This window comes from Cricetulus griseus, chromosome 3 (genome assembly GCF_003668045.3).
Source record: "Cricetulus griseus strain 17A/GY chromosome 3, alternate assembly CriGri-PICRH-1.0, whole genome shotgun sequence".
Taxonomy (NCBI): domain Eukaryota; kingdom Metazoa; phylum Chordata; class Mammalia; order Rodentia; family Cricetidae; genus Cricetulus; species Cricetulus griseus.
Genome location: NC_048596.1, coordinates 144176714 through 144320892, shown reverse-complemented (window position 1 = coordinate 144320892; position 144179 = coordinate 144176714). Strand labels below are relative to the sequence as shown.

The 144179-nt window shown below is 37.3% G+C and overlaps 1 long non-coding RNA gene across 36 annotated transcripts; it reads right to left on the bottom strand.

Annotated features, from left to right (window-relative positions):
* Nucleotides 1–45554: 45554 nt before the first annotated feature.
* On the bottom strand, nt 45555–128398 carry LOC103161473. 36 transcript variants are annotated; one of them, XR_004769193.1, is made up of 12 exons: nt 128340–128398; nt 119383–119580; nt 118914–119081; nt 115742–115852; nt 108128–108187; nt 98547–98568; nt 98360–98419; nt 95340–95429; nt 93590–94052; nt 92831–92979; nt 68076–68269; nt 45555–47984 (listed from the first exon to the last, which is right to left on the bottom strand). It is a non-coding gene; the product is annotated as an uncharacterized LOC103161473 (long non-coding RNA). The 36 variants fall into 36 exon arrangements; XR_004769192.1 differs by lacking the exon at nt 98547–98568 and adding an exon at nt 74614–74917; XR_004769195.1 differs by lacking the exon at nt 98547–98568 and having other exon boundaries at nt 45555–45760; nt 47602–47984.
* Nucleotides 128399–144179: the final 15781 nt, after the last annotated feature.

Below are 144179 nucleotides of genomic sequence, written 5' to 3'. Positions count from 1 at the left end.
TCTTGGCTACAATGCACATAGTAGGGCTTTCTTTAGGGAGTGGACTTGTAAGTAAACTCTGAGTCCTAACATCTGATACTCATGATATGCAGATAGATACTCAGTATACCCAAGGAAAATATAAGTGAAAATACTGAATTAACACAGAAAATTATACTATCTGCCCCTAAAACTAGTATGCAGGTTTATTGTATGATGAGGAATACACACTGAATCAGTACCTCAAAGACCTCTGAATTTCCAGTTCAGTACTTGGAATGAGCAGGCCATCCTTCTCTGTGCATGGTTGGCTGTTGGTATTGATGGTGTTTTAGACACCTACAGCATAGGTACGTGAAGGATCTTAATCTGTATTCATAGCAAGTTAGACAGCACTGGATGAGACAACTCCTTCTGGGATGACCTTTGTGATACTTTGGTTGCTACAGGTGCTCTTTTTTGTCCTTTCCACTTGAAGGCGTGAAATTCAAAAGTGTATTTAGGCATGTGCTGACAAGTGGCCATACATATACTTTATGAAGTAAAGGTGCATTATTGCAATGTAACAGTGTGGCGATATACTGTTTATGATTTAATAAAGCTTTTTTGGGGATCAGAATGCAAACTAGCCACACTAGTTAGACATCGACACCAGACAATGGTGGTACACACACCTTTAATCCCAGGATTCAGGAGACAGAGGCAGATGGATGTCTGGGAGTTCAAGGCCACCCAGGGGTACATAAGAGTGAATAAGTCTAAAAGAGTAACAGAGCTTATGCCTTCAATCCTACTAATAGAGAGGTACATAGAGAAGAAGCAAAGGGTCTCATGTGAGATTCAGTAATCAGTCACAGGGAACACAGAATCTCCATTTTAGCCTTGGCAGAGGTATGAGCTGCTGGTTGGCTGCTTTGTTTCTCTGATCTTCAGCTTGAGCCCCAATATCTGTCTCTGGGTTTTTTTATTCATGCTACATAACATACAACTTTTTTTTTCTTCAAGAATAACTTCTAGAATTTACACCTTAATCTACACATAATTTTAAACGTTTGTATTTATTGTTTATCTGAATGTGATATTTTTCTTTGTTCCTAACCAAAAACAGCATCAGATATATTATAAGTAGGGGCATGAACAGTATTTTGCATTGTGAAATTGTTACACCAGAATGCTGATTTTTGGAAAATTTCTTGAGGGTCCCTGATCATAAGTAATATCTGAGTGTTACTGAAATCACAGTTTTTAAAAGAGACAATAGAGAAGATACAGAGACTAACTTGCCCTTATTTAGAACTAAACAAACAGAAGAGAGATTTAAATAGAACATCAACATTGGTATGATAAAGCAACCTATAAAATATTTGGGTAAGTAATTCAAAAGTAGCATACCAACACAGAAATTTTATTGTGTTTTATTTTGTAAGGGTCAGATGGAGCAAGCTGTAGAACTATCCCTCTACAAGCACAAAGTGACTTTCCGACTTTATTGACACATGAGAGCTGGATCTCAAGTCATGAATGTAGAAGATGGGGGATTGCATTTAGAGAGGATGCCTGGTTAGCAAGAAGCAATATAAAAATCATTTGGATAGTTATTAACAAAGCAGAGATGCAAACAGAAGAGGGTAAACTCACCCATTAATTGAGCTGCTTGAGCAGTAATAAACATGGCCTCAGGGGAGGAAAAAGCCTTCTCAACCCTCAGACTCCTTTAGCACAGCAGCCTGCTCTCAGCCCTGTCCTCCATGGCCACTAGGGTCCTGGCCTTAAAAAGCTGCTCATCAAGTGCAGTTTACAGCTCAGTCAGCCAGAGAAGAGCCACTTATTACAGGACAGTTTCTGAAATGCTGCCAGTCTGCTCAGCTGTCCCTCTGGAGGTCACCAAAGACTGAATGGCACATCTGAAGACCAAACAGGTTTTTGTATCCTAAGTCCCACTTTTGTGGAACTGATTGCTAATGAGAACCAAATGAAACTATCTCTCCTCTTTGGTACCCTAGGAGACCCAGTGAAACAAAATGGAGCAGAATGGGGGAACCTTCACATGGCTTTTATAAGTAAGCAGTGCATTAACTTTGTTGGTTGGTCAACTTTCAAAAATGTAATTCTCTATGTTGCCAATAGCATCTTAAATGAATTAGTTGGAATTAAATCAGGAATCAAATTTCTACTGAAAGATTAACTGCTCTGGGACTAGCAATTTCATAGTTTTAAAGTTATTGTTTAACCATATATTGTGTAAGATTGCCATTCATTATTTTGTCTTTAATATTTTTTCTTGAAATAACCATGTTCTTTTTAACTGAAATGTTTGACATCCCAAAGTAAAACAAACAAACAAACAAAAAAAAACATTACTGAAATATAATCTAGAGACATTTTACACATACATGCACTAGCAACTCTCTAGCAGGCACAAAATTGACCTGACTTAAACACGTTATCACCTCATTAATTAAAGTGGAAACTTGTACAATGTTAGAAAATACATAAAATTAAAATCTAAAACATAAACATTCGTTGATGAGGCCTATTGGTGCAAATGTGCAAATGGACAAATAATGCCTTTTATTGGACAGAGCATCACATAACACACTTGGGCTATTGACTTATTCACACAAGCAAACTTGCTTGAATTACCTTCAGACATAAAGGTTCTTTTAAAAGTATTGTAAAATAGTCTGACTAAAGCTGAAATTGTGCATCCATAGGCATACATGGTAAGAATGTTCCCAAATTCAAGCATTCTAGAGGAAGAGTGTTCAGCAAAATATTTTGTTTATTCAGATCTTTAAAAAGAATGAAAACTAACTAAAAGTGCCAGAAATGCCAATCCCTATGTGTAAAATGAGTGTACTCATTCACTAATGTTGAAGAAATAAAAATGGCAGAGTTGCCCATCCTCTGCAAGGAGAAACATGGAGAAGCACTTTAATCAGAAACAGCAGAACCTGTGTACAGATGACCTATGGCTGCTGTGACACTATCCACCTAAGCTTTTTTATGGATCTAAAACACTGGCATTGATCATGTTAAGGTTTAAGATAGAGCCTTGACATTGAGAGAAGTGTGTAGTAAGTGCCAATAGAAAACATTTCCACACTACAAAGTCTTGCCCTAAATGATTCACACACACATTTGTTGTCTCATCATTCTTATAAATACCCTCATGAGCATGCCTTGAATCCTAGCACTCTGGAGGCAGAGGCAGGTGGATCTCTGTGTGAGTTCAAGACCAGCGTGGTCTACAAGAGCTAGTTCTAGGACAGCCTCCAAAGCCACAGAAAAACCCTGTCTCAAAAAAAAAAATATCCTCATTCAGTTGAGAAAATTTTGCAGTCTTTGATATTAGAGTCTGACTTGCTATTTTGGCTTTTGAAATCCTGACATGTTCAGAATGAGGCCTCCCTTTCCTCTGCATTAGAAAGATCCCTCACAATTCACACAAATGTGAGACAAGGGAGAACAGCAATGTTGGAGTGGAGTTTTTCAATGCTCACATTGCTCTGATATGATGACATTCTACTTTTCCCTATTACAGTCAACTTTGCCATTTTACTGTAACAGGAAAGGCTGTGCCTTCTGGGTTTGTTTAAGTAAGCTGCAAACTTCCCACAATGGGAAAAATCACCTCCTGTGCTTCTCAGAATATCCCTCTGACATTGACTTTCACAGGACTGACCTGAAAAGCAACTACTCATGGATGACATTTGTGCTGCTCAAACAATGGTATTTGGAGATATGGGAAGGATTAAATTTGTAACATTTGATTAACAAAAAGCAAAAGTCTTTGGATTTGTGCGATGGATTGTGCGAAGCATTGGATTGTGCGATGAATAGGAAAAATCTGCATTTTGTCATCTAAATGACAGAACACCTTTGCTTCTCAGTGAACTGCAAACACTTCATGCCCCATGCCATTAGTTTGGGAAGGGGGATTTGCCAGATGAATTTATAGTCAGGCTCATTTCCTCGAACACAAAATAGATGCCTTTTAAGCTCAGAAAAGCTTGCACAAGTCTAACAAGCTGTCGTTATGAGCACAATAGCCAGGAGGCATGAAAGGAGGGCTTTTAATTTTGATGGCTCGAAAGTGTTTCTTTTGTCAAGTACAGTAGAATTAAATCATTGACCCCTATTGAAGTTCCTTATCTACATTTTTGGGGGGTTTTCGAGACAGGGATTCTCTATGTAGCTTTGGAGCCTGTCCTGGAACTAGCCCTTGTAGACCAGGTTGGTCTGGACTCCATAGAGATCCACCTGCCTTAGCCTCCCATGTGCTGGGATTAAAGGCATGTCTCGTCCCCTTATCTTGATCTGCAGGTAGCAGGAAGAGAATGTGACACTCTTTGTTCAACAAGGCTATAGCTTAAGGACTGATACTCCTTAAGGGTCTGTGTGGACCATTTTTATTCAAACCACCACAGCCACCCTAAAAGATAATGAGGAACCTGCTGACTTTATTTTGAAGTCAGGGGTCATTATATTGTACTGTTACAAATAAGTTTCCATTTATTGTAAGAGCTTAGTTTCTGTTTTTAAGTCTGTTTCCTGGAACCTGCCCTGCACCAACCCTTGATCTTTACTTGTTTAGAATATCCAAACCCTCCCTAGCCAACCTAACCCTCCCTAATCAGTGAAAACATACATGTCAACCCCTAGTTTTTGTTTGTTTGTTTTCTTTTTTTGATATTTTTTCTGTACTTTCTTACTGCTCCATTGTCTTATGTCTATAAGCATGCTTTGCAACTACTCATGATTTTGCTCCTTGAATGGGCCCTACAAAATTTTGCTTAGGGTTGCTCGGTCAACTTGAAGGCAGTCACTGGGCAGCTCTTGGGTGCATTCCAAGAAAAATGTAGCTTTCTTCAAATTTGGCTCAAAAATTGTGGCAGTGGTCTTATTCTTGCCTGATGGGATTAACATCACTGCCAACTGTGTTGCTTAAAACAATAGAAACAAATACTGCAATACTTAGGGAGACTAAGTCTAAATAAAATCCAATATCTCACAGAAACAGGCTCCAGGCTCCAGGCAATATTTGGTTTAGAGTCTTAAGAAATCTAAATAAACGGGGCATTTCCCAAGTCTTCAGATTTTTGTTCCCCCATTTTCATCCAGCATTCTCTTTTATTAATAATTCTGTCTCCTGTTTAAGCATTTAGCTCACAGCCCACTATAAGCAGTAAAGTGAAACGAGGGCAGTTCCTACTTTGCTTGCAAATCTTCTCAATTAAATATCTAAGCCCATTGCTTTGAAAGACCCCCCCCCCCAGCCCTTAGCTTTTTCTTTTAAGTTTGCCTCCTCCTCTGGTCGGCAGCTGGCGGGGCGTGCTGCGAATACATCCTCCCCTGCACTCCCCGACCCTTGATCCCCACAGCTGCCGGCTCCCACTTCCCCGCCGCCGCGCAAGGCCGGCTCCCGCCGGATCGCTCCGTCCCAAGGTCAGCCATCTGGACGCGGCAGAAGATAAAGGCCGTTTCGCCTGACTATTAGACCTTGAGAAAATGCTGATTTGATGCTTTTCGCTTCTGTACTGTGCCTTTTTCCCCTATAAAAGGACCCCCCTTCCGGGGCTCGGGGCTTGGCCTAACAGAAGCTAATTCCCCGGGTACGTGCACCACCAATAAAGCCTCTTGCTTTTTGCATCCAAAGTTCGTGGTTTCGCTGATTCATGGGTGCAGGTTTCCTTCTACGAAAGTACCTCTTCGGGGGTCTTTCAGCTTACAAGTTCTATTTTTGCCACATACTAGAAGTTGAATTGTCTGCAATATCTATATATTTAACATATGTTTATTCATTCCTTTTATTTAAAAGGATACCTAGTCTTCCAGTCTTCAACATCATGCAACTAGTCTCTGAAAGCCCAAAAGAAGCATCTTTAATGTTAATATTTTTAGCAATCAATTTATTCAGGACTGGTACTAAAATCTCTATCTGTTTCAGTGGCTCATATGATAAAGTATATCCCAAAATAAGTGATTTGTAGGCAAAAGCAATGACATCAAATACATAGAAACTGAAAGTATAAAGAAGTCATTATCCATCAGGTCAGGCTTACTCTGCCCATTGACCTACTGTTATTTATTCCTATCCTTTGATGGTTAAAACAATTTCTGATACTCCATGCAACACTGACATCATTTACTTCTCTGCTGCCATCTTCATGTAGCTTTTGTATTTAGAATTCACCCTAATCTAGTGTGATCTCATTTTTAAAAATTACATTTGAACCTATCCCATCTCAAAATGAAGATATATTCTCAGACTTCAAGAATACATGAGTGAGTAACTTAAGTCAATTCAGAACAAATCCACCAGCCAAACAACCATGAGAAATAGGGTACCAAAATCTAAAATGCATTCCTCCAGTGTGTTAAGTAAAATGGGTTATTCAGGGAAAATGTAAAAACTCATCAGATCATAATAACCACAGAGTCAGAATCATACAGAGCACATAAAGAGGATGCTGAGGAAGTGATAGGAGATTTACACCTCAAGAGCTATGACTAATGATTCCTACAGAGACATCTTAAAGGGATGTATTGAAGGTTATTGCTTCATTCAGGTTCAGCAAATTCTCGGTGAGGGTTAAATATCAACTTGGATGCAGGGGACAATTCTTTTCATTTAATTTTTACATCTCAAGCCTAGGCATTTTATGGTGAGATTTTTATTAGATTTTACTTATGTGTATTTTTCTATATAGAAATACATCATTTAAAATATATTTATGTATTTTAAATATTGAAACTTATTAAACAGAATGGCTTAATGCAGATGTTTCTACACTAAGTCCTTGTTCATGGAGAGGATTGTGGGGCTCATGTCCACATGCTAGTTCTTCAGTTGGGGAAGTTTTACTGAAGACTGTGCCACCTTTAGTAGGTGGGACCTGACTACTGGAACAGCATAGTACCAGGCATTTTAAGGTTGTAGCCTGATCTCCATTTCTAGTCCCTATCTTTTCCCTGGCCCATCATTTTGTGAAGACCTGTGCTCCATACTCCAAATACCAAGAACTGAGAAACCATGATGGACTACAACATTAGAAAATTCAAGCTTTCCTTTTCATCTATGTTCCCTGACTCAAGATATAGGCAATGTCAAAGTATAGAAAGCTTCTGCCATAATCACTGTCTTGCCATGTTCCTTAATCTATAAAGAAACATGTCATGAAACTGATAGCAGTGAGCCAAAGTTAAATTTTAGTATTTGAAATTAATTATCTCCAGTATTTTGAAGTAGTGACAGAAAGTTACTAAGAGTGGTCATGCAAAACTCACTAGAAATGCATATTCTTAGTCCAAGCCCATACTTATTAAATTAGAATGTCTTCTCAGCAGATTCCAGAATCCTGTATTTGGACAAGCTATGTTGCTTATGGCCATGTGACATGCAAGTCTCCTGATCAAGGAAGCACATATAACTGAAGTATACTAAACTGTTAGCTCTTTCCCATATTTTTCTCAAAGATGGATCATAGCAAATGATTGAGTCCAGTAAATCTATTAAAGAAGCAAGATGCCATGCTATTTCAACAATCAGTGCTAGCAATTACTGGTAGCAAGAATTTCTTTTTTTTCTCCAATTTTAATTTAAATTAGAAACAAGATTGTTTTACATGTCAATCCCAGTACCTTCTCCCTCTCCTCCTCCCCTGCCTCCCCAACTAACACCCTACCTATCCCATACATTTTCTGCTCCCCAGGGAGGATGAAGCCTTCCATAGGGGGTCTTCATTGTCTGTCATATCCTTTGGTATAGGACCTAGGCGCTCCCCTGTGTGTCTAGGCTCAGGGAGTATCCGTCTATGTGGAATGGGCTCTGAAAGTCCATTCCTATGCTAGGAATAAGTACTGATCTATGACAAGAGGTCCCATAGATTTCCAAGGCCTCCTCACTGACACCCACATCTGGATCAGTCCCATGCTGGTTTCCCAGATATCAGTCTGGGGACCACAAGCTCCCCCTTGTTCAGGTCAGCTGTTTCTGTGGGTTTCACCAGCCTGGTCTTGACCCCTTTGCTCATCACTTAGTAGCAAGAATTTCCTTGAAATGTGTCTCAGTCTGAAATACCCTTAGTTAGACAATCCTTCCCTCTCTTGCTGCACACTGGGGTCATATTATGTTTTGATTTCAATAGTATGACAGTCATTGCAGATTTCTCTCTCTCCATTCTTGCAAAATATTTTCTCCCAAGTTTCCTTTATATGGCTAATCCTACCTAATATCAACCTGTATCAAACCCTGACTATGGCAACTGGCACCAAAAAGGCCAAGAACTGAACACGTTTGGATTTTCCATTTCTGAGGATCTAAACTATCAGTTCTGGAGTTCTTTTGGATGCTGAAGTCGAATTACTAAGTCCTTGGCTTTCTCCACTGTCATAGCAGCTATCAATGTGTGATGGCCACAGCAGGCCTACTAGGAACAAATCAGTTTTCTCCTGAGATTGTCATGTGGGACAAAACCCGTGGCATTAATGTTGATTTTGTCAAAAGTAAATGTAGTAAGCAAAGAATTCGTTGAGAATCTGTGACTTCTAAAGAATAAAGAAAATAAATCTTGTCTAGATTGCAGCTGATGTATATTAAACTGTCCTTTATATGATCTTCTGAATGCCTGTGATCCCAAGTCCCTGATTATTATTATTATTATTATTATTATTATTATTATTATTATTATTAGTCACATTACTCTATTCACTGTAAACAAAATGAGGACCACAATTATAGTACATAATACATGAGAAAACCTTTGACAAGATGCTTATGGATTGCATATGATGAGTTAGACTTTACTCTTTTTACACAATCAGTTTTGGAATGAATAATTAAAGAGAATTAGTGAAAATGGTCAAAACTGTTTTTCTGAAAAATAAACATTCAGTGGGGGAGGGTGCTAGCAAGGGACTCCTTATAGCATTTTCTCATTGCACATATGCTCTTTCAGATACTATTTCTTAAAGGAGTAAATGTTCAAAATGATTTCTTTGTATTTTTCAGTTCCATGAACATATGCTCTCATTTTCCCACGGCCCAGGTTGGTGTGTCACACAAGAACAGATTTGCAAAGGAGGAAAAAATACTCACAAGTTATAGTCTTAATATATCTTTTTATCTTGTCTCTTTCTGAACATGATCTTGATGTTCATATTTGTACTCTTAATTTTATTTCCTCAGAATATTTTTAGGTTAATTTAAGAAAAAGGTGAGAAAGAAATAAAAATGAATAGCCATATACATGACTAAAAGAAAATGTATTAGCTTGAAACATAGACATGGATTTCCCTGGGAAAGGGAAATAGATGGGAATTTGCAAATGGACTGAAGGATGGGCACATGAAGGATCAGGTAGGGATGATAATGGGATGGATGTAAGGAGACAGTAATTATAGATATGACTGAAATTGAGGGGCATTTGGAGGCCATGTAGAAACCTAGTGTATTGGCAATTCCCTGGAATCTGTGAGAATGACCCTAGTGAAGTCTCCTAGTAATGGGAGATACAAATCCCAAGCTGGCCATCTTATATAACCAAGCAAGTCTCCTAGTAGTAGAGCTGGTTAATCAAGCCATCCATAAAACCTCCAATCTACAGTCTGTCCTGCCTTCAAGATGTGTTGGCATAAAGGTGTCACAGAACTTATAGGAGTGCCCAACCAATAAACTGGAGGCCCACAGATGAGGGAGCCCATACTTGACCCTGCCTGGATGGCCAGGATTCACAGGTTGGACAGCCCAGAAACCCAAAGGTGACCTGACATAAATAAGTAAATAAGTAAGTAAATAAATAAATGCCAATGAAATGATTCCTAATGATATCTGCTATACTCATAGATTGGTTCCTAACCCAATTGTCATCAAATAAGTGTCATCTAGAAAATGATGGAGGAGATGCAGAAACTCAAATTCAAACATAAGGCAGAGTCATAGGAACCCTGCAGAAGATGGGAAGGAAGGATTGTAAGAGCAACAGAATACTGCCCATAAAATGAACTAAGCAGAGACTGAAGTGACAAACATTGAGCCTGTATCAGTGTGAACATATATGTTATGGTTGTATAGGTTGGTAGTGTTCCTGTGGGGCTCCAAAAAGGAGGAGTAAGGGTTCTCTAACTCTTTTGCCTGCATTTGACACCATTTTCTTCCTACGGGGTTGTCTCCTTGTCCAGTCTTGATATGAGGGTTCGTACCTTGTCTTATTATAACTGGGAGGCCTGCTCTTTCTCTCTCTTCTATTGCTTTCCCAATTTATTCCCCATGTGTCTCTAAGGAAAATGGAGGAGTGGATGTGGAGAGAGTGGAGATGGAATGAGGGACAGGGAAGAGTGGAGGGAGAGGAAACTGTGATGACGACGTAATTAATACATGAGAGGAAAAAACAATTTTTTTTAAATGTACAAATACTGGGTTACAGTACATGCTTTGAACTGAGTTCTACTGATATTGCTCTCACATTACTTATAAGTGATCCCCACACAACATAATATTCAATGTGGAATAAAGTCTCTGGAAACAACATGAAGGTGAGAGACTTCTAAACTACTATTAAATTCTTCCAACTTGTTACATTAGTCTTTCTGATTCTTGCTTGACAGTGTTTCAAGTGTCTCTTGTTCATTGAGTCTCTCAAAAGTGTTTTAGAAAGTATTGAGATGGGATTAATAAAGAGTGAGCTTTACAATTCATTTTATTATGATTCATTCTAACTTTCATAAAATATGCAAAGATTCAATGTATAGCTAAACATGTTTTTACATATACACACACCTCTGAAAGCATCATTTTGTTCAACCTAATAGAACATTACTTTTACTATTGTGTTTTCTATTATGTTACATTCCTCCTGTTTAATAATTTCTTGTCCAGAATATATTTACCATTTTCACTTCAAACATTATATTTACTGTCCATGTTTCTGAATTTCAAGTAAATGAAGAAGATACAGTCTTTGATGCCTAGATTCATCTATGAAATATATACCACAGAATTTGTTTCTGCATAGTTTTCTTACTATCTACATTACATAATTTCAGTGACCATGGGGATTAGTAAAAGTAGGTTACTCACTACATGTAAATAAACTTTATGAAAGGGAGAATTTGCTTAGATTATTTACAGAATAATCCTTGTAAATTTTTAGTTGTTAAAATTTCTATGGGATTCAGAATTGGCATTAGAATTGCCTAAGGACTTTGAAGATATTGGGAAACAGAGAAAGGATTTTATATGCAATGTGAATATGAATTTGTACAAGCATAGGAGGTAGCACAAGGCATTAAGTTGTACATCATTCCCAACATTTGTTTGTAGAGCCAGTGCTCTATTTGGAAATGATGAGTCTACAAATATAACCCAGTTGCAATTCACTCATGGTAGATTAGTTTGGGTCATGATCTCAGTAGGTCTGATGTTGCTGAAAAAAAAAAAAAAAAAGACAAGGCAAAGATGTAAATTCAATGATAACTTCAAAAGGTTACCTAGACAGAGTTCTCATGCTTCTTCAATTTTGTTTTCTAAGGTTTAATTTATATTAGATCAACTATGTTCTAAAACTACTAAATGTGAAATTCCAAAAATACAAACAATTATAAACTGTATAATTTTGAAGTCAGTGGCCATCTGGAGCAGTGTGACAAAATCTCATCCTATCTTCCTCTACTCTTGTCTGAGCATTGAGAGCAATATTTTGTTAGCACACCAACTCCTCTACCTTCCTACTGATAGTAGTATCTGCTGAGTTACAGATGTCTCTGCATTAATAATCTATTGCAGTCTCTACATGTAATGCTTTAGGCTTCCAGCAGAAAGTGTTCCCAGTTTAGAGGTGGATTTTCCCATCTCAAATGATCTAGATTAAAGTTGTATCTTCCTGCCTGAAGACACTTAAAGACTTCCTTTAATGCTGCTACCTGCTCATCTGCTATCAATGCTTCATCAGTCCTGAAGATTTTGTGTACCTCATGCACAACACATGAGGTAAATGCATCTGCCCTGTCGCAGAGTATGGTCCATCCCTGCATCTCTGTCATGACCTTCCTACTTATCATTAGATACCACTTTGCATCTTGCACAAGGGAGTTCTTTCCACAAATTTCATCACAAATTTATTATTATTGAAACTAAAACTAAATGTGATCTGTAATATAAAACAGTGAATCTGCATTTTAATACCCAAGGATGTTGACAGTGATCAAAGGGAAGTCCCTTGGCCTGCACAGAAAAGAGGCATATAGGAAAGACAGCCAAATGAAGAGGGCAACAGAGAGGAATCAGATATTTAATGCACTATATTTCATGACTTATTGTATATCATTGTTCTCACTAAATCTTCTGCATCTATTTATGTTCCAGAGATTAAAAGACTTCCATGGCAGATATCTCTGTATTAATGATCTACTGAAGTCTCTACATAGCCAAACTTTTGATTATACTTCTTTTTATTTTGTGACCAAACAATATTCAAGATAGATAATAAAATGGTCACTTGTACATTTATACCAATGAATTTTATTCATTCATGTGTATCTTCTGTTTTGAAACAGAAAGAAAAGCCCTGTTCTGCTAATTTGATTCATCTTATGCTACTAAAATAACATTGAACCAAGTAAGGCACTCATTATGTATGGAAATGAAATGATACCAAGTAGAGAGAATATGCCCCAGAGCAGATTACATTAAAACAGTCGTGATCTCTGCAATTCATTACTGACTCTTCCCGTGGATCTACTCAAAGAAAGAAGGAATGCTGATAAACTCATAGGGTGACCAGGTTGAGAGTGGAGAGGAGACTGGTGTTACCTGAGTGATCCATACCACAGCTATTCAATTTACCCAGATAGATTCTCTGATTGCCTCTCAACTAACAGATGTCAAATCATTTGTTCTTGGGAGACAATTCAGCCATATGTGTATTTTTGTTTTGTTCCCAAGGCACATTTCCCATAATGCCACCATGTGATGCTTCCATTACATACAAATGGCTGAGTCTTATAGTACACATTAATACCTTCCCGGGGAAAATGATGGTTGACTGAGAATGAAAATGACAATAAAAACAGGATAATAAAATGACCATGCTACATGAAAAAAAAAGGTAAGTTGTCTGTTGTGTCCCAGGTCATATGTGGTAAACCCTGAGAGATCCACACTGATGCAATTTAAGAACCCTTGCCACTATTGCAGAGAGGCTTGTTCAACATCTCTCCCAGTTCACGAAGAGACAAACTCAGGTACCCAATTGCAGATTTCATTTAAGAAACTCCTTGTATGCATGTACTACTCCTCCTTGTGAAAAGACAGCAGAGAACTATGAAAGCTCAATGACAGAAAGTTATGCCTTTGATTCATCAGATCACTGACCACATTAATTAAGACAGTTGAAAAATTCTTTTACAGACTTCTCAAAAGCCTTTTTCTCAGGTGCTGCTAGATTGGACCAAATTGAAAATGAAAAATAACTTTTACAGTAATCAAATCCACAGTATGATTTAAATGTGAATATCTTACATCAATACCCAGGAAGATGTTATGTGAACAAAAAGGAAGGTCACAATGGAAGCCTAAAAATACTTATATAGAGCCTACTTGACATGATAGAACTCATTCCCATTACCCCTAATTGGGCTTCAAACCTGTGGCTTGCTGCTGGGGTTTGGCCTGTATCAGTCCCATGCTACAGAATCCATCTGTTCTGGACTGGTGTCTTTGGGGCTGGAATTGGAGCCAGCTGAACAGCCCCAGGTCCATCCCTGAGTGGGAGAATGTGGACTGGGAAATTCCTAGCTACTCAATGGTGATAAAGACATGACAGAGGCATCTTGTCATCTCAGGATGTCTCTCAGTCCATGCTGGAGACTAGAGTCCATGGTTTATTCAATCATCCTCTTAAATAGCTTTCCAACAGTAGTGGTGATAGCAGTAGACATCTATTATCATGTATAAAGCTGATATCAAATATTTACTTTAATCATAGAGGCACTGTTAAAACTGCACATCCTCACCAGCCTCTCATCAGTCCCTAGGCATGTATACATGCCCTCAGAATGGGTGTGGGCCCACCCAGGGCCTAGGTCTGTTGTTAAGCAAACCAGGAGATATTCTCCATTGAGGCCAAACCATCTGGTGGTAAACACTTGACATCTAAAAGACAATGTGAGATTTGAGCTCCTGTGATACAGCTTGAGGCCTGAGTCTGAAATACCATAATTGATATTTTCAGGCCCCGACAGCTTGTAGGATTCTGGCCTTAGGGTAGAACCTACAACTATTACACTACTAAATGGACACAGTAATAAACTGCCCCTAAGACATTATCTTTATAACATAGATAAGTTCATCTTTCTACCCCAATTAGAGAAGCTCCATTTACAGTAGATGGTGATTAATACAGAGACTCACAGCTGGTCACTGTAGAAGCTAAGAGATTATGGAGTGCTCAGCTCCAAATGAGACAGCTGTGTCATATCCCTCCCACCACGGCTAACAGACCATCACAGAAGAGGGTGTAGAAAGACTGGAAGAGCCAGAGAAAATGGTATGCTCTGAACATTTATTCACACACTTGAGCAATTACTGGGATTGACTCAGATAAGATCAAGTTATCCAAAGCCCAGAATGGATGGGAAAGGGATCATGAAATTCCACTCCTTCTGAGAAATTATTTACAGTTCTTGACTTCTTGGAAGAGACAATTTTCTTCAGGGAAGTACTCCTGAAAAGCTGCCTTTTCATTGTCATTTCATTGGGTGTGATTTCACACCCAATGACAAACTGGCAGCATTGGCTAGACTCAGTGAAGGAGTGGCCTGAGACATACAGAGAGACAAAAGACAAACAGACAGATGATAGATAGCTATCTAGATGGATAGATAGATGATAAACCGATGACAGAGCACCTAGGAAAGCAGGAGGAAAAAATAGCATACAGGGTGGGGAGAAATTGGATGGATGGAATGAAGAGAAGATTTGATCCAAATATATTATAGGTACACATTACTATGAAATAAAATGTTAAAAGATAGACTAAAGTGGAGAATATAAATGTATTACTCTGCTAGGTCATAATTTATCATTTTAAAGTATTACTTCTCTAATAATTAAAAAAGTTTCTAGAAGATGCAAAATAGCATTTGACTTAGATTCTCAAAAAACAAGGCTGACAATAATAAGAGGGGAGCAAATCACATTAAGGTCTTGTTGCCTAGCAACCAGCTTCACATACCGTGGTGAAGACCTTTGAGTGTCTCTCAGGCAAGAACGCCCAGCATGTAGATAAATTATGAAGACAGGAGATGAAGACAGAAGTGAAGATGTTAGCAGAATGCTCCATAGAGTAAAATAATATTCAGATGCTGCAAGGCAAAACCACAGTCAACACCTTTGCCTACATCTTTCCTGCAGGGACATGTGTACAGATACAGAGGACTTTGAAAATGAAACTAAAACTTCAGAGTAACAAATCCTGGGCCAGAAGCAAGCAATGGTCATGTTTCATATTGCAGAGAAGCCATCTCTCAGAAGATAAGGATGTGTTGGAGTGTTTTGGTTTTTGTTTTTTCTCCTTGTTTGAGCTTGTTTTAAAATGTAACTTTTGGTTGAGAGAGGAATATTGACTAAATTATTTTTGTAATCATAACAGTGGGATTTTACATGGTATTATATGCAGATTGATAGGAGTTTCTATCCCTGTGCACATTAAAATTTTAGCTTGTCATTGGAACTATTATTCAGAAGATCAAGATTAAGAGATAGGAAACAGGGTTTCAATTCTGAATGTGTCTTTTATTTATTGAATGACAAACTTGGCATATGTGTCCTGCGTCTCTAGAAGTTTCCATTAAACCACCAACTGTAATGTTGAACACAAGGCTTTCCACTAGTTTTAAGAAATATCAAATTAAAGACTTGGATATGCCAATTTCAGTCTAGAGGACAGAGATCTGCATTTCTGTTGCACGAAGAAAAGGAACAGAATTGTTCCAGGTCCAGAAGGACAGAGTGGGAGAGAGAGAAGCTCATCCACTGGTCTTCCTTAGTTGAACTGTATTCAGAACAGTGTCCCAGGACACGAGAGACACAGTGGTGCAGAGAGGGGCCCAGCCACCTCTCTGCCTTACTTGAACTGTATTCATAGAAGTGTGTCCCAGGCCCATAGGGACAGAGTGGTACAGAGAGGGGCCTATCCACCCATCTTATTTGAACTGTATTCATAACTGGCATAGGGCTCTGATTACTCAGTTAAGTGATACGAATCATGATGTCTCCTGGAAATAGTCTCACAGACATACCACATACAGTGACATAACAGCTAGCTACCTGGGTGTTCCTTTGTCCAGTCAATGTAACACCCAGTATTAACTATTTTATCAGTTCAAGTTTATCTTGATATAAGTATTCAACAATATGGTCTGTTACTGAAAATAATTTTCTAAATTTCATTTGTTCAGTCTTTTGCCTGGTCTTTGAAAATTAAGCATTTTGAGAATTGTGAAGTGTTTAGTTGTATGTTTGGCTCAGAAGAAGCAGTCAGGAAAGGCTATTTCATGAGTGGACAGCAATATGTTAGTCTTTTTTCTTACAATCTTAGCAGGTTCTCCAAGCTATTCATCACCTATCATCACATGCCTAATATTGATCTATCCACTGGCTAAAAGAACCATTGATGCTGTATAGTAAATGCTGCCATTTTCTTGAGGTTTTTGATGGGATGCCTTATCATTTAAAAGCTGAAGTACCTCTCCGGCCCAATGTTGCCCTTTTTTTCATTCATTTATTTAGCTCATAAATAAAGTCATGCACAATTATGATACACAATACACTATGTTCACAGTGGCATGGCTAAATTAAACCAAATAACATATTATATCACACATATTCATCATTTTTGTTTTGAGAACACTTAAAGTATACTATCTCACAACTTTTAAAAGATGGACACAAAAGATGAAGAGATGGACCTCAAAAATTATCTCAGCAAGATGATGGAGACCTTTAAAGAGGAAACAATAAAATCCCTTAAAGAAATAGAAAGAAAAGCAAGCAAAAATTTACATGAAATGGAGGAAAAGACAAACCAAAAAATTCAAGAAATAAACAAGTCTCTTAAAGAATCTAAGACCCCAAGAACAAACAACCAAACAAGTGAAGGAAGCACTCAAAACAGTTCAAGGCATGAAAGCTGAAATAGACATAATAAATAAAACACAGAATGAGGCGATGATGGAAATGGAAAGGCTGGATAAATGATCAGGAACTAAAGATGTGAGTATAACTAATAGAATTCAAGAGATGAAAGAGAGAACATCAGTTATTGAAAACTCGCTAGAGGATATACATTCATCGACCAAAGAAAATCTAAAGTCCAACAGATCCCTAACAAAATATCCAGGAAATATGGGACACTATGAAAAGGCCAACCTAAGAATAATAGTTATAGAAGAAGATGAAGAAACACTGTTCAAAGGTACAGAAAACATATTCAACAAAATCATGAAGAAAACTTCCCCAACCTACAGAAGGATATGTCTATGAAAGTACAAGCAGTTTACAGAACAACAAAAAGAGTGGACCACAAAAATGTCCCCCACCTGCCTGACACATAACAGTCAAAACACCAAATCTACAGAATAAAGAGAAAATATTAAGAGCAGAAAAGGAAAAAGGCCAAGAAACATATAAAGGCAGACCTATCAGATTCACACCCGACTTCTCAATGGAAACTCTGGAAGCCAGAAGGTCTTGGATAGATACCCTACAAACACTAAGGGAGCCAGGATGTCAACCCAAACTACTGTACCCAGCAAAACTTTCAATCACTATAGATGGAGCAAACAAGATATTCAATGACAAAAACAGATTTATACAATACATATCGACAAATCCAGCACTACAGAAGGTTCTGGAAGGAAAACTCCAAACCTAACATTGCTACACTCACAAAAACATAGGCAATAGATAATCCAGTTTTACCAAACATGAAAAGAAACAAGAGAACAAAATCCACACACAATGACACCACAAAAAATAAATCCAAAACAAAAAAGAACAACAATCAATGGACATTAATATCTAAATGTCAATAGCCTTAACTTACCCATAAAAAGATGTAGGCTAACAGAATGGATATGAAGACAGAATCCATCCTTCTGCTGTATACAAGAAACACACTTCAACTTCAAAGTCAGGGGTTACCTCAGAGTATAAGGTTGGGAGAAGATTTTCCAATAAAATGGGACCAAGAAACAAGCTGGTGTAGCATTCCTAATATCTAACAAATTAGACTTCAAACTAAAATCAAACAAAAGAAATAAAGAAGGGCATTTCATACTCATCACAGGAAAAGTCCATCAAGATGAAGTCTTAATCCTGAACATCTATGCCCCAAATATGAAGGTAGCCTCCTTTGTAAAAGAAACATTGCTAAGGCACAAACCACACATAAAACCACACACACTTATAGTAGGAAATATAGTAGGATTTCAAGACCACACTTTTACCACTGGACAGAAACTTAACAAAGAAACAAAGGATCTAGCAGAAGTTATGACCCAACAGGATTTAACAGATATCTATAGAACATTCCATCCAAACACAAAAGAATATTCCTTCTTCTCAGTGCCACATGGTACCTTCTCTAAAATTGACCACATAGTTGGCAGCAAAGCAAACCTCCACAGTTATGAAAGAATTGAAATAACCCCCTAGATCTTATCAGATCACCATTCTTTAAAGCTAGAATTCCACAGGTAAACAAATTGTAGAAAACCTACATAATCATGGAAATTTAATAACACATAATTGCACCATTCCTGGGTTGAGGAAGAAAAAAAAAGAAATTAAAGACTTCCTAGAATTTAATGAGAAGGTAGACACAAAATAAAGTCCCAAACTAAAGGGACACTCTGAAAGCCTTGCTAAGAGGAAAGTTCATAGTACTAAGTGATCACATGATAAAAATGGAGAAAGTTACACTAGAGAATTGACAGAACAACTGAAAGCTTTAGAGCAAAAAGAAGCAAACTCACCAAAGAGGTGTAGATGCCAGGATATAATCAAACTGAGGGCTGAAATCAATAAAGTAGAAACTAGGAAAACAGTACAAAGAATCAATGAAACAAAGAGCTGGTTTTTGAGAAGATCAACAAGAAAGACAAACCTCTATCCAAACTAACCAAAAGGCAGAGAGAGAGCATGCTAATTAACAAAATCAGAAATGAAAAGGGGGATATAACAACGAACACTGAGGAAATCCAGAGAATCTTCAGATAATATTTTGAAAACCTTTACTCCACAAAATTCAAAAATCTGAAGGAATTGGACAATTTCCTGGATAGATATCACTTACCAAAATTAAACCTAGAAATTAAACCTAGAACAGATAAGCAGTTTAAATCGACCTATAATCCATAATGAAATAGAAGCAGTCATCAAAAGCCTCACAACAACAACAACAACAACAACAACAACAACAACAACAACAACAAAAAAGCCCAGGCCAGATGGCTTCACTGCAGAATTCTACCAGAAATTCAAACAAGAGCTAACACCAGTACTCCTCATATTGTTCTGCACAATAGAAGAAGAAGGGACATTGCCAAACTCTTTTTACGAAGCTACAATCACTTAGACACACAAGTCACACAAAGATACAACTAAAAAAGGGAACTACAGACCAATATCCCTCATGAACATTCATGCAAAAACACTCAATAAAATATTGGTGAATTGAATCCAAGAACACATCAGAAAAATCATCCACCATGATCAAGTAGGCTTCATCCCAGGGATGCAAGGATGGTTCAGCATACACAAATCCATCAATGTAATCCACCTTATAAAAAAATTGAAAAAGAAACACCACATGATCATCTCACTATATGCTGAAAAGGCCTTTGACAAAATCCAACATCCCTTCATGATAAAGAATTTGGAGAGAACAGGAATAACAGGAACATATCTAAACATGATAAACATAATATACACCAAACCAACAGCCAACATCAAACTAAATGGAGAGAAATTCAAAGCAATTACTCTAAAATCAGGAACAAGACAAGGCTGTCCACTCTCTCTGTATCTCTTCAATATTGTACCTGAAGTTCTAGCTAGAGCAATAAGACAAGAAAAGGTGATCAAAGGGATACATATTGGAAAGGAAGAAGTCAAACTTTCACTGTTTGCAGATGATATGATCTTCTACGTTAGTGACCTGAAAAACTCTACCATGGATCTCCTACAGCTGATAAACACCTTCAGCAAGGTAGCAGGATACGAAATTAACTCAAAAAACTCAGTAGCCCTACTATATACAGATGATAAATCCAATAAGAAAGAAATCAGGGAAATATCCCCCTTCACAATAACCACAAGAAACATAAAATATCTTGGGGTAACACTAACCAAAAAAGTGAAAGACCTGTACAGTAAGAACTTTGAGTCTTTAAAGAAGGAAATTAAAAAAGATACCAGAAAATGGAAAGATCTCCCATGCTCTTGGATAGGTAGAATCAACATAGTAAAAATGGCAATTTTGCCAAAAGCAATATACAGATTCAGCGCAATCCCCATCAAAATCCCAACACAGTTCTTCACAGACCTTTAAAGAAAAATATTCAACATTATATGGAAAAATAAAAAATCCAAGGATACCCAAACAACTACGTACAATAAAGGATTTTCAGGAGTCATCAACATTCCTGACTTCAAGCTCTATTATAGAGCCATAGTTCTGAAAACAGCTTGGTATTTGCACAAAAATAGACATATGGATGAATGGAATCGAATTGTAAAACCTGATATGAATCCACACTCCTACTAACACTTTATTTTTGACAAAGATGCTAAATCTATACAATGGAAAAAAGATAGCATCTTCAACAACATGGTGCTGGCGCAATTCTATTGGGACATGCAGAAGGTTGCAGATAGATCCATACCTGTCACCATGCACAAAACTTAAGTTTGAATGGATCAAAGATCTCTCCATAAATCCAGCCACACTGAATCTTCTAGAAGAGAAAGTGGGAGTTACCTTTAAACAAATTGTCACAGGAGACCACTTCCTGAACATTATACAAGTAGCACAGACACTGAGATCAACAATGGATAAATGGGATCTCCTGAAACTGAGAAGCTTCTGCAAGGCAAAAGACACAGTCAGGAAGACAAAATGACAGCCCATAGAATGGGAAAAGATGTTCACCGACCCCACATCTGACAGAGGGCTGATTTCCAGAATATACAAGGATCTCAAGAAGCTAACCACCAAAACACCAAACAATGAAATTAAAAAGTGGGGTGCAGAACTAAATAGAGAATTCTCAACAGAGGAATCTGAAATGGCTGAAAGACACTTAAGAAAGTGCTCAAAATCATTGACCATCAGAGAAATGCAACTCAAAACAACTCTGAGATAACACCTCACACCTGTCACAATGGCTAAAATCAAAAATACCTATGACAATCTATGCTGGAGAGGATGTGGAGAAGAAGGAACACTCCTCCATTGCTGATGGGGGTGCGAACTTGTAAGACCACTCTGGAAATCAGTATGGCAGTTGCTCAGAAAAATGAGAATCAGTCTACCTCAAGATACAGTCATTCCTCTCTTGGTTATATATCCAAATAATGCACTTTCATACAACAAGGACATATGTTCATCCATGTTCATAGCAGCATTGTTTGTACTAGCCAGAACCTTGAAGCAACCTGGATGCCCCTCATCTAAAGAATGGATAGAGAAAATGTGGTGCATTTATACAATGGAGTACTACTCAGCAGCATAAAGCAATGGAATCTTGAAATTTGCAGGCAAATGGATGGAACTAGGAGAAACCATCCTGAGTGAAGTAACCTAATCACAAAAAGACAAACATGGTATGTACTCACTCATATATGAATTGTAGACATAGAGCAAAGTATTACCAGCCTATAATCTTCCTCACCAAAGAAACTAGGAAACATGAAGGACTCTAAGGGATAAATGAATTGACCCCAGTTTTGTGAAGGGGCAGGAACTCCTGAGCTAATTGGGAGCATGAGGGTAGGGGAGACGGAGCTGCCAGAATGAGAGCAAGAGTAGAGAAGTGGAGGATAGGAAATGGAGGAGCAGAAATATTGAGTTGGCAGAAGAATAGATGAGAGTAGGAGGAGAGATACCATATCAGAGGGAGCCATTATAGGTATGAGGAGAGATCTGGCATTAGGGAGATATCCAGAGACCTACAAGGATGACATGAACTAACAATCCAGGCAGTGGTGGAGAGGATAACCTAAATGCCCTTCCCTTAAAATGAGATTGATGACTACTTTTTATGCCATCCTAGAGCCCTCATCCAGTGGCTGATGGAAGCAGAGACAGACACCCACAGATATACACTAAACTGAACTCTGGAACTTAATTGAAGAGAGGGAGGAATGAAGATCAAAGGGGTCGGTACCAGGTTGGAGAATCCCACAGAATCAGCTGGCCTGAACAAGGGGGAGCACATAGACCCCAGATGTTGTCTGGGAGGCCAGTACAGGACTGATCCACACCCCTGCACATGGACATCAGTGAGGAGGCCTCTGCACTCCAGGGGGCCCCTGGTAGTGGATTAGTATTTTTCTCTGGTGTATGAAGGGACTTTGAGAGCCATTCCACGTAAAGGGATGCACTCTTGCCCTGGACACATCAGGAAGATTTCAGGCCCAGCCCAGGATGATGTGGTGGATTTTTGGAGCCCCTGTTGAGGGCCCTACCCTGCCTGGACAGTGGAGGGTGGATGGGGTGGAGGGTAGGTAGGGGGTGGGGTGAGGAAAGGAGAGGGAGAAGGGATTGACATGTGAAACAAGCTTGTTCCTAATTTGAACTAATAAAAAAAAATTTAAAAAGTGAATTCTGGGAATAAGAAGTTGCAGAGAGGCATCTTGGCACTATGAATAAAGATAGCATGAGTATAGAGGACATTTCCAAAACCCATAAGAAATAATTTGTAAAGTTTTTAGCCTAATGAAGATATAAGGATATAATAAATATTTAATGTGGCATAAAAAATAAATATCTCATTAATAAGCCAAGCTTTTTTTAATTAAATTTTTATTTACATTATAAACAATCTTCTTTTACATACCACCCCCATTTCTTTCTCCATCCCATCCTCTCATTCCCACCACCACATCCCCATCCCACCCCCATAAACTCCTTAGAGATGGTGAGGCCTCCCATGCGGAATCAACAAACTCTGTCACATCATTTGGGGAAGGACAGACCCCCCATCTAGGCTGAGAGAGTAACCCTCCATAGGATATGGGCTCCAAAAAACTAATTCATGAAGTAGGGATAAATACTGGTTCCACTGTCAGTGGCACCTAGTCCTCCAACTGACACCCATGTTCAGGGGGCCTGGTTTGGTAGTATGTTGGTTCCCCAGCTGTCAGACTGGGGTCCATGAGCTCCCACTAGCTCAGGTCAGCTGTTTCTGTGGGCTTCCCAAGCATGGTCTTGACCCCTTTGCTTATCACTCCTCCCTCTCTACAACTGGACTCCAGGAGTTCAGCATAGTGCTTAGCTGTGAATCTCTACTTCTGCTTCCATCAGCTACTGGATGAAGGCTCTGTGATTGAATTCAAGGTAGTCATCAATCTCTTTGTAGGGGAGGGCATTTAAAGTAGCCTCTCCACTATTGCTTAGATTCTTAGTTCGGGTCATACTTGTGGAGTCCTGGAGATTTCCCTAGTGCCAGGTTTCTCATTAAGACATAATGACTTCGTCTATCAAGATATCTCTTTCCTTGTTCTCCTCTGTTCTTTGGATATATTGATTTTCCTGATCCTGCATGTTCTCCTCCCTCCTCCCCTTATCCCCTCCTCTTTCTCCTACCTCCAACCTCCCTTCCTCCCATGCTCCCAATTTACTCAGGAGATCTTGTCCCTTTCCCTTCTGAGGGGTCCATATATGTTTCTCTTAGGGTACTCCTTGTTTCCTAACTTCTCTGGAGTTGTGGAATCTAGGCTAGTCATCCTTGCTCTATGTCTAATATCCAATTATAAGTGAGAACATGCCATGTTTGTCTTTCTATGTCTAGGTTACCTCACTCAGGATCATTTCTTCTCATCCCATCAATTTGCCTGCAAATTTCAAGATGTCATTTTTTTTTACTACTGAGTAGTACTCAACTGTACAAATCTACCACATTTTCTTTAACCATTCTTTGGATGAGGGGTATCTAGTTTGTTTTCAGGGTCTGGCTCTTATAAATAATGCTGCTATGAACATAACTGAACAGATGTCCTTGTGTTTTGAATGTGCATCCTTTGTGTATATGCATAAGAGTGGAATTGCTGGGATTAGCCAATCTTTCTATTAACTTAGTGCTAATGAAGTGACATAGTCAACAAAATGATTATATCTTCATGTAAATAGAGAAATTTCAAACTTATAATTGGCACATCATATAAAATATAATGTTCACATTATTTTTAAAATAATTACTACATTATTCTGGATAGTTTTATTCCTACTTGCTCCAAGATAGTCATCTGAGATGAGGGAAACCCAATTAAGAAAATGTTTCCACATTGGTTGGGGACAGATGTCTCCTCCTTCAACATCTGAGACACATGGTCACAAGAGTGGGAGAGCTGTCCCTGCTCCTCATCAGCTGCAGCACTCAGGAGAGTGGCCCCTACACCTCTCCTGGGCAACACATTAGAGCTGGCCCTGAAGGTATAGGTATTGGAGAACAGACCCTGATGACCTGAAAGCTAGAGAACTGTCCCTGCCTTTTGCTTGTGGCTATAAGGAATGAACTATCAAGGGCAAGTCTGGAGAGCTGACCCTGGTGGTGAAGACAGCAGAGAACTGGTGAGCTGACCAATCCTGCAACTACCCAGGCTCAGAACCAGGATTATGTGTTGGCCCACCCCAATAGGCCCCCCCTCTGTGATCTGCTAGAATGTGACAGGATGGGGTGTGAGGGTTGTTGGTGTAGGGTGTCAGTCTTTGGACCCAGGGTTGTATAATCTTGATAACACAAGGCAGTAACTAGATGACCAGGAAGAGTTCCTTTGAGGGCCCAGCATTGATGGTGCAGCAAAGACCAGGTTCCTCCACCCCTACCAACAGTTCTTTGTGCTGAATGCCTGCACAGAAAAAAAGTGTGGATAAAGGGGTTTACAGCATGACTCACTGTGCCATACTACAGTTTCCATGATAAGATTTTCTCCTTCTTCCCCTCCCCCTTTATTCTCTTAAATTTTATTTTTTATATGGAGAGAGATAGGTGGGTGGGATGGGGAGGCATGAAGTAAAAGATACAAAAATAAATAAAAAGTAAGTTAAAACAAATAAGAGACTGTAAGCATTAGACACAGGTTTCTTGGGGGGAGTCTCACAAATTACATGCCACCTACCATAAAGAAAAAAATGCCTCTGAAATATTGCATTGTAGGCAATCCCATAAGGCATTTTCTTAAATAGTGATCAATGGGAGAGGGCCCAGACCATTATGAATGGTACCATTCCTGAGCTGGCAGTTCTGGGTTCTAAAAGAAAGCAGGCTGTGCAAGCTACAAGAAACAAGACAGTAACTAGCACCTCTCCAATGGCCTCCATATCAGCTCCTACTTCCAGGTTCCTGTCATGTTTGGGTCCTGTCATGACTTCCTTCATTGATGAACAGTGAGATGGAAGTTCAAGATAAACACTTTTCTCCCCAAGTTGATTTGGTCATAGTGTTTTGTCAAAGCAATAAAAACCCTACCTGTGACAGATATATTCTCTCTACTTAGGGTTATTTTGTTTTCACATATAGTTAGTGTCTTACTTGTTTCAATGGTATTTTAATGGCAAAAGTATGAGTTAAAGTAGGAGACCAGGAGTTTTCCTTCTAAACTGTTTAAAAACAGAAGATACTCCTGAATAAATAATAAATTAGTGAGATATGCACAGGATGACTATTTTATTATCTGTCTTGAATATTGTTTGATCATAAAATAAAGTGAAATTTTATCAAAAGCTAAGTTATGTAGAGACTGAGGTAGATCATTAATGCAGAGACATCCTACCCTGGACATCTTTTCATCTCTGGAACACAAATAGGTGCAGAAAAGTTAGTGAGAACAATGATATGCAACAAGGAATGGAATACAGTGCATTAAATATCTGACTCATCTCTGTTGATCTCTCATTTTGGCAATCTTTCCTATATGCCTCCTTTCAGTGTAGGCCAAGGGACTTCCCTTTGATTACTGTCAACATCATTGGTTTTTAAAATGTAGATTCATTGTTTTATATTGCAGTTGTTCAAATTTAGTTTTAGTATTAAGCTTTTGTTTAGTTTCAGTGATAATCAATGTGTGATACAGAGTGGAAATAACCCCTTGTACAAAATGCAAAATGGTAAGATACTTGTCAACTCTGAAGATAAGTGGGAAGGACATGTCAGGGATGCAGAGAGAAACAATGCTTTGTGACAGGAGAGATGCATAAAGAAATATACATGGGAGTGCATCAAGTCTCCTGGACTGACGATGCATGGAATAGCAGATGGGGGCACTTATAAAGGAAGACTCTTCGTGGTACTCATTCTTACTTCCTCAGGTTTTCAACAAGAACACAGGACATGAAATGCCAATGTAATTTTACAATAAGGTTGTGAAAATATTTTCTTGTATTTGTTTAATCTACATCTCTCTCACATCTTTGATATAGGTAAAATCGAACATATCCTTTTCTTGTTAGATTTTTGAGAGATTCTTGTCTTCTTATTTTGATTTTCTATGGTCACAGCATCACTGTATGGATGATATAGTCAGAGATACATAGGTAATATCTCACTGACTTTATGCTGATTCTGGCAGCTCATTGGTCTGGAAATCTTTTTTTTGAATGTTAATATATGATAATTAAGCATAACTGCCTATCCTTTATGTATCAACCTACCTACTTATCTATCAAGCAGCTCTCCGTGTGTTTTCCTATACTGACAGTATATGTGGACATGCTGCTCTGTAAAGTTTTACTCCAGGAACTAGTTTTCACAGAGAGCCATTTCAGCCTCAGTGTAGGAAGGTGTTCGTTGCTAAATTGTGTTTGTATTTTCACTCAGAATTATTTTTTACTTATTTACCCCCATAGATCTACATCTGATAATTTTTTTATTTTTTATCTTTTTAAATTTTTTATATAGTTCAAATTAGCAACAAGCTTGTTTCACATGTTAATCCCTTCTCCCTCTCCCTCCCCTCTCCCAAACTTCCCCCCTACCCCTGGCCTACCGCCCACCCCATCCACCCTCCATTCCACAGGCTGGGTAGGGCCTTCAATGGGGGCTCCCCAAAGTCCACCACATCATCCTAGGACGGGCCTAGGCCCTCCCCCATGTGTACAGGCTGAGAGTGTAAGAAGGAACGTGGGTTCCTTCTTACACTAGGAAAAAATACTAATCCACTATTAGGGGCCCCTTAGAGTACAGAGGACTCCTAATTGACATCCATGTTCAGGGTTCTGGATCAGTACTGTACTGGCCTCCCAGACAACAGTCTGGGGTCCATGTGCTCCCCCTTGTACAGGCCTACTGTTTCTGTGGGTTTCACCAGCTTGGTACCGACCCATTTGATCTTCATTCCTCCCTCTCTGCAACTAAGTTCCAGAGTTCAGTTCAGTGTATATCTATGGATGTCTGCCTCTGCTTCCATCAGCCACTGGATGAGGGCTCTAGGAAGGAACAAAAGGTAGTTACCAGTCTCATTATAGGGGAAGGGCATTTAGGTTATCCTCTCCACCACTGCTTAAATTGTCAGACTTGTCATCCTTGTAGGTATCTGGAAATCTCTCTAGTACTTGATCTCTCCTCAAACCTATAATGGCTCCCTCTAATGTGGTATCTCTCCTCCTGCTCTCCTCTATTCTTTTGCCAACTCAATATTTCTGCTCCTCCATTTCCTCCTCTCCTCTCTTTGTTTCTCTCCTCTTCTCATTCTGGCAGCTCTGTCTCCCCTACCCTCATGCTCCCAATTAGCTCAGGAGTTCCTGCCCCTTCCCATTGGTGGGGTCCATGCATTGTTCCCTTAGAGTACTTCTTGTTTCCTAGTTTCATTGGTGAAGAGGATTGTAGGCTGGTAATCCTTTGTTCTATGTCTAAAATTCATATATGAGTGAGTACATGCAATGTTTGTCTTTTTGTGACTGGGTTACCTCACTCAGGATGGTTTCTTCTAGTTCCATCCATTTGCCTGTGAATATCAAGAATTTGTCTGCTGAGTAGTACTCCACTGTATAAATGTACCACATTTTCTCTATCCATTCTTCAGTTGAGGGGCATCTAGGTTTCCAGGTTCTGGCTATTAAAAACAATGCTGCTATGAACATGGTTGAACATATGCCCTTGTTGTATGGGAGTGCATTATTTGGGTATATGCCCAAGACAGGAATTGCTGGATCCTGAGGTAGAATGATTCTCATTTTTCTGAGCAACTGCCAAACTGATTTCCAAAATGATCACCAATGATAATTTTTACTTTGAAAGCAATTATAATTTAACAAAGAAAGTTATTTATTTTTTTATAAAAATCTGCCCAAGAAGTCAGATACAAATTTATTTAAATTGTTGGTGTGTGTGTGTGTGTGTGTGTGTGTGTGTGTGTGTGTATTGTGAAAAATTTCATTACAGTTTTTTTTCTCAAAAAACAGCTAATATCAATTTGCCTCAAGGTTTTCCACACAATAGAATCAGAAGGCTCATTGGAAAACTCTTTTTTTAAAAATTATTTATTTAATTTTTACAAATTATAATTTCACATATCAATCCCTTCTCCGTCTTTCCCTCCCTCCCCAATCCCCTACCATTCCCTTCCCCCCTCAACTCCCCAGAGGGTAGAGCCCTCCATGGGAGCTCCCAAAATTCCACAACATCATCCTGGGCCAGGGCTAGGTCCTCCCCCATGTGTCCTGGATGAGAGCATCCCTTCACATGGGATGAGCTCTCAAAGTCTCTTCTTTTTTTTTCATTCATTTATTTAGCTCATAAATAAAGTCATGCAAAATTATGATACACAATACAGTATGTTCACAATGGCATGGATAAATTAACATGTTATATCACACATATTCATCATTTTTGTTTTGGGAACACTTAAAGTATACTGTCTCACAACTTTTAAAGTATAGCATATTGTTATCAACCATATTTGTCATGCTCTCAGTAGACCTCAAGACTTCACAGAGTCCATGCCTCTTGTCCAACTGCAGTTTTGTATCCTTAAACCAATCATTTCCCCCTTGTTAAAAACCCACATTGAAGCCTAATAGCCACAATTCTGCTCTCTGTTCCCGTAAGTTCATCATTTCTAGGTTACACATAAAATTGAAATCGTGTGACATCTGTCTTCCAGTGTGTCACTTATTTATTTAATTTTGGCAAGCATATAAATTTACTACTTACTAAAGATGAAATCAAATTTGCATGCACTGGTGAGCACTCTCTGAAACACCTTGGATTCATCACATATTTGAGTTTCAATTAGCATATACATATACCAATAATGGCAATATGTTATGCATCACTAGCAGCAACAGCTTTTCCAGGTTCTGCAGTCATTTGAACAAAATTGTAGAGACATCCAGCAGACTCCATTTAAAAAGCAAAAAACAAGAAAACAAAAAACAAAAACAAAAACAAAACAAACAACAACAAAAAAGTAAAAAACAAAATCTCAGAAAACAGTGCAGTTCTGTTATTCTTGTGGTACTTGACACCATTTTTTTTTAAATTAACTTCTCAGTCATCATCTGGAAGGAAACCATTCTGAGCAACATCATTAAAAACAGCTCTGATAAAGCATGGTGACTACTATGTATCATAAAGCAGGTCCACTTATAAGTGAGTACATATCATGTTTGTCTTTTTGTGATTGGGTTACCTTGCTCAGAATGGTTTCTTCGAGTTCCATCCATTTTTCTGAAAATTTCAAGATTCCATTGTTTTTCTTCTGATGAGTAGTACTCAATTGTGTAAATGTACCAATTTTCTCTAACCATTCTTTGGTTGAGGGACATCTAGGTGGCTTCCAGTTTCTGGCTATTACAAATAATGCTGCTATGAACATGTTTGAACATACGTCCTTGTTATATGAATGTGCTTTATTGGGTATATGCCTAGAAGTGGAATTACTGGATTTTGTGAGAGACTCATTCCCATTTTCTTGAGGAGACACCATATTGATTTCCATAGTGGCTGTACAAGTTGGTACTCCCACCAGCAGTGGAGGAGCATTCCTCTTTCTCAGCATCCTCTACAGCATAAACTGTCATTGGTATTTTTTATTTTAGCCATTCTGACAGGAGTAAGATGGTATCTCAGAGTTGTTTTGATTTACATTTCCCTGATGACTAAGGACGTTGAACACTTTCTTATGTGTCTCTCAGCCATTTTAGATTCCTCTATTGAGAATTGTCTATTTAGTTCTGTGCCCCACTTTTTAATTGGATTGGTGGTGTTTGGGGGACTAGCTTCTTGAGTTCATTGTATATTTTGGAGATGAGCCCTCTGTCAGATGTGGAGTTGGTGACTATCTTTTCCCAGTCTGTGGGCTACAGTTTTGTCTTGCTGACTGTCTCCTTTGCCTTACAGAAGCTTCTCAGTTTTAGGAGTTCTCATTTATCAATTGTTGACGTCTGTGTCTGTGCTACTGGTGCAATGTTCAGGAATCGGTCTCCTGTACCGATGAATTCAAGGGTATTTCCCACTTTATCTTCTAATAGGTTCAGTGTAGCTGGATTTATGTTGAGATCTTTGATCCATTTTCACTTACATTTTGTGCAAGCCAATAGGCTTAGGACTAACTGCAGTCTTCTACATGTCTGCAGCCAGTTATGCCAGCAGCATTTGTTGAAGATGTGCTCTTTGTTCCATCATATAAATTTTGCTTATTTGTCAAAAATCAGGTATTCATAGGTGTGTGGGAGGATATCAGGGTTTTCAATTCTATTCCATTGGTGTACCAGTCTATTTTTGTGCCAATACCAAGCTGTTTTCAGGACTATAGCTCTGTAATAGAACTTGAAGTCAGGGATGGTGATGCCTCCAGAAGTTCCTTTATTGTATAGGGATGTTTTGGCTCTCCTGGGTCTTTTGTTTCTCCACATAAAGTTGAGAATTGTTCTTTCAAGGTCTGTGAAGAATTGTGTTGGGATTTTGATGGGGATTGCATTGAATCTGTAGATTGCTTTTGGCAAGATTGCCATTTTTACTATGTTGATCCTACCTATCCAAGAGCATGGGAGATCTTTCCATTTTCTGGTATCTTCTTTAATTTCTTTCTTTAGAGACTCAAAATTCTTATGGCACAGGTCTTTACATTTTTGGTTAGTGTTATCCCAAGTTACTTTATGTTGTTGTGGCAATTGTAAAGGGTGATGTTTCTCTGATTTCTTTCTCCACCAATGTGTCATCGGTGTATAGTAGGGCTAAGGTTTTTTTTTTTTAGTTGATCTTGTATCCTGCCACATTGCTGAAGGTGTTTATCAGCTGTAGGAGTTCCCTTGTAGAGTTTTTCAGGTCACTAATGTCGACTATCATATTGTCTGCAAATAGTGAGAGTTTGACTTCTTCCTTTCCGATTAGTATTCCCTTGATCTCCTTTTGTCGTCTTTTTGCTCTAGCAAGGACTTAAAGGACAATATTGAAGAAGTATGGAGTGAGTGACAGCCTTGTCTTGTCTCCAATTTTAGAGGAATTGGATCGAGTTTCTCTCCATTTAATTTGATGTTGGATGTTGGCTTGCTGTATATTGCTTTTATTATGTTGAGGTATGTTCCTGTTATCCCTAATTTCTCCAAGACCTTTATCACGATGAAGGGGTGTTGGATTTTGTCAAAGGCTTTTTCAGCATCTAGTGAGATGATCATGTGATTTTTTTCTCAGTCTGTTTATATAGTGGATTACATTGATAGATTTTCATATGTTGAACCATCCTTGCATCCCTGGGATGAAGCCTACTTGATCATGGTGGATGATTTCTCTGTTATGAACTTGTATTCGATTTGCTAGGATTTTATTGAGAATTTTTGCATCAATGTTCATGAGGGATATTGGTCTGTAGTTCTCTTTCTTAGTTGTGTCTTTGTGTGGCTTGTGTATCAAGGTTATTGTAGCCTCCTAAAGAGAATTTGGCAATGTCCCTTCTTCTTCTATTTTGTGGAACAATTTGAGGAGTATTGGTATTAGCACTTCTTTGAATTTCTGGTAGAATTCTGCAGTGAATCCATCTGGCCCCAGGCTTTTTTTGGTTGGGAGATTTTGCTGACTGCTTCTATTTCCTTAGAGGTGATAGGTCTGTTTAAGTTGCTTATCTGTTCTTGATTCAATTTTGGTAAGTGATAACTGTCCAGAAAATTGTTCATTTCCTTTAAATTTTCCAATTTTGTGGAGTATAGGTTTTCAAAGTATGACCTGAAGATTCTCTGGATTTCTTCAGTGTCCATTGTTGTGTCCCCCTTTACATTTCTGATTTTGTTAATTTGCATGATCTCTCTCTGCTTTTTGGTTAATTTGGATAGCAGTTTGTCTATTTTGTTGATTTTCTCAAAGAACCAATTCTTTGTTATATTGATTCTTTGAATTGTTTTCTTTGTTTCAACTTTATTGATCTCTGCCCTCAGTTTGATTATTTCCTGTCATCTGTTCCTCCAGGGTGAATTTGCTTCCAGGCTTCTAGAGCTTTAAGCTGTGATGTCAGATCTCTTCTATTGTTATTCTCTAGTTTCTTCATGTGAGCCCTTAGAGCTATGAACTTTTCTCTTAATACTGCATTTAAAGTGTCCCATAAGTTTGGGTATGTTGTGTCAACATTTTCATTGAATTCTAAGAAGTCTTTTCTTTCTTTCTTTATTTCTTCCTTGACCCAGGAATGTTGCAAATGCTTGTTGTTCAATTTCCATGAGTTGGTAGATTTTTTGCACTTTGATTTGCATTTGATTTCTATCTTTAAGGCATGGTGGTCTGATAAGACACAGGGGATTATTCCAATTTTTTTGTACCTGTTGCCAAGAATGTGGTCGATTTTTGAGAAGGTTCCATATGATGCTGAAAAGAAGGTATATTCTTTTGTGTTTGGATAGAAAGTTCTAGAAATGTCTGTTAATCCCAATTGGGTCATAACTTCTGTTAGTTCCTTTGTCTCTTTGTTAAGTTTTTGTCTGGTGGTCCTGTCCAGTGGTGAGAGTGGGGTGTTGAAGTCTCCCACTATAACTGTGTGAGGCCTTATTTGTGATTTGACTTTTAATAATGTTTCTCTTACGAATGTTGGTGCCTTTGTATTAGGTGCATAGATGTTTAGAATTGCGACTTCTTCCTGATGGATTTTTCCTGTGATGAATATGAAATGACCTTCTTCATCTCTTTTGATTTTTTTAGTTTGAAATTTATCTTGTTAGATACAAGGGTAGCTACCCCAGTTCATTTCTTTTGTCCATTTGATTGGAGTTTCTTATCCCAACCCTTTACTCTGAGAAAATGTCTGCCTTTGAATTTCAGGTGTGTTTCTTGTATGCAGCAGAAGGATGGTTTTGTCTTCATATCCAATCTGTTAGCCTATGTCTTTTTATAGGTGATTTAAGACCATTAATATTGAGGGAAATTAAGGTCCATTGATTGTTTATTCTTGTTTGTTTTTGGTTTGTTGTTGGTACTGGTATTGTATGTGGATTTACCCTGCCTTTTATTTTGTGTTCTTGTAGATTGGGATTATCTATTGCCTATATTTATGCGAGTGTAGCTAATTTCCTTAGGTTGGAGTTTTCCTTCCAGTACTTTCTGAAGGGCTGGATTAGTGGTTATATATTGTTTAAATCTGGTTTTGTCATGGAATATCTTGTTTTCTCCATTTATAGTGATTGAAAGCTTTGCTGGGTATAGTAGTCTGGGCTGACATCCATGTTCTCTCAGAGTTGGTAGAATATCCATCCAGGTTCTTCTGGCTTTCAGAGTTTCCATGGAGAATTCTGGTGTAATTCTGATAGGTTTGCCTTTATATGTTTCTTGGCCTTTTTCCCTTGCTGCTCTTAATATTTTTTCTTTATGCTGTACATTTGGTGTTTTAATTATTATGTGATGAGGGGACTTTCTTTTTTGGTCCACTCTATTTGGCTTTCTATAGGGTTGTTTTACTTTCAATGGCATGTCTTTCTTTACGTTGGGAAAGTTTTCTTCTATGATTTTGTTGACTATGTTTTCTGCACCTTTGAGTTGGGTTTATTCACCTTCTTCTATACCTCTTATTCTTAGGTTTGGTCTTTTCACAGTGTCCCAAATCTCCTGAATATTTTGTGTTATGGTTTGGTTAGACTTCAGATTTTCTTTGCTTGACGAGTTTATTTCCTCTATTTTGTCATCAGTGTCTGAGATTCTGTCTTCCATCTCTTGTATTCTATTGGTTATGCTTGCATCTGTGGTTCCTGATTGTTTACTCAGCTTTTCCACTTCCAGCATTCCCTCAGTTTGTGTTTTCTTTATTGTCTCTAATTCAGTTTTCAGGTCCTGAACTCTTTCCTTCATCTGTTTAATTGTAGTTTCTTGGCTTTCCTTGATTTTTTGCATCTTTTGGTTTGTCTTTTCTTCCATTTCTCTGAAGGATTTTCTGATTTCCTCTCTTAGAGTCTCTATCATTTCCATGAAGTTGTTTTTAAGGTTGCTCTCTTCTGCTTTTTCTGTGTTCGGGATGTTCATGTCTTGCTGGTGTAGAGTCCCTAGGCTCTGGTGGTGTCATATTGGTTTTCCTGTTTTTGGATATGTTCTTATATTGTTGTCTTCCCATCTTTTGTTCCAGTGGGTGCAGTTGGTGTCACTTCCTTTCCTGGTGTGTATGGGTCCAGTGTTCTCTTTAGTGTGTGCAATTGGCTTTGATACTCTGATGGGTTTCAAGTTGGGTGCAGGCAGGTCTGAGGCACTGGCCCTCCAGGTGGGTGAGAGCAGCACTGGCTCAGGGATGTCAGCAGACTCTGAGTTACTTAGTCCTCAGGGTTCGAGTTGTCCTGTAGAAGATTCCTGGGGAGGATTTGCCAGAGTGAGCAGATGGAACTTGGGCCCAAGTTAGGGGCCGAATCAGCTCACCCCTTGACTCTGCACTCTGTGGAGGCCCAGAATGGCTCAGCGTTCTCGGCAAAGACAGGATCCCAGGGTCCTCAGGGACAAATTCAGTCTGCCTGCAGATCCCGGCCCGGATATGCCAGGGCGGGCAGGCAGAAGTTGGGCCCAAGTTAGGGGCCAAATCAGCTCACCTCTGGACTCTCTGCACTCTGTGGGGGCAGGAATGGCCCTGTGATCTCAGCAGAGACCTCAGGGACCGATTCTGTCGTCCCGCAGTTTCTGGGGTGGGATTTCTTCTTTACAGTTCTTAAGTGTTGACATTAAATTAAGATAGAACAATGTCTTTGTGGAATTCTCTATTGAATTTTGAATAATATTGGTTTTCATTAAATTCAATTTTTATAAATTTTCATAGTGGAGAGATAAAAAATACATTACAGCTCTGTTTTGTTTAGAATATATTTATTTTTAGGTACATACATGACTGACATTACTTCATAGCATTGGTAAAGTACACATTCATTATGCTAAATATGATGACTATGGTCTGCATGTTCTGCCCCTATAAACCATTTTATCATAGATATAATCCCCCAAGCTACAGAGGTAACTCAGTGGTACAGGGGTTGCCTACCAATTTCAATCAATAAATGACCAATTTCAATCAGTAAATAAGTAATAGGATTCCAAGCTCCAATCTATTGATGATAAGCTGAAAATCATTCAGGATAGTGTGGTGTCATGAGGATAAACCCTCCTGAAAGAGGTCAGTGTTTTATATCATTTTATCTCAATAAAACACAAACAGAAGCCATCTTTTGCACTACGAACTCTTAGTAGGTGTCTGCTGGTTAGAAATTTGAATCCACAGAACTGTGAGTGTGGAGGTCTGTCTGTTACCCAGTCTCTGCTATTTCACAGTAGCAGCTTGAGCTGAGGAGGGCAGTGTAGAATCATCCCAACCCATCATTTTCTTGTTATACCACTCACTGATAATATATTGTTAAATGCTATGCTTTCAATGCCAAGCAAACACCACAGAAACCTGTAGAATAGAGGAAAATGCAGGAAATGAGACTAATAGTTAAATGAACTGCCAAGCGAGTTAAGATATCAAACAAATCTGTGTTTTCTCAGCTCTACCATGAACTAATTTTGAAATCCTATGGAATTATCCTGACATGTAGTTATTAACCAGCTATAAAAATGAAAGAGAACAACTAATACTCTGTTGTCAATCTAATGCACACTGCCATGTTGGAATAATGCACATCCACTCTATATCTAGATGAAGTATTCAAAATTCTTCTTATATCATTTAAAGGTTCATAAACTGAAAGTGTGCCCAAAGATTCATTAAGATGAAAAAGCATATATTCTATATGTAATTACTTATGAAACAAGCATCATATAAATTTATGCAACCATATTTTTAAAGAAAATCTCACTTTCCGCCAATCAACCCAGGAACTAGGAGTGAGGAGACTACCAGGAGAGGCAAGACAATCCAGAGTTGTGGACATTGAATTCCTGCCCCCCCAAACACCACTGGATCACAAGAGGAGATAGAGAGACCACATGTGCACCCACTAAAAGAAGATATGGGAAGAAGACAGAATAAGATTTCACTCAACAACAGAAAACCAATATGACACCACCAGAATCTAGGGACTCCACTCCAGCAAGATCTGAAAAGCCCAACATAGAGCATGAAGATGAGATGGACCTCAGAAATTATCTCAGCAAGATGATAGAGAACTTTAAAGAGGAAACAAGAAAATCCCTTAAAGAAATAGATGAAAAAGCAAACAAAAATTACACGAAATGGAGGAAAAGACAAACCAAAAAAATTCAAGAAATAAACAAATCTTTTAAGGAATCTAAAGAAACCCAAGATAAAACATCCAAACAAGTGAAAGAAGTTCTTGAAACAGTTCAAAGCATGAAAGCTGAAATAGACACAATAAAGAAAACACAGAATGAGGTGATGCTAGAAATGGAAAGGCTGGATAAAGGACCAGGAACTAAAGATGTGAGTATAAATAATATAATTCAAGAGATGGAAGAGAGAATCTCAGCTATTGAAGACTCACTAGAGCATATACATTCATCAACCAAAGAAAACCTCAAGTCCAACAAATCCCTTACACAAAATACCCAGGAAATATGGGACACTGTGAAAAGACCAAACCTAAGAATAATAGGTATAGATGAAGGTAAAGAAACACTGTTCAAAGGTACAGAAAACATATTCAACAAAATCATGAAGAAAACTTCCCCAAACTACAGAAGGATATGCCCAAGAAAGTAAAAGAAGCTTACAGAACACCAAGCAGACTGGACCATAAAAAGAATGACCCCAACACATAGTAATCAAAATATCAAATCTACGGAATAAAGAGAAAATATTAAGAGCAGCAAAGGAAAAAGTCCAAGTAACATATAAAGGCAAACCAATCAGAATCACACCCTACTTCTCAGTGGAAACTCTGAAAGCCAGAAGTTCTTGGATAGATACCCTACAAGCATTAAGGGAGCATGAATGTCAACCCAGACTACTGTACTCAGCAAAATTTTCAATCACTATAGATGGAGAAAACAAGATATTCCATGACAAAAACAGATTTAAACAATACATATCCACGAATCCAGCACTACAGAAGGTTCTGGAAGGAAAACTCCAACCCAACGAACATAACTACACCCACAAAAACACTGGCAATAGATAATCTAATTTTACCAAACACAAAAAGAAACAGAAGGGTGAAATCCACACACAATGACATCACCAACAATAAATCCAAAACAAAGAAGAACCAATGAACAATGGACATTAATATCCCCAAATGTCAATGGTCTTAACTTACCCATAAAAAGATATAGGCTAACAGAATGGATATGAGGAGAGAACCCATCCTTCTGCTATTTACAAGAAACACACCTCAATTTCAAAGACAGGCGATACCTCAGAGTAAAAGGATGGGAAAAAAATTTCCAATCAAATGGGCTCAAGAAACAAGCTGGTGTAGCAATTCTAATATCTAACAAATTAGACTTTAAACTAAAATCAATGAGAGAGATGAAGAAGGGCATTGCATACTCATCACAGGAAAAGTCCCTCAAGATGAAGTCTCAATCCTGAACCTTTCTGCCCCAAATACGAAGGCACCCACATTTGTAAAAGAAACATTACTAAAGCCCAAACCACACATAAAAACCACACACACTTATAGTAGGAGACTTCAACACCCCCCTTACACCACTAGACAGGACCGACAGACGGAATCTTAACAAAGAAACAAAGGATCTGACAGAAGTTATGACCCAACTGGGTTTAACAGATATCTATAGAACATTCCATCCAAACACAGAAGAATATACATTCTTCCCACCGCTGCCACATGGAATCTTCTAAAGATTCACCACATAGTTGGCAGCAAAGTAAACCTCCACAGTTACAAAAGAATTGAAATAACCCCCTGTATCTTATCAGACCACCATGCATTAAAGCTAGCATTAAACAGCAATATGAATTGCAGAAAAATACACTCACATGGAAAATGAATAACAACCAATTGCACCATTCTTGGGTTGAGGAAGAAATAAAAAAATAATTTAAAGACTTCCTAGAATTTAATGAGAATGTATACATAACATACCAAAATTTATGGGACACTCTGAAAGCAGTGCTAAGAGGGAAGTTCATAGCACTAAGTGCCCACATGAAGAAACTGGAGGAGAGTCACATTAGAGAATTGACAGAACAACTGAAAGCTTTAGAGCAAAAAAGAAGCAAGCACACCAAGGAGGAGTAGACGCCAGGAAATAATCAACCTGAGAGCCGAAATCAACAAAATAGAAACTAGGAAAACAGTACAAAGAATCCATGAAACAAAGAGTTGGTTCTTTGAGAAGATCAATAAGATAGACAAACCTCTAGCCAAACTAACCAAAAGGCAGAGAGAGAGCCTGCTAATTAACACAATCAGAAATGAAAAGGGGGATATAACAACCAACATTGAGAAAATCCAGAGAATCTTCATGTCATACTTTGAAAAGCTGTACTCCACAAAACTGGAAAAATCTAAAGGAAATGGACAGCTTTCTGGATAAATATCACTTACCAAAATTAAATCAATATCAGATAAACAGTTTAAATCGACCTATAACACCTAATGAAATAGAAGCTGTCATCAAAAGACTCCCAACCAAAAAGAGTCCAGGGCCAGATGGCTTCACTGCAGAATTCTACCAGAAATTCAAACAAGAGCTAATTCCAGTACTCCTCAAACTGTTCCACACAATAGAAGCAGATGGGATATTACCAAACTCTTTCTAAGAGGCTACAATCACTTTGATACCCAAGCCACAAAAAGATGACTAAGAAAGAAAACTACAGACCAATATCCCTCATGAACATCGATCCTAAAATACTCAATAAAATGTTGGTGACCCGAATCCAAGTGCATATCAGAAAAATAATCCACCATGATCAAGTAGGCTTCATCCCAGGGATGCAAGGATGGTTCAACATACAAAAATCCATCAATGTAATCCACCATATAAACAAACTGAAAAAGAAAAACTACATGATCATCTCACTAGACACTGAGAAAGCCTTTGACAAAATCCAAAATCCCTTCATGATAAAGATCTCGGAGAGAACAGAATTAACAGGAACATATCTAAACATGATAAAAGAAATATACACCAAACCAATAGCCAACATCAAACTAAATGGAGAGAAACTCAAAGTGATTCCTCTAAAATCAGGAACAAGACAAGGCTGTCCACTCTCTCCATGTCTCTTCAATATTGTACCTGAAGTTCTAGCTAAAGCAATAAGACAAGAAAAGGTGATCAAAGGGATACATATTGGAAAGGAAGAAGTCAAACATTCACTATTTGCAGATGACAAGATAGTCTTCATCAGTGACCCAAAAAAACTCTACCAGGGAACTCCTACAGCTGATAAGCACCTTCAGCAAGGTAGCAGGATACAAAATTAACTCAAAAAAATCAGTAGTCCTACTATATACAGATGATAAATCCAATGAGAAAGAAATGAGGGAAACATCACCTTTCACAATATCCACAAGTAACATAAAATATCATGGGTTAATACTAGCCAAAAAAGTGAATGACCTGTACAATAAGAACTTTGAGACTTTAAAGAAAGAAATTAAAGAAGATACCAGAAAATGGAAAGATCTCCCATAATCTTGGATAGATAGAATTAATATAGTAAAAATGGAAATCTTGCCAAAAGCAATCTACAGATTCAACACAATCCCCATCAAAACCCCAACAAGTTTTTCACAGACATTGAATGAACAATACTCAACTTATATGGAAAAATAAAAAACCCAGCATAGCCAAAACAACTCTTTACAATGAAGGATCTTCTGGAGGCATCACCATCCCTGACTTCAAACTCTAATATAGAGCCATAGTTCTGAAAACAGCTTGGTATTGGCACAAAAATAGACAGATAGACCAATGGAATCGAATTGAAAACCTTGATATTAACCCACGCACCTATGAACACCTTATTTTTGACAATGGTGCTAAACTATACAATGGAAAAAAGAAAACATCTTCAACAAATGGTGCTGGCACAATTCTATTGGGACATGCAGAAGGTTACAGATAGATCCATACCTGTCACCATGCACAAAACTTAAGTGCAAATGGATCAAAGATCTCAGCATAAATCCAGCCACACTGAAACTTCTAGAAGAGAAAGTGGGAGTTAACCTTGAACAAATTGGCACAGGAAACCTATTCCTGACCAATTCCAGTAGCACAGACATTGAGGTCTGAAATTAATAAATGGGACCTCCTTAAACTGAGAAGCTTCTGTAAAGCAAAGGAAACAGTCAGTAGGACAAAACGACCACCCACAGAATGGGAAAAGATCTTCACTGATTCCACATCTGAGAGAGGACTGATTTCCAAAATATATAAAGAGCTCAAGAAGCTAGCCACCAAAACACCAAACAATGAAATTAAAAAGTGGGGTGTAGAACTAAATAGAGAATTCTCAACAGAGGAATCTGAAATGGCTGAAAGACACTTTTGAAAGTGCTCAAAATCATTGACCATCAGAGAAATGCAACTCAAAACAACTATGAGATAACACCTCACACCTGTCACAATGGCTAAAATCAAAAATACCAATGACAATCTATGCTGGAGAGGATGTGTAGAAAAAGGAACACTCCTCCATTGCTGGTGGGAGTTCGAACTTGTAAGACCACTCTGGAAATCAGTATGGCGGTTGCTCAGAAAAATGGGAATCAGTCTACCTCAAGATCCAGCCATTCCTCTCTTGGGTATATAGCCAAATAGTGCATGTTCATACAACAAGGACATATGTTCAACCATGTTCAGAGCAGCATTGTTTGTAATAGCCAGAACCTGGAGTCAACCTAGATGCCCCTCAACTGAAGAATGGAAAGAGAAAATGTGGTGTATTTATACAATGGAGTACTACTCAGCAGCATAAAGCAATGGAATCTTGAAATTTGCAGGCAAATGGATGGAACAAGAAGAAACCATCCTGAGTGAGGTAACCCAGTCACAAAAAGACAAACATGGTATGTACTCACTCATATATGAATTTTAGACATAGAGCAAAGTATTACCAGCCTATAATTCTCTTCACCAAAGAAACTAGGAAACATGAAGGACTCTAAGGGATAAACGGTCCCCAGGAATGGAAATGGCATGAACTCCTCAACTAATTGGGAGAATGAGGGTAGGGAGGAGGGAGATGCTACAATAAGACCAAGAAAAGAGGTGTAGAGGAGAGGAAATGGAGGGGGAGAAATATTGAGTTGGGGGAAGAATAGAGGAGAGAGAGCAGGATGAGTAACACCATATCAGAGCGAACCACTATAAGTCCAATAAGAGATCTGGAACCAGGGAAATCTCCAGAGACCTCCAAGGATGACACAATCTGACAATCCAGGCAATTGTGGAGTGGATTGCCTAAAAGCCCTTCCCCTAAAATGAGATTGATGACTTCTCTTTATGCCATCCTAGAGCCCTCATCCAGTGGCTGATGGAAGCAGAGACAGACATCCACAGGATGTCTGTCTGGAATTTAGTTGAAGAGAGGGAGGATTGAAGAGTGAAAGGGTCTGTATCAGGTTGGAGAAACCCACAGGAACAGTTGGCCTGAACAAGGGAGAGCACATCGACCCCAGATGCTGTCAGGGAGGACAGTACAAGACTGATCCAAACCCCTGAACATGAATGTCAATAAGGAGGCCTCTGCACTCCCGGGAGCCTCTGGTGGTGGATTAGTATTTTTCCTTGGTGCAAGAAGAGACTTTGAGAGCCCATCCCATGTGAAGGGTTACACTCTGGCCCTGGACACATGGTGAAGGGCCAGGACCAGCACAGGAAGATTTGGTGGACTTTGCAGAGCCCCTGTTGAGGGTCCTACCCTGCCTGGGAAGTGGTGGGTGAATGGGGTGGGGGGTAGGCTGGGAGTGGGGGAGGAGGGATGCGGTGAGGGGAGGTAGAGGAAGAAGGGACTTACATGTGAAACAAGCTTGTTCCCTAACTAGAACTAATAAATAAATTAAAAAAAATAAGAAAGCCAAAAAAAAGAAAACCTCCTGATTCAGCTACCTTACTAGCATGCGTATGTATGTATGTATGTATGTATGTATGTATGTATGTATGTATGTATCTTCTGCTAGATCAAAAAAGGTTTTTAGTGCAACCTCCACATTAACTAGCCAATGTGCTCAGCATATTGGGTTGAATTTTGATTCCCTTCTAACTCTTTTTATATACTGGTCAAAAATATTTCCTTTATTTCTCTGTCCTGTCTTGAACACACACCACAATGACTTAAAACACATTTTTCAACTTCAGTTATAATCCAGGCTATGGAAAGTTTGCCCAAAGAGATCATTCTGGAAGTGCTTCCATTTGTTAGCTTGTCATGTGGGTTATTAATCTTCAAAGTAGAAAATCCATAGACATATAACTATGCTGATATATGATAGAATACACAAAACATGAAAGAAATTTGTCTGGAAGAAGCTGGTAGACATACAGAGATATTTATGAAAGTTTGATGGTTTTGAAATGAATATTCAGTAGCCATTTTAAACTTATATAAATAACTATTAAGGTTCCACCAAGACAGTTTTGAAATATTACATAGGAAACATTCACACAAACTTACCAAACCTAGGTTCACAAATTTATTTATATTTTTAACATTTTTATTTATTTTAGAAGCACTGTTATTTACATATCAATCCCCCCATTCCCTCATCCTCCCATCCTTCCATGCTCCCCCAACCCACCCCCAACCCACTCCCCAGGGATAGTGAAGCCCTCCATAGGGGATCATCAAAATCCTTCACCTCATTTGGGGAATGGCTCAAGCCCTCCTTCCCTCATATGGGCTACAATAGTACCCTTCCATAGGGAATGGGCTCCCAAAGTCCATTTGTGCTCTAGGAATAAACACTGTCTCCAGAGTTACAAGTCCCATAGTCTGCCTTGGCCTCCTAACTGGCACCCATATTCAAAGGGCTTGGTTAGGTCCAATGCTCCTTTTGGCAGCTTTAGGACCAGGTCTCTGTGCTATCATTAGGTCAGGTCAACTGTTTCTGTGGATTTCTCCAGCACAGTCTTCACTCCTTTGCTCATCCCTCCTCCCTCTCTGCAACTGGATTCCAGGAATATGGCTCAGTGTTTAGCTATGGGTGCCTGTTTCTGCTTTATTCAGCTGCTAGGTGAGTGCTCTAGGAATGGTAACCAAGGTAGTCATTAATCTCAATATAGGGGAAGGGCATCAAAGGCAACCTCTCCACTACTGCCTAGATTCTTAGTTGAGGTCATCCCTGTGGATCCTCTAATATTTCCCCTGTGCCAGACCTCTCTCCAAACCTGTATTGCCTCCTTCTATCAAGGCATTTCCTTTCTTGCCCTCCTCTATTCCTCCCCTGTCTCAGTCCTCCTGTTCTTCCTCCCCCCTTCTTCCCTCTCCCATTCCCACCTCCTTCTTCTCTCCCCACTGTGCTCCCAATTTGCTCATGGGTTCTTATCCCTTTCCCCTTCCCATTCTTCAGGGAACCCTGTGTTCTTCTCTTGGGGTGCTCCTTGTTTCCTTGCTCCTAAGCCAATGTGGCTTGTAGGCTGATACTTTGCTCTAGGTCTAAACTCCATATATGAGTGAGTACATACCATGTTTGTCTTTTTGTGACCGGGTTACCTCACTCAGGATGGTTTCTACTAGTTCCATCCATTTTCCTGCAAATTTCAAGATTCTATTTTTTTTCCTGATGAGTAGCACTCCATTGTATAAATGTACCACATTTTCTCTATTCATTCTTCAGTTGAGGGGCATCTAGGTTACTTTCAGGTTCTGGCTATCACAAACAATGCTGCTGTGAACATATGTTCTTGTTGTATGAATGTGCATTATTTGGGTATATGCCCAAGAGAGGAATTGCTGAATTTTGAGGTAGACTGATTCCCATTTTCCTGAGAAACCACCATACTGATTTCCAAAGTGGTCTTACAAGTTTGCACTCCCACCAGCAATGGAGGAGAGTTTCTCTTTCTCCACATCCTCTCCAGCATACACTATTGTTGGTGTTTTTGATTTTAGCTATTCTTGATGGTGTGAGATGATATCACAGAGTTGTTTTAAGTTGCGTTTGCCTGATGGCTAAGAATGCTGAGCACTTTCTTATGTGTCTTTCAGCCATTTTAGTCTCCTCTATTGAGAATTGTCTATTGAGTTCTGCACCCCAATTTTTAATTGGATTGTTTGGTGTTTTGGTGACTAGCTTCTTGAGTTCCTTGTATATTTTCGAAATCAGCCCTCTGTCAGATGTGGGGTTTGTAAAGATCTTTTCCCATTCTATGGGCTGCAGTTTTGTATTGCTGACTATGTCCTTTGCCTTACAGAAACTTCTCAGTTTCAGGAGGTCCCATTTATTAATATAAATTTTATTTAAATTAGAAACAGTCTTTTTTACATATCAATCCCAGTTCTCTCTCCCTCCCATACTCCCCATCGACCCCCCCATGCCATCCCCTATCCACTCCCCAGGGAAGGTAAGGCCTTCCATGAAGGATCATTAAAATCTGTCAAGTCATTTGGGACAGGATCACAAAATTTTAAGATTAGTAGGAACATAATTTCACTCATAAACTTCTAAGTAAAATATTGTATTGCTAGTCTTTGCCTCCTATTTGGAAGGTTCTATGTAGAGACTTATACAGACATATCACTTGAAAATCCTTTTGAGACAAGCTGTATTTGGACTTTAACCTTTTTACTTTTTGAACATTTGTTTCTATATTAGACCTGTTATGGAATTTTTAACACTGTTCTTTTTCCTTAAATGTGCATGAATTTCCAGTAACAGATCTCGGTCTTCCTCACTACATTTCTCTTTATGTGTTTAGGTCAGTAATATATGTGAAATAGTACAAATAGTATATATGACAAAATTGTATTTGATTGTCATATTTATTATTTAATTGTCTAGTTGAGATTGTCACTGTTTTTAACACAGAAAAGTCTGTCCAAAGAAAATGAAGGCTTCAAGGGAACAGTAGAAGGGGGATCCAATCACCTTCTTTCTTAGACACAGCGACCTCCCACTCTCCACTCTTTCAGTATGCTGTGCTCTCAGGATTCTTGTTGGTTTCCACCTTGTCTCTGAATTGTCCACATTTTGTAGCAGGAAGTTCAAGGTAACAAATATTAAGGAAATATAAACATAATTCTGTGAACAGCAAAAACTCTGCCAGAGTCTTTACTAAGACTCTGTGTGCTGCCTGGTCAACAGCACAACCTTCCACTCAGCCTGTGCAGGGAGCTAGTACTTCCTTGGCTTCGCCAAGGAGACCTTAGCCATGAGTGTTTTGTTTGGCACACTCCAGAGCTGTTGGAGACTTAAAAAAAAAACAGACTTGGGTATTTAAGAATTAGATTTTGAGCATTATTTGATATTAAAATCTGGAGCTATTTAATTTTCTTTATTTGTGACATGGTAACATTATTCCAGGTTTTCTTTTCATTTCTTATTTTCTTGACAGAGGTTCTTAGTACTGATGACAGTTCATTGGCTGTACCCAAAACCCCCATTTCTTCTCCCCAGTCTCCACTTTGTGCCACTCTACATTCTCAGTGCCCCAGAGGGTCTTCATATGACAGCTTGTCCTCACTGAAACCTTCTCTAGACTTTAGAATCACCTGGGAGTCACAGGTCTAGGTATGTCTGTGAAGGTATTTCCAGTGACTTTTATAAGGAGGGAAGGCTGGTTCTGTATGTGGGTCATACCATTCCATGGAATAAATAAAAAAGATTTTAGAACCTAAACACCCCCTTTTATCTCTCTCTGCTTCATATGGACCCAGCCATCGTATTTCCCTTCTGTGGTGAATGGGATTTCATATTTCCTTATAAATTGTGAGGTAAAATAAGCTCTTTCTTACTTTTTAATAATGTTTTTTAATTCGAACATAATTACATCATTTGCCTCCTTACTTTTCTGACCTCCAACTCTTCCCAATCTTTCTTCTGTTATACCTCAAATTCTTGGCCTCTTTTTCTATAATTGTGGTTGTTTCACACATACATACATACATACATACATACATACATACATACATAGGTACATACATACGCATAAATATATAAACACAATAAACTTGTGAGTACATTATTTCAGAGCTGACCAATTGATATTGGATAACCAACTAAGGGGCTCTTCTCTGGGGAAGACTGTTTCTCCTGCTCTCAGCCCTTAACTACCTATAGTTCCCTGTTTAGGAATGGAGCCCTGTGAGATGTTCCCATTCCAAGTTAGCATTTATATTGGTGCTGTAAATGTTCAGGTCTTGTTTAGGTAGCCATTTTGATGAGTTGTCATGGGTGAAACTGTGACCAGACACAGTGGATTTGTTTACAAGTCCTGCACTCAAGGCTTTTGAGTTACTATATGAGGGATACCTCATAGTATAATTTCCAAGGGGAAAGTGGTTATTTGATATAGAAGTAGTCAAATTAAGCTAGACTTAATTGAAATGTATTTAATTATTAATTAATTATTTTATTTAATATGTAATTGTTTGATTATTAATTAATTATTTAATTATTTTAATGTGTGAATAAGATAAATGTTATCTGTTCATTACCTGATTTTTCTTCCATACAAATGATTAATACACAGAAATAATGTACATAATGACTTCTCTTGGCAAAGAGATGATAGATTGTTTTATATTCAAAGTTTCCTATTCAATGGTATAGCTCTCACATATAACATTTTAGTTTCCTTTTACGTTTGAAGTCTTATTAAATGATCATGATTTGAAATAGATATTTTTCATATTTCCTCACAACTGTGCACATTCTCAACATGTGTTCTAAATGTTACAAGTTTTATCTGTATATTGTATGACTCGCATTCTAATGAAGTAATTTGAAACAGTGCAGATTTGAAGCCAGACATCATATTTTAAGCATTACATCCTCTGAATTGCTTTCCTCTTACCTATTCCATAACACTCTTACTTCAGGTGTTAGAGTGATCTGTATGGTACCCCATTCCTCACAGGCTATCTTTCTGTCTGTCAGCATCTACTATTCCCTTTGGATGCTTCACACATTTACACTGAGAGCAAGTCTAGAAAATAAACGATGGAGAATTTAAGTTTTGAGGATTACAGGCTCAGGAATAACAGACAAGCTTTTTTTTTATGAGTTGTCTCAGTTTGTTATGGCATGTGAATCAAAGCTCTTCCTTAAAGGGAGTGACTTACGTAGAGCACATCAAATGCAATGAGAATGGTTCAAAGTATGGCCTGCTGGAGAGGCTGTGCTGGACAGAGTTTGTGGGTGCTCTCGTAGGAATAGGTCTTTGCATCTTCCCATAGCCTGGAAATATGAAGCATGAGTTATAAACAGAAAATTCTAAGGAATTTGTAAATTTTTAATTTGTAAATTATTTTCATCCTTACATTAAAAAATTCTATCCTTTCTATCAAGTCATTGTGCAGTGATCCCAACTCATTTGCATTTATTTTGAATGTGTGTGTAAACACAATGGAAATTAATAGAAAGTAATAAATTCTAGGACTGCAATGTGAGTCACCATATTTTCATCCCTGCTGTTCATTGCATCATTTGCTAAAGCATGTTAACAGAGCTCTGATGCCCTGCTGGCCCCGCAAACTTGAGTCTCTATTCAGTCCTCATCTTCCATACTGAACACCAGAAAGCCTGTATAGTCATTGAGGCACTCTGTTTCCTCTTCTGTAAAGTTCATGGTAATAGCCCCTGCTTTACGACTGTTCTGAGAATAAAGTATTCAACATAACATGAAGCTCATAGAAATACATAGGGTTTAAAGTAAGGACATGGTTTCCCCTTTGCACAGTTGGGGCAATCAATTACATTCCTGGGACTGTGGGAGCACAGATCATGTGACTGGTATCCTTTGTCACTGAAATACACAACAGGGTTATTTGCCATGATACAAATGAGCTGTGATGCTGTTTCATGCTGGGTTGGCCTTGGCTCTTGTTGTTCAGGATATGGCATTTCTGTCTTTCTTGTCAAGTTATTGGTACTGTATTTCATTTATAGAAACCATCTATTTCACCCTATTTAAGAGTAATTCACTAGCTCTTGTGTTAGAACATGAACACTATTTTTTTTATGTATTTATATTTCATTGTTTAAAACTTTAGACTCTACCAATCACATGTACCAATTAAACATGGACTTTTCCCTAAAGTATGAGCTGCCTGTGTGGGAGCTGGATGGAAGATGTGATACTTCACAGAAGTTTCTGCTTGAGAGCTAGATAATACCACATGAGTTGTTATTTGAAGTCGACTGTAGAAGACAATTCTCCAGCTTAGTATCCCCTGTTTCCACATCTCTACTTCCATTGCTGATGACATTTCCATGGGAGATTTAACTGAAACATTAAGAATTTAGAGCCTCTCTCAGAAGTCTGCTCACAAAATAAATCATATTGAAGTTATACTACTGTAAAGTTTGTCTAGCCCAATGACAGCAGTATTTGGATTCCAATGCAGAAATAATAAATAAATCAAGAGCTATGCATCTAATTTATTTTTTATTTAAATTAGAAACAAGATTGTTTTACATGTCAATCCCTGTTCCCTTTCCCTCTCCTCCTCCCCTACCCCCCTCCACTAACACCCTTCCTATCCAATACCATTTCTGCTCCCCAAGGACAGTGAGTTCTTCCATGGGGGGGGGGTCTTCAGAGTCTGTCATATCCTTTGAGATAGGGCCTAGGCCCTCCCCCATGTGTCTAGGCTGAGGGAGTATCCCTCTATGTGAAATGGGATCCAAAAGTCCATTCTTACACTAGGAATAAGTGTTGATCTACTACAAGAGGCCCCATATATTTCCAAGGTCTCCTCACAGACACCCACATTTATGGGGTCTGGATCAGTTCCATGCTGGTTTCCCAGTGGTTATTCTGGGGGCCAAGAGCTCCCTAAGAGCATCTAATTTATAAATGGACCATAGTCACTTTCTGGATGTGTTAAAAAATGTTAAGTTGAGATAATATATATATTATATATATATATATATATATATATATATATATATGAGACCACAAAAGAAAGTGTTCAGTTTCCTGCTGCTTTGTGTAAAATATTACCCTGATATACAAGAATCCATTAGGGTATTTTACAGAGACACTATGCATGTATTCTAAAGTACCAATACAAATGAATCAGTGTCTATTTTAGAATGTTATCCTCAGAGTTCAATAGCATGATATAGAGAACTGTACCTTCTCCATGTTGTGTCCTCTAAGGGTCAAACTATACAAAGTTTGGAAGTATTTTTTCTTCTGTATCTTTACTTGAAAATTGTTGAAATGGAAAGAGTCGTGTTCTAATACAAGGGATACTTGAAACATTTAATGGACATTTGGGTACATACAAATTTCCATTTGTCTGTTTGTTTTTGCATCACTAGGGGTCAAGCCCGGGACATCCCTTGAACATGCTGAGAGAGTGTTCCACTCCTTTTTTATACTAAGTTTCAACTAGAGATTTAAAAAGTTTATCATTCTGTTATTCCAAGTGTTTGCTTTCACATCAACAGTGAATACATATCTTTGTGGTCTGTGACTAAAACATTTCTAAATTATATGATATTCTTGTTTTAAAAATGGCATGGCATTATAAAATTGGATGCTAGCCATAGAAAGCTTTTGTGAGAGAGATTGTGATTCAATAGAAGAGGAAGCAGTAAAATAATAATAAGAGAATCTTATGGAGTTGGGGATAGCTCAGTGACAGTAGGTACCAGTCATGGATGAAGCCTTATTTAACGCCCAGCACCAAAAAACACACAAAATTTCTGCTCTGTTCTCATTTCAATTTCTTTTAATTATCATTTTTTAAGGAAAGATTTATTTTGGTTCATGGTTTAGGAGAAATAGGCCATCATTATAAGAAAATCATGATGTGGGAGTATAAGGAAGCTGATACCATTTTGCCAGAAGTCAGGAAGGAGGGAGGGAAGAGGGAAAGAAGAGAGGAGGGAAGGAGGGAGGAATGCTGGTGCTCAGCTTATTTTCTCCTGTTTTCCTTTTTATTCAGTTCAGGGTCCCTAGGCATGGGGTAGTGGTGCTTATATCAGGATGGATATTATCTTCTTAGTAACTCTTTGGAAACACCCCCATACACATGCCGAGAAGTGTGTTTCCCCAATAATTCTAAATCCAGTTAGACTGACAGTGAAGATTAGCCATCAGATTGTTAAGTATACTTAACTCAGGGAAGCAGCCTCATTTTGATTCTTCTCTCTTGGATCAATTAATTAATTTTATGTTTGTTGCCAAGTTAATGAATCCATTAAGTGGAAGCACATTCCTTTTGTTTTTCTCTATGTAGCACCATGACTCAATAACTATTTTGAAGTCATTTTTCCAATGGTTTTGCTGTATTTCCTTTTGTAATATTCTTCTCAGTCAACACAGAATATACTGGTAACAGGTGAACAGCTCTTCTTGATAGTACTTGATCAAATGCACACTGTATTTTCTTGTCTATTGTGCGTTTCAAGTATGGAATGGTAGTCATGTAATGGTACAGAAAAATCTCAGATATTTACTCAAAGGGACGCTTAATAGATAAGATATAAATAGAGATAATTCTGATGTTTTAACAAGAGTAAAATATGGTTCCGAGACAAAAAAATTTACACTATCTCTTTGGATTCAAAGTAGCAAAAGGTTCATTGGAGCTAGAATAATCCTGGGATCATACTCATAAATAATTCTTCATACTCCCATACAGCCCCTCTGTGTCTTACATCTTTTCCAATTTAATTTCCAGATTGAATAAGCTTCTCCAGCAGTAAACTCATAGAACTTAACACTAACAAACCCATAAAGGACGTGATGTTTAGAAAGGAACCATGGTTCTGGTGTGACTAAAAGGTATAATGTCCTGGGATTAATAGTCAGCATTGATAAAAATGAAAAAATAAAAAGAAATTATGTTGATCACAAAACATTTTACAAACTTTGCTCTGTGTGGTTTATGTCAATACAACGATCAATAGTAAAAATAATTGGAATGAATCCAAAATTAATTCCAGCACACATATTTGAAATTCTAAAGAATAAAAACATTATAATAAAAATAAGGAAATATACAAAAATTAGAGAAAATGCCCACACACTCACAAAAAATAAATAGAGACACGATAAAGCTGGAAGACAGGGTGGAATAAATAACACTGACAGCACTGGTTTTTTTCTGCCTTTGGCAGCTACCTCCACATCATTCAGAACACAGATTTCTCATGCAGAGATGATCCTGTTACATAGTGACTTGAAACCAAATGGGATGATGTTTCTGATGATGAGCAATGACTTTTATTTTTGCTTTGGCTGAGGACAAGACAATAAAGTGATCTTGACTTCATTCTAGTAAATGGAGTAGTGTGAGTTTCCAAGAGGAAACACCAATGCATGAAGATTTTTCTAACAGCTTTTCAAAAGGCAACTTAGAAAATGCAAGTGCAAGGTTTTGTTTCTGTCGACAGCACTTTTCAGAAGGATTGAGTCAACTGTTTTCTTTTACACACAGATGGCTAAGTCTTCAGAGCTCCTTATAAAGCAGAAGACTGTGTAATGTGAAAATAAAGTCAGCAAGTGCGTACCATTCAAGAGTCCAGCCCTGCATTACTTCAATTATATAGATAGCAGTGAGAAGAGATTCCAGGAAAACCTTCATTCTTAACACAATCACAGGTGACATGGACACACACACCCATGTGCTGGGGTGTGTGAGTGTCTACACCTCTGTCTACACACCTGAGTCTGGAGGCTAGCTAGTGCTTTCTGTCTACCATCTGAATCTGGGGACAGATGGTGTTCTCTGTCTACTACCTGAGTGTGGAGGACACATGATGCTCTTTGAACAAGTGTTTAAAACCATGAATCAGGAGAAGCTGCTGGAAAATATATTTCAATAGAACAAATGAAATATATTGAAGTAAGAACCAGAAATGAATGCAGGATGTAGAAAATACAATTGTCCAGAACAAAAGGAGGTCATGAAGGAGAGGAGTTTGGTGAACCAACATGATTGAAGGAATGCACTTATAGATATACACATGGTGGCCCTTGTTATTCACATATGATGGTTCTCTTGTGCTACCTATTTCAGGAACATTTTCAGGTTCCCTGTAATTCACAATACCATTTTGTGGACATAGTCCTGATTGAGGAAGAGTATAATTCCTGAGATAGTATTTGTCTTTGGGCTCATATCCATTCACAGTTCTGGTGATACCAGATTCAATGTTTTAGCCCGTGACTTGTCAGGGTGAGCAATCACAGCTCAGCTGGATAAAACCCAGATTTTCTTAAGGACCACCATATCTTCTAGGACCTTTATGTCTCTCTAGGGGCCAGTAGGTTAAGCAGACATAGATCAACTTCTGGCTTGAAATCCCTTTTCTATTGCAGAAGGATTCTTAGAGCTTACACAACACAGTCCTCTTATGGAATCATAAAGCCCCTTTGTCTTGATTGCAGAATCCTTGCTACCCTCATATTTCAAGGAGCAGTCCCAAAAGACAAAGTTGAAGCCTGAGCCCCATACACTGTGTTATCATGGATCACACCATTCACTGAAGGTAATGCAAACTCATGGACCCATATTTTCCCCTTTGTACTGTCCTTTCCTGCCTCTCTAACCTTAACTCAGTCATAGAATCTGTAGCTTACAGGCAACAGAATGCCACGTCTGGTACTTTGAAATGTTTATGGATCGCCATGCCAGCATTTGACATTTACACTTGGTTTTCTGAAGTAAGTGCTAGCAAGGTCCAATACATTTTACACACCTCATATGATGTGGACAATTTGCTGAGTTATTTCTTGAACCGTAATATAATCTCTTTTGTACTTGCCCATTCTCTAACATAGTCCACATTCCTAGAACAATGGCACTTGCTGTCTGTTGATAGATATATGCTCATAGGGGAGTTCATGGACACTGTGTCCTTATATATTGTCTTCCAGTGTCAAGGCAGCAGCTTGCCTGGCTAACTCTCCTACCTTGAAATCACCCATTTGCAGTGTTCTACTTTACCACTTATAAATCATAAGGATGCACATATTGCTACAATTAGTAACCATCTCTGCAGCTAATTGCTCAGTAAAATGCCTCATGCTAGGATGGTGCTCATAAATATTTAATGAGGCAATAATGAAATATATATTGTCTATGGATAAGTCATATCACTCAAACAAGTCACAGTTCAGCCGATATCAGTTGAAAACTTAGTATTTGCAATTAGATATGTGAACAAGATGCCAAAGCAAAAACATTAAATGAGAGAGATAATCAGACATCTCGGGGGATAGAATGAACAGAAAACCAGATGTCATCAAGACAATCAGATAAGTTTAAATACAAAGTTCTGTGTGTGGATACTGCAGAGTGCATCTCAGAGACAATTCAAAGATAAAGGAGCACACTGGGCTAGGTCCTACAGGGACACATCATTACAATGGATATAACTGGAATGTGGCTTCACAAGTGCATTCAGGGGAAAGACACAGGATCACCTTAGGAGATACTTTTCTTACTGCAGCATTCCTCTGGGTCTTTGTCAGTCAGACCTTTCTTCTTCAAGTTAATGGGAATGGACTGAATTCATTTTGCTACCTGAAGTTTTGACATTCTTTGTGTAGAAGACACTTTTCTTCTTGCTTATCCCCAACTCATGCAAGTTTCCTTTCTGTTCTCATTAGAAGTGTTACTCCTTTAAAAATATCTGCCCTGTATCTCCTCTCTTTCTCTTACACTAATGATCGCTGACCTCAGTCTGCCTGGACAGCTTGTCCTACTTCACAAAACTTCCTGAGATATTTATCATGGTTGTAATTAAATACAAAGATTTTGAATCTCTTGTTCATGATCTTAATGCTTTCATCCTTGGACAGTGGATGCTCACTAAATTGGTAGTAAATCATTAAGCAAACATGAACTTTCTGATGGAGATCTGAGAAGATCCATTAATGTCTATATCCATAAAACCCCTGATAGAACTGACCTCCAACACACTGGATGATACCGGATAGTACACAGCAGAGAGCCTTCTAAGTGGGTGGAGAGTCATGCCAATAGAAGCTGAAAATGGACAGAACCAAATTATTTCCTCATGGCAGTGTAAAGAAGCAGATGACTGTGGATATTTCCCAAGATTCTGAGAGACCTCACTAAATTCCATTTTGAATGTTGAGCAAAGATTTCTGTTTTCTGAATTCTGAAGGTTACTCTCTACCTGAGCTTTCCCATTAAACCCTTTAGTAGTATAGGGTCCATCTGAATCCTTCTCTGCCATCCTCACTAATGAAGAAAACAGTTCTCCCTGATAAATCCCTTATCCTTGTGAGCCCACTTCAAGTTTGTTAGGTTTTTTTTTTTCTTTTCTTTTGGTTGCAACACTCCTATCCTCCAAGATCCCAATGCATCTCTGACATTCTCAGTGTACTTTTAAAATTAACCCTGTAATATCTTATTCTTTAAGATGTATTTTTGAGCAGGAGAGATGGCTTACTGATTAAGGGCACTGATTGATCTTCCCAAGGACCTGAGTTTAATTCCTATCACCTACATGGGGCCTAACAACTGTCTATAACTACAGTTTCAAGAGATCCTATTCCAGATTCTGTGTGTATTCCATTCATTTGATGCACAGAAATACATGCAGATAAATTACCCATAAACATCAAAAATCAAAATAATAAAAAAAATGCTTATCCATATGTGTCTGTGTGAATGTTTGCCAGCTTTGTCTATGTAAACAGAGTACAGAAGAGGGTGTTGGGTCCCAGGGATCCAAGGCAGTTATAAACCATTGCATGAATTTTTGGAATGGAACAAGGTTCCTTTGGGACAACAACAAACATCCTAACTGCTGAACCATCCCTTCAGCCCTCAAACATCTTCTCCCTGTGTCACAGTGTAATCATCTTTTGCTTGCTTCCATGGCAACTGAATCTCTTCAACAGGGCACTGTTTCTTAAGCCTTCCCAGGTTCCTGAGATTTCAGATATGGAACTCTGTTACCACTGGTTCCTAGGCAGTCCACTACAGCCCCAGTGAGTAGAAGCCCATTCATTCATCTTAGATTTAATTCTAGAATCACCTGCCAGCTTCCCCAAATCCCAATGACTTTTCATGCTATTCCTGTCTTTTATCATGGTGAAAGTAATAAGGACATTAAGAATTAAGGGGAAAATTATGGCTAAATAAAGTTAGATGAAAACTGTCGGTTTGGGAAGATGGGAGGTTGTAAAGTCCATAGTGAACAATATGGAGACCCAAGTTCAAACACCACAACCTATAATAGCCTTGCTGCATGTTGGCTCAGTTCATCACTGCTATGAAATGGCTTTCAGGAGGAAAAGAATGATTGTATTCATGAGTCTAAAATTTTCAATCAAAACTTGTTTGTTTCCATGAATTTGGAGGTAAGATGAGGCAAAACATCAATATTAATGGAGTAAGTGGCAGAGGATATTAATGTAATGGTGGCCAGGAATTAGATAGGGCAACAGGAAGGAATCAGAGATAAGATGCCATTCAAAGGCATTACAACAGTGATATGCTTCAGATCTGATCAAACTCACAACTTAAAGTTTCTAGCATCTTCCAAAGTAGATCTAACAGCTGGGAACCAAGTCCTTACCTCATGAGCCAGCATGGGTATTTCTATGTAACCACAGCATGGTGCTTTTAGGACAGGGTATCAAGCAAACCTTATTGAGAGTTTGAGACCAGTTTCGGGATGTTTCTATATAAACCAGAAACAAAACTGTATAACAATAAAAGGGAACATCTATAATCAATGTTATATCACAGCAAAGATTCAAAAAAAAAAAGATGATAGTGAATGACATACCAGCATTTTCTATGATTTGGAACTTATTTTTAGGTAAGTTCTACCAAAATTCATGACAGGACAGAAAATCTGAAGAAAACATAATGAATTCCTGAGATATCATGTCTAGTAACCCCTCCTTCTCTCTTTGGCTGTTTCAGACAATGTCTCTTGTAGACTGGCTTCAAACTTTCTATGTAGCTAAGGGTGGCCTTGAACTCCAGGTCTTGGATTCAGGAATTGCAGTTCTCTATAATGCTTGATTAGCAATATCTGTGCCACAATGACTGTTTAATAAATTAGCAATTGGTTTCTTTCATTGTTTACAAAAAAGCATTCATAAATCATAATGGTTTTGTGTTTTAGTCTGAGTATTTAACTTGTCAAATATTTGTACCAAACATCAAATATTCAAGCCAGATCCTGCTAAAAATTATTCAAAAACAATAATGTAATTTTACAAAAAACAAAAAATATAAGTTCACATGTAATATTATTGAATAAAAATTAGGCAAAGCAGTATACACAAAAGTTATAATAAATGGGATTCTCACTGACTTCATCATCTCCCTCAATTGTTAATATAGATAGACTGGATTCTGAGATGTGTTTCCAATTATGGATAACATTCATGATTTAATATAGTTGATAAAATAATTCAAGCAGAAAAATTATGGACTTTAATTAGGAACAAGCTCATATAAGAGGAAGTTAATGCTCAATAGGCAAGAAATTAGGTACATCATTAAGAGATTAGGAGCAGCAAATTGCACTGGGAGGGAAAAAGTACTTCCAGGTGACACAGGAAAGAAGAAATACATTTGATTCCATGAACACATTGTGGGATTCTCCACTCCTGTGAAAGATGCCCTAGGAGATATTAGTGGTCCAGGAAGATGAGGTGGGCTTTCTCTGGGTCAGCAAGAGATTTGGATGTTAAATGAGCAGGCTTTTAGAGTTCTTCCTAAATGCCATCTTCTATCTGGGAATTAAGAGAAGTATGTCAGCCGGGTGTTGGTGGTGCACGCCTTTAATCCCAGCACTCAGGAGGCAGAGGCAGGTGGATCTCTGTGAGTTCGAGGCCAGCCTGGTCTCCAGAGCAAGTGCCAGGATAGGCTCCAAAGCTACACAGAGAAACCCTGTCTCGAAAAACCAAAAAAAAAAAAAAAAAAAAAAAAAAAAAAAGAGAGACAGAGAGAGAGAGAAGTTTGTCATTAAATTATTGTTCTAGAGGGAATTTTTAAATGAAAAGTACAATGAGTACAATGAGGCAATGGATTTTAATCCCCAGTGCTCAGAAGGAAATGAAGGCAGGAGGAGTCCCAGTTTGAGGCAAGCCCTCTGGTTTGTCCACAAACAAACAAACACATCATAATAAAATATGCTTTCCAGTTGTCCATTATACGTTATGCTTAATGAGTTAGACTTTCATTTTTTGCCAATTCTCTTTCTTTCTTTCATCTCTCTCTCTCTTTTAATTACAATGTCTCTATTAGTCTTACTCCAGCTCTTTTGTGTCTTCATTCCTTTTATAAATTGTTCCTGACTGATTTCTTCAGGACTGTGGACGGAGCCAGCCGTACAGTCCCGGGTCCAATTCTGAGTGGAGGTGTGTGAACTAAGGAAGTTTAATTACCCAACAATGCTAATGATGAGACAGGAAACACCATATCATCTCAGGAGGGTTCCCAGCTGAGGCCAAGAAGCCACAGTTTATTGAGAAGTCCATTTAAGTAGTCCTCCAAGGGCAGGGACAGCATCAGGAAGCATCTATTATAATGTATATAGCTAACATCAAGTGATTCTATTGATTCAAGCATTACCTAAATAACTCTTGGTCACAAAGGCAGAGTCCTCAGCCCAGGCATGGGCCTACTCAAAGCTTAAGCCACAGAGATGCAAATTAGCAGGCATATTACCCTAAGGCTATGATAAACAATAGTAGCCCTACTTGCAATTAACAATACAATGGAGAGCCTGGTGCTCCATGTTTACAGGAGCTGGAGGCTGGGCCCTAAAATATTCCATAACAGAATTATTTGTTCCCCCCACAATAAATTAATTTTATTTAAATTTAAAACAATCTTATTTTGTATACCAATCCCAGTTTCCTCTCTCTCTCTCTGTCCTCCCATTCCTCCCACCATCCCCTCATCCCACCCCCAACTACACTCCTCAGGGAGGAATGGGTCCTCCCATTGGGGGAATCATCAAAGTGTGTCACATCATTTGGGTCAAGACCTAGGTCCTCTCCCTTGTATCTACGCTGAGAGAGTATACCTTTATAGGGAATGGGCTCCAAAATCCCATTTGTGCACTAGGGATAAACAATGGTTCCACTGCCAAGTGCCCCATAGACTGCCCAACCCCACAATTGACAACCATGTTCAGAGGTCAGGGTTCAGTCCTATGAAGGTTCCCCAGCTGTCACTCTGGAGTTCCAGAACTCCCACTTGCTCAGTTCAGCTGTTTCCCAGCATGGTCTTGACCCATATGCTCATCACTCCTCCCTCTATACAATTGGATTCCAGGAGTTGGGCTCAGTGCTTATCTGTGAATTTCTGTTTCTGCTTCCAGTAGCTATTGGATGAAGGCTAAATGACAGTATTTAAGGTAGTCATCAGTCTCATTATAGGGGAAGAGTATTTAAGGTAGCCTGTTAACTATTGCTTAGATTCTTGTTTAGGGTCATCCTTGTGGATCTCTGGACATTTCCATAGTGCCAGGTTTCTCATTAAGCCCATAATGGCTCCCTCTATTAAGATATCACTTTTCTTGAGGTCCTCTATTCATCCTCAACACAGTCTACTTGATCCCTCATGTTTTCTTCTACCCTTCTCTATCTCCTATCTCCAACTCCCTCTGCCTCCCTCCATGCTCCCAATTTCTTCAGGAGCTCTTGTCCCTTTCCCCTTCTCCAGGTGACTATATATGTCTGTCTTAGGGTCCTCCTTGTTTCTTAGCGTCTCTGGAGGTGTGGATTGTAGGCTGGTAATCATTTGTTCTATGTCTAATATCCATATATAATTGAGTACATACAATGTTTATCTTTTTTTTGTGACTGGAGTACCTCAATCAGGATGGTTTCTTCTAGTTCCAACCATTTGCCTGTGAATTTCAAGATTTCATTGTTTTGTTTTGTTTTGTTTTTCTTCCCCAGCTGAGTAGTGTAAACATTACTCCATTGTGTAAACATACCACATTTTCTTTATCCATTCTTCAGTTGAGGGGATTCTAGGATGCTTCCAGGTTCTGACCATTACAAGTAATGCTGCTATAAACATAGTTGAACAGATGTTCTTGTGGTATGAATGTGAATCCTTTGGGGATATGCCTAAGAGTGGAATTGTTGGGTCTTTAGGTAGTATGATTCCCATTTTCCTGAGAAACCCCTTCATTCTTTAAACAATCCAGAAACAGCAACCAAGTTTAAAACATCCAAGAAAAGATGAGAATCTGCTGCTGCTCCCCAAGACCTCCACCTTTGAGTATGGGGATGATGGATGAGCACAACATTGGAAACAATCAGGCAATAGTTGCCAAGAAATGCATCATTTCCTGTTCAGCTGTTCAGCTGTTTTCCTGGTGGTAGCTGGATTCAGAATCTTAATTTTATCTGGATGCTCACTCACACTTGTTAGAGCTGAACTTATAGCTCATATCCCATGGTTCCTGAAAAATACCAATATCCTTCAATTTGTATATCACTAAACATTTTCCTGGACTTGTGGCATTTTGTGGACTTCACATGAATTTGTAATAACTTAAGAGTAAGTGCTTGTGCTATGTTATAGGGAGCATATCCAAAACATGAATGCAGAATTGTATGCCTTAATTAATTAATTAATTAATATAGTATTTATTTATTTTATACTTGGACGATAGTTTCCCCTCCTCCTCTCTTCCCAGTCCCTTCCACCTCCCCTCTGCACCCCACCCCTGCATTCCATTCCTCCTTTGTTTCTATTTAGTAAGGTACAGTTCTGCTTTGGAATTAACAAAATATGGCATATCTTGTTCCAGTAGGACTAAACACATCCCTTGTATTAAGGCTGGGCAAGACAAACCAATATGAAAAATAGGGTCCAAAATACCTGCAAAAGGGTGATGGATAACATCATCTCCCAGTGTAAGGAGTCCTACAAGATGACTAAGCTACACAATTGTAGCATAAATACAGAGGGCCTAGGTCAGTTTCATTCAGGGTCCCTGGTTAATTGTTCAGTCTCTATGAGCTCCTATGAGGCCATGTTAGTTGGTTCCATGTGTTTTCTTGTGGTGTCCTTGACTCCACTGGGACCTACAATCCTTTCTTTCCCTCTTCTACAGAATTTCCCAAGTCTCACCTAATATTTAGCTGTGGGAATCTGCATCTGTTTCCATAAGTTTTTGGAAAAAGCCCCTCTGAAGACTTCTGGGCTGCATGCCATTGGGCATCATGTCATTAATTTTTTTTCCAGTTATGTTTGGTTCTATCCTAGGGCCATCCAGATACTGAATCCTGGTGCACTAGGCAGTGTCAAGGTTGGGCTCCCTCTCCTGTAATGGGTCTGAGGCTAGACCAGTCATTGGTTGGCCCCTTCCATAATCTTTGTGCTGCCCTTAACCCAGCATATCCCTTAGGCAGGACAGACTGTAGGTCAAAATTATGTGTCTGACTTGGTTTCCCAGTCTCTCCACTGGTAGTCTTGCCTGGTCATAGGAGAAGACCAGTTCAGGCTATGTGTTCCTTATTGCTAGGAGTCTTAGCAGGGGTGATCCTTGGAGATTCTTGTGAGTTTTCCTTGCAGTAGGTTACTGCCTCATCATGAAACAACCCCCCTTCCAGTATTCTCTTTCAATATTCTACACCTCCACTTGATGCCCACCTTATAACTTATGTTCCCATTCCCATCTTCCCTTAATCCACCAGTGAAATTTCTTTTATTTACCCTTCCCAGTGATATACAAGTGTACACTCTTGAGCTCTCCTTGTTTCCTAACCTCTCTGGGTCTGTGAATTGTAGCATGGTTATTCTTTACTTTACAGCTACTAGCTACTTATAAGTAAGTATATGCCATGCTGGTCTTTCTGGGTCTGGGTTACTTCACTCAGGATGATTTTTTTAGTCCTATCCTTTTGCCTTCAAATTTCATGATGTCATTGTTTTTAACAGCTAAATTAAAAACAGCCCCATTGTGAAAATGTACGACATTTTCTTTATCCATTCTTCAGTTGGGGGATATCTATGTTGGTTTTAAATTCTGCCTGATATGAATAAAGCTACTGTGAATATAGTTGAGCAACTGTCCTTGTGGTATGCCTGAGTAACCTTTGGATATATTCCTAAGAGTGATATAGCTGGGTCTTGAGGTATATAGATGGCCAACTTTTTGAGAAGGAGAATATTTCTTCTATTTTAAAACATTGTTCTTACTTATTTTTAATTATGTTGATAAGTGCACACAGGACTATTGCATGTATATATGCAGCTCCTCTGCAGTGTATGAGAGAGTATCCTCTCCCCTGGAGTTGGAGTTACAAGTGCCTGTGACCACCCTACATTATTTTGGAAGCCAAACTGGGGCCCCATACATATCTTTGCATAATCCTAATGATGAGGCTTCTCTCTAGACACAGTATCTCACCTCTTACAATGTTGATGGCCTCCTCTCTCTATTTTTTATTGCACACCAACATCTAAGACTATTTTTAAATAATAGTATACATTTGCATTTATGCTTCTCATTCAAATACTGTAAATGAATACCACCCCTTCATATTGGTCTAAATAGATATGGAAGTTTATGTCATCTTACAGGATGAATTTAATGTAAGTTCTTAATATGAATTTATATTATAATATAAATACAACTGATGAACTTATAGATATGTAAAGATAGAGACATCATGTGTATGAGAAAAAGATGGAGTCAGAGAGAGTACTGGTACATATATAGCATAGCAAAAATGAAATTTAGTCTCCTCAGTTCTTTAAAATGTTGCAACTCACTGTTAGCATAGTGAGTGCACATCATTGTAATGATAACTCTATCTACCAGCCACCTGAGTTCCTCCATTAATTTAGTATGTATGTATATAAATATGTATGTGTGTATAGCAGTAACTAAGGAAGAGGACAAGAATTTGAGAGGGGATAGAGGGGACATGCGATGTTGAGGAGAGGAGAGACAGGGGTTGAAATGATCTAAATATTGTGCTCATGTTTGAAATCATAAAAAATAGTTTAAAAGTAGCAAAGAAATATAGGCAAGTAATGAATGCCACGTAAGGAGGAATTAGCCTCTGCCAGGCATGAGTCCTTAAATTGGCTATCAACACAAAGTGGTCAACCCTGAAACCATATACATACAAGAAAACTGGATCCAGGAGGTTGTGTTTTTATATATATGTATAGTCACACTTACATAGGAAGAGAGAAAGAAGTATTTTTGTAAATTAGTAAGTTTTAACAAAATCATATTATTTTTGCATAATTCCAAGTTTATTTATTTGCTTTAGAAATCACTAGTTGCAATTATCATACAAACATTCTGAAGCAAATTTGTATTTTATTAACAACTATTATTCGATATTTTACTATGAATCTCATGGCCTTTTGCCTCACATCTAGCTTTCCTGGTGGATACATGGCATCCCCCTGACTCTGCTTTCTTTCTCTCTCTATCTGTATTTGGATTTCCCACCTAGCTGTATTCTGCCTGGCCATTGGTCAAAACAACTTTATTCAACAACCAATAGAAGCAACACATTTTTGCACCATGCAGAAAGACATCACAATCCGTCCTGTAAACAACTCTCTTGGTAAAGTGTATTGTGTTTAGAGAAACATTTCTAAACACAGTGAGAGTCTCAAAGTGCCTCATCTTCACATGGCATATGTGCTCTCTCATAGAGCCCTCAGTAGAGGAAGCAGGTTCAGGGCAACAGCAGAGATAGCCCTTGTTCTTGCTCTTAATCTTCAGAAAACAATATAAATTATTACTGATGTTTTTAAAATTGCATTATGTAAGAACACAAGAATAAGAGTGTGGTAACTTGAGCATCATTTTTATTTATGAGTTTTCTCCATAGGAAATTTCACTTTGCCAGAAGAATGCCAGTTCTTCCTTTTTGGACATTCTCAGGTCTGCATTGTGGTCTGAGATTTACCCAAGCCCTTCCTTTACTGCTACTTTCATTTACAGTGAAAGCATTTTGATAGTGTAAGTGAAAGCCTGAATTCCTACTCACACTTATTTCCCTTCATTTATTAAGGGAATTATAGTACAACTTGTATATAAAATTTCATTTTATTATAAGCAATGTGACAGGAATGAATATTTTCTAAAGAGATGCTTATGCATCTTCCTTTGGCTATAATATTATTGAAATGATGCATAAAAAAAGGGATATCCTCAGGAGCATCATGCTTTAAAAACTTTTGAGTTTGTTTCCTGAAACTGGTGATGGGTGGGAATATACCTTGATTGGAACTGCTTGTCTAGCTATGCATCTCTTGCCCTCTAATAGGAAGCATAAGCTTCCTATTAGAAGAAAGAGGGTGTACTTGGGGTCACTGTACTTTGCTGCTCTTTTCAATATGTTCACATTGAAAGTATCTCCTTTTCACCTTTTAGTCATGAATTTTGTCTGTTAATTGCACTACTCAGGACAGGTGGTGAATCTGGCATGTTTGGGGGCTTACAGGGCCTAAGCATACACCCTAAATGCAGTAATGTTGCCATTTTCTTTTAAAATAACTTGAAGACAACAAATAGAGTCAAGAATGACAGAGAAGCAAGGTCAAAGAGCATTTAGAATGACTCAGATGACACCTTCTAGACCACAAAGGTGCCAGTATTAAACACATTTCCTCTTAATAAGGTAGCAAGCAGTTACTGTCACAATTGATAAACTGAGCAAACACACTAGTAGTGCTGATTATTAAAATATACAAGAAAACAAACATAAAGTACAGAAGAGAGTCTGGGTCACTGCCTATCACTGTGGTTGCCTCTAAGATATTTAGCAAATAGCAAAGGTCCAAGTATATGATAGAGGGACATGAGTATGTGACCAGTAACAACAAAACAAACACTCCAATCTGAAACAGCATAAGAGAATTTATTCTGGAGCCAAATATGAATGCGTGTGGCATGGGAACTTGGATTCAGGATAACTCAAATATCTTGTCAGAATATGATTATTGTTACAAGATCAAGTTTGTATTTTTATAAGAGAACAGACATTCATAAACCAAACCACTTTTTGAATGCATTTGTGGGAACAGGAGGCAGACATGCTAATATAAGGCAGGAAAACTCTGCTGTGGCATTAGGTGCTGTCTGATGACATGCTTAGCCTTTGTGTTGGTAGAAACTTGGCTTCAGTCTGTATATTCCCAAATGATTTTGCCTGATAACCACACAGATGTCAAATCACACTCAGAGGCAGCCAACAAATGGCTCCTTAGGTAGTGGTGGCACATGCCTTTAATCCCAGCCCTTGGTAGGCAGAGGCAGGTGGATCTCTGTGAATCTGAGGCCAACCTGGTCTACAGAGTGAGTTTCCAGGACAGTCAGGGCTACATAGAGAAACTCTGCCTAGGGGATAAAAGAGGAGCTGAGGTAGCCCAATAAATCTTACATCTAACATGTAACACTCCATTTTTCAATAGTCAGCCTTGAGTGTTCAACACATAGTTGACATTTTCTCATCTGTGAACTCCAGTTTACAAATTCTTTGATAGTGTAAGTGCAAGCCTGACCTATATAAGAAGAATCTGAACATGAGCCTGGGGACAGATAGCCAGTAAGCAGAGTTCTTCAGTGTTCTCTTCTTCAGTTACTGCTTCTGTCCTTGCAATGATAGCGACAGTTTCTTCAGTGATGAATCTGGTCATGTAAGACAAATAAACCCTTTCCTCTCCTAAGTTATTTTGGGTCATGGCATTTCACCATAGCAACAGAAAAGTAAGTAATACAGAGGAATGTTTCAGAATGTTGGAGTGGGCAAGGATGTTTAAGTACATTAAAAATTGGTAATATAATTATATTTAATGAAATAAACCTCCTCATAGCAAAATAGCTGATCAGTTGTGCAAATAAACACTGTCCAGGAAGGAAAATGTTTGCCAACTGCACATCTGACAAGAAGTTGCCATCCAAGATACATAAGGAATTCAGACATATAGAAAATCCCCAAATAACCCAGGTATAATGAGCAATGTACAGTGGTAGATTTCTCGAAAGATGCTGTATGTGTTCAAGAAATACATACAACAATGTTTAAGATAACACGTCAGTCTCTTTGTTTGTTCTTCCTTCCTTCCTTCCTTCCTTCCTTCCTTCCTTCCTTCCTTCCTTCCTTCCTTCTTTTCTGTCTTCTTTCTTCCTTTATTTTGCAAAAATTACTTTTTACTTTGATAATGAACATTTGTTCATTTTCAGTTAATGATTTCTTGATGTTCCACTTTAGAAGTATTTACTTTTACCAATTTCAAATATATTTTACCTTTTCTTCTGTTTTATACCTATACTTACATCATTTATGCCTCTAAAAATGATTCAGCGATTTCCAATGGATGAGGTTTATTTTTTGCCAAATTATTCTAAAGCATCACATATTCTTCATTTGAAAATATGACTAATATAATTTTATTGTGTTTCTATAACTAAAAGAAAGGTGCAATTGGATTTTTTAATTTCATGTGTATGTATGTGCATTTGTATGTGGTGTGTGGGGGGGCATGTGTTCATGTATGTGTATGAAAATTAAGAGTCAACTTTGTGGAGTCAATTTTAATTTTGTGCCTTTATATTAATTCTGGGGCTCGAACTCAAGTCCCCAGGTTGGGTAGCAAGTGTTTTTACATGCTAGGCCATCTCACCAGCCCTTAATTTAATTTTTTTTTTGAGCACACATTTAATGTTTTCAAAATGCAATTTGACCATCATATATTGACCACACAAGTTAAGGGCTATCATTGTTCATTAAAATTGGTTCATTGATCCAAAGAGATAACGTCATATCAACTCAATTTTAAGATGTTATAAATTTCCTGTAAAATATAAACAAATACATAGTGAAATTATTACCACCTGTAAGTACTAACAAACTGTTAGGGTGATCACTGGTGCAGACCATGAGATGCTGTAGTCAGTATTTCCATTTGCACTTCCTGTAACATCCGTGATAGACAGGAAGACAAGTGTGCCTCCTGTCACCCTTGGATTTTGCTAGGAAGTCTGTCAGCATTTTGCCATTCAGTGTACAGGAGTTTCAAAGGCAGCTATTTTACAAATAAAGGGATAAACCTTCTCAGAGTATGAGCAATTAGAGACAGGAGAGGTGACTGAAAAGTCCCCAGAGGATTAAGGACATCAGAGTAGAGACTGTATGTCAGTGGGTTGTGAGCCTGGATCCTTGTCCTCAGTAGCCCCTTTCTCTACTGCTCCCATCAGCCAGTGCTGTGTTTCCTACTCTCATGTCTCTACTTGAGGTGGCTGCTTGCATTTGAATGTAATTTATTTCAAGAACAGAACTAAAAGTTCTCTTGCTGGTACTGTCTGTACATGTAAGGTGTATAGTAAATTTGTCTCAACTGTCCAAGTGTGGGTAAATTCTAGTTAGCCCTTCATTTATCAGTTCTTCTCAAAGTGAAACTGGATGATATAGTAAGATAAATCAAGACAAAGAATGACTTATATGAATTTCATGCCCTTTACTTTCAGCACTGCATAATCCCAGCTTTTGTCCCTGAGTATTATTGGGGAAAAAAATCTGTTGAGGTTCACCTAGTTTAAAATGAGACATCACAGTGCAAACATGTCTCCAATGGTTCAAAGTGGAAACCCTGCTCCACAAATGGGTGAAATCAGTGCGGTATCTAGTATTAGGTGTAGCTGAGGAGGTGAAGTGAGATCTGGAAGCTAACAAAGTGTTTGGAAGCACAGGCTTAAAATCCTGATCAGCTCTGAGACTTTGGTTCTTGCTTGAGCTCAGTTTACCAACTTCTCAAGCTCTATCTGTCTGCTCTCCCCCACCCGTCTCTCTGTTTTACCCACCCTTGTCTCTCTTCTCTTCTAGCCCTGTCCCTCTGCTCTCCCCAACCCTTGTCCCTCTTCTCTCCAAAATCCTTTCTGCTCTCTCCACCCCTGTCTCTCTGCTCTTCTATCTCTGTCCCTCTGCTCTCCCCACTCATGTCTTTCTCTTCATAGTGAATAGAGCATGGCTAATGAAGTTCTTTCAAATCAATCTGTCTTCTCACTCCTGTTTTCGTGTGATTTGCATGACTTCCTTTTGTCTGTATTGCAGTCTCTGCTGTAAGTTTTTGTCTAGCCACTACATTTGGTTCTATTTGCTTCCTGGCAAGTGGGAAATGTGGAAATATTGTTCACAGGAGATATTAACCAATGATTGGCCAAAGTTGGCTGATGAATATCTCATCTCATTGGCTACAAGTATGGAATAACTGGAAGACATTTATTAAATATTTACTATCAGAATCTGTACCACTTATGCTTTAATATGATTTAGGAGATGATGTGGATGCTGATATATGTATATAAGGGCTGTACCTGAACATCTAGATGGTACTGATGCAGATGGACCATAGACAAAATGTAGACTCTCAGATTCGATGCATATAGACTGTGGTCTTTAGTTCTTTTCATTGTTAATACACAGCATCCTTAGTGTTCGAAGTTATAGTGTGGATCCTGGGAGATCAGATTTCTTTTAACTGGATTCAGATAATGAGAAAGCAGAAGGACTGAAAATAGGAAAGAATATGGTTCACATTTTCCTTGCTAAGCGACATTGAACCAAATTATCAGAAAGTATTAGCAAATGCTGAACATGTATCATCTTCTTATTTCACAGCAGTATTTTAAAATACGGAAAATTATTCTTAAGAAAATTTTGTTGTCTAACACAAGAATATTTAAAACATTTTAGCCAAATATTTAAAATATGCACAAAACACACATATAGCAACTACATTCTAACTTTCAGTCCTCAAGAAATGTTTTAATTGCTTGGCAACAGTCCTACTCTTGACAGGATTGAGATCAGAATGCTTTAAAAGATGATTATTTTGACAGGACTCCCCTTCTCTCTTACTGGCTGTGCAAATGTCCATTGCAATCTGCCTAAGAGTTTCAGAAAGGACACTATAATTAGGATGCATCATAGACCTCCTCTACGAGTCCTTCATGATGAATTCATCCTGCTGACATCCCTGCTAACCCCAGTAATCACCCAAAACCCATGTTTCTAGCTTATGTCTCATTCATCTGTGTGAAATGCTTTTCTCTACTCTCTATGGCAGCTTCTCCAACAACCCTTCTACTGCTGAGATGGTTATGGAACCCTGCCCCTATTAATGTCCTGTCAAGTTCCTCCCTTGCCTCTTCAACTCCAGCAGGAATCTATTTGTCTTAATGTAACATTGCATGGCATAATAAAACTGTAATCTCCTAAGAGGGAAGTCACACCTTACTCCTTCTCAGAGTGCATTGTTGCTCTTGTTTCCCCTAAGTTCTTCTTGTAAGTTTATTGCATCACCTGCTACCTCACCATGATGATGGACATTACTTAAAAGTGTTTCATTTCTAATAATATTTGTACTCTCTCTTATTCTCCCTAACTCTCTTTCTCCTTCCTACTCACCTTCTCTTGCTCTCTTAGTCTCTCCCTCCCCCCATTCGTGTGTGTGTGTGTGTGTGTGTGTGTATCTGAGAACATGCATAACATCTGCAATCTGAGCTCAATTCTAACAGCCTTCAGTTCCCTCCCATTGGTTTAAAAAAGTACACATGCCTACTAATTATTCACAGTTAACATTTATAACCATATGGACTCATAAAGTAGGGCTCATAAGTTCTACTTTTACTATCCTTGTAATTTCATTTCCCAGACCTTGTTTTTCATGTATTACTCTTCATATTTCCAAAAATCCCAAGGAGTTCTGATAAACTAGAAAAGAATTTCTGCAATGTTCTCATACCAAACATGCCAACATGTCTTCCTACTTCCCTAAATTGAGTTTTATCTTGAATTTGAATGTATCTCCATTGGAGTTTTAGTACCCAGCTTCTTGTATACTCAAACTGCTGTGTTGATGGTTATTATTCAGTGTAAGCTATCATCCATTTTCATGTCTACTTTTGTATTACCATCAATGTGTGTAATGGCACAATTTGTATTCAATTTGCTTTTATTTTAGCTCATATTAATGTTTTCCACTAGTGGGGGGTTGACACTGGGATATTATATATTCAGGCCAGTGACATCACTAAATCTCTTTATACTCTCTGAGATGAAGATTCGGTAGAAACCTTTCAGTAGAACTTTGAGCCTAAGTTTTTTGATCCAGATTATCTAACTCACTCTATAAACCAAGCTAACCTTGAACTTTGAATCATTTGGTGTCAGCCTATTGACCAGCTTGGATTATACATCTATATCAACAAGCACCGACTTATTATTAATAAAATCTTTTCAAATTTATTGCTTGAATACGCTTAACCATCCAGCTAAAATTGTCTGTGCTGTGTTGACTTTTGATATTATAATTGTTGCTACTATTATTTGCATGTGTGTATGTGTGATATGTATGTGTGTATGCAGGAGCACTTGTGCCATAGTATATTCATAGAAGTCATAGGAATACTTTGGGAAGTCTGTATTCTTCAGTGATGCATTGCTATATTTCCTGATATTTCTTAAATACTTTTAATCACAGGTCAGGCATGTTGACATCCCAGTGTTGGACACCATGTCTTTCATTTCCTTGGCCCCGCTAATAACAAGCCATGCTTTGCATTTCCTCTCTACTCTGTCAGCAATTGTTTGTTTCTTTTGATCATACTTTTTGTGAGTTGCTTTAAACCAGAAGAAAGAATCTTTTTAATTGTTATCAGAGATCAAAGCCAGCCAATAGAGCTCTTATAGGTCTCCTTTGAAAGTAGCTATGTTATCAACTAAAAATTGTTTTGAAGCAAGTCAGTGTTATCAAATGCTTGGCCTAGCTAGTATCATGTGATGTTTCACTAAAGAAAAGATCTACACCATCTGTTCTGCTCTCTAACACACCATCATAGGTCTTAACCTCTGGCTTCTGTTTTACCATCTTGTGTCTTCGTACTCCTTGGATTTGAAATTAGCCCATGGGCTGAGCAATGCTAAAATGAAGACACAAAAATCTGAAATGCTCTAAATCCAAGATATTATGATTGATTTCTTTAAAGATATGCACCCATACAATGAAACTATAAAGGCTGTTACTGTGCAGCACATGCTGGCCTTGAATTTAGAGAAATCACCCTGACTCTGCATTTAAATGCTAAGATTATAGATGTGTGCTGTGACACCTGAATCCAAAGTATTTTTATGTAGAATGCAGAAAGTCCATACTGGTCATTTCATATGTAAAAGCTTTAAAATATAGTATCATTTATGAACAATAGAGCAACCACCAATCAGTGCAACACACATATGTAAGTCTAATATGGAATAGTTTACCAATATATTTCATCACGTGTATGACAACCTGGGTCCCATGACTTCAAACCTGCAATAAATTTATAAGGATTTTCTCAGGGGTTCAAGAGAAATCACCTTTAAGGCATACTTTGAATTAAAAAATGCCATGGATCTGTTACAACTTGAGATTCCATTTTAAGTGGCAGTGTTTTCTCTGCATGAGTGAAGTTCTGTTATTATAAAGACTTTCAGAACTATTTGTGGTCATATTGATCTGCACTTACAGGATCTGGGGAAAAGCATCTCCATGGGTAGACACTTAATTCCTGCTGATAGTAATCTTCCATAAAACTGCAATCAAACACCTATTTTTCATCCTTTAAAGGTATATAGCCTTTAAAGGAAATGGGATTTGTGCATGTAGTTCACCGAGTTTGTTGTTAGACTCTTCATATCCTGTCCCATCCTCTAGTATAAACTTGTTAGCTTGAGCACACTCAACCTGTTATCATTTGTAAAATGGGTCAACAAAGCTAGCTTGCAGATGCATTGTGAGCAGGCTATAGGCAGCAGAAATAAAGTCCTGGCAGGGTAGCCACTGAGGACCACATGTTGCATGTCTTTAGTAACACCAATATTTATTTATGTATGTAATTGCTCTGTATAATTTATATGGTATCTTAAATTCCCTGATCTTGATTTTTGAATATTTTATGAGAATGATATGTGCTTTCCATGCTGTATTGTGATCATAACCACAAATAAATTTTAAAAACACACAATATATGCTTAAAGTTAGAATTGGCTTGTGATAGACTTCTCAGTCCTAGTAAAAATTAGTTACCAAGAGGCTCATTTTTTTGAGTCAATCCAATCAGGTTTTCAGACAAAGTTCTAGCAAGTTGTGAAGATCTGTATTTGATGGCCAACAACTCTATGGGTGAATGGTCTGTGATCTACACTTCTCACTTTTCTATTCACTGCATTCTTCAGCTGAGTGAGTCAGCCAGACCTGTTGCTGCAGTTTAAATGTTTTCTCCACTCTCTCTCTACTACATGTTGTGTTCCACACTTCCACTCAGTACCATTGATTTTGCTCAGATATACATTTGATTAATTGTTATAATCTTATTTTAATAGCAAGAGATCAGTGGCTTTGTTTCATCCATTATTAACCCCCAATAAAGGCTTGAGTATTCCATTGATATTCACTAGGTGAGTAGGTAAAAATAAAATGGTGGATTTCCTGTGTACCCACTGTTGTCTCATTCAATATAGGTGGAGACCGAGCTCATTTCCCTCAATAAGAAAACAAGGAGAGAAGATGAAAACCCTATGTTCTACCCTAGTAGGGTATCAGGCTCATCCCAGTCTCATTTCCTTGGTGTCTGTGTCTAGAGCCATCTAGCGATGGCTGATTGAGAGTAGCAGAGGGACCACAAAGGTCACTTCTTTGTACAAAGGCAAATCTTACCACATATTTTCAGTTTGGAATCAAACCAGTGTTTGGTCCATGCAATACCAGTGCTGTACCATCAAGCTTCATTGATTTCCTATTATCTTTATTTTGTAATTCATATACAAGTAAAATTTTACCAGGAGAAATGGACAGTGACAGTGAATGCAGGCAGTGTTGTTGATAGAATGGAAACTGGCCTTTAGCAGAATTTATGTCACCTGAAGCAACATGGCAGCAGGTTGTCTAAGCTGATAAAGACCCTGCAGATAAAGCACTATGAATAACCTGTGGTCTGTTAACACCAGCATTTGTGTTTTCTACCTTACATTTTAAGTTGTAGTGCTGTATATGTAGCTGTTATGATTGATCAAGATGAGGAGCTGCTGAGATGCCTCAAACATTAACAGCTCTTGTTCCTTTGGCAAAGAACCAGATTTTGTTCTTAGAGTACTCATGAGGAGTCCACAGCCATATAGAACTCTAACTCCAGGAGATCTAATGCCTTCCTCTTGCCTCTATGGGTACTGACACAAGTACACACACACACACACACACACACACACACACACACACACACACGGCTGGAGGTGAGGAGACAAAGAGATAGAGAGTCAGGGAGAAACAGAGAAACCGGCAAATTTAGCAAGCCTGAGATGACACTAAAAGGCCAACAAATCTAAACTCTGAGGATCTTCTTATGCTTCTATATCTGTCCATATTATAGATGCTATTATGTATCAGCAACTTTATAAACTGTGAAAACTTTCCCAGTTCTCAGGAATTTTCACCCAGTGGCAGATGAAATCTTCCTGATTTCAAATACTCAGTTATCTCAATAGAATAGATAGTGAAAAACCTTCCAGAAGAATTTGATAGTCCAAGTGAACAGTCCATATTTATCTGTCTTCCCACTCATTTGGTCCCCATTTATTCATTACTATTTTCCTATCTTGCACCTATATAATCTATGTTCTAAACAACATAAATATTTAAAACTTTCCAGAAATGAAATTTCCCAGGTGAGAACTTACAAAGAAATCAATTTTGACACAAATTTTTCTAGAAATATGAAAGTATCCAGGAGTAGATAATTTTGAGATCATTTTGTAACTGGGTTTATTTTACTTTCCAAACCAGATTAAACTATCACAATAAAGGAAAAATATAAACCTGTACCAAATCAAAACATAGATACAAAACTATAAAAATTGCTAGAACAAGAATTTCAGACATATATAAGTGAATAATGCATTATAATTAATTTAAATTTATCCATAGAAGTGATTTCTGAGGCAATATATCAATTTTATGTCTCTTTGGAAATTCTTTAGAAAATTCTTGATCTAAAGTGTAAGGCTGCTACTCTAAAAATTGTATGTTTGTGAGCCACCACATGGTTGCTGGGAATTGAACTCAGGACCTAGACCTCTGAAGAGCAGCCAGTGCTCTTAACCTCTGAGCCATCTCTGATCCAGACCTCCCAAACATGGGTGTCAGTGAGGAGGCCTCGGCAATCTTTGAGGCCTAGGGTAGTAGACCAGTATTTATCCCTGGCACACAAATGGACTTTGGGAGCTCATTCCACATGGAGGGATGCTCTCACAGTCTGGACACATGGGGGAGGGCACAGGTCCTGCCTGGGATGATATGACAGACTTTGGAGATCTCCCTATGGAGGGCCTCACCCTCCCTGGGGAGCAGAAGGGGGATGGTGTGGGGGCTTGGGAGGTTGATGGGGGGCAGGGGAGGAGGGGAAGGAGAAGGAGTTGGAATTGACATATGAAGCAAGCTTGTTATTAATTTAAAAAACAATACAAAAGAAAACAAAATAGTTTTAAGAGCTAGTTAAAAAATCATATGTTTGTAGTACAAAATAATGAATGTAGAAAGTGTGCATTTATGTATGAAATGTATGATAATGAAAGTTGAATCTTTTTTTTTTTAACAGATTTTGAGTTTAGTGCAAGTATAAAAGTGGATCCGTGGAGGATATGGTAACTAGGAGCTCTTACTGTATAGAACTGAATATGCACAGTGCACACTGACTTATCCTGTTTCTCTTTCACTACTACTGTTTAGACCATTTTCTTTCACTTCTCTAAGCTGTGATTGCCTCTGTAACTTGGCATCTTTTATAATGATGTTCAAAGAGAAATAAAACAGTCTTCTACCTCCTCCTTGATGTGTTTCAGAGCTGGACAACTTTTCAAAGAGTACAACTCTGATGGCATTAGGAAGCTTGGCACTCTCTCTCCACCTTCCCCACCTTCCTTCAGGGCTGTGCTGCAAATGACACTGTCAATAGACTCATGAGAATAAACACCCAGGCCCAGTTGTGATGTGCAGAGCCAGGTGTGATGTGCAGAGCCAGGTGTGATGTGCAGAGCCAGGTGTGATGTGAAGAGCCAGGTGTGATGTGCAGGGCCAGGTGTGATGTGCAGAGCATGATAAAGATGTGGATTCTGTTTCAAAGACCTGAGATGAGAAAGGATGTGAGATAGGAATCAAATAATTACACACAATATTACAAAATGAGTAGCAATTTTGAAAAAAATGTTTTTGGTATAAGAACAAAGATATATTGTTGGAACCAAGTCAAGGACAGTGTCACTGAACAGGCATAGGCCATTAGGTGTTTAAAGAGAGAATGGAAAATCCAAGAATTTTACATGCCTTCTTCAGGACACAGATACCTGGTCTAGTTACATGAAAGTCAAACACTTATCTTGCGTTTCTCCCTGCTTAGTTTATGATAAGTGTACTATTACTATACTATTCCTACATAAAGCATAAAGCTAGTCACTTAGGCATGTTATTCAGGGATTTATGAAATAGATATGATACACACACACACACACACACACACACACACACACACACACATATATATATATATATATATATATATATATATATTCTAAACAACATAAATATGTATTCACTGCTACTTTAAACTCCAGGAAAACTATAGTATTTTAATAGAGATGTATGACAAACACTCTCTCTCATTTTAATCCAAGATGTAGATCCCTAATAATCTAGCACCAAAGATACCAAAGATAATTTAATGAATATTTCGATTTTCTAAATTATTTATTTATTACTCCTCTTTTTATTTTTGGAAATAATGTCTCTTATGTAGCCCTAGCTTTCCTGGAACTCAGTAGATAGAACTGGTTGGCTTCAAACTCACAGAAACCTACTTGTCTCTGCTTCCAAAGAGCTGTGACCAAAGACATTCTATACTCCTCCACTCCTAATTCAAAATATATATTTACTTAATTATATGAGTATGTCTGTATGCCTTAATATATAATATATATATGTACATATATGTGTGTGTGTGTGTGTGTGTGTGTGTGTGTGTGTGTGTATGTCCACCCCCACACATACACTGTGATGTGTGGGTAGGTGTGCATGTACCATGTGTGTACATGAGACACTAGAGGTCAGCAGAGACTATTTATTTGGTCTCCTAAAACTGGACTTCCAGGTAGTGTGAACCATCATGTTGGTGCTAGGAATCAAGCCAAGGTGCTCTGTCTGAGCAAGTGTTCTTAATCACTGAGACATCCCCAGAACTCTTGTTCTTTTAATAATTATTGTAATTTTCACATAAAACATAATATGTTTCCATCTAATCCAATCCAAATTCTTTCCTCTATATTCTCCCCACTGCTCACCACTTTTCCTTTCCTTCTTCATGTGCTCTTCAAAACCACTGATTCCTCCCAGCATTGTCAATCAGTGCATGGCTCTGGGATGATTCCCTGGGACAGGAACATCCTATTGGGGATTTTGATAATTTATAATCTGGAGTTGCCTGGTCAGTAAATGACCCTATTTTATTTTAAACTGAGTGTCTTTCAGCAAAACAAAACAAAGCAAAACAAAACTGCTCTCCATGGCAACATGAAAGAGTGTAATTCATAGATTTGGACTCTAAGTACATACTTGTTTCATTTGAGTTGATGGGAAGGTATTCAAGCCAGTAATAATGATAAGATTTGAATTTGTAATAATTAAGAAGGTATGTTTTGTTCTTATTTTGTCAGATTTTTCAAATCTGCATATACTTATGACAAAGGGTTTGTAAAGAAAAATAAATATCTTATCTTAGTTTAATACCAAACAAACAAACTTATTTGCTCTATAATCTTTGATCATACTACACAGATTACTTATTTGGAACTAAATTGAAGAACAAGATTATATTTTTCTGTATATTTATATGTATGTCCCTATGAATACAGGTGATTATGGAAATCAGCAGAGGACATCTGATTCCCTGGAGATGGAGTTACAGGCTGTTGCAAGCCTGTGATGTGGCTTCTGAACTGCACTCTCCTTTGCAAGAGCAGCAAGCCACTTTTCAGTCTTATTTCTACTGGAATCCATTTAAATTTTCCAGCTGATGATTCTAATCAGCCTCTTTGTTACTGTAAGTGATATCCAATTTATTCTACTCTTTTGAATACATTCATGGTGGTCATCCAAATAAAAAATCTTAGAATAGATTTGTGAGGTCAAAATGGTTGTTCTTTTTCTCATACGAAAGACAGTGTCACATGCCATCTACAATGGTTCAGTGTTACTTGGCTTTGTGTGGTTTCCTTTCCTTTATCAATACTATCTGAGGCAACATCTACACGGGCTTTCTGTAAATTTGATGGTGAACCATTGTTCTGGGATGTTTTATTAAACTTGTTTGTCCTGTACTTGGTGATTGACACCAAGACCCCTGTACAGATATTTGCCTTTTTAGAGGTTTCTCAAGTAGAATGTCCTTTGCAGGAAGTCTGGCACATTACAGTGTAAGAGTGGCTTTGATGATACTACAGGGAACTCATGAACCTAACCATTGATTCCTTAATGACAATGACAAGAAAATCAGCAAAACGATATGTAATTCTCTAAAACTTCAAGTAGCAGATGAGATTTACAAGAAGGAAACTTACAGAAGCTAACATAAGTTCTGTGGTACAGGGGAAACTGGAGCATTGAAAGTCAAGAAATACCAAGAAAGTAACAAGGTCACTTGACAAATGAGGACTTTTCATTCTTTGTTTCTTTCATGCTTTTCTTTCTTTTCTTCCTCCTTTCTTTCCTTTCTTCCTTTCTTTCATTACCTTCCTTCACTGTATTTAAATTATTTGAATTGTAATAAAAGAGAGGAGAAAATTTGTATAATGAAAAAACTTTTTAAAAGCCAATTAGTTACAAACGCTGGCTGATTTTATATAGTTAAATAAACATTAATACAATAATTAAACAGAAATCTTTGAAGTTCACATGTTTTTAATCAAATCCTGTACACTGTTTATATAAAATATGAGAGATTCTTTTCCCTATAGCAAAATAGAGAAAATTATTTTGGTCTAATATTTCATTATTTGGGAGTTCCTATATTATACATTCCTGTTTGATGCTTAGCTTGTAGTAATCTTGGAAAATGTGAGTTGCATATGAAAATGGCAAGTTGAGTTCCCAGAAATAACAACTGTACTGCTGGACATGCTGAGATCCATAAACACAAGACTTTTTTTTGCCTTTCAGCTGATGCTCTTTTTAAATGTTAACACCACCTTCAACCTAGAGAAATAGTCTTTCAGTTAAAGATCATTATAAAGATTTTGTAAAGATATGGCATGATTGAGTGATAGCTGTGAGGAAAGCCACATACTCCCTCTTTAATAGATAGAAAAATGAGTGGTGTTTTGTAAGAGACTCAGTAAAAATTTGCATAAAGTAAACACAGGCTACTTAAAATTCGATATTGCAGAGCTAACAGACATTTAAAAATATCATATCTCATATCCACTAAATGATTGATTTCGCACTGTGTGCTTTTATTCTACAAGTAGCTGCTGGATTCCCTCTTACCCCTGAGGAACTGAAATGTCATTGTTATAGTATAGTGCATTAATGTGATGGATAACCATCATTATTTTAGTAGTCTTCCTAACAACTTCCCTTGTGTTTCACCCAAAGGGCAAATATCTACCCTCTGGATAACACAAAACAAGGAACAAATCCTCCAGTATTAGAGAAAAATCATCATTTCTCATCCAAGTATCTTCTGCAAGCCAATCATCCATCCCAAGGTACTCTGGGATCTTGGTTCATCATTGTTGCTATGGTGTGCATCTGGGTTGTCTCCTAAAACTACTTGTAATTTAATTTTCATTCCAGTGCTGTTGAAAGTCAGTGTCTTCAATGATAAATTATGTGTTTGTAAAGGACACATGACTGTTCATTTTCAGAAGAGGATTGATTCTCACTGCAGTGGTTTTATTTTCATAGGGGTTTGTCAATATGAAATTAGTCCAGCCCTTGGTTCCCTCCCCTCATTTGAAAGTTTCCTGGCTATCTAAGCCTGATCCATGATGCAATGCTCTTGCTTTTCCAATCTCCTTGGACTTCACAGCCTCCAGAACACTGAAAGACATATAACTCTACTCTGAATTAGATTATGGGAAATACACTCAAATACAAATCTCATGTCAAACTCAAGTGAACTCATACTTCAACTTCTTTTCTTAAAGACAAGTCAGAACTAGAAACAACTGTGTTCAGCTGAACTGGGATCATTCTGGAGCCAGATCTCTGTTTCTCACTAGGATGAAATTTCTTCATTTTCTCATTGTGGCCTGAGAGTCTTGTCAATGTGCTGCAATAATTGCCTCCAGTTCCTGTTCTGAGCTGATCTCTGTGAGGAGAAAGCAAGACATCATCTAATAACAGGGTGGAAAGCCTCTGAGACCAGGCTGCTCATGGGCTTCAGGACCCAGAACAGTGAGAAGATGGAATGGCATTAATCAATCCCCCAGGTTGGGTTGCTTTTTTCTAATGCCATCCTTAGCACAATGAGGACCACCTCACAGCCATCCTCCCAATGAAGAGTATCATGGCCTTGTAACTTTGAATAATGCTCCTTTATGAAGAGTGTCTCAAAGCCATGTTAAGAGTTTTTTTTTTTTTTCCTAATTGTAATTTCTAGCTCTGTGCTCTATGGAGGTTATTAATCATGTATGAAGATGCTTTGTTCATTTATAAAACATACATTCCTAAAATCAAATGTTTATGTAGTTCGAATACAACACTTTGTGTCTTTAAGCCATAAACATTAGTCATCAACAGGCTGATGGTTAATGGTTCACCAAGTCAATTCTAACAAGAAATTGTTATGAGTTTATTTTCAATGGAAGAGATTCCAGTGAGTTAGGTTGGATTTGCTCACTAGAAGCTTAAGTTGGAAAGTTAATTTCTGAATATGTGGGTAGTGTATATAAGGGAGGTAATGACTGAAGATGCTGAGAACTTTTTACTCTTAAGGAAAGCTCTGAATAATAAGTTGTCTCAGACAAGACTTTTACTGTATACAAATACAGAATTCTCCAAATGGATCTTGCTCAGTTTGGGGAAAAACAACCGGATATCAACAAATGCATGCTTGAAATTATACTCATTTACAACTCTATTTTAAATACAATAGATATTCTACTTGCTTTAACTTCTAAAAGAATAAAGTCATCTGAAAGATGAGTCTCAATTGGCTAAAAATGACTTTGATTGTTTATTAATGTATTAGGGCCCAATGTACTATAGCCAGCACCATCCCTGGAGAAGTTGAGCTAAAATTTACAGAAAACTAGCTAGGCCTGAGCCTGAAAACTAGAAATCACCATTACTTAATGATTTCTGATGCAATCCTTAGACTGTGAGTAAGTTTGTTGGTCAGAGGTAATATGTGTGGAATAGCAAGCAGTTCTAGCTTTAAATTCCTACCCTGACTTCCCTCAGTGATGGACTCTAGTGGGAAAGCTGAAATAAACCCTTTCCCTCCCTAAATTGCTTTTGGAAAGAGTGTTTTATCACAGCAACAGAAATCAGAATGGAATGGTAGGCTTTGAGAATGTACAGAACATGCTGACTTAAGAAAAACTAAACAAGGTGTCAGCTTTAAACTGCTGTTGCTAGTAGAAACTAGCAGAACGTCCTCTGAAACTTCCAAATATGTTTTCTATACTAATATCATTTAATGCTTTCAACTCTTCAGACACCAGCTATTCTGATATGTTTGGGTTCCACAAAGGGAGAATGGTTTTGTTAAATGGTGTTGAAAATGAGTTCATTTCAGTGATAATAAAAGTGATGGTATGTAAGATTTAAAATATATTAATAAAGCTAAATTATTCTTTGTATGCACCAAATGTCTTGTTGAATTCCACTGAACAAATAAAAATGCAATTAGTAGACATTTTGAAGTGTAAAATGCATTATATCAGCATGTGCTGTGGTCATTCAATTTTGCTGTTCCTATTCAAATTTATTATCTTTTCTGAAATTTAACTTCACTCAGTATAATTTTTCTCCCCTTTGAGTGCACCTGGAAATAATAAGTTATAAGTGTTTTTGTATTTTTTATAGCTCAGAAACTAAAAAGAGGGTTGTCCTTATTGTGTCTTTTGGTTTTAGTGACATGACTTACATATGTATTTGCAGAATAGAGAAGAGGGAAATGATAGATGACTGTAAAGTAACTGGGAATTTATGAACTCAGACACATTGCAGATTTAATCATCTACTGGGATATAATCCTGATAAAGGTACTGCAAGAAATAGGTTTCAACTGTTTTTATTCCTCAAAAAGACAAAATTTTAAAAATAGATTCTCATGGTAGCTAAGTTGCTATAAAAATGTATTTTAAGAGAACAACATTTTATTAAAGCCTGAAACAATTACCCTGCTTTTGTAAGTTTTAAAAATATTTCCAATACTATGGTTTTCATCAAATTGTTGGACTGCTTTTGTAGGTAAATTAATTAAGGCATTTTCTTCAGTTTGGTAAGCTAACAAAAGAGATCACAATAGATGGAAGCTTTGTCTCTTGTTAATAAGTAATTCAATGTATTGTAATAATAAGTAAAAAGTTTTATATGCTTTACTGAGTTAAAGTAATCATGCCATTGAATTTTTCTGGGATTCACTGGTTACATTTAATACACATGAGGATTTCTACAAACATGAAAATTTCATATAAATTTTATTGGAAATTGACCAAACTACTTAAAGAAAATTTAAAGTTTTAAAAATCAACAAATTAGTATCATGTATCTCAGCTTCTAGGCATAAAAGTATAAATGTCTCTAGAAGGTATGAGCTCACAACAGATCTAAAAGATGTCAGTTGAACAATATTCAGTTATGCAGTCATGCCACACTGCTTAATTGCCATTGCACTGTTACATTCAAATGAGGATATTCACCATGTGAATAACTTGTAGTAAAGTGAGTCCAGAGCTGTAAGTCTTGACTTAAGAACATGCCAAATTTAAATGTTTACTCTGATTTAAGTGTGTTACATTGTTCATGCATTTATTGGAAACTCTCTGTAGGTAGAGAAAGTTTAATCATAAAACTTGCAAAATGTGTGTGATTTTAATGACAATGCAATAAGAATAGAGCATGATGTAAAAACTGTACCAACTATTTAATCAGTAAAATATGTTTATCAATTTGACAACATAGAAAGTTCTAGGATTCTCTATTCTTATATTACACTGAAATTAATAACAATGCATTTTATACTTGAAAAGAACCCCAGTGATTTAGATCTTTTTCTCTGCATTAATTATGATGAGACATCATAAAATTATGAAAGATTCAGGGCTAGTAGGCTGGATTTAACAGTTTCTCGATGTATGAATATTTCAAAGTCCATTGTATAATACAAATGCATGTACTTTGGGTTATAATAATAAAAACATATATGTAAAGTATATATCTAGAAGCTATCCTTGGAATTATTTCACCTACTTCTCCAGTTCTCCAGACTTTAATAGAAACATAATTTTAAAAAATAAAAAATAATATTACAAAATTATTTTCACAATTAAACAGAATACAGTTGCAAAATTTCCAGCCTGATATACTGCAACCAAGGAAATGGGATGAAATAAGCATCAACAGACCGGTCAGTAATAGAAACACCATGAGACCCAGAAGGTAGTATAATGATATAGATGAAGATTTACCCAAACACAAGGAGAACACATTTGGATAGCTTCTAGGGCCTGGTAACAACAGATAGTATATTGCTACAAAAAAAAGCAAAGCAAAACAAAAAATAATAAATAGAGCTCAATTTAATAATGAGTTCTAGGGTCCCCAAGATGGCTCAGTGGGTCAAGGTATGTGCCTACAGGCCTGAAAACCTGAATTCAGTCCCTGGAATTCACATTTTGTAAGAAAAAGACCCAACTCACACAAATTGTCTTCTGAACTCGGCATATGTGTGTGTGTGTGCACATGCATGCATACACAAGGAGAGAGATAGAGATAGAAATAGAGAGAGAGAGAGTGAGTGAGAGAGAGAGAGAGAGGCAGAGAAAGGGAGGGAGGAAAAACTAATGTAGACTTTTCTCAAAGAACAAAAAAATGGCCAACAGCTGTATAAAATGTTTAGCATCATTAATAACTCTGGAAATGCAAACAACAACCACATCAGATATCATATCACTCCAGTCGAAACAGGTTTTTATTAAAAGGGCAAATGTCAGAAATGAAGAGAAGTTCAGAAGTAATGCAATTGCCTAGACCTTCAGGGCCCTTGAGTACAAACAAAGACTGGTGCTGTCTGGGAAAATCAGAAATGGGAACTCAAGCAAACCATCTTTCAGGTTACAAAGTTCTCCATGTAGAATTCAAATTGCAGATAACGATTGAAGAGCTGTAATTTACAGTGACATCCTGCCTTGGTACATTCCATGAATTCTATCAGCTGACATATCGCTCTTTTTACACATTTGCAAAGTTCTTAGTGCTTTCCATTATTTTCCAGTGTTATTAATTATAGTTCTTCAGTGGAATATTTAACAATCATTTGGAAAAAATATATTGTCACCCATTCACCATTAGAAAGAGTTTCTCTAAATTAATTGTCTGTCATATAACAAGTATGTTCAGTTGTGAAGGATTAGATGAATAGTGAATAAAAAGGGAACCATAATGGACATTAAGTGTCCATAAATTGGATGCTCCAATCACATACAACGTTATGCTGAGAAAGGACCTCTCATGAAACAAAATAATGTGAGGCTACAAATATGAAGTCCTCATTTAAAAGTCTAGAATCCTTATGGGGTAAAATTCACCAAGTTTTACCCACAGGGAAGAAAGATGCTCTGAGCACAGATCAGGAACTACAGGCCATAGAGGAAAGATTCAGAAGAAACCATCCAAGGAGCACTCTAGAAGTGAAAAGAAAAGTCATTTTGTCTCATCAGCACATCTGAGATTTTCTGTTAAGGTGGTCCTTCCAGACTACAGAAGAACAGACTTACAGATATACTCAGACAATATATAGATAAGTAGATGATGGATAGATGACAAAAGAGGTGTAATTAGATAGAAGGTATACAGATGACAGATGACAAATAACAGAAAATTGTCAGTCATAAATATCAAGAGATAAATACATATGATCAATGAGAAATAAATAGTGAAACACAGACAAGTAGATAGTAGGGAGAACATGGATATACAGACAACTCTAATATACGTACTACTTTTATTTAGTTTCTTTACCAGTACGGAGAATGCTAGATCAAGAATTGATTTTCATTTAAGTTTTTGAGGTATATTTCTCCTTTGCACTGACAGATCCATTAGTTCTATCATCAAGAAATGCACTCCATGCCAATCAAGCCTCCAAAATATGTGGGACATGTAACTAAGCACAGTTAAATTTCTAATATTTAGAGGAGTCTCTTTACAGCTTCCATACTTACTGTACCAGTAGAGTTCTAATTATGCATAATGTTCTTTTTTTTCACCAATATTTAGTATTTGCCATTTTGATGACAGCCATCTTAGTATGAGGTCACATAATTCTTGTTGTTCTGACCATGTTTTGTATACCTGTTGCTTATTGCAATGTTTTCTTGCCAAAAAGTCTACTCAGGATTTTAACACTTTTGGAGTCACTTTCAATCACACCACTTGCAAGAGAATAGTTAGAAATAGATAGCTTCTTAAAAAGCACAAGCTACATTCATAAATAAAAATGTTATGTTTCCTCCCATATATGGGATCTAAATTTAAAAGTGAAAGACCTTGAAACAAAAAGGGGATATGAGAAGAAGGGACCTCACCTTGAGGGTGAGGTAAAAAGAAAAATGACAGAATGGATGTAATCGAAATAAGATATTTGTTCATGGAAATGTCACAGTAGAACCCATGTTCATATAGTAGACAAATGACAAAGACAAGGAACTTGAATAAGTGATAATAACAATATCATGTAGTCTGATGTTACTTACACACATAGCATCATTAACTACATATGTTATGAAGTAATAGTCTACTCATTTTAATGGTACTAGGATTTACGATAGAATTTTGCACACCATAAACAACCACTCTGCCATTGATCTTATCCCCTTGGCCTTATTTTATATTTAGGGAAGAAGAATGGGTTTTTAGATTTGCATATATATATAGATATATATATAGATAGATAGATAGATAGATAGATAGATAGATATAGATATAGATATATAGATATATAGATATAGATATAGACAAGGTCTTTGTGTATTCATTATCCAGTTATAAATTTCAAGTGCTAAAAGAATTTAAAAGAAACATGTCTGCCCAAATGCCTTATTTTAACAAGTGTATTACCTACTATTGCTACATCAGTTCTGCATTCATTTCTGCATCATTTAACTGGTTTAACTCATAAGAAAATTCTGTTGTGATACCTAATCATATTTGTCAAGTTGACAAAACCAGTAAGAGGGAACCTTGAAAACAGAGAGGTCAGTGTGCATGGCTGTGCGCCATTTTCTTATTTGTAAATTGATGTGAGAAAGCCCAACTTACTGTGGCTAGTGTCAATCCCAGGCAGGTGGGCCTGGGCTCTGTAAGAAAGATAGCTGAACTAATACTGGGATCAAGCCAGTAAGAGTGTGCCACCATGGTCTCTGCTTCACTTTCTGCCTGTAGGGTCTTCACTTGAGGTCTTTCTCTGGGTTCCCAAATGATAGGCTATAACATCATTCAGAATGTGGTGATATATTGTTTATGATTTATTAAAGCTTGCCTGAGGATTCAGAAAGTAAAGTCAGTCACAGGCCATAGAAGCCAGGAACATGCCTTTAATCCCAGTAGCCAGAAGCTAGGAGGTGTTAGTATAGAGCTTTAATCCTTGGACTCATGATTAAGACATAGATCTCTGTGAGTCCAAAGCCACCCAGATCTACACAAAACTGAATCAGTCTAAAAGAGTATTATAGCTCACACCTTTAGTTACCAACATTAGAGAAGTATATAAGACAGTATATAAGACAGAATCAAGGTCTCAGAGAGGCATTCATTCTCCAGCCACACTGAGGATAGTTTACAGCCTGAGGCTTGGTGAAAGCCTGTGGAGATAAGACCAGACCATTCAGCCAGTCTGAGATAGAGATTAGAAGCTAGTGGCCAGCTGCTTTGCTCTTCTGATATTCATCTTGAAGCCTGAACCCCAATATCAGACTCTGGGTCTTTTATTTATCCAGTTACATCACAGGAATCCATTGCACCAGTTGTTTTTGGACAGTGTTTTGTCAAATTGGCAGAAAAAAAGTTATGGTATCTGAATTTCCTGAGCAACTGGAGTACCCTCCCATAGCCTGGGAGAAGGAACTGCTGTCTCTTTTCCCTGAAGCTTTGGAGTGAGAAAGAAATCCCCCCAATGAGGAGGCAACTGGCTCCTTCTGTGCATTATGTCTTCCTAGTTGTGTGTAGTTTCTATTAGCCTGTTTTTTTCACCGCTAACAACATGCATTTTACAATTAAGAGAGATGTAAGCAATGCTTTAAAACAAATTAAATCATTGCTTTTCTTCAATAAGAATGAAAATGCAAATCTGCATAAGAAAGAACGTCAGTTGAACACAGAGCTGTCATATTCACACATGCAAAATATTTCATTTCACCATTTGTTTGAAAATATTGCCAGTACCCATGAAAGAATAATTTTTCTGTCTAGTGCTTTAAAACAATGCTCTTTTCATTTAAATGAAGGTCACTTTCAAAATGATTTTTCCATCATTTCTTCTGGGTTTTCACATGTGACACAGGAAAGAGTGCATTCTCTGTCATTCACATAAAATAGGAGCCTATTCATTTGATTCGATATGTTTATCAAATAAATTCATTCCATAACAACCTAGTCTTTTTTACATTAAAATTATGTACAATTTTAAGTTTTATGCTAAGGCCATTTTCAAGATTCCAGATTCTATATCAATTTAAAATTTTCTTCTAAATGATTATGAAGCTAGTGCGTTAGATAATTTCATCTTTAGAATACTGTCAGAATGCAAATATATTAATATATTCTAACATTGTTTTCAGGAAATAAATGTATAAGAAATTTTATGCCCTGAAATTTGTGAGTGCTCATGTACTTTTGGACGTATTGGTCATGCAAAGTTTCTTGGTGCAATAAAACAGCAGTTTAGAACCATGGACACAAGCTATTGTCATTATACATTCTTCTTGCCTGTGTTAATTTCAGCACATCTTGGTATGTTATTTATATTTTTATTTGAGCTTCTTTACTCTTTATTACATGAAATTTTTACCAACATTGAATATATTATTTGAATTTCTATATAAAATAATAGAAGATAGCTCTTGCAGAAAACCTGGAACATCTAATAAACTAGATATATAATATTAATTTGGGAGCATATTGAGATTTGGGTACCCAGGATGAAAGAGCAGAAAACTGGAGATGAAATATACTTTGAAATAAATCTTTATATACACATATACAATCTGTGTTGAAAAACTACCAACAGGATCATTTAACTGATTTCTCCCGTGTAAAAGATATTATCCTCAGATGTGCAAGGTAAAGTAGGTACGAACTCTGAAGGAATTGAAGGCAAATAGTGAGAATGAATATTAGGAAATGTATTGTGTATGGCATATGAGGTTCACAAATAAGTAAAATGTTTTATTAGAATCATGCAGCAACAGTGAAAATTCTGGAAGATAAGCACAGAAGAGACAAACCTGCAATTCAAGGACTAAATCAGTGAAGTTCTTATTATGAATATGTTTTCTGTGTTTTAGGACATTTGTGAAACTCACATATGCATGCATTAGTGTATTTCAGTAAAGAAAGTAATTTTTAATACATTGTAGTGGTAATTTCTATATAATTTTACAAATATTATTCTAATATCTAATATGATATCTATAAACTTTTATTTATTTAATTATTGATTCTTAATAATATCAAAATAATGAATTTTAGAGTGAAATTTCCATGGATGCATTCTATTAATATCTTTTGAATATATGTTAAATCTATAGTGATAAGAAAAATGCATGACACGATAACTGAGAAAAGACTCCTTATGATGTCTCTATCTCCATAAAGAAACTGTCTGCCAATCACTGATAAAGACATGTTTCCTGACTACTACATAGAGAGGAATCATTAAGCTCTATATCTATTAGTCTACTTAGCTTTACCTGTCCATTTGACACAGATTAGAGTCACCTGTAATCAGCAGAAGGATTACCTAGAGCAGGTTGGCTTTCTTACTTATTAATTGATGTTTGAGAGTTCACCCCACTGCAGATGATACAATTTCTGGGGCGGTGGTTCTAGGCTGTATGAGAGAGCTAAATAAGCATGAGGATGTGAACAAGCCATCAAGCATCAGTCCTCCTGTTCTAATGTACTTTGGGTATGAGTAGTTTATTGGATTAAAGTCTCTTTATTTCCAAGCACAGCCGGATGAAACACAGGCCAGAGCTAGGTTAAGAACCCAGCCAGCGCAGCCAGAACAAAGAGAGAGCGCGGTCCCCCCCGTGCAGTTCTTTAAGAAGCCCCTCTTACGTCATCCCGGCTTTCCTTCACCCCGCCCTTATGGGCGAGTCCCCAGGTCCACCTGGTACCTGCCCCAGGACTATTGGGCGGGGCTAGGGTTACTCCCTACAGTAGTTTCTCTGATTCAAGGTAATTCTGGGTGGGATACCAAGAAGTCCAGCCTTTAGGATCCTGTCCTGACTTCTTTTGTTGGTTGAAAATGCTTTTCAACAGTGTATTATCACAGCAATAGAAATGAAACCATGCATTTATAATTAATGCAATCCTTTGTCTACATATGTTAAGTAAAGTTTATATTTTAGTATTCAACTTAACATTGAAAGTCTTCAAAACTAGAACAGTAACAATGCTATTATGAAGAAAAAGGATATTGAAGGAAAAGGAACCTGGAGACTTAAGGGTAGATTTCATTTAACTGAGTGTCAGTGAATATATACCTCTAATGTAAATGCATGTTGAGAGCATTCAACTAGCCAGAGTCTTCAGTCAGATGTCCAGGCTAAGCACCATGCACTTCATGGTGTTCAGAGGATTTGGACTATACTATTCATTGTGAGAGTAACGGTACAATGTACTAATACAAGTTGTAATGTTAAATTGCCTTTGTGATTATTGATATGCAGAGCAGATTTTCAGGTTATGTGTCATTACATAAAATGTAACTTTCTTCAAGCTGTGTTTCTCAACTTCAGTGTGGAGTGATTGCTTTTACTGAGTAACAAGGTCTTAAATTAGCAGAATTATTGTTTACTTGAATAGAATAATTGCTTCAGCTTTGCACTGCACTCAGCATGAGGTACATATTTCAGTATACATAGAGTGCTTTGTTTACACTTGACACGTCACAATGCAACAATTTAGATATGCGTAATATTATTCTTTTCTTTGGAAAAATCAAAATTGTATTAAAATTATGTTATTATCTTCAGAAAAGTCAGAAAAAGAGAAGATAATGAACTGCATAGAACCATTGAGAAAGCAAATGAAGAAGCCTTTCTATCCTATCCCTTTGATTCCTTCACTTCCAGTGGTGGAGACTTACTGTACTTATTTGTTCTATCATTGCATTGTTCACAGTATGGAAGAAAATTTAGAACCTAACTCACTATAAATGCTGTGCACATTAAATAAACACATCAAAGTGTCTACAAAGGACTTGGACTAAGTCCTTTTATTGTGACCAATCAACAGATACAGAGAGATGTATCAACCTAAAGAGGGAATATATAGAAATTTAATTAAAATATTATGTAAATAGAAATTTATCAAAATTATAAATGCCTAGGGAAAGTGGAAGGTTATTTAAAGGAAATATATGAGCTGCATCATGTTTTCAAAATAAAGAATACAAACAGTATACTTTTGACAAGAGTTTACACTGTGAAATAATGAATAACTGTTTAAATCAGGAATAAGTGATGCATGATTGAATGTAAATATTAAGAATACTTATAATTTTATATAAATCAAAGTGAATACAATCACATTTTTTTATTTAGTATGGGACAAATGTCATAGTATGCATTTCAATCCTTGTATAAATGTGTCCTGACAAGATTTCTCTTCAATAGAAAGAGAACAGACACATAGGGGAATATGGCATTTAACTAACATCATGTACTTTTTTAACAACTTAATGGAAGATGAAGGAAGATGTAGTTTTTGATACTCCTATAGATTTTTCTGTGGAAAAATGCTGCTAGAAACATTACTGTTAATGTTATCAGTTTATTTTTTCCATAATATGTCAGAGATTTCTTTATGCTTCTTATTTTGTAGGTAAAATATAAAACAAAGTAAAAACTACTTTCTCAAACAAAATTAGTTATAAAAGTTTCTCCTTTGATGTCCTCTTAACTCACTGCAGAAGAAACAGTAATTTTCGATATTTGCTACCCTGCCTTTAAGAAAGCCTTCCATGATCTCACACAGCACATTTTCTACCCTTTTATTACCTGGGTTATTATGTGAAAATTTCAGAGTATGGCACATCAGAAGCTATGCACTCACTTCAAAGTCATGGGCATTGACTTTCATCTTCCATCAGAAATCTCTGAAAGATTTGATAAATCTTAAATATTGCTGAATATTATAACAATGCAGTTTTCCTGCCCTTCTGAATCAACAGTCTTGAAAGGATGTAATCATGTCCATCAACACCAACATGCATGCACACTCACACACTTCCATGAAAAGTAGAAGCAGCAAAGCAAAGTCATTCAGGATGATGAGGTCCCAGTAGGCTTTCCTAATCACACTAAGATTAGAACTGCTTGAATTTTCACTGTGGTATAGGATTTTGTCTGTACTGTACATGTTTACAATAGGCTAGAATGTGAATTTTAAATGTTCATTTAGATTTTTGCACAATGTTTGTGAAGCATTAGGTGATTCCTATTGGTATGGGGAAATTGCAATATCGGAGGAAGAACAAGCAAGGTAAATAGGAATTTCACTGCTAGTATCTGTCAGTCAGTCAGTCAGTCAGTCAGTCAGTCAGTCAGTCAGTCTCTTTAAACTTCCTTTCCTCCTTTCCAATTTATCAACACAGTCTGGTGTTCTATACTAACAGAGTTCTCAGCCCAATTCCAAGTATTAGTAGCTCTAAGGCTAGGAAAATACATTTCTATGCTCAAGTTTGATTTAACATTCAAAGGTCATTGTAACAGACTTGTGCTACTCTACTGTTGTGGTAGAGATGCAACATAGAGTCTCTCTGCCCAGTGAGTCCTAATGGCGTATGTAGGAAGAGAAGAAAAACTAGAATGAAAAGGTCCTGACAGTTGCCACACTAGTCTAGGTGTCAGACAAAAGCAAGACTTAACCTTCATCAGAGAAGTTTCCTGTAGTTGATGGTAATTAACAGATACCCAGAAGTGAACAATGTGTAGAGAGTGAGAGATTTTGGTATATTCAGTCCTAAATGGAATTTTTTCATCAAACTCTCTCATCAGGACTCTAGAATCTATGTGGAAGAGGGGGCAGAATGATTGTAAGAGTCACAGGTGGTAGATGACTCCAAGGAAACTGTATTCCAGACACAGCAGGACTGATTCACATATGAACTCACCGAAACTGTGGTAGCATTCACAAGACCTAAGCAGTTTCAAATCAAACAGTTTCTTGGTGCTGATAAAAGGAAGTAGACAGAGTATCCCACCCCTAAAGGAATTGCTATTAGTAATTTATACCTATCAGGAAAGGGGAAATCAATTTTCTCCAAAAGATTGTTGCTGGGTGTATCAATCACACTCCAGGGTACTTCCTATGCCCAGGAGTAGCTGGCCAACACAAAACAAACTCCATGTTCTGTTTGAATTATTTTTTTCTTGTTGATTTTTTTCTAATTTTTTCAGATCTTTTATCTGTTTTGAAATATTGCTTTATGTTTATGGGTTTTTTTTTCTTTGGGGAGTTGAGAGACAGTAAGAAAGAAGACAAAGTTAGGTGGAAAGGGAGGAGAGTAGGATCCAGGAGGAGTTGTGGGAGAAGAAATAAAATTATCAAAATATGGTGTATAAAATAAATTGTAAATAGAAAGTTTTAAAAAGAACCAACCACTTGTGTTGTAGAAAGAACAATGATTATAACGTGGCCATCTGGAAGAGACCACCTTGAGGAGGTAGCAAACTACATTAACAGAAAAAAAATGATACTGTAGAAGGAGAAACTTGATACAAATACTTCTTTTCAAACAGAGCTGGAGATTCCCTGATGCATGCAGCAGGTCCAGAAGAGGCAAGCATGGAAGATTTGGAGATACAGGGGTGGACCCTGTAATGTGCTTTTAGAAATAGAGTGACCATGTTCTATATTTCAGCATAGACACAATTTATTGATGTCTAATTTAGAGTCATATTTATTAATAATGTCATGTTTGGTTCTTTCAGTTTTCTAATATGGAGAAAAATAATGCGGATGCTTAATGTGTGGGGACTGTAAGTAATAGGACATATATTTGATAAAGTTACAACATAACTTTTGAACATATTGTTATAGGCGTTTTTGTTTGTTATTTGTCTTACTTCTCATGGTTTTGAGACATATAGTTCCAGGATAGTCTCCTCCTTACCATGTCTCTAGATTTCTGGGTCTACAGATATGCTTACAAGTACAGTCAACGTAGATAAATCATGTATAACACAGTAAGAACAATGATGTTTTTATTGACCATGTTAAGGATGATGCTAGTCTAGTCCAGGAAAACAAAAGCAGTAAATTAGATGATTAATAGAACATTTGAATTTCTAGACCTCTAGAAAATGAATATAGAAAGTAAAAGGCTAAAGGCTTAATGCAAATATTTCTAGTGCATTCTTTAGAAATGTCCATTTTCCTATTAGACCATACAAATGTTTTCTACATAAATCCTGAGGACTTTTTTTTTTTTTTTTGGTGTTTTTAGACACAGTTTCTCTGTGGCTTTGTAGGCTGTCCTGAAAGTAGCTTTTGTAGAACAGGCTGGCATCAAACTCACAGAGATCTGCTTACCTCTGCCTCCTGAGTGCTGGGATTAAAGGCATGTGCCACCACTGCCCAGGGAATCCCAAAGAAGTCTTAACCTCTGCAGCCAGCACAGAATACAGAGAAGCACCAGCTATCTGCTCTGTAGGTCCTTAGGGGAGGAGACTAGCCTGGAACTATATGAGACAAAAAAAAGAAATTACTCCAAGTCTCTAGTATAGGACAACAGAGACAAATACAATGTTAGGAATTTTAATCAAACCAAGGATTGCATTCCTTCCATAACAGGACAAGTGAGACATTCTAAATAAGCCATCTATTTCACTTTGCACATCCTTGCCTTACCAGTCATCGATGAATGCTTACCAAAGCTGCTTCTACTCGGCTAACAATGTTTTTGCACAAATGGGAAGACAGCCATTCATATCTCTGTGGTATAAATATTGGTGGCTGCTCTAGCCAGGGTACATAGTTTCTTTGTCCTTGCTCAAGACTCATTTTTTTTCGTGTGTAGGGGTGGGTAAATCTTAATAGATATTCCTGCTATTCCTGTTTCAGCATCTCCCTTTCTGTGTATCACTCCATGATTTATGAAATATTCTTTATTCAAACTTCACATGCAAGATAAACCTTTTGCTGAGCTGAATATTGAAAATTTGTGTTCCATAAATATGAAAAACTTAATATTCAGCCAAAGACAAATCACCAGATATCAATTCAGAAGTCATTTATTTTTCAAAGCAGAAATATTTAAGTTCTCTTGGGAGAAATTATTCATGTTCTTACCTTAAAGACCTTTGGAACAATGTCTGTTATATTGATACTATGACTGGAACTTTAAGAGTGGATTTGGCAGGTTTTCCTGAGCATGTGCAGTGTCTGAATGATGTCCCCAGGTGGCAGTGAGATGTATGCAGCTTGTATGCATGGTAGATTGAGTAGTTTACCTAACAGCAACCAGGACTGGAGCATAAGGTACAACTTGCTCTGTCTTCTGGATGGCTTCATTGCCTATCTGGAAAATACTGTCAATTCTACTTCTTCATTACTTCTTGCACAAGAAAGATTATTCAAATAGGGATTCTGTTCAAGTCCTTGTTAATTTCTCATAAGTAGGAGAGACAGGTGAGTATCTTCAGTACAAAATGAAATAAGCATCAACAAGCTTAGAACTCTTCAAGGAGAGCTGAGGCCCCTATTTAGCAGAGAATGTCACAACTTCTGGCTTTGAACACGGTGTTTTCTCCTCCTTGGGAGACAAATATAAAACGGTAGATCAGGTACCAATGAGTGTTCTCAAACATGAATTCCAGTTGCTTTTACTTTCTCATGAATAGTATTACTTATTCATCACAACTTGTTATCATCATTCTATTACTTTTGGAATCCTGCATTTCTCCTACAAATTGCTATAGAGAAAATTCTAACACTAAGGAAATGAACAAACTACATCATTATTTAAGAAAACATTTTTGCACCAAGAAGATGAGACTCTTAAGATAACTGCAGAACTGTAGCCTACCATGGTATTTCTTAGGGTCACTTTGTATTTTTCTTTCTTTCTTTCTTTCTTTCTTTCTTTCTTTCTTTCTTTCTTTCTTTCTTTTTCTTTTTCTTTTTTTTTTTTTTTGGTTTTTTGAGACAGGGTTTCTCTGTGTAGCTTTGGAGCCTATCCTGGCACTCACTCTGGAGACCAGGCTGGCCTCGAACTCACAGAGATCTGCCTGTCTCTCCCTCCGAAGTGCTTGGATTAAGGGGGATGCAAACAACACGCGGCTCACTTTGTGTTTTTCTTAAACATTTATTGTACACACTGAAGATAGACTGTGTGAATATCTATCAAGTCAAACTGTGTGAATATTTATCTCCTATTCCCACTTTTGCCCAATCCTTGAAGTTTTTAATTAAATGATGTTAATTTGTCTGATGTTCATTTTATAAACTCATGATGCTTTCATTTCCTGATGTGTAAAATTAATATCATTTTGGTGTTCATTACCTGAAGATCAGTTGTAAAGAATAAATGTTAACTGAAAATTTCCTTTCTTAACTGGAGATGAAGATTTTGTACAATGAAAATTTAAGAGAGGAGTACAGTATGAGAATATTACTTACTAGGAAAACTATTCTTATCTTATTTCTATTACAAATTTAGTAACTTAAACAATATAAATTATCATCTTTTTGTAGGTCAGGAGTCCAACACATATCTCAGTAGACTGAAAGTACTGCAGTAACTGCTCCTGTTTTGATTCTCAGTTGAGATTCTAGCCCTGGCTTCTTCCAGAGGTCTAAAGGCCCACATCTTCCACATCCAACTTTTCATGCTGACTCTGTACCATCCTCCACACTCATATACTCTTCTGACTCCTTTTTTTTTTTTTTGCTCATTGAGAATTTTGGGAGATTGCTTTGGACGCAACTAGATCACTTAGAGGATTATCTCCTGTGTTTGGTTACATTTTCTGCTGTTGTGAAGACACACTATGGCCATGGCAAATCTTATAAAGGAAAACATTTAACTGGGGTTGCTCACAGTTTCAGAGTTTTAGTCCATTATCATCATAGAGGCCATGGTGACCTGCATACAGACTTGGTGCGGGAGAAGGAGCTGGAAGTCTTACATCTTGATTCACAGAGAAAAAAAGAAATTAATGTCTCACTAGGTGTAGTTTGAGCATAGGAGACCTTAAAGCCCATCCCCACAGAAACATACTTCCTCCAACAATGCCATACCTTCCCCCAACAAAGTCATACCTCCTAATAATTCTACTCCCTCTGAGGGACATACATTTTCAAACCACCACATCTCTGTGGCTTTCTATCAGATATCAGCAACCTTAATTCTGCCTGCAGCCTAAAATGCAATGAAACACACAGACACTCTCTTGTGTTATGAGATTATTGGTGTATTGAGAAAGTCTTTATTCTGCCTACTCTATTTGTAAAGACAAAGCAGGTGAAAATAAGCAGCATTTAACAGAAATGATATTTTTATTCAGCATATTATACCATAAACTCAAGATAAGAAAACTAGCATTTTGTGGGAATTTAAGGACTCATCACAGCTGTTCATCATTTTCATTCAGAGTTTGGCTGGGATTCCTATAGAAACATCTGCGTTTTTGGTTATCTTTACTGGTTCACATGGTTCCCTACAGCTTTTATATTGTAAATTTAGAATCTGTTAATCTCAAGACATATAACTATATGCTTTCTTCCCTGGGAAATGGTTGCATAGCTTGCTAAATTTCCTGGATTCAATACCCAATACCTGAAAAAAATATACATGCACATAGTGTGTGTGTGTGTGTGTGTGTGTGTGTGTGTGTGTGTGTGTCACATAAAATCTCCAAAAAGGATTCTTATGTTTTGTTATTAAATGTAAACACTATTTGCATTTAAACATTTTTTCTGGAAACCGGAAAGTTTAGATGACACTCTTGTTGTGATATAATATTCAGATGGAGATTGACAGAGAGATAATAACTAGTAGATGTAGTTGTAGTTACATAGTATTACTGAAGCCTGACCACAGAATAAATTTTAACATGTAGCTTCAAAAATGAATCTGATCGCTGACCTTTTATGTGGTGTTATATTTTAATAGACAAGGATGAATACAAGGGGATGATATACTAACTTCTTCTTTGAAACAATTATAAACTAGTTTACTTGTTGGGAGTGGAGAACTGATTCTATTAGAGAATTTCTCAGGGTCCTAACCTCCAGAGCTCTGCTCTGCATTGTATTGCAGATGCTAGCTGATTTGCTGTTGAATGGCATAGCCTCAATGGAAAATGTCCCCCAGATTTGCATCTCTACAGAACTAAGCATTTGAATAGGCCTGCACCAGGGCAGAGGGCTAGGTTTATGTGATGAATGAGGATAGAGTGTTAGGTGGTATTTGTGGAGACATCAAGAGGAGGAGGGATGGTTGAGAGATGTTAGGATAAATCTTTCCGCCAAAAGCTGCTTGAGCCCCACCACCACTTGTGAGCTTTATGCCAGTTGCCCGCCTGAGTTAGGGCCCAAATGAATACACAGAAACTTGTATTATGTTCAAAGCTGCTTGGCCAATGACTAGGACTTCTCATCTGCTAGCTAAGTCTTAACTATCATAAACCTATGTATTTTATAAGACATCTTATTGGACACCTTATTGGCGTCCCTCCTTCCCAGCAGATCAGGAACGGAGGGGAAAAGAGGGACCCTTCCTGTTTCTCCTGGACTTAAATATGAGTCTCCTTGCTATGTCACTTCCTGCCTGGATCACCACTTCTCTACTACATTTTCCAAAATCCTCTTTGACTCCTAGTCCTGTCTACTTGCTGTCTCATTGGCCAAACAGTATTTTATTTAACAATCAATAAGATAAACATACACAGTACATTCCCCATGAGAGAGATCTGCTGATAGAGTCTAGGGAGATGGAAGAGAAATGGCCTCAGGGTCAGGGAAGAACACTTAGAAAGCAGCCAGGAAGATGCTGAATAAAGGAGAGATTTCAATTTTGTAGCATGGAACTGAGAGCTCTCTAGAGATGACGAGATGTCTGTGTCTGGTCTTTATCACCATTGGGTTGCTAGGAATTTCCAAGTCCATGCTCCCCCACTCAGGCAGGACCTCGTGGCTTGTGTGGTCTGAGATTGAGACATGCCGGGCCACTACACTTACTTCTTTCTGAATATTAACTATGAGTTGTGTTTGGGGGCACATATTTGTCATCCTAGCTATTGGATAGAGGAGATAAGGGACAGGAGCTCAAGGTCAGTTTGTACTATATAACAAATTGGAGGTCAATCTGGACTATATGAGACTTTGCAGAGAGAGAGAGAGAGAGAGAGAGAGAGAGACAGAGAGAGAGAGAGAGAGAGAGAGAGAGAGAGAGAGAGAGAGCTCTGCTTGATTTATAAGCAAATGGCAATAAAAGTATATGTGTAATGAGTAAGGAGACATCTATGGGAATAGTAGTGAGACAGATTAGTCCAGTTCCTGTCAGTGTAATCCCCTGGCTGTGAACTCCCAGCCTCTAGCATTGTCAGAAAGCAAATTAAATTATCTCAATTACTATGTCATTTTCATGCTAACCTGAAATTAATGTATATAAATATAGGTAAAATTGAATCACTCAGCATACTAGAGAGTATAATTATAATGATTACTTTATATATATATATATATATATATATATATATGTGTGTGTGTGTGTGTGTGTGAAACATTTCATACATGCAAAATATACTTAATACAATAAGAAAACAATAATTAAAATGTAGGCAGACTTTTCCTTCCTGCCTGCCAGTTTTCAAATACCTGACACAGAGACACAATATTAATTATGAATACTAGGCCAATAGCTCAGGCTTATTACTAATTGGCTGTTAAGTAATAATATTTGATAATTTTCCTTTTAAACTTCAAGTTAAAAGGCACTATTATCTCTGCTGATAGCATTCTTTTCTGTGAACACATGATCTTTAAGAAGTTGGCTATTTATCCATTCAACATGCTTCATATTACTACTAATAATGTAAATAAGGATAGCACACTTACTCAAACACATGAAGATTCATCATGTACTTAGTGTCCATGCAACAACATAAATATTTCCTCCTGTGCAATATTAAGAAACAATACATAAAGAAATTGCCTCTACCTAGGAACTCACATTCCATAATGGTTGACTAGTGAGAAAGAGTACAGAAATTATTTGAGTCTTCACATCACTGCTCATGGTTACCTGTATATATCTCCTCTGGCTTCTGAAATACAAAGACCAAAGAACTCAGTTAAGGTAGAGCCCCTGAGACAGTTTTTATCTCTATGATCCCATGACCCGAAGCAGGAGAGTGGGGATTTTGTACCAGCCGGGAGCCTTGGGAAGCTAAGAAAGGCAGTTTCATCCATGACGTCCTCTGAGTTTCCAAGCAGGGAACAAAGATTCCTGTTGACCATCAGCTTGATCTGTTCCTTCTTCCTTAGTGATGTCAATCAGACTGCAGTTTTGCTATATTTATTCCTTCAGATCCCTTTGAAGGTCTTTTAGAATTACAGTTAATGTTAAGAAGTTTTTTGGGCAAGGCAGTGGTGGTACACACTATTAGTCACAGCATTTGGGAGGCAGAGGCAAGTGAATCTCTGTTAGTTCAAGACCAGCCTGGTCTATAAGAGCTACAGGTTCAAAAGCTACACAGAGAAACCCTGTCTTGAAAGTTCAAACAAAGTTTTCTGAAATTACAGCTTGAAATTTACAGGCAGCTGCACAAAATTAGAAAAAAAAAATATCCAGAGAGAGGTAATTGAGTCCCAGAAGGACAAAATCTGTATGTACTCACTTGTAAGTGGATATTAGACATAAAGCAAATGTTAACTAGAATACAGTCCACAACCCCAGAGAAGCTAGGTAACAAAGAAACTAGGTAAAACATAAATGGATTACCCATAGGAAGGGGAAATAGACAAGATATCCTGAGTAAATTGGGAGCTTGGGAGGGATGGTGGAAGGGGAGAGAGAAGGAGAGAAGAGGAGAGTGGAGGAGAACATGAAGGAATGGGATGACTGAGTTGGGAGAAGAACAGAGAGGGAGAGAAAGGAAGGAAATACCATGATAGAGATGGCCATTATCAGGTTAACAAAAACCTGGCACAAAGGAAATCCCCAGGGATGCACAAGGATAACTCCATATAAAACTCTAAGCAGGAGTGAAGATGGTGCCTGAACTGGCATTGCCCTGTAATCAGATTGAGGACTACTATAATTGTGAGCACAGAACCTTCATCTAGTAATTGATTGAAGCAAACAAAGAGATCCACAGCCAAGCACCGGGCCAAGCTCCTAGAGTACCATCAAAGAGACAGAGGAGCAATGATATGAGCAAAGGGAGCAAGACCATGATGTGGAAACTCAAATAAATAGCTGACCTGAATTAGTAGAAGCTTATTGACTCTGGACGGACAGTTGGAGAATTTGCATAGGACCAAACTAGGCCTCCTGAATGCTGGTGACAGTGGATAGCTTGGGTAGTTTGTGGGGCCACTGGCGGGTAGACCAAGGTCTATCCCTAGTGTATGAACAGGATTTTTGAAGCCCATTTCCTGTGTAGAGATACGTTGCTTAATTTGATATGGAGGGATGGTCTTGGTTCTGCCTCAACATGGTGATGGGACAGAATTTTTTGACTTCCTACTGATGGCCTTGTCCTCTCAGAGCAGCATATGGAGAGTTAGGTAGGTGGAAGGGGAGGAGGGGGGGTAACTGGGCTTGGTATGTAAAATATGAATAAAATCATTAATTAATAATAGAAGATGAGGGAGAAAAATTAAAAATATGTTTTTTTAGAAAATTAAACTTTTATATTATGCTGACCATTTCATAAAGATAATATATTTGAAACAATGCTGTTTTCCTGAGATTTTTATCTCATCATTTATTTTTCTACTCAAGCACACATCTAATCCATGAAAAGAGATTTGGCAGAAAGAAAATTTAAGTACCTTCCTGGCTTTCCTTTTGAAATCCTAAAGTGTTACATAAAATATGGGTGGTGTGGGAAAAAGATAAGAGGTAGAAGTTTGCCTCTCTCACCCCTCTTATGTCTTCTTTCTTCAAAGTGAAAGCTTGAATTTCTACGGAGAGGAAATGCAGAAGACATGGGCACACACAACCCTTATTACAACCTAGAGAGGATCCTTGTATGTTGTTTCTCAGATAGAGTTCATGGAGTCAATAAGGCTTTGTTACTGATTCAATGACATCAATGAACAACCATCCAGCCAACTAAACAAATACATAAAACAAACATGTCAAGTTTGAGACAGATCTGCAGTTACTTCTGTACTGGTGATTTTATCTGCCAAATTAGCTTTGAACCCATTGTGGTATGAATGTCAGACTTTCTAGAAGAGTCCAAGTCATTGTGACTAATTTTTTTGCATTCCTGTCAATGTGTGTTTGCATAAGATTACTCACTCTTAAGCTGGATGGACAATGACACAGAAATATGCAAAGATGGGCTTATACTTATCATATGATTATTAAAAGCAGTTTTATATCCATTGTTGGTTGCTGTGAAATCCTAAAGTGTGTGAGTGTGTGTGTGCATGTGAAAATCCCATTGGAAAAACACCGTAAAACGGCACTTCCAATATCAAATCAATAATATATTAATTAAAAAGCTTAATTTTATTAATCTCTAGTAAACAAGAATTATAATGTAATAGCAATACACTGTACAAGAATGACTATAAGTATAATCCTAATATGACCATAGCAGAGATGGTTTAGAACTTAATTTTCATACATGACTACTGGAAGCTTAAAATTAGCAATCAATTATTAAATATTCAGAAGTATCCTTTAAAGATGATCATATATTCACTGTATGATCCAGCATCTATAACCCACATTATTTATTTGAAGAAATAACATTGAAAAGAGAGGATTATGGTTCCCAAAACAAAAAGGATTAACTATTTCTGCTACTGACTTCTGATAGAAAAACAGTTTAGCTAAACACTTCTTTAGTTCAGTTGCAAAGATGATATTAAACATGTCAGCTGTGACACCTTTTACTTAAAGCTTTAAGGATTATACTGACAAACTGATATCATTTAAGGACAAGTAAACTGAGCACAGTGGGGCACACCTTCATCCCAGCACTCAGGAGGTATATGCATGCAGATCTTTGTGAGTTCAAGGCTAACCTGATATACAAAGTGAGTTCTAGGACATTCAGGACTGTTACATAGGGACATCCTCTCTAAAGAAATTCAAACCAAACTAAAACATAACAAAAAGGATTAAGTGATTTAAAATATCACAATTTAAATATTTCTTTCATTGTGTTAATTTTTTTATCTCTCTAGCTTTTTTTTACAACTTTCAATATTTATTTTTTTCCATTCATTTATTTAGCTCATAAATAAAGTCATGCACAATTATGATACACAATACAGTATATTCACAAGGGCATGGCTAAATTAAACCAATAAACATGTTATATCACACATATTCATCATTTTTGTTTTGAGAACACTTAAAGTATACTATCTCACAACTTTTAAAATATAGCATATTTTTATCAACCATATTTATCATGCTCTCAGTAGATATCTCTCTAGCTTTTTCACTACTTTCTGTGTTTACTATATGTCTGTGTGTGCATGATGTATGTGCTGTGGTGGTCACAGGACTACTATGTGGGCTTCCTTTCACCTTGAAGTGGATTTCTGTGTTTAAACCCAGGTTTCCAGACTTGTTTTCAAGTCTGCACACACTGATTATCAGCTTGTTACTCTGAAAAGAGTGTGAAATGGCTGTTTTCCTTCTTTGTCCTCATTATTCCTTTTATTTCAGAATTCCCCACATCATTTAGTTATTCTCCATGGAAAAGTTACTAGAGCATTACCTTAGCAAGTTTTCTTTGAATGGAAAACAATTGTGTAATCATATTGCTAGTGTTCAATAAAATGTCTTCAAAATGGGTTTTCTTCACATCTAAATGAAATGTTTCTTTTGTGAGAGACAGTCTTAAGAGGTTCAGCTGAGGATTACAAGGATTCAGAGAAGAAATGATGGTATCACATTGGTTGACAGGGAAAGTGGGGAACAAGACAATCTACAAGAAGACCTCTGTCGTTCATCCTATAAGAGGATGGGCTTGATATGAACAACAGACTCTTCTCTGTGTGGAAGGAAATAAATTTCAAACTCAGTTAACAAATGGCCTGATTAAGTCAAGTGGGCTACACAACAAATGCCAAAGTCATGAATCTGAGAAGGGGAGAGGTTGGGGGTTGATTGATAGGTGTGAGAAGAAGAGGAGAAAGGATGGCAAGAGTGAGCAAACAAAGAAATTACTCACATGCATGAAACTGTCAAAGAACTAGATATCAAAAAGGGGTGGAGCAAGTGGAAGCTCTATTCACACCCTGGACAGAAATCCTCTACGCCCTGCCAGAAGATACTTCTATTCAACTCTATTGGTAGTAAGTAGAGTCATTAAATGAAAATGAAGACACTATTGTAACTCTGATACAGTATGGCTGTGGCATTACAAGATGAGATGATGTTAGTAATAAACAATCAGAGGGAAGCTGAGACTAAGACCCAAGGAAAGGTAGCTGTGTACTTAAATCATGGAGTTTAAATTTTCATAGGAACCCAATACAACAGTCCTCAGTCTCCTAGTATTGTAGGAAAATAAATGTCTTTTGTTTAAGCACAAAGTTTGTGGAAATTTGTTGGGACATAAAGTAATTCACACATATTAACAGAATGTTTAAAGTGGTACTGGGTGATGTATTCCATTCAATATTTACTTTTATTAAATATGTATATTAGAAAATTTGATGCATCACTGTTCTAAGTGCAAAAAGATCATATCCTCAACACTGTTGCTGTGGCAGGCAAAGACTTGAAATACAAGCAGATAAGAAATGGATTAATTATGATCATTATAAATAGAAACATTAGGTAAATAATAAGAAAGTTGTGACAAAAATATGATACACAGATATGATAATGGTTGGGGCTCTTGTGGCTTCCTCCATTCTTCATTTTTATTCAGTCTGAGGTATAGCATGTGAGGCAAAGTTTGTGATGTTCAGAGTAGATCTTCCCTTCTCAGTTACACCTGAAGTTGTTCTTACAGCTATCCTCAGAAGTGTGCATGCTAGGTAAGTCCCAACCTAGTTACACTGACAGTAATAAAACATCAAATTGTGTACACTGTCACTTATTATCTTCTTTAATATTCCCATGAATGACTGAGAAAGCATTTAGATGAGTATATATATTATATTATATATTTTTATATTATATATATTATATTTAGACAATGTCTAAATAATTATATATTATAATTAGACAGTGTCAAGACAGTTGAATGTTGGGAGTCATGCCACTATAAATTCTTTAAGTTTTTTTTTTTTTACATTTTATTGCTTAGAGCACTCAATGTAAATTTTCTTATTTGTGTAGGTGAATTTAAGAGCTGTCTTTACATATTACAAAATACTGCTTTTTGTGATTTATTTTAAAAATAGAGTGTTTGCTGAGTGTTAACAATTAGGATCTTAAAATTTGGGCTAAGTTCTGTGGATTATATTCTTTGTGTTAAGGAAGTAGAGGAGCCACCCTAAGTAAAGGAAATAAAATACAGATACAGAAAATCTGATGTAACAAGATTCAAATATTATAGGGAAGGAAGCTCAATCAAATGGCTGGGGCAGCAGGGGTCAGACTGAGGTTGAAACAGTGAGCATTAATTTGTGATTGGGACATTGACAGCTGAACTCAAGGTATGGCCTTTGACACCATTTTTTGGAGTAGAAATGAGAAAACTGTAGTAGAAATCCTGTGATGTCTGTAGTCTGTAAGAAGAGACCAAGAAAGAAATTTGTTCAATGAATAAGAAAAATAGATAGTGCCCCTGAGATTTGACACATTTGTTTGGCTTTTTCTCTTTCCAAAGGTAAATAAGCATTGGCAGACATGGAAAATATGGTTTGTTCTCTTTCACCAGATTTGCTGCAGAAAAGTATTGTATAATCTCAGGGAATCAGTGTTAATAAACTCCACACTATGAAAGGAAAATACAGCAGAATAACTCTCATTGTGTTTTCCCTTTACTCTCCGATTTAGAAGGTGGTGCAGAAAGAAAATACAACATACAGCTTACTTCAGCCTTCACTTATATGATTATGATTCTAGACAATATAGTGCCAGCAAAATTCAAATTCTCTTTGAAAAGGCAAAGCACATGTCTACTGCTTACTAAGGAGATTGACAATCTTTGAAAAGTGTCATAGAGATAGGGTGATAAACCCTCATCAGAATTTAAACTCCTACCTACCTTATCAAGCATTTCCTTATGATAATAATAAACAATGATAGTTTTTAAAATCTATGGTTTGCAAGCCAATTACATTAAGAAATACATTTTCACATTTATTACCTTATTTAATTTTCACTGAATATCACCAAACATGTTGTCACTGAAGGTATTTGGTAGAAAACAGATTTGGGGGGACAGATACACACATACTAAGGTAGCATACCTAATCTCTGACTGAAAGTGTTGATGTCCTTATACCCTTCCATTCACTAGACATCCTTACAGCAACAACAGGCACACATATATGTTTTTCAAATGCATATTTTATAATTACATTATATTTCAGCTTTTTCTTATATCTGCTTTTACTTTTCTTCTATAATTTATGTTCCTTTAATAAAATAAAGGCATATGCATTAATAAAAAAACAGAAATACTATTGAATTAGGGAACTGTGATGATTAGAATTAAAAAAAATATCTCATAGGCTCATATGTTTGAATGTGTGATTCCCAGTTCATGGACTGTTTAGGAAAGATTAGGATGTTTGGTCTTTTTGGAGAAGACCTGTCATTCCTTCTATAGGAGGACAGGTGTGTTTGAGGTTTCAAAGCTGGCTCCAGGCCAGGTCTTGCTTTCTTTATCTTCCTCCTGCCTTTAGATCAGAATATAAGCTTTCAGCTACTGCTCTGATGCCATGTCTACCTGCCACCACACTCCCTGCCATGGTGATAATGGAATCATCCTGGGAAACGGTAAGGAGGCTCCCAATTAAATGTTTTCTTCTATAGTCATGTTGTCTCCTCACAGCAATAAAACATGGAGTTAACACAGTAATGATTTTTGATGGGCTACATAATTGTTAGTTGAGTAATTTTGACTCACATGTAAATTTTCAATTTTAACATATACAATATTAATATAGTGGCAGCATCATAAGAATATTTCATGTGAGTAGATTCCCATGGCTTCTGCATGTCCACATTCAGCAGTCTTGAATGATTTCAAAGATATAGGTAGGTCCTAATCTATTTCCCCGGGAGCACTATGCCAGAAATAGGAGGAACCCATAGCTCAGAGTCTTTGGGATATTGGATCAAATCACATTAAAGGAGAAGAGGTTCCTTTTGGATCCTGGTTACAAAGATTTACATTCCTGGTTTTCTGTCATCCCTGCCTTGGATCTGAGGTGAGGTCCACCATGGGTGGGTGCTCAATGATAGCAGCAGAGAGAAGGAAAAGAGGAAGTGTGGGCCAGCAAATGCAGGTAGAGAAGGATGAGAGATCAGGATAGAAAGAGCTGGGAGATGGGGATAGATTGTGCTGTTAGGAATATAAAGATACAGGGTGTGTGGAGAAAAAGATAGAGGAGGTAGATGACTAAGACTGTTTGAGAGGTGGTGACTGCATGAGTAATCTGAAATTTATAACAATCTTTTATTTAAAAAAATCCATCCACAGTTTAAGGAGCCCACATTTGTAATAATCATGACTTTAATGTAGTTATGATGTAGTTACAAGGGTGTTAATATTTAATCACACTTCTGGCTTTGAGCAGAGTAGAAAAGTTAGCCATTAGTATCATGTAAAGGACAAAGTAAGAGAAGATTCTTGGGTGATGGAGGGAAGATAAGGAAATGGAGATTTGTGAATGCGATTGAGACAAAACTTTGGAACATTTCCAGTGGTGTGCTCAGTGTAGCAGGGGCTTGGAGAAAGGTATTAAGGATGGTTTTGAAGGGACCAGCTCCCCATTTCAGCAGCCATAACAGCCTAGCATGTGCTTGCCTGACCTTGCCTTGGTCACTAGGAGGTCAGATACCTGCCTTATGGCAAGGAACCAATCAGAAGTTAGCTGGTAGTGCTACGCTTTACGGCTCTGGGTGTGATTTATGGGCAAGTGCACAGCAATGATGTGAAGAGCATAGCAACCGCCCTGGGAGAGCCTATGTGCCATAACAACCAGTTGACCAATCAACACAGGGCAAACCCTCTAGCCTGGAGGCATACCAATCCTGAGCCTGTCCTGACCCCTAGACACCCACCTTATGCTTCCCTATAAGATCTCTATGCTGTGGCTTCGCAGTGTCTTTTCTAGCCATCTGCCATGATGGGTGGGTGAAAGGCCCGAGCTAATGTGGGGTTACTTCGTTAAACAACTAAAATAAAGCCTCTTGCTGTTTGCATCAAGCTTTTGACTCTGCCTGGTGATTGGGGTCATCACAGTCCTGGACTGAGATCCTGGGGGCCTGAGCCTCCTGGGGTCTTTCAGTTCCTGGGAATTCTTATTTAGAGCCTATTAAATAGAATGATACTTACTGAAAAGCTTACAAAGATAATATGCATACTAATTATGGTTGACTTTAACCCACCTCCTGCAATTAATCTCAGACAAATTTTATGACATGCTAACCTTGAACTGTGATGATAAAAGATGCTCTGCTTTAAAACTGAGTGATATGAGAAACCTGCTGCACTTTAGACACACTAAACTCCAATGAAATTCCACTTATATAAGTAACAGATAGTGAGTACATTTGCCATCAAAAAACCATGAAAACTACTAAAACGCGGAGAAAACACCAGCTATTTAAAAATACCTTAAAAATGATAGTGTATATTAACATGATTAATAACTATGTACAAAATGGGTACCAAAATTTCTCCAAAGAAGTTATAAATAATTGAAATTATTACATAATTAAACCCAAATATTATTAAACATGTGTATTGATTAAATAGTGCAGACAACATGCAAATTCATGTCAAGAATCACAGTAAAGATAATGATCTAAAATACTTAGCAGCAAAATATCAGGTAGTAATTTGAGGGTAAATATCTAATTAATGCCAAGAGCAAATTAACTACTGTAAATCATTAAATGCAAGTCCAAGCACATGGATAATTGAAAATAATGATTAAATGAAGTCTTTATTTTTTGTATAGATGCAGAGAAAGTGTTTGACCATATAGGCTGAGTAATGATATTTCACAAAATTAAAAATCCTTAATTAAACTTCAAGGCTAAATAATAAACATGAGCTTACAGATAGTTATTTAACAAGAAAGCTACTTGATAATAAGAGATGAACCTGTACCATATAGCAGAACTTTATTGAAATGAGGAATACTAAAATGCTTCACTCCCAGATCAGGAGAGAGACAGTGAAGCCCACCATTCCCTCAGCTTTCTGTTGCTGTGTTGGAAATGCTCTAATTCCAAAAAACATCTAGACCAGATACCAAATCTCTGTCTCTGTCTCTGTCTCTGTCTCTCTTTCTCTCTGTCTCTCTCTGTGTCTCTGTCTCTGTCTCTGTCTCTGTCTCTCTCTCTCTCTCTCTCTCTCTCTCTCTCTCTCTCTCTCTCTCTCTCTCACACACACACACACACACACACACACACACACACACACACACACACACACACTGTGCCCCAGACTCACAGGAGGGCCATCTCCACTCCTTTCTCATACAAAGTGCTACCTGCAGGTCCTAGTTCCCACTTCATCTTCTGCTTTCTTCTTCGCCATTTCCAAAGGAACCCTTGGACAGAGGAAAAGGAGGCTTCAGAAACTGCCTGAGAATCTTAAATGAAAGGGTTGTTGTGTGAGGGGAAGGGTTGTCAGTGACAGAAGAAATGCTAGAAAAAAAGAACAACAGACTATGATATATTACCTCAGCTGTAAGTTTTACTTTAGAATGTTATCTATGGGTAGAAAATGATAGTTAATTATGGATTCATTTAATTTGATATAGTTATGTATTAATAGTACATGTAAGACTTCCAGAGGGCATTTTGTTTTGTTTTGTTTTGTTTTGTTTTGTTTTGTTTTTACTCAACCTTTGGCCTCTATTTTTCACAGACCTGGAGACTGAACTCAGGCGCTCACACATGTCAGTCAAGCACTCACCACTGAGATGTACTCACCTCTCTTTTAGTACCTTATGTTTCATTAGGGCATGAGTTCTTTCTCAGTTGGACAGGCTAACATTGATGCCCTGTATCCTAACCTGACCTGGAATATGAAATCCTCCTGTCTCAACCTCGTTAGAGGATGGGATTCTAGACCTTCCTAGTTTTCCCTTCTGAAACTCTCTAAGTGCACTTTCCACAGTCCCTTTTAATACCTGGAGAGAAAACACGCAGATGGTTGGAATTCCCCACACAAGTTTCACAGAGGGATGAAGAGAGGGCTTATGGTCATTGTTTTGTAGATATGCAGTTACTTTTCTTGGTGCTGTAACAAAATACTTGACAAAGAAACCTAGTGGTAAGAAGTGTTCACATCCAATTACGCATAGACACACAATACAATGGTAAATAAAAGATTATCACTAAAAGTTCATGGTTTGGTTCATTATAAATGTACTCACAACAATTCAGGCTAGATTTCCCTCTCTACTCAGATATAACTAGAATAGTGGTGAACTGAAACTACATTTGATGATTGTCAGTGGTAGGAGAATCTTGTTCCAGTGGTTATAGTATGTACACAAAGTTCCATGAAGATGGACATCCTTGATTGCCAACACATTGCTATGTGATCTGCTAGAAGATTGGTATGCACATAGCCCAAGTCAAGTGTAGTCCCAGATTGCTGAGCTATTTTCCCAAGCTCACTTGCCTCAAAGAGTCTATGTTGGTTCCCTATCAGTAGTGCACTTAATGAGGTTTAGTACTAAAAGTTGAATAAAGTCATTACATTCATTTGTTCCCCAACATCAAATTTTAAAGAATCTATTCAGTAACCTCAAGTGCAGTATGATTCAAGTTGGCATGTGTTTCACTGTGTGCTTTTATACTATCATCAAAGTATACAAAAACAACAAAACAAAGCAATGAAAAAAAACTGCTTCTATTTTGAACCATCCACTAGCTCTTCGGTTCACTTAACTGTCATAAAAAGTTTGCAGAAACAAATAATTCCTGACACGTTTCTTTTACACTTAAGGATTGATTCTAAGCTAATTTTCAATTTACTGTAATCAAAATCTCAAATTGAATAATGTATTTATACTACTTTGCAAATGAACAATTGATGAATGAATTAATATATGGATTCACCTATAGATGGATGATCAATGGCATATAGATGATAGATAATCAAGTTGATTGATGATTAGATTAGATTATCTAATTAGATTAGATAATTGCTGGATAGTAGATATGGATATGGATAGGTGATAGATAAACACACTGTTGTACAAAAGAGAAATATGGAAGAGAAGAAAAAAAGGAAAAGAGTATAAACAGAAACAGAGGGTAGAAAAGACAAAGAATGGGACAGAATAATGATGTAAATTTAAAGAAGAGCATATCATAGAAAGATTCATTTATGTATAAATTATATACTTATCTTCTGTCAAGATTCTGCTTGCACTTTGCAACTATTAGAGACAGATGAAACTCTGGATGTCTAAGCAAACCATATATTGTCAGCAAAGTAGTAACCAGGGCACAGGAATGTTTCTTACATTAAGGTGACTGTTGTCTATTCTGAGAAAACAAACCACCAAATAATTTTGTTTTTTCTAGTACTCTAACCCAATATTAGTTTTGTATTTTTATTAGTCATTCAAACACTGTGTTTAAGTCCTTACTTTCTCAAGTCTTTGAGTTAGATTCCCTCCGTTTATATGGAAAAGTTCTTTCCATTAATGTCAACACTTTTTAAAAGACTTGTCTTACAAATTTCAAAAATGAATTCCTGATCCCTCTGCATTGCTTTCCTAAGTACTGAGATACATTGTAGCTATGGGCCATTACTCAGTTTATATGATGCTTTATAACAAATCCAGAGCCTACTAGCAACTGATATATATTCCTAGTCCTTTGCTTAATATTTTTCTTAAAGTGAGTTCATCCTTCGGGGCTAAAACTTAAGGTCTACTGAAAAGGTGATGCATAGACTGCAACATACATTCCTTTGTATGTTTATTATGGCAACATAGAGTGCTTGCCTATAAGTGTCCACCTCTGTTTCTAGTATTCACTATCTTCATAGTGAATTAATCTGAAATATTTACTGCAAATGTATGATGGCATAATTTAAATTTTCAGTCATCAAAATATATGTGATTATACTTTTGATCAACAACCACATAAATCCTCATATATATATATATGCATCAAGTGAAGATTTGACTTGTAGAATATAATCAGATTCAGTGTTACTATTTAAATTGAAGCTGCTTGTTTTATGGGTATGTAGGTTTTATTAAAGGGCCTACAAAGCAAATAAGCAGGAAGAAATATGCCAGGTGTATTGCAAAGTGATCAGTACAACCTAGTTACCTCAAAAAATAAGGCACACATACACACACACACACACACACACACACACACACAAACTAAAACAACTAAAAAATTCAGCTGGTTTTTGTTTGTGCATCCCTTTAAGACCAGCACTTGGTAGAAAGAGAGGCAGAAGGATATTTGTGATTTTGAGGCCTGCCTGTTCTACAACTCAAATTCCAGAACAGCCAAGTCTACACAGCAAAAAACTGTCTCAGAAAACAAGTAAACAAACAAATAAATAAATGGATAAAGCATAGCACATTTCTTTATAAGAAAGAAACAACTGGCTGGCAAAATGATTAAAACATATTTGACACAGAATTCTGTTGTTCATCCCAAGGGATTTTTATCTTGACTTTCAAATTGCAACTTTACATAGGGGTTGGAAGTGAGGCAGTCTTTGAAATTGTGTATCTAAAAGTATACATGCTAGTGCCAGCATAATGTGTCTATAGCTAAGATTGGCAACTAGGTTCCGTAAAGTAATGTGTTCAAATACAGACAAGTTCATTGTACAATGCACAAAGAGAAAGGTTCTTAGTGAAACAAAAGATTTATAAAACATAAATCCAATACTTAGATTTATGAATCTGCTCTAAAAATAGCCTGTGTGCAGCTAAATTTTGCATCCAAAAATAAAGTTACTAATTCTTTGCTCATGTGAGTTCCTTCCCCATGGGGTTGATGGTAATTCCTTTGCTGTAAATTGATGGAGAGGGATAAGAACTAGACTCAGTAAACTCATTGAGTCAGATCTTGAAGAATGGTTTGGTGAACTTTAAGTGGCTAAATCAACTAGGCTTTTTCAGTTGTCCAAGTTACTTCAATGTTGCTCTAAGCCCACTGTTTCATTTTTCTTTTCATTTTATTTAAATTAGAAACAATCTTATTTTACACATCAATCCCAGTTCCCTCTCCCTCCCATCCTCCCATGCCCCGCAATAATCCCGATCCCATCTCTCTTCTGCTCCATATAAAGAGTGAGGCCTTCAACAGGGAATCATAAATGTCTGTCACATCATTTGGCTCAGGGCCTAGGACCTCCCCTATGTGTTTAGGCTGATGGAGTTTCCCTCTGTGTGTAATGGGCTCCCAAATTCCATTCTGTACACAAGGGATAAATACTGTTCCACTACCAGAGGCCCCATAGACTGCCCAGCCTCCTGACATCCATGCTCAGGGAGGTCATATGGTGGTTTCCCAGTTGTCAGTCTGGGGTCCGTGAGCTCCCCCTTCTTCAGGTCAGCTGTTTCTGTGGGTTTCCCCAGCCTGGTCATGATTTTAGAATCATGCCTTCCTCTCTACAACTGGATTCCATGAGTTTGGCTCAGTGCTAATAAGGCTGTGGGTCTCTGTTTCTGCTTATATAAGCTACTGGATGAAGGCTCTAGGATGGCATATAAGGTAGTCATCAATGTCATTATAGGGGAAGGGTATTTCACATAGCCTCTCCACTACTGCTTAGATTCTTTGTTGGGGTCATCCTTGTAAGCTCTCTGAATATTTCCCTATTGTCTATAGGTTCTCTTTAAACCTATAATGGCTCCCTCTAATAAGGTATCTCTTTTATTGCTCTTCTCTATTCTTCCCCTGACTCAATCTTCCTGCTCCTTCATGTCCTCCTTCCCCTCCTCTTCTCCTATTTTTTTAAATTCTAACTCCCTCTCTCCTCTACCTGTGCTCCCAATTTGCTCAGGAGGTCTTGAGGCAGGAAGATAGGTGGGACTAGGATAAGGAGACTTCTGGGAAAGGTAGACAGAGCGCCCACCAGAGGAGTCTTCATGTAGAGTCCAGGAAGAGAGGATGCCCCAGGCATTCTCTGGTAAGCCAGGATCACATGGAAAAACATAGATTAATAGAAATGAGTTAATATTTAAGACAGAGCTAGTCAATATGAAGCCCAAGCCACAGGCCAACAGTTTTATAATTTATATAACCTCTGTGTGTTTATTCAGGGCTAAAGAAGGTGGCAGTAGAACCAGGCTGGTGGTAAAGAAACCACCGGCAACAAAAGAGAAACTAATAAGACCAAACCTGGTGGGAAGGGTATGTAGTGCTTCACAGGTATTCCCAATCCTCTACCAGTTCTGTTGCCTGCAGCACTTGGTACCTCTCTCCAGGGATAGCTCCTCAGTGGACACAACTTTTTTTAGATGAGCATTCTAAGTTTCAGGTCTTGTCAGTTTCCTGTATACTCATTACAGCTCAGTCTTCATTTTCACAGCTTTGAATCCAGCCCACTCAGGACCTTGCTACATGCTGCATGGTCTCTGTGGCTTTCTGGAACTTCGGTGCAAGTGTCTGTGAGCCCTCACTCTAACATTTTTCTTGTTAATAAAATGTCACAAAGTAGATAAAGGCACTGTTTCTGCCAACCCAGGGTGTCTCCTAGACTTCAGAGACAGTGACTTCCCACAGAACTTATCTACTTGAACTGTAGAAACAATTCCTTAGACATCCCCATTCCAGCACAGTGTCTTAGAGCTTCCCTTTGGTTTGGTATTCTCTTTTCAAATGAAATGACTGGAAATATCATTGCACTGTGGAGCATAAATAATTGGCATTTTGCCACACAGCACCTATCTTATCGTACTGGTGCAGTACCTCTGGTTTCTTTAAAAGAAAATTTAATTAAATTTTAACAATTGCTGTCTGATATGTTTTGTCAACAATTTGAAACTCAGTCTCCATTCCCCCCTCCTTTTTTTTTTTTACCAAACTATGTATTTTTCACATCAAATTTTGAATCATTGCTATAAAAACCTCATTAAGCATAGACAGAAATAACTGTATTGAAGCTTGGATGCTGTGCTAACATGAATTCAGCAGACCTAGAAGAAGAGAGGAGTTTATGCAAGCTCTCTAATCACTTTCTTCTTCCTTTATTATACCCAAGACCCCAAGTCATGGGATTAAAACATTCACACTTGGGCTGGGCCTCTGTGCTTTCTTTAATCATGTCTGAATATCTGTCCTGTGGGTACCCAAGTTTGCCTCAGTCTCCAAGTGATTCTAACTCCAACTCTAAATACTGTATTGTGAGGCTCAAACATTGTGTCTTGATGGGGATTGTGTTGGAAAAAAAAAAAAAAAAGAACAGCAGCAGGATGAGAACCCAGGGCTGTTTCATTCTATGGCTTACCTTCTCAGCCAGGAGGTTGCTCTGACCTGTAGAAGATACCATGAAAGAGCTAAGCAACCTTGGTTCCATACACTAAATTATTTCCCAATTTTGTGAAGTAGTTTAAGCTTCATTCATCCTGACAAGTCTCTGGAAAGGCCCTCTCCTGCACTAATCCCTGTTTGTCCTCAAATACTGTCAGGAAGTTCACTACAGGGAGTGTTTTCTTTCCCCCACCTCCCAGTATTACATTCTAAATGGGTTTTTAATTATTATTCATCACCATTCTCTTCAACTTTGCCATATATATAAGTGTTTGGGAAGGATTGGCTCATGAGGCCTTGCTGGAGGAGGAATGTCACTGGGGAAAAGCCTTTGGTTTTAGAAGATCTCACCATTCCCAGTTATTGCTGTCTTCTGATCCTGTCTCAAGATGTGAGCTCCTAGATACTCCTCAAGCACCATACCTTCATGCTATCATGCTCCCCTACATGACTGAAAATGTTAGCCACCACCATCCCTTCTCTAAGTTGTCTTGGTCACTGTGTCTTGTCAGGGAAATAGGAAAATAACTAAGTCATTGTGTTTCATTTATTTTTTAATGTACATGTACACTATGTAGTCCAACTTAACCTCCTCAAATTTGTGATTTTGGCGGGCTGCAAAAATAACTCAATGGTTAGCAACACTTGCTGCTCTCATAGAGGACCCCATTTCAGTTCCCAGCAACTAAGCTGGATAGTTCATAACCCTCTGTAATTCCAGGTTCAGGAAATCTAACATCTTTTCTGGTCTCCATGGACACCTGAATTCACAGAAACACACACACACACACACACACACACACACACACACACACACACACACAACACACACGAGAGAGAGAGAGAGACAGAGAGAGAGAGAGAGAGAGAGAGAGAGAGAGAGAGAGAGAGGCATATATATGAGGGTGTTATTTTAATTTGCCCAAAGCCAGCTTTATCAGATGAAGGTTTAAGAAAATAATAATTTTTTAAGGATTGTAAGTTAAAAATGAAGAGTGAAAAATAAAATATGCTAGGTTGAGATAGGATTACAGAGCTCATGACGGTGTCACTATGGTTTAGGAACTAGTTCCTACTCTGGATTTGCTGGGGAGAATTGCATTTGTGAATTCACTATTCCATTGTTTAATTTCTTGCCAACAACAAACTTCATTATTATTGCATCAAAACTGCTTGGAGAGCTTTCTCAGATGGTATACAGAGGGAAGCCTCATAATATTGGCTGTCAAAGGACAGATCTGAGATCATCTGACCTTATGAGCTATGCTTCTTTACAGAGATTCCCCTGGACCCTCTCTTCTGTCTCCTGATAATTGTTATCGTGGTTCCTTATGTGCTTCAGATCCCACTGAGATTATTTAATAGTCCTGCATGCTGGGAGTGTTTATTTATTCTACCATCAGACACCTACGCCTCATTGAAGCTGTCCTTTTTATTCTGTTGCAAATAGAAAAAAATGACAGCACAGTGAGAGCAAAACACAAACCTGTCCAGTGAAAATGTTTAGCTATCACAGTAGACAACATACTGTTTTATTTTCATAGTCCACTATAGTCCACTGCAAACATTATCTCGTTAACAAACTTATTAATAAGGAGGAAAGCAGGGTGATCTGTGTAGTGAACAGTGTTTACTTGGTCAGCAGTCAGCAGCAGTCAGCATGGAACTCGAACTGCTCATGTCCTCAGTTCTGCCTCACGCCACCCATGTCTGATCAGTTAGTTCTGTGCTGCCTCCTTCTTTCTCTATATCAAGGGAAATAAAACAGGATTCCTGATTGCAGGTGATGTGGTAATTTATATTTCAGGCAAGTCTTGTATATTGAAAATTTAAGAGAATGTACAAAAAATACTCTTGTTCTAACTCTTGTCCTCAATCCTTATACATTTCATTGTGTTTCCCGGTGTGTGTTTGACAAGGGTGGGACATGATCTATGTGCTACCCTTCATCTTGAAGACACAATTTAAGGAAGTAATTTAGAGGGTCATTGCAAAAGCAAAGTCATGTATAATATAAGAAATCAGGAAATGGAAGATGCTTAGGAAAGTTGCTCTGTTAAAGAGGAATATTGTGGTTAGATTCTTAATGATGTTTTAATACATTGCTCCCGAATTTATACATTCTCCTGTTCTGTAATTGTAACCCAATGAGGATGCAGAAGAAATAGTTCAGGGGAAGAAACCTAACTGCTTGTTTCCCACTTTCAACAGAACTATAATTGCACCACACATAAAATGACATATTTATTTTTTACAACTCTGCAAGGAAAATGCAGTTTCTAAGAGAATAATTTATACAACATCATTGAGAAATAAATGAAAGAATCAGATTCTATTTCAGGCAGTCTGATTCTCATGCCTTAAATTTAATCTCTGCCAAGGGAAATAAGCACAACCTTTGCAGAAAGAAAGGAAGAAATTTGGGGAATGTGTTCACTCAGGTTTCACCACAGTGATTTGAATAAGGAGATTTCTAACATAATTATCATTTTGAAAATTGTGCAGAACTAAACACCAGACACTACAAAAAAGGATATTAGGAAGTTAGTTCTGGTCACATTAAGCCGAGTGAACACACTTCAGCAGAGGGACTGTGTTTGAAACACATTATCTCATAGATGCTCTGGGTAGGGACTTAAACAAGCACTCACACAGGAAAGGAGTGCCACAAATATCAGGACTTTAATAAGGTTGGCAGGAAATGAAGAAACAACAGACATACATACAGAAATACTGGGACCTGTTGGGCCCAGCACTCTGTTGGAGGTGAAAAAGCAGCCTGGAAATTCAACATGTATATTATAGAGTTGATTGAAGAAGTAGGTTTGTTAAATACAGCTGAAAAATGAGGAGGCTTCTCCCCAGGCCTTTAGGGGAACAGTCTCAGGATGCAGTCACCAGAAGGAGGAAGCTGAAGATGTCATTTTGTGCACACACTGTCAACCTGCATGCTTGAATTAGTGTAAGGCCTTGCTATTCTCCTAATGTTGACCAGGGGAAAGCTTTGCCATTTTCATGTTTTTGAGATTATGATGTCCTTGACAGGCCATGCTCATGCCAACAATACATATTCACCCAGGATCTCATCCTCTCTCCTATTGGTTATTAGTTGCATTCTTCAGGAAGGAGGTACGTTTTCTGCATCAGAGAACTCTAGCTGGGTTTGCACACAATGGGGACTTTGAAAATCACCAGTCAAGAAACCTAGGAAAGGCTCCCAGCCAGTTCAGCCTTGACATTGCAGCACCATGGTATCACTCACAGTTGAGTTAGAAAACAAAACCACCAATTTCAAATCATAATGTTTTAAATAAATTTATAATTTTGTATAAGACTATGTTCATTGCAATCTTCAGTTGTATGGAGCCTGCTGGCTTCTGTGTGAACTCATTTTTAATGTTCTTCTCATTTTCAGTGGTTCTGAAAGGTTTTAATATTGTTCCAGCCTGCAATCAGGTATTTTATATGACATAGCAACTGTACCATAAAACCAATTAAAACGCTGCTTGGTTTAGAACTAAGAGATAATGAATTGATACTTGATAGAAAAATGAATGGAAACAAACAAAAATGCTGAATATTTATAAACTCAAGCTCTTAGTTGAGTTTATATGTAATCTAAACTCTATCTAAAAGTATATTATTCCTCTAGGTTACTTCAAATAATAGAATACTATAAAATTAATGACATATAACAACATTTAGTTTTCCCCTAATGCCTAGGGAACATTTTTGTACCTTTACACTAACACATGTGCACATGTCCTGTATCATTTTAGGCACATGTGTGTATGTGACTTAATAGTGACATAAGCACATTCCATGTATTTTCTACTGAGCACTGGAGTTAAAAAAAAAAAAACCCTATGCCTTTTCAGGGTGTGGAATATAGTCAATATTCATTAAATATCTCCATGCTAACCTTTAAAATTGATCTCTGGGAATGACTCAGGATTAAGGCTGCTTACTCTTTTTGGAGAAAATGCAGGTTTGATAACCAGCATCTGTGTTTGGATTCTCACAAAGGCCTAGAACTCCAGCTCCAGTGGATATGACACCACCTTCTGGTTTCAACAGGTATCTGTTTTCTTTAGTGCATACACCCACAGGCATGAACACAGCTATAACAGTTGCTTTCTGCAGTCTTTAGATCTGAGATACTTCTGTTTCCATTCTGTTTATCCTGCAATGATGTTTAGATTGTTCCCCCTCCTGTACTGTTTTCTAAGTGTTCAGAAGTTGAATCACAGAACTGAGACTTTTGTGACTAAATACATTGTCCTGTTTTTCTTGTCTAAGAATATGGGCTTTTGCTGTAATTTTGGTCCCTCTGAAGTCAATCCAATGTAACAAAATCTTCTTTGAAAAAAATTCTCTTACTGATGTTCATTGTCTATAACCTTCAGAATTTTTCTCAATAATAAGCATGAGACTATAACTTAGAAAGCATATTTCATATCATAAAAGAGAAGTAAAACAGGTGTGTGTGTGCCTGTGTGTGTGTGTGTGTGTGTGTGTGTGTGTGTGTGTGTGTGTGTGTGTGTGAGATGTGTTTCCAAATTGTAACTATCGACTTAGTTTTCAATAGCAAGAGATTGTCTTCATGACTGTGAAAACCTTTCAGAATTTGTCTCATTCTGCCAGATATTACTGGTCATTTCTGTATTTGGAAAATAGCCCTATAAGAAAAGCAACCATGCCAGTATGTCTGAGAATAAGAGAGAAACATATTTGTAATATCAACCATATATATGAAAGGAATGGCAGTGTAGGAATGAGTTGATGGTCCAAAGACTTTCCACTTACATGCATTCATCTTTTTCGAGAGAGATGTTTACATTTAGAGGCAAGGCTGATTTGTGTTGTTTGTTGCTGTTTCTAGAACACATTCAATGACCCTGGGATCCAGTGACAGGGTAATAAATTTTGCAACTTGCTGTAGATTCTTCAAGGATATAGAACAAGACTTGGTCACTGAAAAGTCAGATTATTAAAGCCATTTTCATCATTTGTGTAGAAACATACAATAAAATCCATAAAGTGGTACACTTAAAATAAAATTTGATGTGGATATATAAGGGATATGCTTTTGTTTCTTTTCCTTTTTTTTTTTTTTTTTTTTTTTTTTTTTTTTTTTTTTTGCAGAATGGGCACTTTGCCCTAAATAGATGAAAATCTGCTGTTCTGAGTAGATGACATCATTTAAAACTCATTTTGGACAGTGTCTAGGGAAAAGGGAGAAGTAACAACATTAGAAGAAAAAGGAATGGATTACCTGCTTATTCAAGTGGTGAAGGACAGCTGCCAATCAAATAAGATTCCTTCCTATGGCATTTATCTTTATTGTTTCTTATATATTGTTGAAATTTGAAACTGGACCTTGCACAGCACTGTCAGGTGTTCAGTTCTCTGATCTTCTACACCAATCCTCCAATTGCATGCCTTTTCATCATTCTATGATGATTTTCAAAGCCTGTAGCATTTTATTAGTAATTTTAATTATTAATCCTTTTAATATAAAAGAAAAGAATTAATTTGTGATCCTCAAAATTGTATCAGATTACTCAGAGTTATAGAAAGAATATTTGATAATACATTTAAGCATTTTCAGGCCCTTACAAGATCTTACATAATTCAAATTATTTTATGTTGTTTGTGGCAATTGTAAAGGGTGATGTTTCTTGATTTCTTTTTCCACGAATTTATCATCTGTATATAGTAGGACTACTGATTTTTTTAGTTAATCTTTTATCCTGAAACTTGAATTTTTAATTAAGGCATGACAGCAATGTGGTTCTTACTATTGAATTCCTGCTCTGGTGTCCTGATGAAAAAGCCACTGTTGTAATTAAAATGGAAAAGTTTCCCTGAAAGGGATCCAACATAAACAGCTATTTGAAGTACATGAGTGTTTCAAACAGTGACATGATTATTGATTACAGACTATTCCTACCAAGTCAAAACATGTATGATGACAGGATGATTTTCTGTAGATTGCAAGAGGCTCTAGAGAATTATACTCCAAAATCAAGACTTATCTCACCATCAAAAAACTTAGGGTATTTTCAAATACCCTATCCATTCAGTCTATGAGACTGATAAGCTCTGTGCCTTATAGTTTCTGTTGCTGGGTTAAAATATCACCACCAAAAGCAACCTAGGGAGAAAAGCACTCTGCAAACTGAGCTATAACCTGGGTGCCCAGTTCCTTGTTTCCAGTGGTGTTACTGTCATAGTGATGTATTAAATACATGATTGTCTTTTTGCCCTACTAATCCAACTGCTCAGGGTCTCCTAGCTAGTGTGTGAAAGGAAGAGAGTCTCAAGGTTTCTATTCACATCTGCTTTCATAAACTATCCATTGATCTAACATGAAATTGTGCAGGATTTATGTTGTGAAATCAGAATGCATGAGTAGGCCTTGCAGCTGGAATGACAATCCAGAACCTTCAGAATGTATGCATTCTACTGAGAATTGATGGGTCACATCCGCCTCTTAAAAGGATCTGGTAAACTCTCTTGACAATGGGCAACTGGAAATGGTCTTAGGAGGAACTGCATGTTGGAGGCTCAGTGTTAGTCTCCTTTGCTAATTCCTAAATGTGAGAAAAAGCTATCTTAATTATTTGGTGAAAGTTTTGCTTTGCAGTTAAGCTTATGTGTAGCCTCAATATAGACACAATGTGTCCTGAGTTAACATACTCACTGTACAGTTAACTAGAAGAGAAGACAAAATTCTTGATCAACATGTTCTGTTAAAGTGTCTACTAACAACTGTGAAACAGTATGCCTTATCTGGGCCAATTCTTACTTACTTGGTCAAAAACTCTACCCATAGGAAGAACATCCACATCTTACCCCTTACACTGCTGCAGAACAGCATTTAGAGTTACTAACATTGAAATGATCCATTGCCAAACCATTTTTTGAAGCTGGAGATAAAGAATATTTATATTAATCTTCAAATATCAGTTGAAGGATGAGTATTGTGCAATACTACCATGTGGAATGCAGTCTGGAATGTCTATGGTAGATGAGTTATTTCTATCAGTGGCTGTGTAGAGTGGAAAAGCATGGTTAGAAGAAAGCACACTTACGTCCATGTTTGGTGAATAATAGTTGGAATACTTATAATCCCACTAGAAGTTGGTCTCTAGCTTGGATTTTACATTTTCAATTATATATCCCCACTTTTTTAACAGTAGCATATAAATGGATCAATTCTACTTGCTGGAATGGAATGGTGGTATGCACTTATCTCTGTGAATAGCATGTCAATGGAAATTTTGGCTCTAACCTGCTAGTTTAATACTAAGTACTTTCATTCATGCCAAATTATTCTAATCAAGTGTGGCAAGACATTTGAGAGCTATTTAGACTTCTGTCCAGATAATTGTCCAGACCACTTACATAAGTACAGAGGATATTTGTGCCTAGTGGCATTCAGTAAAAATACATGTCATTACTTTTGACACTCATTTCAGACGTAAGCTCAGACTAGCACTTAGACTTCAGCAGACCTTGAGCCCCATGAGAGTGACTTTATGTCACACAGCCTCTCTGCATCTTGTCTGCCCCAGGTTAAAGTTCCACTGACACATGAGGTGCCTTGCTCAAGGCAAGTGTCAAGACAGGCTTTGGGCTGAGTGACAGAAAGAAATCTCAACAGGCAGGCTATGTGAGCGTGTAATTAGATACCTGTGTTGTGAGCAGACTTTGCTATTGGTCTACTGCCACACATATTTCTGTCATATTTCCAGATTCCACAATTCAGACTTACACATTGCAGTGCCTATTTGGTATTGTGGCTAAAAATAGCTTGATTAATGATAAAATGAAGAATGAAATACAAATGGAGTGATGAATAGAAATGACAAGGTGGATAAATAATATTGCACAGAAGACAGGGCCCATGTCACTGTGTTTTAGGACAAAGAGGATTTATCTGACAAACTTGTCAATTTTAAAACCAATTCAGCACCTCAATTTGTGTTTCATGTATCAGTCTAAAAATGTATTATTAGTTTTCACACTTGCTAGCAGATACGGAGTAGAAAATCACCAGTTAAGATCCTATTTAGGAAAAAGTAAATACAATCCATTATATTGAGATATAGTAAAAAGGTATGGTGGCAAAATCAAGCATTTGAGCACAGAAAATTTGTACACATTAATTATAATAGAACACTTAAAGAACTTTGTTTTCTCATAAACAAAATGATAATAGTTTTTATTGTATTTTTGAAGAAGATTAATATAAAAGTCCTCAATAAATTACCAACAACAATAATTCAGTAGTACATCAAATTGGATTGCGTACTGTTCAAAGTGGTTTACACCTGAAATATAGTGTAATATACCTCTTTGACAGAAGAAAAGATAATACCACATTATATAATCAATAGATGCAGAAATTGGCAATTGGGCATCCGTTTATAATAAAAATTCTAAGTAAAACACAAGCAATAATTTGATTTTAGATTTCAAGACATATGGTGTCACACATACCTGAGAAGATCACTAGGTATGAAAACCAAGTGCTCAAGTCTGTGAAATGTTAGGCAAGACATTTAACTCTGAGACCTTTATTTTCTTCATAAATAAATTAGTGATAATTTGGTTCAAATACTTTGACATTCTTTGCCACATTTTATCAACTCAGAAGCAAAGAAAAATATGAAGCTTATTAACTATTAGCTATTTCAGACTGAAGTCACTATCACATGCAATCTGGTGTGGCTAGACTCATACTTGCAGAGATGAAGGTTCCTTTGGTATATACAAACTATTAAATTTTTAAACCTTGTGCTTATTTTCTTAAGCTTAATGTTTAATGTGGGAAGCAATATATTATCTGAAATCCTAGGTAGAAAGAACTGACTTGCACTGTAATCATCTCCTATTCCATGTAAGTTATGTCATTTAGAAGAAACAAAAGTAGATAATTAGAGGAACACTGCAGCCAATGAAATATTTTCTCTGTGCTTATTTGTTAAGGTCTGTTACAGTTGGGCTTAGGACCAGAATTAGAAATAATGTGTTTTTCTAGGTGTTGAATTCACTAACAAACATTAAACTCAATATTGAGTTTATTTTTTAAAAAAATTAATATATTAAGTTTGAGACAAAATTGAACAGTAGTAAAGAAATAATATAGAATAAGTATGTGCAGTAATTTTTACAACTTTCTCATTCATGTCCCTAACAATCCTATGAACCAAAGTTGTTAACTCTCCTTTACAACAGCAGAATATGAAATTCAGTTTATAATTGATGCTGGTATTTATTACAAACTTAGTGCATTGTTGCATTGAGATGACTGTCCATCAGACTTCATATGTTTGTGTATTTTTAGTACTAATGATATGAATTTCTGGACTGGGTGAAAGAGAGAATAAAGGCTGACTCCAAGGAGCTGAAATGTAGCTCTGGGCACATCAGAGGCACTAGGTCTGATTCTCAGTACTAAAACTAGGGGATGAGGTGGCGGCAGTAGCTCCAAGATTTGTGGGTTGGCTATGTAAGATGTTACCATAAAATAATAATTTTGACTTTTGGAAATTTAGAATTTGGAATACAAGACTACAAATAAAATATCCTACATCCTTGGCTTTTTATATTCTTTGATTGTCCCTCTTGATAATTAGTTATGGTAAATAGCAAGAGCTAAACAAATTAAATAATTCCACTCAATTTAAGCAACAAAAATCCCTACAAAAGCTTATTACTTCATTTTTTGTCTTTTGTATTGTGTTGCTGGAGATTGGAGCCAGAGCTTCCACACCCTAATCAAGTGATCTGCCACTGACATACATCCACCTCTGTAGATTTTTATTTAAAGACACCTTGTCTTTAATCCCTAGCCATATATAAACTTACAAACCAGCAATTTGAATGTTTTCTTTATTTCCTCCTGCACTGCTTATGCTAGTTAAATAGGATGTACATAGTGTAGTGTTAAGTTATTACAAGAAACATTGGCTCATTTATGCTTCTCTTTCCTAACAAAGAAGCAGAATCACACCCTCTGTCAGCAGTGGATCATGGGAGTTCTATTAGATATGATATACGGCATTGTGGTTATGACTATGGAGATGATTTCCTCCTACAATAACTATTACAACTCTAAGATTCTAATCCTTATGCCTGCTTATTTGTCTATTTCCCTAAAAAGATATTTGAACTTAATATCATGAATCATTTGACTGGAAAAATAATGATCAGTGCAATAACAGGCTGCAGCAAAGGCACCTGTTTCATTAATAGTACAGCGACTTTTCTTGCCATCAATACATATTTATTTCAAAATAAATGCTTTCCAGTCCATTGATTGAACATATAACTAAAATTGTTTCCCTTGTTGTCAACAACCACTCTCAGGCTTTCAGGTTTTAAAGTGTCAAGGTAAAAAAACACAGTATTCAGTTTACTTAGGTTTGTAAATTATATTTCCTTTTCTAAGATAGTTTCCACATGATGATGAGTGTTCATGACATATATTCTGTAGACATTTACACTGTACCCTTCTCATCATGATTTGAATAAAACCAGTTTGACTAATTCTGACTCAAGAATGTAGTTTCATGTTATGAAGCTTAATAATGAAATGCAGATATGAATGTAAAATATAATATGTACTGTGTATTTTCTTATTGTTAAACACTATTTTTCAACCTTAGCATTCTCAGAACCACCAATATGTAGTTGATATCATTTTTCTCTTTTCACAGAAGATGTGTATCTCAGAGTTTGTGGTACTTCATACAAAGCATACACAGTGGAAGAGTGGGAAACAGCAGGGCCTGAAGTAGGTTACCGGGGAGTGCGCTCTACTTTAGAAAGTAGGACTTGCTATTTGCAAAGAAATTTTGAAAATCATTTGCAGAAAAAAACCTGCTTATCTGTTTAGCAAACAGTTCTTATCCTAGGGTATTCAACAACACCTCATCACATTTTCATGTGAAGACTGAGTGCTAAGGGGATTATGGGGATTTCATAAATATGTGTTATTGGAATTGAGAAGCTTTACGTTGTTTTCACTGTAACTGTCTGTTTCAAAGTCAAATGTGCATAGAAATGCATGGGATTCTATTTATGGGTTTTCAACCAATTCTTACAAAGAACTTCGGTATGGGGAATTCAGAGAAGTGAAATCATCTATAAGGGCATTAGGAAGTTTTGTGGCAGAAGAGATGAAACATTTACTGATTAAAATGCTGCAGTCAAAATGGGATAAGTCTTTAGCCCAAGAGACATGTTTATTGAAATCATTAAAGGGACCAAGGAAATCACTCACATTTATTTATTACCAGAAAAACTACAATATGTGTTAGATTTTAACAGGTATGGAAACCAGAAAAGGCTTTCCTGGTTTGAAAAAAGAAAAAGGGAAGAAGTGATAGAGTTGATAGAGCCATGCTGGCATACTTGGGTGGATTTTTAGTCTGAATTCATGAAACCTGGTATGAAGAGATGAGAATAGAATGGGCTGGAAGTATAATTCATTTTTCCTTCAATTTTAATTTTTTGTCAGTTTCTTACTTAAATACAATGTGTAGCCATCATATTTCCTTCCCCATCGCCTTTTGTTATTCTTCTCCAAGTCGCATTGACAACCTTCTATTTCGCAGCTAGTTATTCCCACTCTGTTTCATGTTGTGTGCACGTGCATGTGTGTGTGTGCATGTGTGGGTGTGCACGTGCATGTGTGTGATTTTGTGTGTAAATTGTGTATTTAGTGTCAGTTCTGCTAACTTTGCTGTATGTCAGTTTTAATATTTACTAGCTTATTTGGGAAAACTCAGGTCCCTTTACTATGAGCAGAAACACAAGTCGTTCTGAATCAGAATCCTATTTCTCCAGATCTGTGGATTGAACCTAAGCCTGATTCTACCAGGGTAATCCCTAATCCACTGAACTCCAGGCCAATGACCTTAAAATTTGGGGAGATAATGCTTTATACTCTTCATAACAGTGCACATTAATACCTCATTAAAATGTCTCATTTAGATATCATAAAGGAAACTGAAATTATTGCATGCTGTGTGCGCTCAAAGATGATGTGTAGTCCATAAGGCTAAGATTTCTTTATTCAGATAATCACCACCCCAAACACAAGCCAAAGCATGCCCACAGGTCGAAAGCTAGCGTGGTCTGAGAGAAGGGGCTTTCCAGTGAGGCCCGTTCTTTTTGAACCTCCTTCTACCATCTCAGACTTCCCCTCACCCCTCCCTCAGGGGCGTGTCCCAGCATACCTGTCCGGGTTACCTGGGGTGGGGCTAGGGTGTCTCCCTACAGGAAACTCTGACATATTGAATTTATGTGCATAGAACATGTTTATTTCATTACTATGATTATACATGGGATAAATTTAGCAGGAGGACTCTGTTCACTTGCAAAAGAAAGTAAAAGGATAACCTCTTTGAGTTGATTTTTGAAGGGTAACATCCATTACCTAAGGTTTTGTGCAGAAAATAATGGCCCCCAAAAGTATTGTCACTATGAGGAGATGTGGCCTTGTTGCAGTATGTGTGGTCTTGTTGGAGGAAATGTGTCAGTGTGCAGGCCGATTTTGATGTCTCATATACGTTCAAGCCATGCTCAGTGAGACAAATGACTCCCTGTTGGCTGCACAATCAAGATGTAGCAGCTCCTTCTCCAGCACCATGTCTGCCTGCATGCCGCCATGTTGCACCATAAGAGACTAAACCTCTGAACTTTAACTGCCACTTCATTTAAGCTTTTTTTCTTTGTAAGTGGTGCTGTGGTCATGATGTCTCTTCACAGTAATCGAAACCTAAGACAGTGACCAAATGCCAACATTTGGGTAAGTGGCTTCTTTGTCGAAAGTATTAAGCTTAACCTTTTCTCTATTGTCAGTGAAAGACAGTGCATCAGAGAGGGGAAAAAAGCATTTGGGGACATCGATCCAACTCTCTGTGCCATCAAGCTCTTATGTGCTGTTTTTTTCTGTGGATGAGTAACAAAAGTAATATTGTATTCATGGTTCCACTGTCAATCCTGGGATCCAAAGCAATGCCAGCACAACTAGCTTTCTTTGTGTGACACTAGGTTTCAGACACAGGTATTGTCAAAACCAGTGAGGATAGTTGTTTCTCTCAAAATGCCTGATTATGATTTTGATGATGCAGGATGACCTAAGGGCAGAGGTTAGAGCTAGAAAGGGATGTGATGTCAGCAGTGAATTTCCTGTGTTCTAATGGAACTTCACTCACAAAAATAGGGAGAATGTCAGACTTGTGGAGCAGTTTGTGTGGTCTTGGTACAGAGAACCCTCTGCTTCCAATGATCTGTAATCTAACTGTGATCATTCTCCATTGTTTCCATGGTCTTATTAAAATTGCTCACATGGTATGTTTTTGACTAACAGGTCTAGAAAAAGACCATTTCACTAACTGATCATATTTGTCAAATCCATGCTTCGCCAGTACTTTGAGGAAAGCTCCTGGAGTGTGCTGCTCTGCTTCTAGGTAAGTTATTTGAAGTTTCAGACCTAGCATTGGTTAAGATTCTGTCTCAAGTGCAAACAAGTGCAGTCACATGTCCTAATGCCTGCATCTTCAAAAGGACTGCATGGATGCTGTAGTCATTTTAATTCTTCACAGTGAGCCTGCATAAGTAACCACCTATTAGATCCATGGTGTCCTCCCTAGAGTCCTTTCAGTGAAATTACTGGCACAGTACCAGAGCTTGCTTTCTGAAGTTGGGGAAAAATGAATCAATTCCTACTTCTAAGTCACTTACCAGAGAAAGAAGAACACTATTAGTCCTTTAATTAAATAGACTTTCCTACTCTGCATACTTCTGACCAGGATGGATGAATTGTATACCCAGTCCACCCAGTTCTGAAGAGGCGTGGGAGCAGGCATTTGGGTGGATTTTCCATGGACAGTGTTGAATTACTAATTTGTGATTTTAGAGGAGGAAGAGATGGCAGTAAGTGTTTCTGGACCTTGAACCAGAACTGAAATCCAGGCTGTTACTATAAATCTTTCTGCCAAAAGCCGCCTAAGCCCCATTGCCATGTGTGAGCTTTACAACAGCCGCCTGCCCGAGTTAGGCCCAGATGAATACACAGAGAGACTTGTATTAGTTACAGTGCTGCTTGGCCAATGACTAGGATTCTCATCTATTAGCTCAGTCTCAATTATCATACATCTGTATATTTTATAAGACTTATCTTATCGGAAGCCTTATTGGCATCCCTCCTACCTGGTGGATCACATCATGCTGCTGGAGCAGGAGCCGAGGAAAAAAGAGAGCCCTTCCTGTTTCTCTTTCGCTTAAATATGAGTCTCCTTGCTATGTCACTTCCTGCCTGGATCAGCACTTCTCTACTACATTTCCCAGAATCCCCTTTGACTCCTAGTTCCATCTAACTTGCTGTCTCATTGGCCAAACAGTATTTTATTCAATAATCAATAAGATAAACATACACAGTAGTACATTCCCCATCACCAGGCTGCAATTTTCTCAGGGTGCCTTTGAAAAACAGCTGAAGAGTAACTATGAGGGGCTGTTGAAGAGATTTTATGCTAGTTCGGCTCCATAATTTTAGGGGTCCCCATAGAGCACAAATTTCTGCAGCAGCAAAAAATAGTATTTCTGTTTTTACTGTGGAGTTGTGTTCTTCAAAAAATTCTACATTGATGTTTGTTCTGGTTCCCCTCAGTGTTCAATCATTCTTGGAATCAGTATCAGCTTCTGCTTCCAGGTTCCTGTCCTGACTTCCATTAATGAGGGACACTGATTTGGAAACATAATCTAAATAAACTTTTTCCTATGTAAGATTTTAGTCATAGTGATTTATCACAGTGATATTAACTCTAATTGGGACAATTTGTTTATTTTATAGGTGTGTGTGTGTGTGTGTGTGTGTGTGTGTGTGTGTGTCTGTGTGTGTGCATGCAAGCATGTAAGTTCTCACATGGGACTGCTTGGATCTACCATTTGGGTCTCAGGGATTGAATTTAGGTCATCAGTCTTGATGATAAATACTTTTACTCACTGAGCTATCTCACCAAACCCTAGTATTTTCTTTTAAACTCCATTTTCTTGTATTTGGAAGATTTCATTCTTGTCTTCACCTCTTCATCACAGACTTTTCATTTTATACCCTGTCTGAGATAGAGTTAATATTGCTGAGATGAACCACCATGAGAAAAAAGCAAGTTGGGAAGGAAAATGTGTGTTTGGCTTAAACTTTCACATTACTGCAAATTATCAAAGGGAGTCACAACAGGAACTAAAACAGAGCAGCAACCTGGAGGCAGGGGCTAATGCAGAGCCCATGGAGGGATGTTCCATACTGGCTTGGTCTTCATGTCTTTCTTATAGAATCAAGCCCAGGGTGGCACCACCTACAATGAGATTAGCCCTCCACCATTGATCACTAATTAAACAAATGCCCTACAGGTTTGCTTACAGCCTGAACATACAGAGACATTTTCTCAATTGAGCCTCCCTCCTCTCCAGTGATTTTAAGTTGTGTTGACAAAAAACTAGCCATCACATTCCTCTACCATAAATATAAAGTCACTGAGTCTATTCTGGCTTATTCAAGCCCAGCACCATGAAAAAGGGAACTAGTGGAAGCTCTTTGAGTATAGACTTGAGTCTAAACAATGCTAATGTGATGCAAAGCTGAACAGATAGGAAGAGGAAACATGCTACTGTTCTGCTAATTTTACATCATTGCATTACCAACTTGTGGGAACAAGGAGTGCTGAAAATAAAACAATTCAATCAGCAACATTTACTCTAGGTATGGAAACTGACCTTAGAAATATGCAACATTAGTATGTTTTGTATAAGAGTAAACTAAGAATGTATGGATTAGCAAACAATTGTATTATGAGTGAAGACGTATTTTCCACAGTCCACCCATAGTCACATGGATGTACACTTTTCCTGAAAGGTCAAACTTGTCAAGGTTTTAGAATGAACATTCTGTGACTTAACATCTGAAAATATGACCTTTTCACTGAATGTTAAACACTGAATGTATTCCTGAAAACAAAGCTATTATCCTGATAGATTTCAAAGTGCAGATGCTTGGAGATGCCATGTAAACATGTCCTTTGAAAAAATAAAGTGGCTTAAGACATTTTCCATTAAAATCTGTAAAAAGCTGTATTTGGCTATTCAGAAGGCCAGTAGAGCTGATAAAATACACTTTTGAATCTCTATGCTTCCGACATCTGTATTAAAGCAGTTATCAGCTAACTATGACAGCTGTGAACTGCAGTGGTAATATGCCTGCTTAAATCTTGACAATATATGTGTTGCTTGCTTAAACCATCTGCATTTCTTTTTATACATTTAAAATTATTTATTTTAGATGACAACATATCATTTTTCTTTCACTTTAGTCACTGGAAAGTCTCCCACATTACCTACCTCTTTGCTCTCCTTTAAATGTATGACCTTTTTTCATTAATTTTTATTACATGTATATATGTATAAACACATGTATATATTTCTAAATACCACCTATCCTGTCTGTATAGCATTACTTTTTAAAATATTTTCACAATGACCATTTGGTATTGAATAACAAACTCATATGCTCATTCCATTAAGACTATTTTCCCTGCTCTTTGCATTTCTTGGTTGCCTATGGTTCTTTATGTAGCTTTGAAGACTCAGGGTGTATTTCTAATGAACACTGCAAGTAGAAATCTTGAGGGAATCACTATTTCTGATTAAAATGGTATGTTTCTACAGAAGTTTATTTCTGAGAAGCAAGAGATATAGCTGCTGTAGAAATAAAACATGAGTTTTTAATTACCAGAAATATATGTTGTATATTCTTTTACCAGTTTTAGAAATATGTGAAACAGTTGCATTGTAAACAATGTACATTAAGAGACTAGAATTAGCAGATGATTGGAAAAGTAATTATAGTAAAGTACAGTTGCTAAAATTCCAAAAACAAATTAGAATGGGGCACATTGTAGTAAAATTCAAGGGAGGACACACACACACACATACACACACACACACACACACACACACACACACACACATGCCAGACAAAGAGACAGAGGGATGACAGAAAATAGATAAACATATGCTACAAATATCATTTATACATACAAGATAGATATCGATAGATGATAGACAGGTTATAGATGAAAGATAAATGAATTATATGTGATATATAGATGATAAATACCAATAGATGTTTAAATATAAGGTATAATAGATAAGTAGATAGATAGACAGGTAGATGAATAGATACATAGACAGTAGACAGGTATACTATTATGTTTTGTTTTTACTGTGGTTTTAGCAGTTAGGAAAAAGATTTAATAAAACTCAGAAGATTGTGATACATCAAGGTAAGCCCTCTTGAGTGCAGACTCTGAGTCTGGATGTCAGACCACAGAAATTTCATTTAACTTTCATCAACACTGTTGTTTACAAGGTGAGGTGACTGTGTTTCTGACATGTCAGCAACATTTTTCTTGAATAATGTACAGGTTGGAAAATGTGATTCTTAGTATAACCTGTTCAAAGACTTTAGTTTAATCTGCAAAAATGAAATAGAACATAGTCTGTTATGTGTTTTAATTTATGATAATTTTTGTAATTCTTTACTGTATTTTGAGGTGAAAGGTCATAGCTAGTTTAATTAGGATGGAAAATTGATTGAAGAATGTATTCTACATGAATTGCAATTCTAAGTTGTTAAAGTACTTTTCTGTTTTTATTTCAGCTTCCTGCATTTCTTATGTGACCTGAAGCTAGAAAACATTGACTAATGATTTTCCTGGCTAAAACTGATTGTATAGAAGTTATTTCCATGAAAGGGGAGTGCATTTTACTTGAGAAAGAAAAACACAAAGCATAACTTTTGAAGACTTCTCTTATAAAAAATCATTTCCAGATACATACATTCTAGATCAAAGGAGATAAGACACAAGGGTCATATACTTTTTGTCAACAAGGCATAATAGTATATCTACAAACATGATGGAATTTCAAATATTTAAAGTTTCTTTTCATTGAATTGTAGAAACTCCTTGTTTGTAAGAATTTGTATGTGACTGGGGACCCCTGTTTACCTTGAGTACCACATAGAACCCTTTTAAAGACCACCAGAAGGCTGGTCAACCATTTGTTCTTAAATCCATCATTACATATCTACCTGTAATACAGAGAAGCAAAAATGAATTACCATCACCCAGATACACAATCCTCTATACAAATTGTGCTGGTGTGTAAATGTGAAAATGTCTAATAATACCATATTTCCCTACATGAAAACTTTAAAGTACACATATTGATAAAAATTAGATATATTATTTATATTTAATTAATTTTACACTCACATGACATATATGTAATTGCTCTCTTTCCTTGGTTCATTAGTGATATGATTTATGAAAAATTTAGTGATTTATTAAGCATAAAATCTTTTTTAAGCATACAATTCTTTTTGCATTTTATAGTCATATACTACAAAGATATCTAATTTTGCACGTATTAACACAGTTATGTCTTCCACTCATCTTATTTTTACAAATATCTGCATTTGGCTAGTTTGATTTATGCTTATGAAACTATATTCTCATTTAATGTGCTTTAATTTAGATTTTAATTGTTTTATTATGGCAAAAGATACAACTGCTTAGATATTCATTGCTTACTCTGCTTGAAGCATATCTCCTCTTCTAGAACAATTTGCATAATTTAAAACCATATCGTTAGTACTTAGCAATTAATAAGCTACTAAGGGAATAATGATACTTAATGAATGAATGGTTTCTTCCAATGAGAAGATAATTACATAAGAATATTTTTGCTTTAACTCTGCCTGTTGTTAGCTTGAATTCTCTGTGCACTGTGGATTGGAAAGACCAGTTGCATATGCAGCACTGAGAAGGTCATATAATGGAGAAAGTAAAAGTATTTGGTTTTGATAATGCCAGTTGATATAGCATGTAAGCACTCAATCTTTAAGCTATATTTATAATTTTTAGACTATATTAATTAGTAGGAACTCAATAAGTCATGTCTATGTACACTGGAACTCTTTTTTATTGTTCTAGCTGGCAAGGTACCATCCACTCAGCCACATATTGCAGGTGGAAATGTCATTAGCCTGATATTGCTCAGATAAAGTTCAAGTTACTAAAGACTCTTGTTTCACATGGCCACGTTAAAAACAATGCCATTGTCCTCCCCATGTGTTGCCTTGCTTGTGTCAATAATTAGTCATTTCCCTCTCTTGGATCATTTCATCCTATATTGTTAGTTTGATTGTGTTTCACTTTCTTGCCCTTTGTGGTTTTTAACTGTTTATTATGGCATAGATTGAAATGTAGAATGTGCATACATACAAAGAAACACAAATACCAATGCACATACATACATGCATTTTCATAAGTTCATACATATAAATATATAAAGACATACACACTTGCATAAACATATACACACATACAAAGATAAATGTGCAAACACGTGCATATCCTCACAAATATACGTGTACACATATAGAATCATACTGATATCATACAACTCAGATAACAGCCATATATATATATATATATATATATATATTCACAAACCTACATAAATACATGTGCATTCATAGACATGCATAAAATGCAATCATATATATACATATATCAAACCTGCAAATGCATACACATAAATCAATTCATACACATATGATATGACATGTAGACAAAAATACATTTATGCACACATGTATACAATATCCATACATGTATATGCACGAGTATACACATACACATACACACATGCACACAAATACACATATACAAATCATACATATACATGCACATACACAAATGCACACTTAAACACACACATACACATACGGACATACACAAATACTTATATACACATACAAATAAATGCTAAATACACACAACTATGCATACATATACAATGCGTACATGAAATGTACACATGAATGCACACATATGCACAAATACATGTGACTATACAGCGATATACACATATTAAATGCATGCATACACATGCACATATATAAACAAACATGCACATGTACACAAAGAATGAACTAGCTACTGAGGCCAGTCTGAAGACCATGCCCATATCCTAACTGACACTTGTGCTTTATCTTTCTAACAGTTTTTTTCCTTCCTCACTCAACAGAGTCTTTGAAGTACTGTTTTCAGAAATAGTAACTTCATATGATTTCAAAGGACAATGCAATCTAGATTATGTAAAATCTCATGTGTCACTTGTCTATTTCCTTCTCTTTGCATTCATAATGATGTTTCTTTTGACTAGCAGAATGTGTCATTTCATCAATAGTTTTTAGGGCGTTCTCCACATGAATACTATGCATTTATGTCATTCCATCTTCAAGAGGGACTCACAGCCTGATAACAGATGAAAGGAGGATTTTCCCTTGTACACTCTATGAGAGAGTTATTAAAATAAGTCTTCTGTACTTTCTGTTTGATGGAATGTGTGTAAATTCTCATGAGAGATTGTTATTACTTATAACCAGGATGCTTGCAGCTCAGTTTTAGCCTACAGACTGTTGAGTATAAAAGCTCTCTGAGAGTAAAGAAAGCAGATGCCACAGTTCATTTGAATGAAGATGAGAGGGTTTTGAGTAAAGTGAAATGGTAATTAGGTCCATGGAAAGGAGTCTGCACAGCGATAGTGCCTCCCAGCTTATGCTTGAACTTGCTGAGTACCTGAGCAATTGTCTGTGCATCGTTTTCTCTCTTGTGGGAATGCCTGGGTCTTCACTGCCTTTGGCTGTGTGGAGAAAATGAATAGAATTTCAGCTCTTGGGGATGCAGGCTGTTTTCTGAACAGTAGACAAATATATTCATTAAGTTGGTTTCTTTGCAAATATTTGTTTAAAGGCTTAATGCAGCAGTTTTCAACCTATGGGTCACGACACATTTGCCAAACCTCTATCTCCAAAAAATTGCATATTTTATGATTCATAACAGTAGCAGAATCACAGTTATGAAATAACAACAAACATAATTTTATGGTTGGGGTGGTCACAACTACATGAGGAACTGTTTTAAAGGGTCACAGCATTAGGAACGTTGACAACTACTGTCTTAAGGGCTATGGAAACTCTTAGATGAGCTGAAATGCACCCTGCTACCTATGCAAAAGTCTATCTGATCTATTATTTCTCTTCTATGTTATCTTTAAAAGAAGCAAGGTGGGGGAAGAAAGGAGTTGTCTTGCAATTAATTGAGTAATTTGGAAAAGAATTTTTATGTGACAAAACCTGGTTTTAAGTAGAAAGTATTATGTTAGAATATCTTAAACCTTCCATCAAAGTTATAATTTCAGAGAGATATTTGAATATCACAATTCCTAAAGCATATTGAAGAACAAACCCAAATACACAATTAAATCTACAAAATACCTTAAAACTTCAGCATCAGATATCCACATGTCTCAATATGTGTGAACAATAATGTCCCCAGTAACAAATATGCCCAGTCTCTTCCTTTGACACATTCTAGACAGGAAGTAAAAAGATTTGGGAATTTGATGAATGTTCATTCATTTCATATTCCCACTGTACAACTGACTGGACTATGCTGTGGGAAAAGAAAGGTGGAATGAAAGAGAATGTGAGAGTCTTGCAGGTCTGCAGGCATCTAGAGAGAAGCTGTGTCATCAGTCATTATTGGGTCTTCTGTGACCTGGCAGAGGACTGAGTTGTTCCTTATCTCATGTTCAGTCAGTCATAGCTGCCATAAAATTCAATTGTAAGTAACAATTTTTAAACTTCTTTAAAAACTTTTATACGTAACTTTTTATGATGATAGTGGATATTTATTAAATCACTTTTTGTTACTCAGCATAAAAACAAAATGTGGAAGGCAGAGATATAAAAATATTTAAATTAATAATTTAATAGAGACTCACTTTTGAAAATTAGAATAAGCAATGTCCTTTAGCTATCTGGAATAAATAAAGACAACTTTTCAGCCCTTGTGGATGTTCTCTTAACAGCAGACACATTTTTCAATTTCATATAATGAAATACAATATACACAGCAGCCTTACTCAGTCAGTGAGTGTTTAACAGGCATCTCATAGGTCAGAAATGAAGTTAGATATTGAATATTAAAATGACTTTTGAAACTAGCATAAAACCAGTTTGCTATACTCCATCAGGTTCTATTATATAAAATATTTCTTATTCAATAAACCTTATCAGATGTTGGGTATTAGAATTTCATAAACTGAACATAAATGAGATCTTCTGACTTAGATTATACTGAACCTCATATTAGATGCATGTACACACTTACTTTGAAAGTTGCTGGAACAGCCAGCTGTGGAGACAAACAGCTTTGACCCCAGCACATGGATCAATGTGAGTTTCAGGCCAGACTGAGCTATACAGAAAATCACTGAAATAGATGATAGGGTCAGAAAGACAAAGCACATTACCACATTCATTAAAATATAAACATCCTTTCATTTGAAAAATGAAGATAATTTAATTCATTCTCTCTTTGTCTCTCTCTGTGCATGTATGTGAATTACTTTGTTTTCCTCTGTGACAGTCTCTCTCTCTCTCTCTCTCTCTCTCTCTCTCTCTCTCTCTCTGTGTGTGTGTGTGTGTGTGTGTGTGTGTGTGTGTGTTTCTCTTTAAAACACTAACAAATTCCTGATAGATGGCATTTAAATTCGATGAATCATCACAAGCATTTTATAGACAACCACACAGGATCTTTAAGGAAAGCCCATAGTGTATGATTCAATAGCAACCTCTGCTGGTGCTTTATTGTGCCTCCACCATGGACAGAGTCCTGCTATGGCACACTATAAGCAGAGAAGACACCATGTCAACAAAGCTGTGTGGGTTGTGAGTTACTTCTGCAGATGTGGCATCCTGTACTATATATATCCAGAAAGCCCATAGAATCTGTCTTAGGAATAAAAGTGAAATGAGATTTTACCAGAGCAGGATTTCATAAATAGGTACTAAAGGGGTTTTGATGTGGAGAATGGTTTATTTAGCATAAGGCTCATCCTGGGGAGAAGACTCCAGGAAACAATCAATCTAAGGGCAAAAATCAATAAAGTTGAAACAAAGAAAACAATTCAAAGAATCAATGTAACAAAGAGTTGGTTCTTTGAGAAAATTAACAAGATAGACAAACCCTTTGGAAACTAACCAAAAGGCAGAGAGAAAACATGAAAATTAACAAAATCATTAAAATATAAAGAGGGACAAAACAATGGAAACTGAGGAAATCCAGAGAATCTTCAGGTCATACTTTGAAAACTACTCAATAACTGACTGAGGGGGGCAGGCAGTCAAGTACCTCTTATTCCACTCACTGCTACCATGAGGGTTTTTGTTTGTTTGCTTGCTTTTGGTCTGGACTTGATTTTACTAAGTGACTTCAGCTGCACATAGCCAGATATGCTCCTTCCTGCTCCTTCAGGTTGAGGAAAGTGGAACCTTATTTCTGCAGGCCTGGCTTGGAGCTTTTCTATCTGGCTGAGCTCTGGTAGGTGCTTCTGCCTATTCCATGGCCATCACGTAGTATGGCACCAACTAGCATGCCACCCACCACTCATAAACCAATTTAAGTGCTTGGTAGCAGGGCCTCTTTAAAAATAACCATGCCATTGTATGCCAAGCCTATCTGAGAGACTGCTTTTTCAGGCCCTAAGTGGAAATATATGCCTCATGTTGAGTGCCATATATAACAAGTCTTTTTCTGTCCTGCCAACCATCTCCCAAATAATGACACCGAAACTTCTTATTAATTGGTAAAGCTCAGCCTATAGCTTAGGCTAGTTCTTAAGTAGTTCTTATAACTTAAAATAACCCATTCATATTAATTTTACTCATGGCTTTTTATCTCTCTTTTGTCTTGTACCTCTTTGATGCTCTGCCCTATGGTATCTCTCACATGCCTAGATTCATCTCTTACTTCCTTTTCCTCTGTCTAGAAGTCCCACTCATATTTTCTGCCTAGCTATTGGCCATTCAACTTTATATTACACCAATAACAGCAATATACCTTCACACAGTGTATAAATATCTCACAACATGTAGCAATTAGATATGTAAGAATGCAGAAATGGACCTCAGGAAGGAATGCTGGACAGCTCTCAACAGACCTCTCTGGAACAATAGAACTTGAATTGATTTTTGAACTATTTTTTTTTCTTCATGCTGGAAACCAAAGTGAAGACCTAGTTCATATTTTTAAAATATTTATTTACTTTTTGAAAATTTAATACAAAATATTTTATCATATTCACTATTATTCCTCAACTCCTTCAAGAGTTCCCTCATTCTCCTTACCCTCTCAACTTAATGTTCTTTCTTTTTATGTAATAACTTATCTAAACTTATTTGAGATCCTTTGTACTCCTGGGAATGGGGCATTCCACAGCAGTACCATAGATTTACCAGGGGCTACAACATTAAAGAATATGACTTTCCTCTTCCATTAGTTACCAATTGTATATTTGACCAACACTTGGAGACTCACAAACTCAAACTAATCAGCATCTGTTTCAAAGTTTACTATGATTTCACAGAAGTCTTTAAGAATTTTATGACTTATTTGTTTTTCTACTTGAGACAGCATTTTCTATTCCTAGGTCACCTACAGCCCAGCCAGTCTTTATCAAATGTTACTTATCCAGGTTGTTAGGTCCTACCTTTTCACCATAACACGATGCTTTCAATTCCATAAAATTGAATTTGTTTGTTACCTTACTTTCCTTTGTTACCTTACTTGACTTTTTAAATTAAATTTATTCCTTAACCAAAGACTTACTGGAGTGCCTCAATGAGATTTTCTGTGGCCCTAACTCCCTCCGAACTCTCCCTTCCCTTTGCTCAAAAGCATAGAATCTTTATCTTCGGTTTCTATTTTGTATCAATTTCTTTTATTTTGCTAGCTTTAGGGTCTTTGCATATAAATAATAGTGTTTTTTGAATGTAAGATTTTTGAATACATAGATTAGCTTTCAGAAATGATAAAATTGTCACATTAACTGAAAATGATGAAAACAACCTGCACAACTGCCCAAGGTAGTGTACTCTCCACCTTTGCTATTGTAATATTACTTCCTATTCCTTAGGTTTAAAACCCCCTTCAAAAAAGAAGACAACATAGAGATCACTGAGTGAATCTTCATGCTATGTCAAACTCCATCAGTAGACCAGAGAATGAAACAAACAGTACAGAATAATATTTTCAAAACAAAATGAAATGAATTTCAGACTAAGATGAAGCTGTGTAGAAAATGCCAAAAGAGGCCCAATTCTGCAGGACTTCAGAATTCCTCAAACTTAGAGTCATAAATAAAGCCACTTTCAGGATGTATACACTGGGAATTCTCCTACTCATTATACTAAACTACATGAGCAGTTATGCTTATTAAATTATGAGCTTAATACAGGTTGTGAGCCCTAACTCTGTCAAGACATCCAGCCACATAGAGCCTTTTTATGGCTTATTCTTGTAAACACCTAATATTAAATAGACCCTTGAACAAGATAAATCCTTGCCCAACGTTGTATGAATGTTTCGAAACAAAATTAAGTATCATGATTGTAAGCTTCTATAAGTGCCAGTGGTGAGTTTTTATAGTTAATTTGATTTAATTCCAGATTTTATGTACTCCTGGCACTATTTCTTAAAATGCTGAAACTGGTTGAGATCCCACTAGAGACACTATTCTCATGGCATGTGTTAATTTCATGGACAGCTTGTTTCCAGGAAGACATTGCTTTGCACCAGAAACTGAGATTGGAGATTATTCACAAGTACCAGTCTAGCCACTCAATTTGCCTTTAGGCTCAGGCAGCATTTGCCATATTTAAAAATGTTTGCCTTTTCCATTTTTATATTAACTTTATGCCAGATGGTTTTTAGCATATGTGTCTGTGTACCACAGACATGTTCTGATGCCCTCAGAATCTAGAAAATGGTGTCAAATTCCTGGGAACTGGAGTTACGAATAGTTGTTATCCTTCAGGTGGATGCTAGGACTCAAACACAAGACCTCTGAAAAAGCAGCAAGTGTTCTTAACTTGATTCCATCTCTTCTGACCTAGTTATTGATTTAAAAAAAATGTAGTTTTAAAATCAGTCTGTTGCCAAGACAATAGGTTTCTCTTCAGAAACTGAAAGCAAGGCCCTGTTGCTAAACACAACAACCACACAACTAGTGGTCCAGGGAGTGCCTACATAGAACCATCACCTTCATATTCTAGTATGAAAGCATGAAAACATGCTTTAGGTTACCAAAAGAGAAACATAAACCCCAATACATTCACGAAATCTTTGATTTGTAATCTGTTCTACCTGTAAAATATGCTAGGACAATGTTGGCTAGGACAATTATGGGAGTAACCAACCAATGTATGATTGGGTTTAATGTCTACTCCATGAGATAGAACCTATAACTGACTCTGACTGGGTGACCAGGAACCAGAGACTAGACCGTCCAGAGAAGACTATGCTGGAGAAACCCACAGAAACAGTTGATCTGACCTAGTAAGAGCACAGAGGCCCCAGTTTTAAAGCTGGGGAACCAGAATTGGAAGGAACAAAGCCCTCTGAATGTGGGGGCCAGCTGGGAGACCTGGGCAGTCTATAAGACCTCTAACAGTGGAGCCTGTGTTTATTCCTAGTGCACAAATGGACTTTGGGAGCCCATTCCCTATGGAGGGATTTTTTTTTTATTTGAATTACAAACAAGATTGAATTACATGACAATCCCAGTTCCCTTCTCCCTCCCCTACCATCCCCCAACTAAAACCTTACCTATTGCATATCCTTTCTTCTAATCTACACATGACTCAAACTTTCTGCTCCCTCATGACCTCTGCATCCTTCCTCTTCCCTTCTCATTCTCCTTGCTCCCTCCCCCTCTTCCCATGTTCTCAATTTGCTCAGGGGATCATGACCCTTTCCCTTTCTCCAGGGGACAAAGTTTGTCTCTTTTAGAGTCCTCCTTGTTTCCTAGTTTCTCTGGCAGTGTGGATTGTAGGCTGGTAATCCTTTACTCTACGTCTAAAATCTACATATGAGTGAGTACATATCATGTTTGTCTATTTTGTGATTGGGTTACCTCGCTCAGAATGGTTTCTTCAAGTTCCATCCATTTTCCTGCAAATTTCAAGATTTTATTGTTTCTATCTGCTGAGTAGTACTACATTGTGTAAATGTACCACATTTTCTCTATCCATTCTTCGGTTGAGCGTCATCTAGGCTGCTTCCAGTTTCTGGCTATTACAAATAGTGCTGCTATGAACATCGTTGAACATATGTCTTTGTTGTATGAATGTGCTTCTTTGGGCATATGCCTAGGAGTGGAATTGCTGGATCTTGTGGTAGACTCATTCCCATTTTCTTGAGAAGTCGCCATACTGATTTCGAAAGTGGCTGTACAAGTTGGCACTCCCACCAACAGTGGAGAAGTGTTCCCATTTCTCCACATCCTCTCCAGCATAAACTGTCATTGGTGTTTTTGATTTTAGTTATTCTGTCAGGAATAAGATGGTACCTCAGAGTTGTCTTGATTTGCATTTCCCTTATGGCTAAGGATGTTGAACACTTTCTTATGTGTCTTTCAGCCATTTTAGATTCCTCTATTGAGAATTGTCTATTTAGTTCTGTATCCCACTTTTTAATTGGAATGTTTGGTGTTTTGGCAAAGGACACAATCAGCAAGACAAAACGGCAGCCCACAGACTGGGAAAAGATATTCAACAACCCCACATCTGACAGAGGGCTGATCTCCAAAATATACAAAAACTCACGAAGCTAGTCCCCTATGGAGGAATTCTATTGCAGCCCATATGCACGAAAGAGGGCCTAGACCCTCCCCTAAATGATATGATAGACTTTGATGGTTCCCCATCAAAGTCCTCATTATCTTTGGAGAATGGGTGGGGGTGAGTTGGGGGGGACTATGGGGGGATGGGAGAATAGGAGGGTGATGGAATGGGTAGATTGGTATGTAAAATAAGAGTGTTTCTAAAATTAAAATAAGCAAAAAATTTAACAATAAAATGACATGATATTATGCTATACTCATAGATCAGTGCCTTAGTCCCAGCTATCATGAGAAGGGCTTATCCCTGCATCAAATGGGAAGAGATACAGAAACCCACAGCAAGATAATATAAAGGGAGGGACACACACACACACACACACACACACACACAGAGAGAGAGAGAGAGAGAGAGAGAGAGAGAGAGAGAGAGAGAGAGCTATATCTTGGAACACAAGGTCAAAATGGGATGTCTCCACCAAATCAGATCAGGGAGCCCTGCAGAAGGAGTAGGGGATACAAAGGGTCTCAGAACACCAAGATAACAAGGCATTTTAAAACAACTGAGCACATCTCATATGAGTGCATAGAGATTGAAGTGGTTGCACCAGGTCTTTTGCATATATCATAGTTACCAGTTTACTGCTTTTCTATTACTCCTGAATGTAAAAATGAGTGGGTCTCTGAATCTTGTGGCTTTTCATGAGTCTCTCTTAATTTTCTGTTGGCTTGCCTTGTCCAATTTTGATATAATGGTTTATGCTTTACCTTATTATATTCTATTTTGTTATCTTTTGCTCTTATCTCTTAGTAGCCTATTCTTTTCTGATAAGAGACAGAAAGGAAGTGGATTTAGATGAAAGAGATGGTAAAGAAGAACTGGGATGGATGTAAAGAGAAGAAACTGTACTCATTATATTGTATGAGAAAATTACTTATGTTTAATAAAAGGGAAAATAAATTTTAAAAGAAAGTGTGGCTGTTGAGTAGGAACAGGGTGATTAAATATTTAATGGGTTTGAAGGAGGAGGAGAAGAAGGAAAAGTGATGGAAATAATAAACTATAAAATAAATAACAATAAAAAGAATTTATTTTAAATCTTCCCCTTGCCTCTGAAGAAATCTATGTTGTCTATGAATGTTTGTACATAGAAAGTTGATGGTTGTGAGTTTTGTCTTCCAGATATCTATCAGAATTTTACTATTTAGAGCTAATACATTATACTTTGAAGGTGATCTACCTCTGAAGAATTGTGATTCATTATAGATGAGCACTAGTCAAGCAAATGAGATCAAAGCCTCCCCATTAAATTATATCAAAATGAATACTTTATGGGCCTCTCAGGGGGTGGAGGGGCATTGAGAATGTCCCTCTGTATTTCTGGCTTTTCTAGAAATGGCTATGAAGACTTCAGACTCACTGATATCCTCCTGGTTCTGCCACCAGACTGCTGGGTTTAAAAGTTTACTCCACCCTACCCAGCTACTGGTTTTGAGATTGCACAATCACTAATTTAATCTTCTGTCTCTGCCATATTGTACAGCATGTAGACATGGTTGAAATGAGCACTTTTACCGATGGTAGTGCACGTTGCTTTTGAACAGAAGTTTAGAATCACTGACTTACAGACTCTGTGCCTGTGAACATATTCTCAAACACTAATGTATGGTTAGATCACTCTAGACAAAGCACATCTGATTCTAGTCTTTAACTGATCATCCTTATAGCACAACTTCCAGTCTCAAATAATTATCATATAAAGCCACAATGTTCTAAAAAAGACAAGAAGATACATGGTCATTCCATAACAGTTCTACTGCCATGTTGTTAGTCTAACAGAGAATGAACTCTCCCAGCTGGAAACAAAGTGTTCAAGAGGGAGAAAATGATCAGTGAGCTGGGGCTCTCATATTGATAGCACAAATGTCAGTAAGAAAACAAGAGTAGCTTGGAAAAGAGAAATTGCACTTGGTCTGTCAAACATAATACCCTCCACACGGATGTGAGTTTTTTCAAATTGATTAAATAAGTCTGCTTTACTGTGAATCTGTTGAGCAAAAGACTGATTTGAGTGGAGGAAACTAAAACCTCAATTAACCCAGCTCACTGCTACAACTCAACAGGCAATTAAAGAAAGAAAGCAAACACTTCAGTTTACAGTTTGCTGTAAAGGGCAAGACTCTCTGAACTTTCTCTTAACTTACCAGACAGTCACTGGAAGTTTTAAAAAATAAGGA